Consider the following 144,179-nt stretch of genomic DNA (forward strand, 5'->3'; position numbering starts at 1 on the left):
ACATTATGATTAAAACGAACAAGAATTGAAGTGTGCCGATAATCTACAACAATTCATAAACACAAAAAATTTACTTTCACCTGCCACCGACCTCACGCTTGCTTGCAATAACAAGAAACGCCTTCATAAACCGTAGTAAACAAGCGATTCTCAACCCTCAGACTCCGCGTAACTCAAACGTCACGCTCTGGTGATTTTGAATGTGCAAAAGGTCTATTGCCATTAGAGGTTAAAACAGCCATTTCAGCCTTCAGATGGTAAAGTACCGGGCCCCCTTCTGGGTACCGGGCCCACTTCAGCTTTCTGGTGGTAAAATAGCCACACTTCAGCCCACTTCAGCCACCAAACAGTAAAATATAAGAATTTAGTCTAGTATAGGCCTAGTGATTTCTCTAACCACAAATATTACCCGAAACGCGAATTTCAAAATAAACAAGCTAATATTTGTTCAAACTCAAAAATTGAAATGACACCGGTAAGAAGATTAGCCTACTATTCCTGCACTAAAAATTATACCAAAACCGCTTTTCAGATTGCAGCAATCAGCAAATGTTTGACTTAGGCCTAAACAACTTTTCAAATTGAAAATTTTCTGACTGTCTGCAGTGCTGTAAATTCTCTTCTGGTGAGCCTAGAATGACCAGTGAAACATCAATGGAATCGGGAAGTAATACTCTAACACCATATGACAAATAAAAGTTCAAAAAAGCAATCGCTAGGTAGAGATAGTAAGTTTTGCTGTTCAAGAAATTTAAAGATTGCACAAGATTTGTTAAATGACCATGCTTAAACGACATCAATAAAAGTTTGTACACAACCTTTATATTTTACAATTTTGGTAAAGAGGTCACTTTCTTCAACCACAGACATATACAACCAAGCAACCACACGGCATTTAATATTTGTTTGTTTTGTTTTTATTATCTTTATCCTGCATTGCGGGAAAGCGGACTTGAGCGCTATGCATCGGTGTACGCCTTCCGACGTACACCTGACCCACGCTGCAGCCGACGGCAATGTCTATTTCCGGTTGTCTACTCCACTTATGACTTAAATTTGGTACTACCCAATACTCGAAATCGATCACTGGGTAGAGGCAATTATCGTAAAGTTTCTTGCCCAGAGAAACAACAGCAAGTGCGGGTGGCTGGAGTCGAACATGCATGCTCTCGACTGCGAGCCCAACTCGCTAACCACTCGGCCACTGCTGCCTTATAACTTTATCGAAAGAAGCCCGAAAATAAATTGGTACCGGGCCCGAGAAATCCTGTCAACGGCCCTGCCTCGAACACCCAAGCTTCCACAGTTGTAATTTTTCCGCTCAGGACTTGAAATTTCTACAAATAACATGAATTTACATCTGGGAGCACTTTTTATAAATGTTTGGAAATCCCCTTGTTTGAAAGAATAATTCGTTCAGCCCAGCGGTTTCATGAGGTTTCTAAAGAAAAGCACTTAATATTTTTTCATTCAATCAATGCTTTATTTGTCAGAAACAAGAACCTAGTAAATTTTTGAACTATGCAGGTAATATACACAATGCAAACGTTTCAAAAGTTCCCATAATAACAACCAGACGACCATATGGTCTACTAGTCAATTGTCTACTATAGTCAAATGAAGGTGTTGAGACGTGCCAAATTTCTTTCAACTTAATAACTTACTTCGGTCACAAGCACGTTTTAACGTTCGCGTTTTGTCGCTTCTACTTTTTTCTCGACCTTTGCTATGTTGACGTGTATTGTTTTTTGCTGTGATGGTCAGAAATAAAAACAACTGAACTGTACACCCTACACTACAGAAATGCTGAGTTTGTCATTAAAAAAAAGGAAGTGGCTGCATTTACGGCGCCGTAAATACAGTCGTTCCATGCCTTTTTTTTAATCTTTACGTCGCTTTTACTGCGCATGCTCGCTGTTGCTGGAAAAAGTGCGTATATATATAACTTCTAAATTCAACTTTTTTTGCCAAGTGAATCAGAGGCGCGTGCAATCTTTGTCTGGCTCGTACTTGCAAGGATGTGAGTTCGATTCCACCAAAAGGTTTTTTTTTTTTTTTTTAAACTCAATTCTAACCCGAAGTGACTCAATCGTTAGGCTATGCATTTTTGTGGCCGTTCAGTTTAGTTTGTTTTTACTGTAGTTTTGACCATCACAACGAATAAACAGTATATGACAAACATAACAGAGGTATAGAAAAATGAAGAAGCGACAAAACGCGGACGTTATAGCGTGTATGATAGCAAAGCAGGACAATCAGTTTAAAATATGGCACGGTCATAACACCTAAAAATTTTATAAATTTAGAATTTTTTTTATTCAATTTAATTGTTAAAGAAAAAAAAACTCACTAGCTTTTTTTTCTCTTTATTTTAAATTAAAAAAAAATTTATTAAGGTGTTACGACGACGCCACGGTTACGACCGTGCCATATTTCAAACTGATTCTCCTGCTTTGCTATCATACGCGCTATAACGTCCGCGTTTTGTCGCTTCCACCTTTTTCTAGACCTCTGCTATGTTTGTCATATACTGTTTTTCGTTGTGATGGTCAGAACTAAATACGGCCATAAAAATGCGTGGCCTAATGATTATCGGGTTAGAATTTAGTTTAAAAAAGAAATCACCACTGGCGGCTTCGAACTCATACCTATAGAGTCCGAGCCAGACAAAGATCGTAAGCACCACAGATTTACTGGGCAAAAGCAGTTGAATTTAGAACTTATATATGTTGTGTTTCGCTTAGAAAGAAAAGGTAAAAAAAGAAAAAAATACGCAGCAAGCGCGCAGACGCAGCAACAGCGCGCATGCGCAGTAAAAGCGACGTAAAGATTAAAAAAAAAGGCATGCAACGGCTGTATTTACGGCGCCGTAAGTGTAGCCACTTCCTAAAAAAGATGTTACACATACAACAAAAATTTTTAATTTTATATTCAAACTCTATTTTACTTTAATATGATATGAATTCCACTTATGTAGGCCTACTTTGCTTGCACAATGTTCTATATATATACCTGTTTGAGGGATTTAATGGGTAGATTAGTCCCTTCTGTGTAAATCTCACCCAGGTCCAGTGACTGGCAATAGCATTGATAGGGGGTACATTTAGAGGGTCTGCTACTATTCGGCTAGTCCGATTGGGCTAGTCCGATTCGGCTATTACCCTATTCGGCTACAGCCCGATTCGGCTAGTCTGATTGGGCTAGTTCCCTATTTGGCTACAGTCTTTATCAGTTAGTTCCCTATTCGGCAATTTTTTGAAAATCCAATGATAATCCTTCTGTAATCCGACAAAATCTTTCTGTAAAGCCAACCACGCCTTCTGTTTATTTAGAGAATTTTGTATTTTATTCCACAATAGGCTATCGTTTCTTTTGCATTCTTGCATTTTATCCAGTGTTTACCTTTGAGTGCCTTGAGCCGTGTGATAAATTAAAGCCTTCGGTTGCGCCATAATGAATTGCGTGTAATTACCACCCCTTGACGGAGGAGCAAGACTACGCGCGCCAGTATTTAAAAGAGAATGGCTGAGAAAAAAGTGGGAAGCGAGGTAAAGTTGTTTACCATAGAAATGCTTGTCACAAAGCAATAACGAAATTCTGGAAAACCTTTTCGAATGCGTTGATTAATGATTTTAACTGGGAAAGAAAGCCAGAAGTAGACATTTTTTTATTCAGGTTAAAGTGAAACCACTCTACGTTGGACTAAAGTTCAAAGTAACTATCAAGTTGCCTTGCAAAGCGGAAGATCAAAGTTCGCAAAACCGGTCGTAAAGTTGATTTTGCCCAAAAATTAGGTCGTTGAAATCAATGCTTAATTACTCGTAACTTTCACGTGATATAGGCCCAATTTTTTTTTGTAGTTCGAGTGTAAAGATGGAGGTTTGATATTATCGAATTGAATCGTCGGTTAATACGGTGCACGGTCGTTTGGTCGACAGACATTTGGTCGACAGGACGTTTGGTCGACAGGACGTTTGGTCGACAGGACGTTAGGTCGACAGAACGATTCATTTTTGGGTTAGGGTTAAAGTCAGGGTTAGATTAGGGTTATGGTTAGTTAACTAACCCTAACCCTAAAATAAATCGTTCTGTCGACCTAACGTCCTGTCGACCAAACGTCCTGTCGACCAAATGTCTGTCGACCAAACGTCCTGTCGACCAAATGACCGGGTACCGTTAATACTTACCGCCGGTTAAATCTCTAAATTGATGGACCGAGCATTATCGTAAAAACTGTCCGTCCGCGCATTTGCCACTTTGACTATATATGATAATATATGACTTTGTTTTAGAGCATCAAATTTATGCTATCTCCGTAATTAATAACTCGTATGTAAGTTTTTACATGTATTTTGAACAAAGGCGCCCAAGTCGTGGGGGCCTGGTCCCCACGCATATTTCTGCGTGGGGGCAACTTTTTATGCTGTATTGATACATAAAACAATAGATGAACTAGCGATCGGCAGCAGGAAAACATTTTTTGAATGCAAACCGCAACAGCTTCGCAATAAATAGTCACTAGAACGAGTAGTGATGCTACAATCCCACACCAGACAACAAAATCTGTCATTTTTACATTGATTTAACGTCTGCAGACGCAGTAACGGAATCAACGCAGTAACGGACTCACGCAAACTGAATGGCGCACACACGACCGTTGCCATAGAAACCCGATCAAAGACGGAATATGCGCATCTTTTGTTTCATCTGCAACGCGAAAACGGGCGTTTTACAGCGGTCAGTCATAAGTTGCGATATTGTAGTGAAAAGGGAGCAATGCCAAGTCGAAAACTTAATCAAACGTCTCTCCGTAACTATTTTTCAAGGGCTGCTTACGGATGTCAGCAACTTTTAAATTTATTCAAGGTGACGTGCTGCTGAATTGATGTAAACATGAATGATTTTACTCTCCACAGGTATATTTTCAAGCGTATGATCAAGTTAGTATTTGCATTCCATTTTCAAAACATTGTCATTCCATTTACAGTGTACCTTTTAGTAAACCTTTTCGTCTCTTGTTTCATGCTAATAAATCTAGTTCGTTGCTAAACTTTATGTTGTGCTTAGCTTAAAGAGTCGCAGTCCATCAACCGCTAGCTAACGCAGACACATGTCATGTGTTTGCTTAACCGAAGTGGTCGAGTTTTGTTTATAATAATTAATGGTAGGTCGAACGTAGCGATAACTCCGAGTGTGGCAATAAAAGCAATCCTAGTGTGACGGCATAATTACGTCATCCATCTGCGTGACATTTGCTGCATTTACGTTGCTGCTGATGAAACACGCTTTCGCCCCCACGGCCAAAAAAATAGTTAGGCGCCTATGATTTTGAACAATAACACACTCGAACAACTAACAAAACACTTCAGTTTATCTCATTAACCTGTATTGTTAATCATGAAAAATGTTGTTTTGATGTAAAACACATATTTTGAACGAACCCAGACAATAAAAATGACGGATTTTGCCGTCTGGGAAGGCACTCAAAGGTAAACACTGGATAAAATGCAAGAATGCAAAAGAAACGATAGCCTATTGTGGAATAAAATACAAAATTCTCTAAATAAACAGAAGGCGTGGTTGGATTTACAGAAAGATTTTGTTGGATTACAGAAGGATTATCGTTGGATTTTCAAAAAATTGCCGAATAGGGAACTAACTGATAAAGACTGTAGCCAAATAGGGAACTAGCCGAATCGGACTAGCCGAATCGGACTGTACCTGAATAGGGTAATAGCCGAATCGGACTAGCCGAATCAGACTAGCCCAATCGGACTAGCCGAAACGGGCCATTCCGACATTTAGACCCGGGCTTGGGATGTTTTTAGGGGCCTGAAACCATTCCAAGAGCCTGGAACTTGAGGAAACCACCTCAAATTCTTTGGATATGGTGCGTTTTTGTAGAAGTGTCTTGATTTAGGGCCTGAGGATCTCATTAGTACCGGGCCTAAATTATTGTCTCAACAGCCCTGGGGACTGGACAAGTGGACAATGGACATGGGTAACAAGCTTCCTCTCCGAGATACAAATTAAACATAAATATACAAAGCTTTTGTGGATGTTTTTCCAATTGTTATGATTAGAATTCTACTGTCTTTTAAACGTCTTTTGTAACAGGTTGACAATACTCAGCAAACAGACGAAGCTATGTTAATTCAGCTGCATAGCCGAGTGATGAGAGCCCTGGTTCAACATCACTCAAGAGCATGCAGTTGAGTCTTTGGCAAAACTAGGGACTGTGGAATACCGAGCGACTCACTTTGCTGATTTTTCTTGCGACGTGGACAGCTGGGGGATTACTGCAAAATTCAAACATTGGCATAACTGCAAAATGTTTTCTTTGCTTTTACTGAAATTCATTTTCATCAAACGAAATGCTATATTTTGCTTGAAATTTTGGGTGCTAGAACATCAACTAAACCTTACTGCAGCAGCGTAAAATTACATACCTTTTCCACAAGTCTACCGCTGCATTATCATGACTTGAACATTATGTATAAAATAAACATGTTATAAACATGTAGACCTCAATTTTGTCATAACTCTATGACCCTCCAGTTGTTCACTTTCATTTTGGGTAGGCTAAGCTTTATTGTATTTTACATGATAAAGTGTGATGATGAAGTATCAGCTTGGCTTGACTGCTAACTTTTATAAATTTGGGATATCAATTTTTTAGTTGTTTGAACAGCATAACTAAACAATAAAAACATTTTTTTTTCCTTTTGGATTGATATGTCGTCAATCTACATAACACATTACGATAGTTGCAATAGCCACCAAAGACATCATGCCACCGTCTCATTACTCTACTTTTCATGTAAATGATATGCAATACCTTCTGTGAAACTTCTTGATTGAATTATGGAAATCATCCTTGTTCTTCAGCTATAACTGCGTGGTTTAGAGACGCATTAACGGTTGTTCGTATGGTAGAGTTTCTGCCTTTCATATGATTTTGATTTATAATTATATGAGGAATTAAAAAATAAATTTTGAAAAACATCAAATTGTAACTGGCTGTAGCAAGTTTCAATAAACTGCACACATAATAATTTTCATGTAGCAGTGTTTGTTTTTGTGTAGGCCTACTAGGGAAATAGGCCTAGTTAACTTTGTAAGTTCAACAGGTTTAGTGACAACTGTTTTAACTTTTTCTACAACAGGGTAGACTGTGGTTTGCGAGAACTGGTATCAAAAAATAAATTACTGATTGCATCATTTTTTTAACCATTACTTAGACTGCCTTAAATTTTAATGCTGATGAAAGCAGCCTACTTGCCAATGCAGCCATGGATTTGAAAAATCACAGAGAAGACTCTCCCATTATGTTTGAACTACACAGCGATCCAATATATGAAAGGGATCATTTTCAGAGTACTCCGATTGAACATGTCACAAAAAAAGATCTGGCCAAATCAACAGAATTGGGTAAAGGTTACATCATCTAATGTTGCTGCATGTTTTAAATTTGTTTGCTGCATAATCTCATTAGGCCTATGTTCCACAAGTGGGAGGCTGGTCAATCAACTATCCATATATATATGATATTATTAGTTGATGTATAAACTGATGCTGGCTTGAATTAGAGCATGCGGCTGTGTCTTTGGCAGGACACTTAAAGGCGTGCCTGAAGGCGGACACAAAGATCGGCTTCCTTGCCTTCCCGTCCACTTAATCTAAATCTTCAATCACCAGGTGTAAGCCTGGATACAACAAACAAAAAAAACTTGAATTTATGCTTTTTTGATCTATTTAGCTTTTCCAATTTTGCATGGGTTTAAGAGGCACTTTTAGGTTTCAAGCTGCCCACACCTAATGGTCAGCAACGTCTCTCCAAACTTCTCATAAAATTGCGGGCGGCTGAAAACCTACAAGTCTCGATTAAGATCTAAGACTAAGTTGGTGTTTTAAATCATCTCAACCATATCAAATCATGTAGGCTATATATATACGGAATGGCCCGTTTCGGTGAGTCCGATCCCTTAACGGCTGATTTTTTTAAACTATCAGGTACCGTAGCCTAATTATCATTGCCGTTTTAGGGTTAGGGTTAGAGGTTAGGAACTCACCGAATCGGACTCACCGAATAGTAGCAGACCTATATATATAAATAATTTCATAAAATTATATTTCTATTTATATTATTATTTATTTCTATGGTTGTTATGCTATTTGAATAAGGACCTTCTAATGATCCTCCTTTTGGGGAGAAACAGGGTTTAGAGGTGTTAGAGTCTATATAATAGAGAGTAATAACTATTATATATATAATTATATATTCAGGGTTGGTTGGGTAAAACCTCTGGGAGGTTTTTCCCAGTTTCCCCCGGGTAAAACTGGGGGAAACCGGGTAAAACAGGGGAAAACTGGGGGAAACCCTCAAAACTTCTAAATGTGTTGTTTGTGGAGTTTCTTATGCAATATAATGACTAGCCAGCTGTTTATCTGTTATCTCATGACATTTTCCATCTGAATTGCATCAATACTTAGATAAAATAGATAAAGCTCCGGATCATCACAGAGTGATATTTCAGGTTTTTCTTTTACACTCTCTCAATGTGTACTGACTCACTGTCTGCTGGCAGTACCAAGCTACCAATTGTAATTTCTTATTGAATTCAGATGGTCTACCTCCAGCCCAAAGACCACGGGTCTGCTACTATTCGGCTAGTCCGATTGGGCTGATCCGATTCGGCTAGTCCGATTCGGCTATTACCCTTTTCGGCTACAGCCCGATTCGGCTAGTCCGATTTGGCTGATCCGATTCGGCTAGTTCCCTATTGGGCTACAGTCTTTAGCGGTTAGTTCCCTATTCGGCATTTTTTTTGAAAATCCAACGATAATCCTTCTGTAATCCAACATCGTTTCTTTTGCATTCCGACAAAGAAAAACAAATTGAAATGAAATTTAGCGAAAAATGTTTGAACTATTAAATTTAACTGTTTGCTCACATAAAATGGACAACGACGTCTTCTGTTTATTTAGAGAATGTTGTAATATCGCTTCTTTTATAGTTGAAATCATCGAAGCTTTAGATGAGTGGGGTTTAGACCTAACCATTGAGATCTTAAAACTAAAAAACGAATTAAATTTATTTTTGAACTATCAATGTTTGCTCAGATAAAATTTACGTGTATCATGCATCGCCGTCTGCATGCAAACTTAGAATATATTAGAATCCTCAACTATTACAAAATTCTAAATCCAACGACGCCTTCTGTTTATTTGCAGTAGAGAATTTTGTATTTTATTTCACAATAGTTGATCTCGAAGCTTTAGATGAGTGGAGTCAAGACCTAACCACTGAGATCATAAATCATATTTATGACACCGGTTACATCCCTAGTGATATGGTACGTTCCATATTCATAACTTTACCAAAAAAAAAACGGAGCAACAGAATGGTCACTCCACAGAACAATTAGCCTTGTGAATTACGTAACAAACAGCTCACTCCGAATCATGTTGATGAGATTGAGACCAAAACTACAATCGGAAATTTCAACAGCACAGTTTTTATTTGTTTCAGACAAAGGGACCACAAAAGGAATTTTTGCATTAAAAATGATAACAGAGAAATGTATGTCCGGTTCTTCTGTTTATTTAGAGGATTTTGTATTTTAATTCGACAATATGGTATTTTTTGCATTCTTGCATTTTATCTAGTGTTTACCTTTGAGTGCTTCCCCAGACGGCAAAATCCGTCATTTTTACATTCATTCAACGTCTGTGAATCAATGTAAAAATGACGAGTTTTGATGTCTGGGTTCGTTCAAAGTATGTGTTTTACATGAAAATAACAGTTTTCATGATTACCAATAGGGGTTAATGAGATGAAGTCTCAGCCAAAACGTGTCAACGAAAAAAAGACAGTTGCCAAATAGCGTTTGCCGTAAAAGATGAAGTTAAAACCTAAGTGGCAGTTTAGAGTAAACCTGGGTTTCGGCGTTACATGACCTGAAATTCCTTTGGTTAGTTCCTTCGTTAGACTCTCAGTTGATGTTACTTGATCATGGCAGAGGAATCGATTAGTACGCAGCGCAAAGGTAAGGTTTTTCTACATGATGGCTACATGTTTCAACTAGCTCAATATAGTCCAGACGGGCTTAAGAAATACTGGCGTTGTTCCCGACGTGATGAGAAATGCAAGGCTCGCATCCACACTTGTGTGGCAACAAATCAGGTAATACTGTGTGTTATGATGACTATATTTTGATCATTTGAGAAAATGTGCCAAGAAATGTCAAGTACTTGAATTGTAATAATCGCAACCATTGTTCACCTGCATTGACGTTGGACCTGGGAATGCACCACGGACTGGCCTACCCTAATAATTACAACTGCTTTGATAGTGACGTTGTGCTATTACTTATTACTAGGGCCATTTTTTTTACCTAAAAAATTGAAAAATATGACTTTATTTTTTGAAATATATGATAATATATGACTTTGTTTTAAAGCATCAAATTTATGCTAATCTCTAATTAATAACTCGTATGTAAGTTTTTACATGTATTTTGAACAATAACACACTCGAACAACTAACAAAACACTTCTGTTTCGCTTGAAAATCATTACAAAAATGCAAATGTCTAATGCATTCACTGGCGCCGACTTACGGGGTGGCCAGCCACGCCACCCCATAACCTCTATGGCAGGGATGGCGAACCTTTTTTAGTGCATGGGTCACAAAAGAGACCTTAATCCTTGAAAAAGCAAAAGTGGGTCATACATTTAATTACATGTTAATGCGAAACTACATGTTAATGCGAAACTTGCTGCTGCATCTTCTCTGCAAGTCTTATTATCCTTGGTTGGTAATCTGTAGTTTTTAGCTTTTTAGCTTCACACATGCAGCACTCGATCTTATCTGAGCTGAGACGATTCCGTGTGCTTGATTGTATAAAATTCATGTGCGAAAATAAAGATTCGCACGAATATGAAGAACCAAACAACGTTAACAGAGCTACAGCAAATCTTTTCATAGTTTCAAACGAATTTGGCAGGGAGTTCCACTCTGTAAGAATTATATTTTCAGCATGGTTTTCAACAGCAGGAAAGTCACAACCATCCATATCCGTTTTCATTTTAATTTTTTGTAGGAGATGATTTAAGTCTACAAATTTTGTTTTCCAAACTGCACTTTCTTGAAAGTCTATCATTTCCATTTCCAAGTTGTAAAGACGAAGCCATTCGAAGTTTGATAATTCAAGATTTTCAAATTGAATTGCATGCCGGAAAAGAATGAACTGCACTGTGGTATCTAGCTTTCGGAACTGGGTAAACCTTTCTGACATTACATTTTTGGCCTCTTTCGTCAGTAAAACATACTTGTTGAGTGCAGTTTGCTTTTGTTCGTAAGTTAAATTGGTGCTAGTAAAGTGCTTCAACAACTGAGGAAAATAGTTCAGCTGACCTTGTTTGTTTGTTTGTTTGTTTATCTTTATCCTGCATTGCGGGAAAGCGGACTTGAGCGCTATGCATCGGTGTACGCCTTCCGACATACACCTGACCCACGCTGCAGCCGACGGCAATGTCTGTTTCCGGTTGTCTACTTTACTTATGACTTAAATTTGGTACTACCCATTACTCGAAATCGATCACTAGGTAGAGGCAATTATCGTTAAGTTTCTTGCCCAGAGAAACAACAGCAAGTGCGGGTGGCTGGAGTCGAACATGCAGGCTCTCGACTGCGAGCCCAACGCGCTAACCACTCGGCCACGGCTGCCTTGTTCAAGGTCTTCAGAAAAAATAGCGAGTTTCTTCTCAAATACTTTAATGTGCCCAATCATGGATAATACAATATTTTCACAGCCTTGTAATTTAGTATTTAACTTATTGTAATGCATTGTGAAATCAGTGAAAAAATGTAAATCATTCAACCACGTACTTTCGCTTAACTCTGGATATTTTTGATTTTTTTTAGCTAAAAAAAGTTGTACTTCTTCCAACAATTCAACAAAGCGCTGTAAAACATTACCACAACTTAACCACCTTACACTTTTGTACAAGAGTAAGCCATTAAATTTACTGTCACACGCGTTCAACAAATTTGCAAACTGGCGTTTATTAAGAGCATGAGATGCAATATAGTTGACTATTTTTGTTACCACACTTACAACTTTTGTGTGTCAGACTGCTATATGGCAATTCGGTACGGTAGCCTACTAGATTAAAATAGGGTGGGGCCTTATTACAAATATTTAGTGAAACATTTATTCTTTGCTGAAACATTTGTTTAAATTTCATTATTTAAAAAAAAGACAAGTGGGTCACTGAAAATCTGTGATGGGTCACTTCGTGACCCGCGGGTCAGTGGTTCGCCATCCCTGCTCTATGGCATGATGGCAGCCACCCCGTTTAGGTTACATTACTTATTGCAAATAAATGTAATTTGAACGGACGTTTAAATCTTTTTTTGATCATTGGTTTTCGCTTCAAGTCAACGTAAAGCAAGAGGTGAACCAATACAGTGTTGCGAAGAAAATGATTGTTTTTGTCACAAGCATGATACTCGCGGAACATCAAGCAAGCTACGTGAAGATTATGCAACACGTGGCTACGAGTTTTTTCCTTGTTGTTGTTGCGATCGTTTTATTTGTTACTTTTCATAAGTCATTGTTACAATTGTTAGGTTTACAATGGGATTTATTGATCAATAAAATACGATCTTTCCATTGCCTCCCTCAAAAATCTTTTTTGAAAAATTTTAAACTGCTCATAATATCGCTATAAATTATGCCAGCTATAAAATACTTGGAAATAAAATTATCTCGATGATTTATAGCTCCACCTCCTAAATGAATATCTATTTTCAAATTTTATTAAAAAAAATGCAATTTTCGAAACTTTTTGAGTTTTTATTTAAAAAGTGCACCTAGTAAAGTAGCAGTTTTAACGTTCTGCAAATTTACACGTTTACATGATTCTATTCGAGGAAAGCTACACCCCCTGCCAATTTCCAATAATGAAAGCAACCTTTTTCAATTAGTCAAGATTTTGCATTTTGAATTATTTTCCGATTTCGATTGGAGTGTACTGTCATCTACTTCTTGCTTTAATTTCTACTTTGTTATCTACTTCATGCAGTAATAATGTAATATTGCGTGACAAATTGTGAGGCGGGAATTTATTGGTCTTACATAGGAGTTGCTTGTTACATCATAGAAAAAATTACGAAAAGTTGTCCTGTAAAAGTTTGAGGAGGGAATTTCTTGGTCTGACATAAGTTAGGAGTTGCTTGTTACATCATAGAAAAAATTACAAAAAGTCGTCCAGTAAAAGTTTTCCCCGACATTCCAGTTTTATTCAGCTTAAAGATGCCACCGAAAAAGCGTTCAACTGTCGCAACTGTTTGATCTATTTGCAAGCAATGAAACAAGATCATTAATGCTTCCAAACGTGGTCTGCATTGTGAAAATATACTTATCGTTGCCTTCCACCACCTGCGAGGCGGAGCGATCGTTTAGTAGTGCACTCAGGCGCATAAAAACCTACTTGTGATCTACCATGACGCAACAGCGATAGAACCACATTCTAATTTTAAATGTTTATCAAGCTGAAGCTTAACTGTTACAACTTGACCAGTTGATTAACAGTTGGATTGACAGAGCTGCCGTTCGCAAAAATACTTTTGCCAAATGTTAAATGTCGGAGCGACAACGTAACAATAAAATTCACGACATACTTCTTGTAGTTTGTTGTAAAGTTGTTTTGTAAATAATCGAGCTACAAATCAGGTGTGAAAAGACAATTGCATCTACGAAACACGCTTAGTAAAAAACAAAAACATGCAGTTTGAAAGTTTTTAGGTTGCCATATTGTGCTATCCGCCACCCCGTGCAAAATTAAAAGTCGGCGCCTATGCTGGTGTCATAAATATGATTTATGATCTCAGTGGTTAAGTCTAAACCCCACTCATCTAAAGCTTCGAGATCAAAATACAAAATTCTCTACTGTAAATAAACAGAAGGCGTCGTTGGATTTAGAATTTTGTAATAGTTGAGGATTCTAATATATTCTAAGTTTGCATGCAGACGGCGACGCATGATACATGTCAATTTCATCTGAGCAAACATTAATAGTTCAAAAATAAATTTAATTCGCTTTTTAGTTTTAAGATCTCAATGGTTAGGTCAAAACCCCACTCATCTAAAGCTTCGATAATTTCAACTATAAAAGAAATTTAATAATTCAAACATTTTTCGCTAAATTTGTCGGAATGCAAAAGAAACGATGTTGGATTTTGTTGGATTACAGAAGGATTATCGTTGGATTTTCAAAAAATTGCCGAATAGGGAACTAACCGCTAAAGACTGTAGCCCAATAGGGAACTAGCCGAATCGGATCAGCCAAATCGGACTAGCCGAATCGGGCTGTAGCCGAAAAGGGTAATAGCCGAATCGGACTAGCCGAATCGGATCAGCCCAATCGGACTAGCCGAAACGGGCCATTCCGAAAGACCACGCCAGTCAGTGTTGTGCTGTTGTGACTAAGTGCTTCAATTTAAATTGCAGCTTGCAAACCAACTGATATATTCCAGCACTTGTCGGAAAGCAGTAGATGTCGTCCACATAGCCTTCCCAGTCCGAGTCCCTCAGTGGCAAGCACTTTCCTAAAAGGCTTCCTCCCACAGAAAAAAAAGACTCAAAAACGATGTCTAGTGTGCTACTCTCATGGAAGGAGAAAAGTGAGAAGAAAAATGAATGAGAAAATGTTGATCAGTTTCAAAAATATATGACTGTCTGCAGATGAGCAAGAAACTGCACGCAACTTTGTTTTTGAAAAAGATGACAATTTCATTCTCGTACTGGCAGGATATGAAACTAAGGATAGGCCTACATCTGTTTTTTCAAACATCTCTTTTATCAAATCAATGAAAAAATTGTCATCACTTAAATATTGGCAATACATAAGAAAAGTTGCAAACAATGAGCCAGTAAAGAAGTTTTGTTCATCGATGATGGCAATATCATCATGTCCACCATACAGTGCTGGAATAGAACCCTTGTTCAGTAGCATGGCTTTAATCCACACAAAGCAAAGAAATGGACTGGGCAATGAGAGGGTTGCCAAATTAGTGCATGTTTATAGACACTTTGGATGGAAAGAATCTGAAACACCAGATGAAGAGCTGTTCAATGTGGACAATGAAGACTGTTGACATGTTATCAATGACTGAGATTATACCGGCTCTTAATCTTTTCTTTCTTTGGCTTTTGTTGTTCAATGTTTACAATTTTGGTCGCTGACTGCATGTTAGGCACAGGGGAGCATCTGACTTGATAACATACTGGTATGTTCATCTATGTAAACTAATGATTGGACCTATCTATTATTAGATATTAGTAAATCACAGTATATATTTTTCTTTTTTTTAGGACAAGCACAGGAAATCTTATAGGTTCATTCAAAATATGATCTTCAAAAATTTCTTATTTTTATTTATTTATGTTTTCTTATCAATTGTTATTTGCGAGTATGTTAATGTTTTTCTCTGTAGTACCATGTGTACTGGACCAGAATACAATATTATTATTATTTTTATGATGGTAATAAACATTAACTATGAGGAGTAATCATTATTTCATTCACATTTGCAAATTTTAACAACTCAAGTTTTTCCCAGTTTCCCCCAAAAGGTTTTTCCCAGTTTCCCCCAGGGTTTTACCCGGGTAAAACTAAAGTGGGGGAAACCTTCTTGGCCAACCCTGTATATATTTGATGTAAATAATTTCATATATTATTTTATTATCGTATACATATTATATAAAAACAATGAAAACTATTAATACTACAAAAAGTGCTCAATGCCAAGCAAAAAGGCAAAGCAGAGCGAATTAAATCAAATATAGTTATTACTATCTGAAGCCTTTACAAATTGTTTCACCTAACGGATCATCAGAAGGTCTTGTATTCAAATAGAACATATATACATATTATATTACATAAAATTAATATAAATTATATAAATTATATAAAATATTACATATTATATATATACTAAGCCAACCTCATGTATAGGTCAACCCCAACCCTTTTTTGCTAAAAATCGGTGACATTTTTATTCTCTTGTGTAAAAGTACTAGCTTAATCCTGGCACTTCCATTTGGTGGTTCATTTCATCTAAGTATTAGCATTGACATGAAGTGAGGACATTTCAAAGCAGAGCAACTTAAGCTGCCTCAACCAAGACGGTGTTACGGTACTAATAAGGCTGTTCGGAACTAAAGTATTTTGAAAATCTTTTGTTTCGAAGCAAAATTCCTTGTCTTAATTTCGTTTCAAAATAATTTCTGAATGATAAGTTTCGTTTTATTTCGATATACAAGCCGTTTCGTTCTGTGATCGAAATGAAGTATACAAGAATTTGGGAATTTAAAAAGTGCCAAACCTCACAGTTCAAAGTAAATTTGCATCATGTTTTTCAAAGGTTTGATAGCAACTACTAAAGTGGGAAAATTCTTAATGCCACACTTTTGTTAGCAAAAAAAGTGATCTTTAAAATTTCCTGCTGACATTTAAATTTAGCTTGTTAGCTGTAAAATATTTTGTTTCAAAATAACGGAATATTTTGTTTCAACCCATGGTTTCAACCTAAAATTATTTTTCTTAATTTCGTTTCGGAGCAAAGATCTATAAGAAGGATTTTGTTTCGACTTGAAAAAGTTCGTTTTGAACAGCAGATGAACGACAAGCACAAAACAGAAACATTACAGTTGGCTACCGGTAAATAGTCGCTAATTTCTATTTATCGCAATAGAAAGTAAACCAAATAAATAATACGCGCAATTCACGAATGAAGTCTTTCTCTGTCAGATCATTTATGATTGCACAGAACGGATTAACGAACCTGCTTAACCAATTATGAATTGTGTGACGTTTTGGCACAAAATTTGGGCAGTCTACGGTAAATAAATGTTGAGAACTGCAAAACGCATCACATGGTTACTTTGCAAACTGATTTCTGCAATGAACAGACTGTTCGAGATTTGCGCAGCACTTTTTTGCTCAGGCAATTCATTATTTTGTTTGATCATTTCTGCAATTGCTGAAGCCAACCAAAACCGAATGATAAGAACTCACACATAGGAACTGTGATGGAGACAGAATGTTGTCCTGTGTATATCAACATCAAAAAGCCTACAGGTCAACCCCTGCGTTTTTAGGTGAAAATCATTTGCGAAAGTCTCGACCTATACTAGAGTATATATATACGATAGGATAAGTAAATTGTATCACTAATATTATCAAAGTAACTTTTACCTGAAAACCTGAAAACCTCAAAGAAAACCAAAACCTGAAAACCTCAAAGGGTGAAACAGGCTGTAAAGGTTACTTTGCTAATAATGATTCAATTTACTTGAATTAGCTCTGCTTAGCATTGCGTTTGGCATTAAGAGCTCTTTTGTGGTATTAATACCATTTATAGTTCTACTATTATTCTATTAAATATGCTGTATAATTAATGTTTCAATGTCATTATTTTTTCCATACCGGTATCATCATAGATTTATAGAACTTATACGAGAACGCAATTTTTTTACACTATAGACCAGTGGTTCCCAACCTTTTTGACCTTGCGGCACCCTATCAAAGAGATAAATAGTTTGCGGCACCCTGGCAAAACTAGATCAATTTGATGAGGTTTCTGTATTTCTAATAACTGTATGAAATAACACAGAATCAGTTCTGCAGTAGTCTATAGCGCGTAAAGAAATGTATTTATTCAAAAGTCAGTGTGAAATTTGGGCTTGACTTCTTGCACAAAGTCCCTTAATATCTGGGGGCACATTCGATAAAGCCACCCGCATTTCTTCCTCCACTATCTCCACTCCTTTACATAGGCATGACGTGGAAAACTGTAGAAAAAGCACAATAGCCTTCTTTCCAATGCAAGGATATTCATTTTTAATTTTTATCCAGAACTCGTCGAGAGGCATCTGCTTGTGCATACGCTTAAAATTTCCATCCGTTACGAATGTCAATTAATTCTTCTTCTTTAAGATTCAAAACAATATGAGAGTCCAGTAAAAACAGATTTCTTACCCATCCGCAATTTTCAGTGGACAAGCTGGGAAAATATTTCTAAATTTTTTCTTCCAATGATTTTAGGTGCTGAGTTATTAATGAGACAACTTCTTTGTTCTTCATTTCAGAGAAATGTGAAAGCATGTCAAAGTTTCTGTTCTCCACTTCTCCGCGTCGAGGCTCGAGAATATCGACTCGATTCCCTTTCGGCTCGCAGGAGATCGGACAACATTTGCAGTTTTTCTCTCAGTGCCTTTGTTTTATCGGTTGAACTTCAGAGAGTTTCATTTTTGCCTTGCATTTTGACATTTGCGTTATTTAAATCAGCGTGGTCCAACTACTTTTGACTCACGGGCCACTTTACAAAAATGTGACAACTTGTGGGCCATTTCCAATAGAATGATAGTGAGTGCGTAATCGAAATTGTTAAACAAAAGCAAATAGAAATTTATTGCAAATCTCTATCAGTGAGATGCCTGTGGTCGAGGTTTCTCTGATACTATTGTTTCTACATTAATTTCAATGTTAGTGGTAGCAAGTCGGAGACTATCTTCCAGTGTTTCGTCGATCATTCGATTTCCGTTTTTTGACTTGACTTGCTTCATTCTAGAAAACGTACTCTCACACATGTATGTGCTTCCAAACATTGAGTGCATTTTTAATGCAAAATTGTTCAGTTTGGGAAATCTATCCTTGCTGACTAATTTCCAGAAGCACTCTGAGGTTTCATTTTTCCTTGACAGCAAGAATTGGTTGCACTGAAGCTCGCAGAGTTCGAGCTGAAGCTCTGGTAGCTGTGTTTCCACATTAACATCTATAGGATTGTTATACAAATAGAGATTAGGTTTTAATCTGTCAAAATCTTTAAATCTATTCTCAAACTCACAAGATAAATCCTTAATAAGTTATCTTTCACAAAACGGGAGCATTCCACTTCATAATCATCTACCACAAGTGCATGCAAAGAATCAAAGTGTAAAAGGTCGTTATTTTTCAAGCATATAGCAAAAAGGCGCAGTTTCCTCTGGAAAGCTTCAAACTAAATGTGAAATAGTTTGCTTTTGCCCCTGCAAATTTAGGTTTAACACATTCAAGTGCATTGTCATGTCTGTAAGGAAAGCAAGATTGCACAGGAAGTTTTTGTCGCATAACTGAGTTTGGTACATTTGTGTTTCACCCAATTGTTCTGTTTGAAGAAATGATAGTATTTTCTTCCGAAGACCAAAGAAATGTTGCAGTACTGTTCCAGCACTAAGCCACGTCGTGACAATGCTTTTCCTCTCGACAACCATCTTACTTCGGTATGCAACAGAAGATTAGCATAGTTTGCTCCCACTTCCTTACAAAGCTTGGCAAATAGACGTGATTTAAGTGGTCTACATTTTTTGTAGTTGACCATTTTGACAACTTTGTTTAACACTTTTTTTAGGTCTGACCCTAATGTTTTTCCGACAAGAACTACGCGATGAAGAAAACAGTGTGTTGTTATAATATCACTATTCTGCCTTTTTGCTAACAATACAAATCCTTCAATTGACCCAACCATCAGTTTACAATGGTTTGCAAACAATCGTGCAATTTTGTAATCGTGCTGGATCACACAATCGGATAATCCATCACTGCAATTTGACTTTGTCCGGCTTGAAACGCAAAATAAAATCATTAAGCCTGACAATAATGATGCGCTTCAAACGTTTTTATAGAAAGAACAGCAACGAGTCAAAATCTCTTTCACGCCGTTTTTCCTGGGCGAGAAAACAAAGGCTTACTGCCAGCCCAGCGACTTCCCCACTAAGCGACTCTCCAGAAAGGAGCCGGGAATAACTACAAGGCGCGAAACTTAATACGCACTGAAACTCGGTTAGAAATAAATAAATTCCGCACTTAACGGGTAAAGTTAAAATAAAGAATGGGCCGCACTATTGCAATATCTCGCGGCACCCTTGAGCATTGCAATTGGCTCCCCAGGGTGCGGCGGCACCCCGGTTGGGAACCACTGCTATAGACTATACAGTACCGTATTATACTTTTAATTATTTCATCTGCATTTTTCTTTACATTTAAAAATTTGTTCAGTATCATTTTATAACAGCAGGCTTAATCAATCTTAAGTGAAAGTAACTAACCAGGTCGTTAGTATCTATCTACATTGTGATGAAAGTAACTAAGTACAAAGCAAGTGTACAACTTGTTCATCAAAATAATGTTGGAGAAGTTCTACCACATTCAATTTTTTATCACAGAAAGCTTCAACCAAAGCTGTGAGGTATTTACTGGAGACCACAGTGACGAAGAGTTTGAAGGGATAATGGCATCCCTTCCTGATGAAGTTATGTCTGGAAGCCAACCTCTTCCACAAGAAGTCAGTTGATAATTCTTGACATCTCAAACTTTTGACTGTTTAAATTGACTTTCTGTAGTAGGCTACTTTATATACCTAACTAATTTTTTTGTGTGGTCGATTGTGATTAATTCAACTCAAATTATACATTCAAAACTGGTACTGTAGTGACAACGCTTTGAGGGTTATTATATGCAAAGAGTTAACAAACACAGCCTTCAACATCGGTATTTATGGTGGTATGTGTACTGGAATGTAATGGTTTTAGGTGTACTGTAGTTGAATATTAGAAAACTACGTTTACTAGAAACTTTGTATATGTTCTTTGTGCAGAAAACAATGCACCGTAGTGCTTTTTTAACCTCAATAAGTCGAAGTAATTTTTCATCTTGTGAACCAAAGTACTGTACCAGTTACAACTGATTGGAACTTCATATTTAAAGTCCCAATCCAACTGCTCGAAACTGTGTAGCACTGTAGCCTTCTGTGGAAGTTTGGTTTTCATTGTATGTTGACAGAACATCGTAATGTTATTCAAATTTGTCATGCTTTACTTTGCATACTTTTTGTACTTTCACCACAGCAAGGAATGATTTCTCAATTACCAGATCATCTTCTTGAGAATATCTTCAGTTGTCTTCCTGGACATGAAATGGTGGTATCTTGTTGTTTGGTTTGTTCTGCATGGAATCGACTGGTTGGACACGAACAGGTGCCAAGTTTTTTTTTGATTTTTTTTTAGTTCTAAGCTATTTACCATTTTTACTGCAGAAAACGTTTTCCTGAAACAAATTTACATATAAAACTCTACTGGCAACTGCAACTTTGGGCCAGACTGTCAGAAGTTGTCATTTTAGGGAATCACTTAATTGGAGAACAAATTTATTTCACTTTGTTGTTCATTTGATGCAGTACCGTGTGCTGAAGTTCGGTTGATTTGATAGTTGTAATAAAAGCTAACACATTACTTAGCTCCGTAAACACTATTTCCGCGTTTAGTTTATGCCCTGGAAGAAGTTGTACTTGAAAATTCGAAGCAACGACACAGTTGCGTACAACTATGTCAAATGTCTTCTGGATGACGACTCAAAGGAGAGTTCGCAAAAATCGGATTTGCAAGTTGACAAAGCGTTCGTTATTGCGAAAGTTATAAGGTAACACAACAATCGTTGTGAGGTCAATTTTCTGGTTGATCAATTGTTTGACCGTCGTGATTCTAAGAAGTATCAATGGAAGTAGCTATGCTAGTACAGTATATTACCTTCACACTTTCAATGAAACTGATGTCATATGAAATTTTGTCGAAAACAATCATTAATTATTTATAGCTAGAATTTAGTTCGAAAGAATTAACTCTTTAATCAAAGCCATTGTATAACCGCAAGCACTATCATTTCATTATCCACATATGCAAACCGGCAAATGGTGGATTCTGAGAAGCTCACTTGTGTTTTGCACTTGAGTCATCTCGCCGATACCTAGATCTCTGATTTTATCTTTCAGGGCTTTTCCACTTATCATTTGGAGCTTTTACATTTTTGTTGTTTCTATCCTGTTTATTTCCTCAATCCGCAGGGCTCATCTTTCATCTCCGTCGCACATTGTACTTACGCATGTTCTATACGAGTCTCCTACAAGTCAGCAGTTGTGAACTGAGCATATGGCAGTTGAGCAAGTGACAACAGAGCTAACAACATTTCAGCAAGCGGCTGTAATGGGAAAATGATAAAACTGAACAAGTCGAAACTTGGCATGTCAGCAAATTCAGTTTAGCAAGCGATGACCAAGCCAGTCCGATGCTAGCTAAAAATCTCACTTGCTGACTTGGACAGTAGCTGAAATGTACTTGCTGAATTGTCGCATGCCGAGTGCTCCGACGACCGTTTTATACACATTTAAGCCCATACAAAAAGGGTGGTTATGCCCCAGACAGAAAATCAATCGCTTTTTAACATTATACAAAGCGGTTGCTTGCTGCCTGGAGCGGGCTATCGAGTCACATCTTCTCATTGACTACTCTTATCGCTGCTTTCTCTGTTTTGTTATTGATATTTTACCTGATTTTCGCTATGCAGGCTCATGGGAGTTTGGAGATTTTCATCTTTGACGATCGAAGAGGTAAACCAGATGACCCAGTGTTTGAAAAGCCATCCTTTGAGCAAGTTGGCACATCAAGCTCTCGTGCAACGCATCATTCCCAATATTGAGCAAGACCAAGTAAGATGTTTTGTTGCACGTCGATACGATGTTACGTAACAATTTTGATCAGATTTACATTGAAACAATGTTATTGGAGTTTAGCGAAAATCGAAATTTATGACACTGCTCATCAGGCATCCCCCATGTTGATGCGCGATCTGCATGTAAAATGGTTCTTTTTACGTCGATTCAACGTCTGCAGACAGAGAAAGGACCATTTTTGTTGGCTGAGTTGCAAGCGACGATGGCGACTGATAATGATGATAATGAATTTACTGTTTTTGCTTTTTTTCTGAAATGATGTGTTGTTTTGTGTCAATATAAACCAGTGTAGATAAACCTCTTGGTGCAGAAAAACATTATTTTTTCAGGCTGTTTAATTTTGTTTTTACTGTGACTGGAAAAGGTACGAACAGTTTTGTAGTTGTGGTTTGACAATTGTGGCATCAGTGATGATAACTGTGTGTGAACTTTGTTGCAATTGTAAATTTGTGTTGGGACAGCGCAGTTTGTGCCTATGATTATGTGATGCCATGTATCACCAGAGAGTGTTTGTTTGGTTTAACTCTAAACTAAATGAAGAGAAGCGATTGTTTCAAACTTTTCTGTCGTATTTTTTATTAAATGCTTTATTTCTTCAGTGATGAAAAAATGAAGTTTGAATGCCAAATTGGAGTGTTGGTGAATTTATTTATAAAGCACGATACTTTCCACAGTTTTGATTTAGCAATATTTCACGTTGATTATTTATTATTGATTTCGCTGTTGCATATTTTCTACTGCGAAGAGTTTTATTGGTAAAGCTCATTCACATTTTTTTAGCAAAATCCTTCAGCCACTTGTTGGATGCTTGCCTCCACAATTCTGCTCTTTTCCTCCGATGGTTTAGATCTTCAAAAGCTGATGAAGATTCTTCTTAAAATACATCATCTTCCTGTAGTAATGGACTTTTACTACGTAGCTGCCGTATATACGTGGGTACTTTACAAAGAGCGCAAGCTAAGTCAAGAGTAAGTTGAAAATTTTTATTTTGTCTTCGCATTTCACTTTCGTTGGACTTCGTTTCGAAATATTTTTGTTTTGATAACCTGTAGTCCATAGCCAGGGTCCGCTAAAATTAAAAATATTTATTTCAAGGCTTTGTTACATCATCAAAAAAAAATACCATTGCTAAAACTTTTTGAAGACGTTTTATAAATTAAAGTCAAAATTAAAAACATTTGTCTCATGAACACTTTTACTAAAAAGATATGTTTTTGTGCATTTTTTGAACAGTTATAAATATTATGCGTGTTTCGTTGCATACAATTTGTGAGGCAGTTTTAAGATAAAAAATACTCAAAATTCTGCTCCAAACATAAGAAACGCAATAAATGTCGTTCACGCTAATAAATAATAATGTTTACGCTGTGACTTTTATTGGCCGGTCAAATTATTTTTTTGAAGGCTTTTGATTGCACCACGCTGACCAAGGTCAATAAAGAACGTTATTGGCATGCTTTCCGACACTAACTCTGACAGTGGGGTGAATGTTTTTACTACGGCATTTGTATACTTAGATTTAAATCTATTATGAACTCGTTTTTAGATGATCTGCACCTGCATTTTGACGAATTGTGGATGTTGTCTTAACTTTGCGTTTTGTTTTGTTTAGATTGCACTACAGAATCTATTGCTCCATTGCAAGAGTGGAAAATGCTTCTACCCCTTTGCCGTTGTGAGTATCAATCATGATACAGCTACGCATCATTGTGTGGTGATTTCTGACATTGAAAGTTCTATGTCGACTAAAATGTTTTGCTGTTCAAATTGGCTTCTTTGTGCCACGACATGATTTTCTGAGCTGGTTTTATCAGTTTTTAATACTATACGTAATAACTGTTTTTTTTTTTGTTTTTTTTGTATTTCGTGTACCGTTACATTAATGACATTTTTATGAATAAGAACTTTCAATATTTATTAAGTTTTGGTACAACAAACAATAGCACAAAAAGAGTACTCCTTGCCAAGTACAGTGCCAAACAGAGTAGACAGTGAATGAAAACACCATCAAAAAGAAGAAATACAATAATTTCTGGTGAAGAGTATGATTCTACAATTTTGCAGTTTACCTTCTTTTGCCGTTTGTTACAGTAATTTGTCTTGAATTGTTGGACAATGTGGATATAACTACAAATATCTTAATACAGCGCTAGCGTAAACTTTATATCTTTCACACCTTCGTGATTTTTATTATTTGCTTTGATAATAATAGTGATATTAATAATGCTTGTTTTTATATAGCGCTGTGACCATCGCAGAATGCGTTGCTTTTCAGCGCTTTACAAAGCAGACAGTGTCAATGCCGCCGCATACAGGTGCACCTGAGAACATTATTACTCGAATCCATTCCATTGCTCAGTGCCAAACAGGAATTAGATTCAGTACCATTTTTAAAAAGTCTTTGGTATGACCCGACAGGGCCGGTCTAGCAGATCAAGATCGATTTTTAGCTGTGTAAAATTGAACACATTTGTATTATAAAAACATTATTATTTAAGTAACTTTTTTCAGCCTAAAATACTTGTTTCACCTTAAAACGAGTTTTTATGACATTTTCAAGACTTTCCTTATACTCTCATGTATGCATTTATTGACAAACGTTTTCTTGTCACAGGACGGAGAATCCCTTTGCAAATTATCGCTCGTGCAATCTAACACACGAACAGGCAAAGGTTGCCTCCCACCAGTTTCAAGCAGGAGACATTGTTCGAGTTGTAGCCTACGCAGGAACAGGGAAGACCAGCACACTTGTGGCTTGTGCGAGAGCAAATCCTCATTTAAAGTTTCTCTATACTTCCTTCAACAAGTACGTGTTATAGTTGCTTGTTTTCATGCTCTTTCTGTAAATTGTATTAATAATTAAAAGTTGCCAACTAATTGGCCACTTTTAGTATTCCTTCCACGTTTTTGTTGCAAATTGTAAATTTGAACTGGCGTTATCTGTTTGTTTTTGCTACCGTCATGTAAACTCTAGGTTTAGAGTAGAAAAGTAGGCTATTTAATTTTTGAAAATATGCTTAATGGAGACAATCTGTTTTATTTACATAATAGGAAAACATCACCAGTTTTTCTTTTTTGATCTTCGCTGTTGTTATTCTTGCAGATCCGTCGTTGACCAGGCTAAGACGGTTTTTAACTTTCCCAACGTTGACTGCCGAACCATGCACAGTCTTGCCTACTGTGGGATGAACATGATCCGGTGAGCCAGGTTTCAATGTTAACACTCCACAATTCTTTTGCGGAGAAGCAATAAGCAAATAGTTTAAAGCAAAAAGGATGCAGATTAAGTTTAAAGCAAATATCGTTATTATCGATGTATCGTCGGCAGCAGTAGCCGAGTGGTTAGCGCGTTGGGCTCGCAGTCGAGAGCCTGCATGTTCGACTCCAGCCACCCGCACTTGCTGTTGTTTCTCTGGGCTAGAAACTTTACGATAATTGCTTCTACCCAGTGATCGATATCGAGTAATGGGTAGTACCAAATTTAAGTCATAAGTAGAGTAGACAACCGGAAACAGACATTGCAGTCGGCTGCAGCGTGGGTCAGGTGTATGTCGGAAGGCGTACACCGATGCATAGCGCTCAAATCCGCTTTCCCGCAATGCAGGATAAAGATAATAAAACAAAAAAATATAAAACAAGATGTCAGAGCGGACATGAATCCAATTCGAAACCACAAAATTTCTACCATGTCCGTAGAGTAGAGAATCGATGTTTTTTAATTGCATTTGATGAGGGCACTATTTGATCAGCATCATTACTGAAGAAGATTAGTGGCGAAAGCAATTGGAGCGGGGATGGTCGATTACGAACGGAAGCGACACTAAATGTAAAAAAGAAGAGCGTGAATCTTATCCCCGACCCTGAAAGCATGGCAAAGGGGTGTGAAAACCGCCTCCCCCCTACGAATGGGGGTATACGATATACGAAGACGACGAAATCTCATCTAACGCAGATGGGACAAGTGGATATGATCACAATGTACTATTATTGTCTCAGATATTACCAAAATGACGTTTAATGGACTAATGTCTCCCCTGCCGTTGTATAGGAACGGTTTTGTCAAACGGACAAACTCTTCTTGTTTTTGTTCTCCAGTAAGCTAAAAATTACACAGATTTTATGGTCGTTTTCATAAATTTCTAGCAGGTCTCTTTGCACTCCACTTAAGATTGTTGGCAGGACTATTTTGTTATAACCTCTAAGAATTCAGTTTTTGTGCAATAGTAATTCAAGATATTTTCTTTTCAGTTATAAGGAGAAAAGAAGTCGCGGTAATTTCCGAGCCTATTACGTTCGCGAAAAGTTAAATATTCTTGATGAAGACTCCCAAATGCCCATACTCATCATTAAAACAATCCAAAATTTTCTTGCGTCCAGCGATTCCGGGTTGAAACTTAGTCATACACCGTTGAGGCAAAGAGCGAAAACATCCAACAACTACTGGGCGTGGGAACAGATTGAACCTGAAAGAAAAAAGGTTCGTTTTGACTTTTGAGACTACCTGGCTTGACGTTTGATTTCATCTGTTGCTTGTCAAATACACAGCGTTGTCTTCTTGCATTTGCAGGCAATTCTATTATTATCAAAGATCTTCTGGCAGAAGACGAGCGATCTTTCAAACACGGAATGGACAATGAACGATGATTGTGAGTAACGTCACATCGAAAAAATGCGTGTAGATATCCGTTGTCTTCAGCGCTTTACAGTACAAAATTTAAAGTTTTAGCGCAGCTGCATAGAGGCTCAGTCCTATTCTGTATTACCTTCAATCCTTTAATGCAAAATACTAAGCATGAACAAAGGTTAGTGCCAATTTTAGAAGCTCTTCAGAAAGTCCCATCTGTTAGCTCAATGGTTACGCGCCCGACTCAAGGTCAAGCGGCGCTGTCTCGGCTTTCCTGGTGTGCGCTTGAGCAACGCATTTCAGGATTGCTCTCGATTCAGCGCTACCGAGTAGATGGAATAATTCTCCGCCAACCACACTTTAACAACTGTCGAAAAACTTTGCTCTGTCAATCTCGGTAACCTGCCCTGCGTTAGCGGTTTAGAGCCTCTACGAGTATGCGAAGCTGGCATGATTAAGCTCTCAAAGAAGCTTTTTCCGCCGGAGAATAAATATCAAACCAATCAGTCTGAATGACTTTGACAAGTTGTCGATCTCAGTTTACGGACTCAGAAGTTGGTTTACTATCCATTAAGGTTTCGAGTCCATTTGGGCAGTGCAATACTATAGCAATGAAGACAGCCAAACATTGTACGCTACACGGCAATGGATTTTCAAGCAGACACATTAACCTTATAAAGATGTGCTGAATTTATGTGCAGGAGTCATGTTTTCATCATCTATAAACTATAGCTTAGTTTAATGATTGCATTTCTTCACTCTTCTTTATTGCTTGGCATTGTATCTCTATAAAATCTTTAGATACCTTGGCTAAAGTGGCTACCGTACAGTAGATATTCCTACCTGCTTTGGACTTGTGTTCTAGCCTTTTTGACTTATTTCCATAGATCCATTCACTTCTATTATGAATGGATTGTAAATCTTTTAAATTTTGTGCTTCCAGGTTATTTGAAGCAGTGGCAATTGACTTTACCGGAGTTGTATCCATACAACGTCATATTGCTTGATGAAGCTCAGGATTGCACTCCTTGCATGAGAGATATCCTTCAAAGACAACAAAAGCACTGTGCGCTGGTTTACGTCGGTGATTCACACCAGCAAATATACGGGTTCCGGTTAGCAAGAGATGCACTTGTGGCCATACAGCCAACGCACACTTACTATTTGACGCAGGTACATAAGTACAGAATGATGCATATTCCGCTACCTGTGTAAGAATAATCTAGACATATGAATTTATTTTTAACACTTTTTTGCTCTGTACTTGTCATAAAGTTTGTTCTGTGCCACCAAGCATGTATTTACAGTTGGGATATATTTACTAAATCTAAACGAGATAGCCTATTGCTGACATAGTTGGTTTGGTGTTATTATTTATTTGCATCAGACGAGAATGTCCATATTCGAATAAAAAAAGTAGTGTATGCTGGCATTGCTAGGACTGTACCATTTATAGCTTTTACAGCTTCTCGCTCTAGGCTACGGCAGCTTTCTGATGACGCGAGAGTGTTTTAGAATTTTTTTCAGTTGAACCTCGGCCTTCTGTTACCATCCACTTTGAAAAGCATCACATATATGTTAACCTTATTTTTTTTTAAAAATGCCTTTTAAAATTTTGCAGTACAACTTTTTCTGAAAGTTTTTGGTAAGAAATGCTTTGCAAATTTTGTTTTGGTTCATTTTATTTAGAGCTTTCGATTTGGTCCGGAGATTGCTCAGGTGGCAGATTGCATTCTTCGCTCGTTTAAATTCAATGATTTCTCCAACACAAGCAACAATGAAGATCAACGAAGCTCTGTAGCCGACAAGACTCTGCTTGGAGTCGGCCAGCCTGGTAATGCATTGATTTGATACTTTTCATGTGGAATTATTGCGTATGGCTGTGACATATACTCTTACCAACGTAGGTAAGGCTGTCTTCAGACCGAAGTTGCATCGCTTAATATTTTATGGATTTGTAACTTGCTTGGTAAACAGCGTCAAAAAAAAGTATCCGCAGTTGGCGCTATTTAGCCAATTTTTTCCGTTATTTTACCGTTCGCATCAATGCCTCAGGAGATCGTCTTCGTTTCGGTTGTAGATGTTTGAGGAACACGGATACGATATTTTCATGAAAGCAAAACAAATAGTACCAGTTCGAGTTGGCTAAAGTGTGTTTATAACTTTAGATTTGTAAAATTACAATGTAAACCTTGCTGTAGAAAACTGCAGAAAACATGAAAAATGTAGAAGGTATTTGATTGAGTGGTGTATCAGAGAAATGCAACTAAATGTTCTTTCCAATGCACTCAACTCTGCAACTGTCTTCATTAGGGTCGATTTCTGGTGATGAAGGAAGTCAGCAAGTTGCCGTTTTATGCCGAACCAACCTAGGTGTGATTAAGAAAGTTCTTTCTTCACTGAAAACTCATCCCGAGCGAAGTGTGTCGGTAGTGGGAGGGGCGACCAAGCTGGGACTGGTGTTAATTGCCGACCTCTACGCCCTCTCTAAACCTCCACAGGAACGAATGGTGAGTATCTAGTGGTTTTGTCGCTTCTACCTCGTGTTTGCATATAGCCTATTGTTTTTCGTTGTGATGGTTAAAAAATAAAAACAAACTAAACTGTATGTGATTTATTATTTCACTTTTTTTTCAGCTAACGAATCTGTTCATTTTACTTTGATTTAAATGGTCAAAATTTGAGCGAAATGTACTGCCAGACCTTCGTTCACTGGAGTCGTTGTGTGCTGAGTATGGTTTATCAACGTACAAGATGTTATATCGTAGCTTTAAGGCGCTTGTCGATTAAATGCGTTCGATGTATGTTAATCTATTCAAACAAATCTGCATTACGGTAATAAAAAACTTTGGATTTAATACCTGACGAGGGTGTTGCGTATGTTAGTTAAAAACAACCCCAGGCTCGGTTTAGTAGTGATATTGGCCTACGAGGTGAGCTTATCTATCATTGCTCGTAGTGTCGGAAGCACGATTTTATCGCCGACCTGCAGTCAAAAAACAAAAGTTTGATACCGTACCGGTGAACCATGGGATGACCTAAACTATTTTGACTGGTAGAGTACAAGTATTAAATTTTCTCACACCTTCCAGAGACTAAACTTAAAAATCAAGACTAAGGACATGCGACGGTACAGTTCTTTGAAGGAAGTGAACGAAGAAGCAATAGCCGCTGACGACGTGATGATGCTTGCTAAGATTGACATCGTGAACGCAATTGGAGACGGGATACCTGAAGCAATTCGAATATTGCAAGTAAGATAAGGCCTAGAATAAAACGTTGTTGAACTTTTCATTGAAATCTTCCCGAGTTATGGCGGAAGCTTTAAGTGTCAATTTAATGTAATACTCGGATTCACAAGCCTTGGGATTTTGTTTTCTCAGCACCACACGATGCAGCGTTGTCGACTAACAAATGTCATTTATGATAATTAGTAGGGTCGGTAATGTTTGTTTTGGTGGTAGAGAATGGTGAAACTGGTAAAAGAACTATCGTTGTTATGGTCAGCCAGCGCTGAGACCTTAACTGAAATGCTTATTGATTAGACAATTGAATTTTTGTAGTGAATGTGCTATTGTTCAAAATACTTGTAAAAACTTGCGAGTTTGAAGCTTAAAAATAGTCATACAGGTCATTAAAAACCAACTCAAGTAATTAGTTATACCGAGAATATACTTGCTACAACACAGCATTAGTGTTTGTGACCAGTGACCATGCACGTTTGCGAATACGTTGACATGTTAAATATGTGTAACATACTGTAGAAAAATTTGTAAAGCTAAAGACTTCTTTACTAAGCACAGCCAGCCTGTGTCAATGCAAATGGGCAAGCTACACTTTGTGGTTGTTGGACATGCCCAAGTCTGGCGCTGTACAGGGCGTTAAGACCAAAGCACACTTTTGATTGAGGATATGTGTATTAAACGTAATTATAGCACTGCTGGAAAGTATCGAATAGAATTTCAAATAACACTATCAACCTAGTTCTCAGTATTAGCCTGAACGATCGTTGTTCCATCAAGATCAAGTAACTTCAACTCAGCAAGGAGTCTCACAGCGTGAGAAATTATAACTTGTTGGTGAAGACCTGTCCTTGATCGATCATTGCGTCAGCGACCTTCTTGAAACCTGCAGCGTTCGCTCCAAGTTGGAAATCTCCTGCGAACGTAATGCAACGGTCAGATAAGAAAACTGAATTGTTTGTAGCTATGAGATTACGTTGGAAACAATGCTTGTCGGTACTTATCTTACCTGGGTGGCCAAGGTCAGCAGCTGTGTCTCTGCAAGTGGTGAAAATATTTTTCATAATCGCCTTGAGTCTGTCGTCCACCTCTTCACGCGTCCAATGAACGCGACTGGAATTTTGGGCCATTTCCAATCCTGAAACTGCCACACCACCAGCATTGGCTGCCTGAAAGATTAGAACGAAATGTTTCGTAAACGTCAACGCTGGAACGTATTTGTAGATTTAACCAGCGGCACCCATGTTACCAAATGAATGGGTTGAGCCGAGGCCTCGGTTGAGCTCAATCAAATTAAGTGAAGGTTGTTAAGTTTACACACGTGCTTTCGAGATTAAAGTAATCCGTCATTTCTGACATTGATTTAACGTCCTGCAGATTTTGCTGTCTGGGTACGCACACGCCTAAGACTTTTACCTTTGCTGGAAAGTAAACGACGTTGTTCTTTTTAAATAACTCAATGGCGTCGTTATTGGATGGCATGTTGGCTCCCTCGAACACGTACTTGCACCCGTTTTTCACAAGATTGGCCGCATCGGTCTGCTCAATCTCATTTTGAGTGGCGCTAGGCAAGGCAACATCGCACTTTACATTCCAAGGTCGTTGCCCTTCAAAGTATCTGTTGAAAATACATCATTAAAGCGTCTATTCCCTTTGCAGTGACAGCAAGCAGGACTGTACTTACTGGGCAGTCTTTGAGACGTCCATGTATTCTTTACACCTTCCTCGTCGCTCTTTTATTGCCATCAGTTGTTTAACTTTGTCTGAATCAAACCCGTTGGGCTGCATGAAGTAAAAAAGATCAAGTTTTCATTAGTTTGGTCAGACGTTGATGCGTAAAGCCCCATATACTTTAAAAATTCACTTAGAAAAAGATTTTCATTAAGTGTAGACAGCAAAGGAAGTCGAGAGTGTATTTCATTTCAATTCACTTATTTATAGACGTCTTTTCTCTCCGCAGATTTGAAAACTAACCACCGAATGCTGAATTTCTCTCCCATGTACTTCAAAATGAAACTTATCTCGCAATGTTGAAACTACTGCCAGCATGCAGAGTATACAAACAACTGTGAAATGCTCGCTGCTCGTCATAACCGTTGCTTGACGAAATCGCTAACGCAAAACCACTTACCTCATAGATTGTCCCAGACGAGTCACTGAAGGTGAGGACAATTCCTCCCAACTCCAAGACCTTTTCGGCGGCGAATTGTGCAACATTTCCTGAGCCAGAAAGGGTCACCTTTTTGCCATTCAAACTGTCTCCTCGATCCTTCATGGCGAAATCCAAAGCGTAGACCAAGCCATAGCCTTGAAAATCCGATTAAGAGCGTCAGCATAATACCAAACATAAAAAATAAAGTTTTACTGTGGCGATGACACGCTTACTGCTCAGTGTGACTTGTTCAATTAAAACCACTCGACACTCACCAGTGGCCTCTGGTCTGATGAGAGAACCTCCCCAACCCCAACCTTTGCCGGTTAACACCCCCTGGTGGCTAGTAGTAATTCGTTTGTATTGTCCGAAAAGGAAACCGATTTCGCGACCGCCGACGCCGATGTCTCCTGCTGGTACATCTGTGTCCTGGAAGATATACAATTTTTCAGTCCCATTGCAGGCTAGAGCGATTAGCACGGAAGCCTATCACAATCACCTTGCGCATAAAACTACTTGCCCAAGTAATTTGTTCACTCACCGGTCCGATGTGTTTGTAGAGTTCAGTCATGAAACTTTGACAGAATCGCAAAACTTCGCTGTCGGTTTTGCCTTTTGGGTCGAAGTCTGAACCTCCCTTGCCACCTCCCATTGGCAGCGTGGTAAGGGCGTTTTTGAAGATTTGCTCAAAACCAAGAAATTTTATAATCGACAAATTAACGGAAGGGTGTAATCTCTGAAAAGTAATGAAAGGTGCATGAGCTTTAGCCTGCGCGAACCCGAAGTGCCACCAACCGTAGTTTGGTTGATTGGAATATACGTAAAGCAAAATTTGGACTGAACGTTAAGAAATTAAAGGAAACCTTCATTGTGCGATGGCTTGCAAATGAAATTATTCGATTTTGTTGCCTGAATCCAACATCAGTTTGTTTTGCTGCTAATTCTCTCACCTAGTTGCCATTATATCAAACATTAATTTTGAATGCAAATATTTACCGCGCAGCTAAAGTAAACTATAAAGTTTCCTCGGTAACCCTTGACCTAAGCCACGCCATTGATTGTGACCAATCAAAGCTCGGATTTGGAGTCATACAGTGAGCGAACCGGTTTACACCGACCAACAGTTTAAAGGTGATAAATTTGTGACAGAAATTGCACATTAACTCTCAAGTCACCGAATCAGCAGAATCGCTAACGTAAAGGAACCTCAGATTTCAACATCTCAATAGCAAAGCCCATAGATATGTGAAATGTCAACAGTTGGATCGTGTGCACACTGCACAGTATAAATATTTAATGCACATTGTGCTGTAAACTTATTTAAAGAAATGCACTTCACTCTTCATTTGCTATGTTTTAACGATAAAACGTCGACACAGTAACATGATCTGGTACATGATTTGAAATAGAGTAGCTTAATTGAGTGATCAGTTAAAAATGACAGGATTGCACGGAGTGCTATAAAAACAGTGAATTCTAATGCAGTGACTCACCAAACCTCCTTTGTATGGTCCTATGGCTTGATTGAATTGCACTCTGAAACCTCTGTTTATCTGCATGTTGCCCTGCAAAACCATATGAAACAATTGTTAAGTCAGCTAAAATGACTTGAGTTTTTACATCTTTGAACTTATCCATCCACCTCAACCTCACACATCAATTTTGACCCAACAATAGGGACTGTTATACAGTGAAGTTTGGACTATAGTTGATGCCAGAGTTGGAGTATTCCTAGTTGTCCTGATCCTGAACGAGTTTTGTGTGTGATTAAGCATTTTCGACCTTTAAATCGATATTGCTGCTATACTACACCAAGTTCTATTTTTCAGCAGATTTAGGGAATTTTACATTTGCATTTGTGAGAACACTGTAGAAAACGCAACCGTTTTCAAGCACATCTAACTTGTTTTTTAAAATTAGTTTTTTCTTTTTTATTCTGAGTTACCTTATCATCTTGCCAAGGTACGCGGAACTGTATCACCCTCTCAGGCTCTAGTATTGCCGACAACACATTCAAATATTTTGGGTAACGTTGGAACAAGGGTTGCAGTGACGTCAAGACTTCATCCACTGCCTGAAATTAAAGCAACGTGAGCAATCGGAAGGTGATGTCACCTGACTGGACAACCAATGCTTGTGCATCGAGGGTCAACTTGCACAGGTGCACAAATTTGCTTTGTGTGGTGAAAATCGCGCCTGCAGCAAGACCAAGGCCATGTGACGAAAGTGCGTCCGAAAACTCTTGACATTCATTTCAAGCCACCACCTGGCCAAGTAGCCAGAGATTGCATATCAGCAACTACATGGTCAATGTAAAACATTGGGGGCTTGCATGTTTTAAGCCGCCTGCGATTATGAGAAATGCTGGAGAGACGTTGCCGACCATCAGGAGCGGACGTCTTAAAACCTACAATCGCCAAACATTATCACAAATGCTAACCTGCAGAAATTCCACTTGATTGGGGTCGCGGCTTCTGCATTTAGCCAGAACTTGTTCAAGAGTAGTAGCCATTGCTATAGGACCAGTACTAGAGTATAACTTCCTGAAAAAAAAACACACACACAATGTTGGTACAAACCGAACAGTACTGCAATAATGCTAACTGGTATTTAGCAGTCTCACAATGTAGACCAGGCAAACGTCGATAACAGGATAAACCCTCGAAAATTGTATATATCTTCACACGTATGCACACTATCTTGTTCTGTGCAAGATTAACTGCCAAAACTATTTTATACCACTTGAAACAAACTTCAAAATCTTAATTCTGCAAGGTATTCCTCTCGTAAATCGCACGTTTTACATCATTGTCATTGGAGACATTGATGATGAACTGTTTTATTTAGCACTTTATCGCAACGTGACTCGCAAATGGTCTCGATCGGACAATGAACAACCTGCCTTCCTGCTGATCAATTTTATACTACTCGTCTACTTCAACTTTTGGAGTAGAAAAGTTTTTAAAATTTTCAAAAAGTTTTTTACAAATTCCTAATATTAACATGGTTTCTTCTCGTGGTAATCACGCGGCAAGCGCATGTTACGATTGTTTTGTTATTCCAACCTCAGAGCGACTGATCAACGATGTTGGTCAGTGTAAAAACAATGCGTTTTCTGAACATAATCCGCTGGTTGTTCAGCATGATTTGTACTTGAGGCAATAGGCATTCCCAGAAGGGCTAATACACGGCTGGCCATGTGCTCACTTTTCAAACTTCTGTGTTGGTCTGTGATTCTCTGTCAACGTTCAAGTTATCTTCTGTTTTAACGTTGTCGATTGCATTGTGGATTTCTAAACTAACTGTTGAATTATTTTGCAAATCAAATGCTGAAATCGACCAGTTGCACCTTTCCGAGTTCAGGCCATCTCGATTGTTTTCAAAAACTAAACGATAACTTGTCTACGCAACTGACAGCATCAACCGCAGCACAATACTTCAACCAGTGAACAGAGCACGCAACCTTCCATTTATTATTCTTGTCTGCATTCTGCAACTGTGTTGAAATAGCTTGCTGGAATGCTGGCTATTGACCTTTTAATTTTGCTGCCGTCGTCGTCATTTGCCGCAAGTGGTCTCGTCGCTTCTCGAATGCGCACGTGTTGCTTTGCGTCTTTTTTCGTTTATCGGCAGTCAGCTTTCACCACATGTTATTTGATTTGCGATGACTTGTATCACTTGTATGCGACGAAACCTCATAACGTCCACAAGTGCTTTATTTTGGATAATTTCCTCTAAGCTCACTGACCAGTCTCGAATTTCCTCATGCCGGCGAAACACGCAGTGAAGCGTGACGTTTAGCGTTGCACGATAATTAAACGTGGTAATGGACGCTATTTCTTTCGCAATCAGGTGAATGAGCATCAAACCACAGCTAGTTGTAATTGAACTTATTATTTTCCAGCACGTTCGTCATTGAAAATACAGAATTGTTTTTGAAAAGAGACATTCATGCATTTTTTGTGCTTTTCCATAATTTCAAGATCATTTCGCTCTACATACAATCAACAAAATAGTTTTCTGTGTTACCACTTCCTGAGTTGCCGTAGCTCAGACGAGTACTTCGCTTAGTTTCTTATTTTTTATTTTATAACATTCGAAATCAAGACCGCTATGACTGGTTGCTTTGAATAACTTAGATTTCAAGTCATATCATGGTGATCTGGACCTGTGTAGCAGGCCTGTATTTAGGGCAGCGTTTCTCAACCTGGGGGTCGCAAAGATATTCATAAAAGATTTTTGAAATCGCAAAAATTTCCACATAAATGAAAAATCTTTGCAGCAATCTATTTAGTATACAATAAAGTCGTAGAAAATGACTAATTGGTTGCACTGTTACGAAAGAGAACGCTTAACTCGGTTGCAGGCCAATTTATCATCGTTTGTTCAAGTAGAACGATATTTCCCTGAGCTCAAAGCATGGTGGCTCAAAGAAAGAGATGCCGCATTTGTACAAATCCGTTCTCTACTGCTTTGGATGTTGCTGATATTCCAGATGAATTACAAGACCAATTTTATGATCTTAAAATGATTCTTCCGCATGTGGCGTTTTTCATGAAATGCCACTCTCTCAGTTCTGGTCTGCTATGCGTAAATTATACCCACAACTATCTGAACAAGCTTTTCGAATATTACTTCCATTTGCCACAACATACCTCTGCGAAAGTGATTTTTCAGCTCTTGTCCATATCAAAACGAAGGCAAGAAATCGAAGGAAACTTGAAGATGATATGAGATTGGCGTTATCAAGCACTCAACCACTCATTTCGAAGTTGACCAAGCAGTTGCAGAGTCAACCGTCGCATTAAAAGTTGTGACATTCAGCAGTTCTTTGAAATTAAATGTTATTGAAATGTGTTATTGTGTAAATTTGTATATCTATAGAAAACATAGCAGGAAAGGGGTCGCAGGCTGTGTTAATCACCTAAAAGGGGTCATGAACCACAAAAGGTTGAGAAACACTGATTTAGGGGGTCGAGAAGATACACGAATTTCCTATTTTGAGCTAAACAGTCCTTGGTTTTATCCATGATGTGCTGTTTGAGGCCACTTGCTCGTACGATCTCTTTTTTGGAGATAGCAATGAGGAGTGTTTAGAAGGAACGGTGTCGTTTTTACAAAATAGTTCATATTTTGGATTTGAGCGCTCCCATTTGAAAATGGTTGACTCCCAGCCTGATGTGTAGTGTGGTCTTGCTTTCTGATTAAATACTTGTTGAATACTGGGAAGCTTGATTGTTTATCAGAAAACTGTAAATGCTCACTGATAATAATCAGTGTCGTCTTGTGTCTGTGTGAAGCTGCCAATGGTTTCGCTTGCAGTCGGCAGAATCAACTAGAAAAGGTTGCCATTTTTACACAGGCCGCTTTTGCTGGGTAGTGTCTGATCACCCAGACACGTGGCGCGTAAAGGTCGCGTGAGTTTCATGTTTCCAACTCTACTATAACTCCTCGTTTGCTGACATACTCCATTTGTCAAGTATCCCAGACAGCAAAATGCGTCGTTTTTACATTGACGTAAAAACGGCGCGTTTTGTTGTCTGGGATGAGACTTCAGTATTATTACGGCAATGTCAGCGGTTGTATTTGCATTCTTTACTACGTAAAACAACTTCATGTAATGCAATGTAATATACCGTATATTTGAGCTTGCGGAGTTCCTAATCTCTTGAGTACTAAATCAAATGGATCTGTGATAAAAAGAGATTAATGTTGTTCCACACGAGAATGTGACTACGTGCATTTGGAATAAAGCTTGAGTTTAGCCTTTTGCAGCTAGTTTTGCAACAACTATCGATACTTGTTTGCAGACGCGGATCTAGGAGTTTTTTTCGGGGGGGGGGGGGGCAGAAAATTTAAAAATTAATTAATAGCCTAAGAAAGAAAAAGATAAAACAGATATGAACTATGATACTACGACATATACGATATGCTATAAAATAGACATTAAAACAGCCATTTTCATCAATTGTGAATGTTTAAAAAATAAATTTTGCTTGAATAAAAATGAATAAAAAATGCTAGGCATGCAAAGTAAACGTGAAATCTGGTTTAAAATCCTATATGCAATGTCCATGACCAATTGGATATTTGTATGTTTGCAGGCATATACTGTAATTGATTGAAATTATAATGAAGACTAAAAACTATAAAACAGCCATTCAAGGTTTCGGATTGTTTCAACTGATGTCATTGGTTCAGCGTTGGTTTCAGCTGAGTCAGCTCCAACAAATGTTGCTATTAAAATGTATTTGAAGTTGTATGAAAGAAAATAACGGAGTCTGATCGATGGAAAATTTCAATCATAATAATAACAAAAAATTATCCCCCCCACCCCCCGCCCCCGGGATAAGTTAAGTCCGCCGTGGGACTAATATCAGCATCAGCTGTTTAAAAGCATATCAAACCATTTGATGCGGAATCATACAACTTCAACAATTCCTCACAAAATTTCGGGGGGGGGAGCCCGGCACCCCTCATAAATCCGCGCCTGTTTGTTTGAGATATTTTTCCGCCGCTGTTTGGATTAAGTCAACAACCTCCTCAAAACACAATTTCCACAGTTTGAGGCCAACTTTGCTCTCGCAACAAATCTCAGGGCTCAGACCATGAATAAATCAGCTATGTGTGACATTTGTCTCAATCGATCGAAGGTTTTTGTCTTGCTCTGCTAAAGATTTTTGTTGGTACGTTTTGCATAATGGCAACTTGTGTTGATTTCTGTTGTCCAAGTTGCATTGCCTTTATTGTAGTGTTCTCAGTGCCCTGAGGATTGGTGGGTAGATTTTCCAATTTGCTTCAATTTAATTTCACCGCAGTAAACTTGTTACTAGGGCTGTGGAGTGGGAGAGATTTTGGTGTGTCCGGGGTCTGAATGGGCCTGTTATAAATCGAGGAGTCGGAGTTATATATTTGTCCCCCGACTTCGCAGCCCTGCTTGTCACTTGTAACACTATTGTCTTATGGCATTGAAACGAGGCAAAAATTGAAATTTTTTTCTTTTCTGAAATGTCGAGAGTTTTGAAATCCTTCCAAAATACCTTCCAAACCTGCGTCGCTATAGAATTTATACAACGAGCACGTTGTTTGGGAGAGTTAGGTTAGTTTTTAAAGTTAGAAACTGGGTGAGAGGACTAGTTTCATCACAATGCGTCTTGGTAAGTTGGTATCCTTGTTACTTTTACCTTTCTAGAAGCAACATTGGCAACGTTGTGCCAAACAAGCTTTAGCAGAAAAAGTAAACTTTTTAAGATGGTTTGTAGATAAAGGCTGTAGCCATAGCCGTACGAGCCAGAAGGGGCAGCCGCCGTGTTGTCAAAAAACGCCGCATATTCGGGCAAAAATGTACAAATGTTTGGGCAAACTATGTTGCTTAAAAAGCCATAAACTGTCTTAATCCTTTTATGAAACAGTTCAAGTCAATACGTTAATTTGGGCACCAACAAAATATGAAATTACCGGAATCTACAGTAATTAATCCATCTATGAAACTGTCTGAATCAGCAGGTTAATTTGGGCACCAACAAAATTACTTGGATCTGATTAACCCAATGGTACCGGTACTGCTATTCTGCATTGATCAAATGCTGGCATTTGCACAATCTTATTAATTAACCAACAACATATGAAATCACCTGAAGCTGATTAATCCTTTTATGAAACTGTCCAAATCAACATGTTCATATAGGCACTCATTATCTCAAGCTCAGTAGAGATATCGTAGCTATTTCGATATGTAGACTATGTTTGGGCGATTTCAATAATATCACGCAGATTTGGGCAATTTACCCCTCCCGGCCTCCCCCCCTAAAATGTTTTAGTCCCGTGCAGCTATGGCTGTAGCTTAATAGAAGTTTGTGCTTGGTAAACAAAGCTGTCAGTTTTACACCGCGTCAGCGTCCCCAGAGTTTGAAGCAAAACAAAAAATGTCCTTGTTACTTTTGTTCAACGGCTGGCAACGCTGAGGAATGTAAAAAAACAGCTGGTGTTTGCTGATTGTTTCTACATCAAAACTTTCATTTTAAAAAGTGAATGGAGTTTCTCAATTTTTAAAGATAGAATAGCTATAAACAAAACAGAAAAGTTTCGGTACCGTAATTTATTTTATCTGATAACCCCACTACCTGGTTGACCCTGTTCCTGTTATCCTGTTGACTCAGTGAGTCAGTATGTTAGCCAAGCGCTTCTGGGAAATCTGTTTCTGAAAACAAGTTGCTTGCAATATGGCCTAGCAGTGAAGATTTTTTTGACTGGACGGTCGGTTAAATATGTAAATCGTTTAATAAACGGCAAAGTTGGAAATAGATTCAATATGCTTGCAACCTCTATTGCTTTGTAGGAACGCTTCTTCACATGCAGTGGTTAATGAATAGCTGAACGCCGCAGTTGGGGCACACAGAGAGCAACTGTCTTCGTATTGAGCAAACATAACTGGGTGGTTTTACGTCGTTTCAACGCTGCCGCATATTCAAATGACGTGAAGAGGGCAATTTCTCCATGCTGGGTGCTTCAGTTTTAGTCACAGGATTGTGTTTCGATAAAAGCTTGGAATAAATGAATTGTGCCAGGTGGTTGTAGAGACATGTATCTGGGGGGGGGGGCAATGGAGTAAATTCGTCCCAAGTCGCTCCAAATTCCATGAGATATTTCAGTTGATTATAGCTGTCTCTAAATATACACCTTCACTGGAAGAAAAAAACTTTGATGAATTTTAGTTGTTGAGATGATCATGGTAGATTTCAATCAGCAAATCAGTCATTTTTACATTAATTCAACGTCCGCAATAAAAAAGATTTGCTGGCTAAGATTTCTGTGTTGGCTGCGTGTTTTGAAACAACAGACATGAACTGTTTCACTTTACAATTTGTCATTGAATAACGTCAAATGATATGATTTTACTGACTGTTTTCACCGTATGTTAATGAAAACGGCGATGTTCGGGTTTATTCTGGCTTGCATGGAGTCAATCAAACCAAAGGTATTTGCAGAACTTTGCAGCTTATGCGCGCCATCGCGTGTCACACTATTTTTAGTCTATTGAATCACTTTCTACCTTGAGCAAATGAACAACAAACGAGGAACGCATTTTCTAAACTGAGAGAGAAACGAAAAATATTGAATTTGAACGGGAAACTGTGCCACCACCACGCTTACGCATAAAATGTAGAATTCACCCCCTATTTAGTTATGTTTTACGTTGAAAGTACGGAATTTAAATCAAAAATGTATCCAGCGTGCCCACTTTACTCTTCAGTTACTCTTGTCTCACCAATGCACATGTGGAATCATCCCAGTATTTTAAATCCAGTTTTATAAGATTGACAAATATTTCCACACTTGTGTGATTAAACGAAAGCTTTATTGATATAATGGGGTTCTCGTTTCCCCTTTGCCAAAGATTTAAAGATAAATTTACCACTACAACACTTGATCGATTTACAGCATTAGCCTACTAAAAAGCAGGGTTGAGAAAAACCCGTTTTTTTTTAAAAAGCCCAACCTGCTTGGGATTTTTGGGGTTTTATTTAAAAAAGATGCAAAAAAGGTAGATTCATGCTTATTTCACCTCAAACACTACTTTTTACCAAGGAAGTGCCTCTCCCTCACAGTACATGCCGGCATGACTCACTAAAATAATGCACTAGGGCTGGTTTACTATGAGGCCTTCTTGCATAATGAGTTTTAGTGCAGTACAAAGTGGCATTACTTGATTTTTGTGTACAGAAATATCCACTGTGTTTTCAATTTGTCCTTGGAAATTTCCTTCACAATCACATCCTTAAGTCCTAATTTGAAGTTTGTTTTAAGTACCTTGTAGTACTTTGGTTCATTTTTTTCAATTTTCTAATAAAAATTGGACAAATATGATGCTCTGGGTTTTTTTTTTAAAAAAAACACCCGGGTTTTTTTGGGTTGGGTAACATACCGACAACCCTGCCAAACAGGCGTTCACTTCAAGCCTTACTGACTACAATGCATTGCGGTTGGCTCGAGTGGTGAATACAATAATCTCCTTGTGTATGGAATGACGTGTTTTTGTCTCTTGGTTTGCTTTTTGCTTTGGACACACAAGTGGAGTTTTGTGCTGATTCTTTTATTGACCCGCTTAAGTTAGAAAGCATTCCAACCACTTCAGCCTTTCACACACACATTTCATTTTAGTTTTATTAACGTTGAAGTATGTTGTACAACCGCTTAACGCAAATAAAATATCTATTTTTTTAATAAAACATGCTTGTATGCAAATATCCCGTCTTGACTGCTGTGACGTCACACAAGTGATCGTAATTTTGCAGCGTCTCCATGTTTACTTTCTGTGTATTAGAAGGACGCTTGCGATGATGCAACAACCCAGACAACAAAATCCGTCATTTTTACATTGATTCAATTAAAATATGACCGAATTAACTGTCTGGAAATGTGAAAACGTCATCAGAATTATAAGAAACGTTAACCATGGGCAATGAAAACTAAAACTTTTGTAAAATATTGTTGGAAACCTTTGTGCTTCAATTTGCTGATTAGCCTTTTGGCTTACAACCTGAGGCTTTTACTTTTAAGAGCAATGCAGTCAACTACTTAGTTCGACAGACGTGATAGTGCGTCATGGCTTGTCACCGCAATTTTCTTTTATGTAACTGCTTGGTTAGTGCAGAGTAGGCTAGTTTTTAATGTTGCTGGCTGTATTCTTGTTAATTCTATCAATCTTTGTTAAATTTATGTAAGACATTCCTCAGGCTTAGTGACGTAATCTCTTTGTTTAATGATGCAGCAAAGCTGAAAATTTTCACACCGCTTTATTTGGATTGATCGGGCATGCCATTAATTAGTGCCAAGTTTACATGTTGCAACAAAATTGTAACTTTAATGCCAAAAGTTAGAAAGATTTAATTATCATGGAAGCGCCTTATGCAACTTATTATCCTACGACACTTGTGGCAGAAAAATGTAACCCTGTTAATGTTTTAACAGCGTTTAAAGCTTTTTGCATTTTTGTTATGTAACTGCTCATGTTGTGCCAATAATAAAATCTCTCTCAGTCCTTTACTTCCTTGTCTTTGCAACATTTCTCCCTTTCGTTCACGCAACGGTTGCTTGATAGCTTTGCAACAGCTGCATTGCATTGCGGCTTTAAACTTGGGCAATCGGAAATACATTCAAGAGCCTATTCCTGTTGACTGTAACTACACCCGGTCAACCACATACAGGCCTATCGTTCGCTGTTGGGTAGCATTTGATTTAAAAACCATCTAAACATGACGTGTTGACTTTGTTTCTTCAAACAATACGATTAAAAATAAATAAAATGTAAACACTGACCTTGTAGGAAAGATTGATCTTTTGTGTTGGTGTCCTCCTGACAAACTACCGAGGAGCACCACGGTGTGTTCGTTGCTTTGCAGCAAGAGGGAGTGAAGCTTCCATGATGACGCGAAAGTCCGGAGCCAGTTAACCATCATGAAATTATCTACGTCTTTCCTAACATTCGCTCCTGGCTCTGATTTAGTTTTAGTTCTTAAAATATTTTTCTTCTGATTTTGACACAGTTGTATTGTTTTCGTTCACAATCTATTGTTTTCGTTGTCTTTTTTCTATCTTTGCTGAGTTGTCACTTTGCAAATTTCTGTATGTCTCTTTCCCTTGCTCTGGGCTACGTCTGTTTTAAATCATGATTTGCTTTTTATCTTCTGCCTGTCATGAGAGCTATGACTGACTGCTTGCTCGTGCGTTGCAAACTTGAATTTTTTCAGATTTTTTATTACCGATAGTGCATTGTTGCTTTTTTCACATTGGTAAGCAACCAGGTGAATGAGTCAGCTTTGATGCAAGTTTGTTTTTAAAGCTTTCACTAAAAGTGTGTCGTAACTTTTGTACCAAATTTTTATTGTTTTTGATTGGCGAACATGATGGGCGTGGCTTAACAGATGATTTATTGCTTTTTGTGAATGACCAAAATACTGTTGCCCTGGCTACTCGCTAAAACTATAAGCTCTTTATGGTCAAATTTCTGTGTTTACATCTAACTCCCTTCTTTGTATGAATGTTTAAGTATCTCTCTTTAAACGTTGTTAAATCCAAAGCAAAGACTTTTTCACGTTCAAAGGCTTTAAAATATATTCTAGCCTTGTAAAAAGCTGTCTCACAGTTATGCTCATCATGGATGGAACTTGTAGCTTTCTACAAAATAAATTTGACAAAGCGAAAAAACGTCTAGTTATATTTTCTAACATAAATTTGTATCGTCCTTTTTAATGTTTTGTTTATTTTTATTAATCTTAGCGCTGGAGGATTACAATCTAATATTATTTTGGGTTAGACGTTTTAACAGAGGATCTTTTAAGCGACCGATTAAGCTAAGCGTATGATTACTTAAACTACAGTAAATTGAGATTGTGGGAAGTCCATCGGTGAATCAGTAATATGCGTTTCTAATCAGCGGATAATAGTTGGTGTATACGAAAAAAGTCCACAAAATAAGTGTTTGCTTAATAGTTCAATAATTCGCTGTTGGTGCTTTCAACCATCGTAGTTAAAACTGTACAGTTTTAGTATTCTTGCATATGTAATAGATATTATATAGCTACTTTCGTGCTTCTCATAAAGCAGCTTCATCTCAAATGTTTTCTTTCCGTTTAGGGCCTTCCCGATTCTTTGCATGGAACTGACATTGTAGTCAGCACCATACACAAAGCTAAAGGACTTGAGTTCGACACTGTGATATTGTTTGATGACTTTGCTAAAGGTCTCGTTCAAAAGTTTGGTAAGTTATTTCCGGATCATCTTGAACGTTTGAAAACAAATTACGTGTAATTCAGTGCTGCTTGATTGAAGATGAAATACTTGTCCATCGATTAAAAAAGTTTTCCTTATGTTTGACTCTGGTGTAAAGCACAAAGACCATCGAATGCGCTGCACATGATGAAGTCATTCCCTACGTAACGTCTTGTATGCTGTTGTACGCATGGAGTAGGCTCGTGAAGCAACACTGGATAGAATTTGAATCTACGTCATAGGATACTTGCAGCCACTCAACTGTGCCGTCATATTTCATGCCTTCTGTCACAACCATCTATGTATGAATCGTGATTAATTCACAACAGCAGCAGGTTGAAAACAAATTGACAACAAAACACCTACTACGATTAAGCTCACTCGCGTTGACCATGCTACTGTACATTGTACAATTGCATATTTTGTCGTATGGCAGTGGCCGGAAATGAGCTTTCAAAGTACCAAAGAGAAGAAGCGAACTTGCTCTACGTCGCTGCCACGAGAGCGAAGCGTTTCCTCATCATGTCCCCAACGCTGTGTAAGCTGCTAGATTTTTGTAAGGTCAGTTTTCCTCGTCTTCTACAAACGCTACCTGGTAACTTATACAGTATCAGATTTTGTTTAAACTAACAAAGTTTGCTTCAAGGTTGCTGAATTTGTGAATAAATATTTGAAATTTTTTGACGAAAGATAAAAAACTAAGCAATGCGAACTTTATATGTTTAGATTCACTTTAAAAAGCCTGCCCTGACAGCAGAGTTGTTTGAAAGTAACGCTTCAGAAGTTCAAAGTGATCAGCCCACAAGTCCTGTCACGATATTTTGCATCCACTGCAAAGCGATGCTTAATTCTGCCGTAGTCGTTACGCTTCTTCAGCCGAAAATCAATCAGGTAACTGCTTGTATAGTTAAAAAAATATTTAGTTTTTACATTGATTTAACATTTGTAGACGTTGAATCAATGTAAAAACGACCGATTTGTTAACTGGGAAGTTGGAAAAGCAATGTAATTGCTGTAAGGATAATTACAAAACGAAAAAACAATTGCACCATCTGTACTCTGTAGGCTACAAAGCGGTGACTCAACTTCTAAGTGGCCATGTTCAATGTTACCAGTTCAGTGGTCGAGTGGTTTCGCCTTCGGCTCTGTTGCTGGTAGATCGAGATCAATTCCAGGTCGGGTCAAACCGGAGACTTTAAAAACCGTACCGATTTCGTGCTTTCTTGCATAACGCAGTGAGAATCAGTCGTGTAATCACATGTAAACCTGATATAAAATTAAAAATGAACCTTGTCGCTAAAAGACGTTAGCTGTTGTAGAGCGACAATAAATAAAACCATGACATTAATATTATGTTCAATGTCAACATCATATAATTCCACTGAAGATTAACGCCCACTGTGCAATTATCTAGGAATGTTTTTCAAGTCTTAAAATGGGCGCTTTTAAATCCTTTTTAATCCACACTAAGCAGTAAATTTCAAGGAGTACTTCCAATGGATCGTGGACTCACAGCATTTTTTTTCAATGCAAACCTCTTTCCAAGAACTGATCTAGCCTGCGGATCCTTAAACGTAACAAAGGCATTCTGAGCGATGATTTTCAAAAAAAATAAATATATATTGTATTGCTCAAATTTCACCACTTTTTCTTAACATCACAATTTTCTACGGAGCTCTTGGGTGGTTGTGGACCCTAGATTGGAAACTTATGCAACAAATCATCCGCTTTTGCAAACTGAGCTCATGGTGTAATGTCTTGGTTGGGATTTATATTACTAATGATAAAACGGATTGCCAAGTCACCATGTTTCTGCTGTATAATTACTTTTCCGAGAAATCATAGCTCCCCTGGTTTCATAATGATACAGCACTGTACCTACAGTGGCTAACATAACTTTTGCTATTTTTTATTCAAAAATGTTATGATATGATTTCAGTAAGCTTATATTTATTCATTACGTGAAATAATAATTTAATCACAATCCTAATTATAATGATCTTTCATGACCATGCTTTGTGTTTCAGATGCAAGACGAGGGCCCCATGTGTCCTAAATGTGGGTCGTCTTCTACCCCCGGTTGGGGTTCTATACTGGGTGATCCCAATGACATACTGCCCACGCAAAACGTCTTCCAACATCCAGACATCAACATTGTGTTTGTTGATGACGCATTTTTAGATGACGTCGATGATGATGATGAGGATGATGATGATGATGATGATATCATTGCCATTGACAATGACGATGTCATCATTATAGATTGAACGAGGTTGTCCATCGTTGGTTATTGTAGTTTTGACAAAATTACGCCACTTTTTGAAAAATCTAATATTTTAAGCTAAAAAGTGAAGAGTTTTTGAAATCACTTCCATTGTAAGATGTTGATTTGCTGGAATTGTTTGCGGATTTTTTCTTTGTTTCCCCTGGTATTATACGATGTATCACCGGTGGTGTGTGGCTGTAAGCAGCCCGGGACATGACAGGTCACTGAATTCAATACATAACTGGACCGTAAAGTGAGCCCCAAGATTTTCGCTTATCATTGGTCATTGTAGCGGCTTCCCTCCTGGAGTATAAGTTGTTTCAGTCCTATTGTTGGCAGCTGGAGTGTTAACTAAACCAGGGCTTCCCAAAGTGGGGGTCGCGACCCCTTGAGGGGTCGCATAATGAACTTTGGGGGTCGCAGAAAGTATACAAATTTTACACAAAGCACTGCATATTAACACTTACAGTATGTGCAAGATGCTGTGAAAGTTATTAACTTTATTAAGAGTCGTGCACTCAATAGGCTACCCGTATTTTGTAAGATTATAGCCTATGGTGAAATATGGAATAGGAGTTTAAAACCCTCTTTGCTGCATTGTAAACGTGGATTTCAAAACTAAAGCCAACGCTTTAAAAAGTTATTAGTGTTAAAAAATTAAGTCGTGATTTTTTCAACGAAAAAAAGTTTAGCCTTTGTCTGCCGTTTTTGTAAAGACGTTTTTGGAAAAGCTTTTCAAATCATGCTACTTGTCAGGTTTGCTTGAAAAAAGGGGAACGAATTTAATTTGTCCTTCCAAGAAGAAAACATCTATGTTTTCACATTGAAATCTAAAGTTGGAGCGTTCATCAAAAAATTAAACATCTAGAAACAAAAAATTGAAAATGATTCATTTGAAATATTTTCATTTATTGAAAAGTTTTTGACTAACAATGGCGTGGAATCAAGCGTTATTAAGCCTCTGGTTACCGACACTTGTCAGGACTGTTGAAACAGTTTAAAAAGTAGTTTCTTCTAGAATTGGACAATACCAATTTAGATTGGATCTAAAATTCATTTGCAATGCAAAAGCAAATTACCGAGCACCTCTCTTTCACATCTCAGGAAAAATTTGCAGATCTATCTTTTGACTCAAGTTGTGGCTTGAATTTTCTGGAAAAAAGTTTCACACTTTTTGGCTTAGCCGAACGTTAGAGCGGAATATTCACCATTATATGGCTTAGCAGTAACCGCACTCCTGCGGTTTGTCTCCACGCATATGTGCGTGTCAGTGTTTTCAACGTTGATAAACTACCGTTCCAGCGTAAGTAACATTGAAACCGGCTATTGACAAACATCGAGCGACGGCTGGACCTGCTTTGTGGCAGAGAGCAGTCGCACCCATCCCACTGAATAAATATGTTTACTTTTTGGTTTTGTTTGCAGCAGGCTACAAGTAGTAAAGTAGTAGGCTTCGAGTACGGATAGCTTGTTTTTAGTTTTCGTTTAAATTAAACCTTTCAATAAATATCACAAACGTAAATTTTGCATAGTTTATTCTTTTAACCGTAAAGGGTCGAGGAAAATTTTAGGAGATTAAAAGGGGTCGCGACCAAAAAAGTTTGGGAAGCCCTGAACTAAACCATTTGCGTTTTTTACACATGTAGCAAATGGTATTTTTTACGTTGATGCAAGATTTAAGGTTAAACCAACTTCATGGATGATGCACGATCCACCTTTGATTCAGCATTTGATGGAAATGTTCTGTTACTTGCTGTTTTAACATTGCTGTTTGTCAATCATCACGAAATGTTTGACCAGTGCAAAAGCGAAGAGAATCTTAACTATTTTATATGATGTTGAGTATATGCAGTTTACTTACTGTCGTTTTCATTTCTTCAGTGTGTGTATCATTGTCCTTTTTTATTATCGTTTGGTTGCCGCACATTAGGTTTTATTTTTAATTAGCAGAATTTTTTAATTATCGAATGCGTATTTTACAACTGCTTTTCAAATTTATTTCCGTTAGATGGTGAGCAAGAGAAACATGTTGTCATATTTTCTTGCTTCACTTGATCGTCGGTTTCGAGTTGTGCTCAAGAAACTACTGAAACCTTGTCCAAATGTTCGTTAAGTACAACAGATATAGTTAGCAAATCATCGTGTATCACTCTAGGTACACACTTTTTTAGTTGCAACAACATTTCCCAATAGGCTTGCGCCTACAGAGTTGATTTTAACACAACAGAGAAATATGTTACTCCGGGATTGGAATGTCTCTACCTCTTTATTGCATCCGTAGAGCGATGAAGTTATTGCAAGCTCACTGGAATTTGGTAGAATTAAAAGCCAGAGTTAAAAGCTGATAGTAATAGGTAAAAGAAATGCAATATTACGATAATACAAATTCCACACCCGCAAAGATTTTTACGCATCTATTTTAAAATACGTAGGCTACATTTTTTTGCATTTTGACGAACTGCAATGTAGCCTACCCTCAAAAAATTGGAGCGGTGGTCTTTTTAGGAACATTAAAAAGCGGATAACACCAAGATTAAAAATGAAACTGAAGAAATTCAATTTTTCTAGAACGAAAAATATGTTTGGATTATGACAACTCACCAGAGATAAAGAGAAGAATAACACTGAGAAGAAATAATTTGGTTTGAATAAATAAGCTCTGCAAGAGCAAGAATGTCAACTTAGCAACAACAGGGAAGCTGATCAAAACTAGTATATTTTCTATTACGAACGTGAAACAGGGATATGAACATAGCAGGCGGAAAAAATGTTGCTACATTTGAATTTTGATGTTGGAAAAAGTTGTTGCATGTTCCTTGGACAGCCAAAATAACAAATTCTGGGCCACATTAAACAAAATACTGTATATCTCTGGAAGCCGTAATCGCCAAGCATAAACTTTCTGACTTTGGTCACATAATGAGGAGCAATTAATCACTGAAATAAGATATGAATTAATGCTTGGTTTGGGCTGGCCAGCGGCAGAGTATGGGAAGGAATAGAACGAAAGATGTTTTTTCATCTTAATATTTTCTTCCATTCTTTTTCCATCATAAAAATTATCAAATAGCCTACATCACAAAGATTTCTTCCATCAGCAAATTTCCTGATTGCTGCATAGTAGGCCTATAGGCTATGCCACAAGTAAGCTCACAGACTAAATTTAAGCTAAACGTTTAACAACAGTATTTTTCTAAGGATAATGTACCCGTCTGGTGTTAGAACTAGAAGACCTGTATTCGTGGCATTGTTTTCTTGCAAGAACACTTTGATTGATTGAATTTTCATCCTCGGACTGGGAAAGCTTCTTGTAGAGCTTAATCCTGGCAGTTTCGCATAGCCTACTTGTAGAGGCTTTGAATCACTGACGCATGCCCGGTCACCGAGATTGACAGAGTGAAGTTCCAGAAGTGACGCGCTAACCAACTGAGCTATCGGGGCGGACTTATTTAGTTATTGTACAGGAAACGCAGATAGGTTAGTTGGAATGCGTTGAAGCATGGACTTCTAAATAGTAGCACCTGGACTGGACACGCAGTGACCAACATGAGGCCAAACAGTTGGTACAACAGTGGGCCAACAGCCAAGTAACTAACCCTGTTGTACCAACTGTTTGGCCACATGTTGGCCACTGCATGTCCAGTCCAGGTGCTACTATTTAGAAGTCCATGGTTGAAGTAAGTTAACTGTTTTCCTCGTTCTGTCAATTCACGTGAAATCAAGGACACCGGACTTGACAACTGTTTGGTTTTTTCGATGCTTCCAGGTATTTTGTCGAAATGTTTTTAGGGGTTGGAGCAGCTGCTTTTGTGTGTTCTCTTTTCACGGTGATTTCTGCCCAGTGTATGTTGGAGTTTGCGGAAGGGCAAGCTTAATCTCTCTTCTAACTTATCGTTTAAGCTTTATTTATATTTATGGAGGCACCTGACCTTGACTTAGATATATCGCATGGATTTTTTTTTTCAGTACCTCCACGGAGTAGATTCAATATGAATAAACGTTATTTGTTTGATATAGGCCTCCTACTTTTGTGCAGTGTACCGTTGGCCTACCAATAGGCTATGCAAAGCTGTACTGAAACGAACTTGATAGATTATATCACAGCACAGTCGATTTGGTTTCCAAAGCGCTTTTCATGTTACCACATAATGTTATTGTTTCTCAGATTGTTTAATCGATTTTTCAAGTGTTCACACAAATACAATCATTCAAGAGTAATGCGATGCATTTAAGACTAAAGTGAAACTATACTAGGCAACTCACGAAATGTGAATTTTGTCAACTTTCGTTCTTGAGCAACAGACCGGGCAACAGTCGTATTAATACAAACCGACAATCAAATTACTTCAGTTTAAGTACGTTGCTTTTACTCAACTTATTTCACAAATTTTCTATATCTTGATAGGCTATGGTGTAAAAAGTTCATGATGGAAATTGGTGTGGAATGATGGAAGATTGTCTTCCATCCCATCATTTAAATCTTCCGTACATTATTCATCTTCCATCCCATTCTTTAGTCAGTAGAGCAAAAGAAGGGTTGTCTAACAATGAGATGACTCGACACAACAATGGACGACAACAGGATTAGCATAGATGAGTTGAATGAGGTTCCGTGAAATCAAGCGTCGTAGATAATGATTGACGAAGAGAGAGTCATGTTTTAAGTTAGGTAGGCTACATTGTTATTTATAAATCGCAAAGATGTGGTTTTTGCAAAATCTTTGCGTCAAGACACTGTTGCTAGTTCTTCCAAACTATTCGGGTGTTGCTTACAAGCAGTGGCGTATTTAGAAAGTTTGTTAGGGGGGAGCCCAAGAAACAGTGAGACCATCGCCCTTTATCCTCCCCCCTAAATACGCTACTGCTTACAAGCATCAGAAGTATTACAAAGTGATGCGCTACCAACAAAAGCGCAAGACTTGGTTGATCTGAGTAAAAAATGCAGAAACTAAACTCACGTCATTAGACTGATGAAAGCTAAAACGTGTGAAAGTTATTTTCTGCATTTTAAGCTGTTTATTTTTTATTCAGATTTACCAAACATCCCGATATTCCCGACCATTTTGTTTCTAAGTGCAAAACTTCTACCATAGGCCTAGGCCTACTCCTGAGCAATCGAAAACCATATTTCAACACTTCTGCGCTAACAAGCAGTTCAGTGCTCACAATGTAATGATCAGTGGCTTCCGCTTCAAAGCTGGAAAATCCGGATTTGATTTCAAATCGGGTCATATCAAAGACTTCCAAAAGGTATCCACCATTTCGTTACTGCGTAAAACAGTGAGAGGAAGTTAGGTAATCATGTAGCCTAGTCGCTTTGCAAATTTAGAAATATGATACAAATTGAAAAAAGTGCAGCTGCTAAAACTTTCAAGACTTCTAGACCGACTATAAGTAAACGGCACAGTATTCTATTAATATTACTTCGATGTCAATTTGTGAAAGTGATTTCACCCTTTTGACTTTCCGTTATTACAATAATGCATGCTTCATTTGCTACAGCGGGAAATGAATAATTTGGATGTTGGCAATTTAATAAAGTTTCTGTTCTTCATGTAAACACAGACTTTGTGGATTCTATTTGAACCACTGCGTATCGATCATTATTCCTGTTCATTGCAACATGATTTGACGTCATTGTGTACGTCAAACTTCAAAGATCTCGTGATCACAGTTTCACTTCCTGAAACGGATTTTTGTGTGAACTCTGTGAGGATTTATCAAGCTTCAAATCACTTCAATACAGCAGGAGGCTACGTTTTTGAAATGTATTTTATGCCAGAAATATAATTATCCACCATTTCTGTTGATTTCCGGTGGAAAAAGCAAGTCATTTTTGTGGCGTTAGCAGCTTTTCCATCATGTGACATATTGGGTTTGAAAACACTGCAAAGACATTTTATGTATGTTGGTTCTGGTGCGTTTCCTGCTTCTTGATTAAGTCCAAAAGACAGCGCTTAGGCCTACTTCTAGCCGTTGTGATAGTTTGAACTTTAGCAAGCCTAATTAAATTATCTCCTAATTTTCCATGCCACCACTTTCTAGCAAACTTACAGACAACCTTAGACAAGTGAAACAAAATTGCATTTACTAATAATTTAAAAAACAATTGTTCAACATTGGGTTCTCACTACCAGTCGAGGATTGTAGACTTACATATGTTTGTGGCATTGCCAAGTTACGGTTATTTTTGCACAGTTGGCATCCGTTTACTTTGGTTCGCAAGGTGAAAGTAAATACAGCACCATTGTTGCACAACCTGGTGAAATCAATCATTCTTGATGCCACAGACATTTTACATCGACGCATACCTACAGTAACGCTCAAATAACGTCGAGTTTAGTTTAAACAAAGGCTGGGGATTTCCGTTTGTAGGTTAGTGGTCCGTGGGTTGCAAACGCCTGGCAGCCTATCCCAAAGTAACTTCACTCGGACTCAGTATCAAAAAGATGATTTTTTGACTTGCGCAATCTATGTCAGTGTAACTGTAGGGAAGTAAACAAACGAAATTTCTTTCACAAGTTGCTTTTGTTCTTTTGTGCGCAAGAACCAATTTCAAATTCCAACATAATATGTTTATACATATTATACACTACATTGTCAGTGAGTATCAGTGATATGGTTACAAATTTTTCGATTCCTTACTCACTTTTCATTGAAAGTTATTTTCAGTAAGCAGTTGAAAAATGAAATATTATCGTGTCAAAACTGTGATATTGTACTCAAATACTGCACTAGTATAAAAAACTATGCACACTGACTGCGGCTTATTATTTGCATGCACAAACTCGTAAAAATAGCATTAGTTTTATGTCTTAATGGAACTAACTTCAATGATCGATTAAGTTGTAATGACTTCTTAGGCTATATTTTTCATTTGCTGTCAAGCCGCCATGATTCTAATCTTTTTGAAGTTTGTTTCTTTTTAATTCCACAAAATTTTCATTGACAAATAAGATTTATCATTTCCATTCAAGCAATGACATTTAGATTTATGAAGAGCTTTATTGAGGGGAAAGCGACATTCATTACTGATATTTGCAATTAAATTATGCACATTTATGTATTTACGCACTAAATGCAGATTATTTTTTCAGCAAACCGTAGTCAAATTATCAGGCTATATGTTAGAGTTAGCCTAGTAAAGGAGTGTCAAAAGTCCGGCCGGCGACACGTTTTGAATGGCCCATGGCTATTGTTACACAATGTGATATTTTTGACCAGCAGACACATAGAAATCATATCAATTCACTTTTTTTTTCTTTTTTTTAACTACTGAAGACAACATTTTCTCACTCACAGACAACGATCGCTTGTGGGATTTTGTCCCAATTGAAAAGGACTTATTGCTTTTACTTCTTTCTACGTGAACCTTGATAAGGCTCCACTAACGGGGGTAGCCTTCCAACATGTTGAAAGACTTTTTACAAAACTTCTGAAACGCTTATCGGACCGTACTCAGCATCTGTTTTAGCACCGTATTCAAGCCTACAGTTAATAACGGAAGTTTTCAATGGAGATTGTGACAATCATTTTTCCTTGAAGAAAAACACATTTTTGTAGTAAACAAGTTCCGAATAGTCTTTGGGTCTGACGTCTCCTTTTTTTTAATGAAATTTATTTATACGAGCATTTTTGCACTGCTCTAACCTGTTACAAGGGTTTAGATCAGTGGTTCTCAACGGGGGTGATACCGCCCCCCAGGGGGCGTTTTGACTTTGTAGGGGGGGTATGATTACTTCGGCTTAAGGAGGGGCGTTTTGATTATTAGGTGGCATTCTGGTTGAACCCATCTCCCGCCCAGCGTAACGATTTCATCAAAGAGCTTCTATCTTTGTGGTAGCATTTCCTACCTCATATCTGGTAGAAAAGGGATTCAGCTGTGTTGTTCTGCTATTATGCTACATACCAAACTGCGAAACCCACTTGACATATCCATAAGAGGTGATCTTCGAATGTTTCTCACTGACTTTACACCAGATGTGAAGAAACTGGCACTTTTTCACCAAGTCCAAGGTTCACACTGACTACCAGTAGGCCTATACTGTTTTCATGCTCGCAAATATGTATTTGCTTTTATCAAATATAGTTACTAGTCTCTAAAACCCTTAGTCCTTACAGCCTGTTTCACCCTAAAAAGGGGACCTTCAAAAGGTCCTTATTCTAATAGAAATATAATTCTATTTGAATAAGGACCTTCTGATGATCCCTCTTTTAAGGCAAAACAGGCTGTAAGGGTTTGGTTTTAGAGACTGGTAACTAGCCTATATTAATTTGATGTAATTCGCTCTGCTTGGCTTTTTGCATGGCATTAAGCACTTTTGTAGTATTAATACTATTTATTCTTTTATATTCACTTTTCGCAATTAATCGTTTTTGTTGGGGGGCGGTAACATTTTTCCAGTTCATGAAGGGGGCGTTGGGCCAAAAAAGGTTGAGAAACACTGGTTTAGATAAAGAATGGACAAGATCCAGTATAAAATTGACATGACTTGTCTTTATTACAGTATTTGTATTTAAACAATACTCTTTTCTTGTTTGAACAATCTTCAGAAATATGACAAAATATTGAGTGAGACGGTATTTCATCTTGTTTCGAAGCTGCATCAACATGATTCGCTTTCACCTTACACTAATATTCATGATTAACCATGGAGCGTAAACCTTTCTAGTTGCGACACAGCATGTATTCAATCTAAACCTGCATTTTAAGCATATTATAATTCTGTATCTCACAGAAGATAGTTCTAGTCCACCTTGGGAGGTAGCCATCAAAATGCTTTTTCAATATAAGTATATTTGACAGATACCACCTTGGCAAGACCAGCTATAAGACTGATAACTGTCAATTTTCTTTGTTCCTTATATACTTTACTACCCCTTTTGTCATACGTATTTCACGTATTGCGCCATAATTGTGCTACCGCTAAGTTACTCAGAAATTTTCACCACTCATCCAAAACTTTCCTTAGATGACACGGTAAATAGGCTTTACGTTTGGCGTAAAAACGTCACATCTAATAAAAACGTAAGGTGCGTCGGTTTATTATATTACGTCATGATGGTCAAACGTTTAATTCTTGGCGCAAATGACGTTACTTTCACGTTATTTCTTAGTAAAACAAATTATTTTTAGTATTAGCAGCTAGAGTACAACTTTAGCATCGTATTTCCGCTTGTTGAACTGATCTAAATTTGATAAATAACTGATAAATAACGATGCTAAACGAGATAGTGCGCTGTTTTTATAAATTACACAACAAAGCAATGGCCAATTTTAGATATGACATTTGCACAAATAGATACAAAGTCCCGCGGCTAACCATCTAACAAAATCGCTTTGATTACATTGAACCAACGTGATGTGCAAAATATTCAACGGAAGGGGTTTCCTACTTGAGAAACTATAATTGCATCAGCATCACTGCTGAGTGCTGCCTGTGTCAGAAATTGACTTCATGAAAGATACATTTTGAAAAAGTGTCGACTTCGCTCTACAAGCTACGGGCACGTATGAGTTGCTGTATAACGCAACATCTAGCTGAACTTTGTCAATAGTGGTAGTGACTTATTCGATAGACATTGTGATGTATAAAAGCATCTAGTAAACGTGTGACTATACTAAACAATGACTGGCTTGAACAGGGTCTGTTGCTTTGCATACATACTTGAAGTCCGCTGCCTACGCACTGACGAGTGACGGCCAACGCCTACAGATGAACAAGAAATCAGCATTGACGGTTATGCTAGTTACTTGTTCCACATATTTTACTGCAATTCAAAAGAAAATTATGTAGGCTTTTTGAGTACAGAAAAGTTGAAACTATAAGGTACGCGCTTGTTTTCAAGTCTTATATTGTAACACAACCTGGGGCTTTCCAGCAAGAAGTTTTTGAGAGAATTTCAACAAAACACAGTGATGTGTGTGGGTCTGTATTAATCTGACCTTGCAAATATACCGAAAATAAAGCTGCTTATCTATGTTTTAGGGGGCGTTCTCCCTAAACGCTCCCCTCCTGGGATTCGCCACTGAACACAATTCCTTTTCTTGGAACTGACTAAGGCTAAATTCTCATTCATGAGTTGCTAGAAAAAACAAATTCTTGCTTTTGTCCCGACTTTGTGTAAAAAGTTGTCTGTTGGCTGAGATAATACTAATTTTTAAAAGGTATCTCTTTGTTTCGACAGCTGTAGACAAAGGCGATGTAGACTTGATATAAATAGGGCTGTCTGTTTGTTATCAAACAATCTGTGCAAAAGCGCTGTGTCATTCATTGTTTATTAGTGATGGGGAAAGATCACATGACGACTTCATTCAGAATTTATGTAAATGAGTTACGAAATTAAATTAGCCGAATTTAATCAAGCAAGCAGATCTTTTTCAACATAGTGAAGAAACATACAAGCAGCACTCGGAGCAAACGCCTGAATGTAAGCAAATGTAAAGACATGCTGCAAAATTGCTGCAGCTACCAGCTATAGTTTATAAACCAGTGAAAACCACTCATTGCTTCAGTGTTTACCTACTGTTGCAACCACGATCACATGTGAAAGGTAGGCTACTCTGAAAAACTTACATTGTTTTATAGCTGCCTCTTTTAGTGATGTTGGTCTTGGGCTGTTAGCAGTCTATTGAGTATTCGGTAAAATAATAAATTCTTTTCTTGGCTCACATTACTTTATCCGCCTTTTTTGTAACATCAAATCTACCAAAATGACAATTTTAAAAAATCTAAAGTTTAAACAAAACAACTGAACTCTTCACAAACATGTCCATTGTCCTTACTTCCTTCATAAATTAAGTATATCTATGCCGCAGTGAATAGCATTGGGTTGTACAGTATATAATAAAACTTGGAATGTAATTGAGTTTCTCATTCAGCATTCAATGTACCTCCAGCCTTTCTACAAATAGTCGTTCAACAAACTATTTTCTTAAATAACTCAGTAAACTTTGGCAATACAATTATATCAGGAACATATTTGCTTCACAGCATCTACCGACAGCATATCACCTTCACTTTGAACGCCGCTTGAGTCAATCTGAGTGCGCGAAATTTCTCAATTACATAGCGGGATTCTCCCAACTGTTATGACAACGGATGGCGAAATACCATATCACGTGACAAAAGCGCGTGACTATGACGAAATTCTGAAACCACCCAAAGCAACTTCCTCATCACGTTGCCAAGTCAAATAAAACTTTGCTAGCCTTTTTGTGTCTGTTTTGAAAACAATAGCTTTGGCTTCAAAGAAAAATACAATGTTGGAGCCTAAGTAAAGCAAACGAATTTATTTTCATGTCAGTTCGATTGTACACCTGTCAGAAGATATTTCATTTTTGATGTTGTAAAGCAGTTGGTACTTGGTAATGTGAAATTTCTATCTACTGTCGTTTTGATATGACCAGATCGTAATGTGGTAATACAGTAGTAATTGATCATTTTTCACTTTATAATGTAATCATAATTGAATGCATTGCCACTATAATCGTGTGATCGTAAGTGGTAATTCTTCTTCAGCAAATTAATCAATCGTGTTTACTCAGCAGTGACCTCTCATATGAACTACTTCCGTCTTGTTCTGTCTTTTATTTTTACTTGTACTTTGGGCATGCTTTTCGTTCCCGTAATTTGCTTGATATTGTCAAAATCAGGGCCGTAGCAACAAAGAACGTGGCCCCCTCAGAACATAAGTCGGGGCCCCTTCCAACGCAAAAACTGGAATGTGGTATTTATTTTGCACAACATGTAGGGTTCATACTATATATAGGCCTACACAGTTAATAGCCTACTCGCTAATATTTAGAAATTTTAGCGGACTCGTTAGCGAATGTAAATTTATTGGAAATCCGCTGATTTCTTTGTTGAAAGCTAACTTTTACATTAGCTGCGCCCACCACTGTATACTGTATACATAGGTCTATCTACAGTGACAGTGTGGACATATACTTCATAATTACGCAAAGCGCTTCTTTCGAGCCTTGTTCTACGCAAATTGTGATGGGTCATAGTCCAGGGATTTGGCAATCTTGTTTTCGATGGTAATTGCAACAGCAGAAAGCCTGTCATCTGCCACGGTTAAGCGCATGATATTCTTGATCAGTTTCATGCTGCTGATGGTCCTTTCAGCACTGGCGACAGTAACTGGTGTGGTCGGTCAGAAGAATTCTGGTGCAAATGCAAAGATTCGGATATATCTCCTGAAGGCTGTTCTTGTACGTTAAAAAAATGCTTGCCGTGACAAGTCCTTTCTCTTTCTCGATGACATAAATAAAACGATTCAATTCCATTATTAGTTCATTGGCATCAATGTCTCCCGTTTTTCTTTTAATGTTTTTTGCAGTGATTATCCAGTTCCATTGTCCGCCTCATTAGCTCAGTGGTTACGTGCCCGCTCTAGACCATGCGGCGCAAGTTCGACTCTCGGGGTGTGCGCTTGAGCAACGCATTTCAGGACTGCTCTCCATTTAGCGGCACCTAGTGAATGGAATAATTTCCTGGCAACAACACTTCAATAATTCGAAAACTTCACTCTGCCAATCTCGGTAACCAGGCCTGCGTCAAGAGCCTCTGCAAGTGTGCGAAACTACCAGGTATAACCAACCAAGGCTTTGTCAGTCCGAGGATAAAGATTCAAAACCAACCATTTTCTCTGAGACACTTCTTCAGGCTGCTAGCATTGTGCAGAAATTCAAACAACTTGTACCACTCCACGAGTTGGTCAAAGCGCGAAGAAACAGAACTCATGGCCACTGAGAACAAGAAAAAATTGCGTTTTTAATTTTTCTTCAGCAGAAAGACGACTATAATCATCAGCACATTCGTAACCAAACATTCTCTTCCTACGTCGCAACGAGTTTTTTAAAAAACTTCTGCTCAATACCAATAAGCTCTGCTATTTCGCGTGCGTTTGTGACCACGTGGTTAGCCTTTTTCCTGTATTTCAATTGTCTTCCAAAAACTTTGGCGGAGGGGCCCTCATTCCTTGCGGGCCCCCACCGATCGGAGGGTTCGGAGGGCGGTTGCTACGCCTCTGGTCAAAATATTTCACTTTTTGTCCCCTTTTTGTTCGTTTACCTATAGCACCATCCCAGTCAACTAAATTTCCCAACGAGTTGCTTTTGCTAATTGTCCAAACTAGGTTATCTGTGGTGAGTGGTAGGCTAATTATAATTACTTAACATTAAATTAGATTGAATGAAACTGCATTGAAATATCACTTTCAATTTGGGTCGAAATATAACTATTACTTTGTTGTTTTTTAATTGGCTGGTCAAAGATTTGATCACATCTTAATTTAGAGTTGGGGAATATAAGTCTGTTGAATGCGACTTTTCAGATAGCCTACACTGTTTGAAAGCATTATGATATTGAATGCCACACACATTTTAATACCAATTTTTGAGATAACACCAATTGAAAAGAACTGCAAATATGTTTATAACTCCCTCAGTTGTAGACGATGTGATAATTAAAACCCGATTGAAGGCTTGTGGCTTTTCATTCGGGACAGAGTGCTTGTCGCTGCTTAGCTGCCGTCGTTTCATACACAGCAAAAGCCGTTATCAACAGCTAAGCAAGAACATTGCCATGTATCCGGTTGTTAGAGAAAATTTCAACTATGCAAAATCGAATCATTCGCACAATGTCTTTTAGCAATAGAACCAAGACTTTGTAAAGTCCTTAGCAAGAGAAGAGCAAAACTTTCATCACTCTACCCTACCTAGATCTTGACAAGCGACATACTTCATGTCAAGTTATTTGCACGAAAATAGGAAATCTCTAAATTGATCTTTAAATTTATAATATGTGTTACCTGAATAAGCCAACTTCAAAACTCAATTCAAGAAAATTGCTGAAGTACCGTAGCTACATTATACAATTGCGTTAGAGCTTCTCAAATAAATAAATTTAAATTACCTACGTGGTATCAGCTTAAGGATTGTTTAGATTGAACAGTGTTTCCTAAATTTATTGCTGTAAATCACCATATTGCTAACTCAGTAGGCTATAGGTTATGATTACTGTATCTTTGTTTTGCTTCGCTCTTGATGGTAGCCTACCAGGCAGGGCTGTTGAGAGGATATTTCGGGCCCGATACCAATAAGATCCTTGGGCCCCAAAAGACATCTATAAAATAAAAGCACTGTATCCAAACCATACGTTGCGGTTTCTTTATGTTTCCGGGCCCTTTGAAAAGGTTTCGAGCCCCTAAAATTAACCCTGGCACGGGTCCAAAAGTACCCTCTGGACCCCCTGGTCAAACGTACCCTCTGGTCAACGCTACTGGTAACAGGTAGCAGTTGTCGTTTTTGTATACGTGTTGTTTATTGTTGTTGTTTTTATGATACTGTCAGACTATTTTCGTAAGGAATAATCTTTTTGTAACATTTGTCTTTTATATAAAATCTCATGTTGATGATGATGACGATCAATGGATACTGAGTGCTACGAAACTGAAGCAGGTTAACAACAAGCACGGGGCTCCTGAGCCTCGAGAACCATTTATTTGACCTTGAGCACGAGCTTGTGGTCATAGCTCAACGCTCTCTTCTTCTTCTTCTTCTTCTTCTTCTTCTTCTTCCTGTTTTACGTCTCATTTCCTAGAATCAGGGTAGGACGGGGTCTGGCAAGGCACATCCTCAGTCTCCATTCATCACGATCTAGGGGGCTAGTGCTCGGACTTTGTGTATGCCACTGTCTTCAACACGGAATTGTAAATGGTCTTCACACCGTCACACGTAAACTTAAACTTTGGCATGAAGACAGAACGACATGACTCTAAAGCGATAAAAACGTCTTTGAAACGTTATCATTTTCAAAACTTGTTGCGGTCTCACGGTTACCAAAAGGATTTCTTACTAGGCGCCTCGCAAATTTCCCACTTGCAGATTCATTTCACCAGCACTTTTTCCTTGCAAATCGGCAAGCTTTAGTAAAAAGCGAAACCAAAAAAGTAGTTTCCGAGACAGCCTTTCCATTTTTACTTGGTCGAAAAAGAGTCATCATCACCTTTGAGATGCTAACTTACTTCAGTAGAGAAAGTTACCTGTGCAGATTTTAATGTCGACCGCAAGTCTGTGTAAAACCTTAAACTTTCTCCAGTTGAAAAATTTTGTCCTCAACGACCTTACAATTTCCCCAAATTGAGTACGAAATTTTCCATATGGCGACAGTGCGTTACTGGCCACACGACAGTGGCTAAGGCTCTGTAGCGCCACTTAGCGGCATTTTTCATCCACCTTCGTTTATTGGAATTTTTCTGCTAATATATTATTCAATGTACAAAATTGTTTTTGATAGCGGTAACTATAGATTTATTTTTTTCTAATGCCCCACGTTAAAGTATTTCCACAATTATTGTTGAAAGTAATTTTATTGCGTTGCTTTTAAATATTGACTTCTAAGTTTATATCGTGACGTAACAGACTTCTAAAAAACAGAAGTTTTATGTTTTGTTTCATCATCTGTGCAAAGTGTATTTGTTTAAAGTTCTACAAGACATCTCATCCTTGCTCACCGACACTGTGACATGGTTTATAAGTGTAACAGTTTTTATAGACAAGCAGTCTACATAACAGATGTTAAATTTGTAACCAACTGCACACGATATAATTTACTGTAGTTAACGCTTTCGTCGCTGTAAACGTGTCGTCACCAGTTATCCTTTGAAACAAAATCAACATCTAATGAGCAAACTACGCTTGTGTTTAATTGTTTTAAACTTGTGAAGCAGTTTCACTTTTTTTTACGCTTAGGGTAATGTTGAAACAGCAGTTCCGTTTAACCCAACTACAAGGCTACACCGCATGTTGAATGTCTTTGTTTTAACTAGAAACCTCAAATGACCGAAAACAGATTTCGCTGACTTTACGTTCTTTAATTTTGCTGTATTTTTTTGTTTTTACAAAATGAGCACATTACTTCATGTCGAATTTGTGATTTTTGTTTCGCATGTTTAATTTAATGGTCCACATGGCCTGAAATTAACAGTTTTTTCAATTTTGAGTTACAGTTTCAATTCCATGGCATAAAAACAGTATTTTGTTATAGCAATACGTTCATGCAGTGATGTACGCGCATACAAAAAATATTGACGCCGTCAGCGTAAACGCAAACGTTCGAAAAATGATACGCCGTATGCGTCAGCGTAACTTGTAAAAAAAGTTGGCGGCGTCAGCGTCAGCGCATACACTAGCGCAGAGGTGACGAACCTGCGGCCCGTCAAAGAATTTTGTGCGGCCCGCAAAACAATTTGACAATCGCTCATGCATTAAAGACAAAAGACATCTCAAAGCTGTTTTATGCCTTCACTGGTTACATTTCCTTTGCTATTTTCTTGCCCTAAACATTACCTTTCAGGGTTTAAAGTTAGAAAATAGGAAAAGTAAAGTTGTAAGTAAAGTTTTTCACAACTAAGGTAAAGTTGTGAAAACACTATTCACCAACTTCATCTTGTATTTTTAGTCGATTCCAATCTATGAATCTTCTTCAATGTTACACCTGCTTCTGCACCCTATGAGCTCCAACTTGAACTCATAAAACTACAGAGTGATGACAGGCTAAAAGCGATGTATGTGAACAAGCTGTTGCTTGAATTTTATCGTGTTAGATGAGTCCCATACTTGATCCAAGCATCGGGGGATGAGAAGATAAGGTTCTCATTAGGGTCGGCCGCTTTTCCTTCAGCAACTACGTCCACCCAATTTATTACACCCTTGGCCTTGGGTAGAGGTGAGCGGTGTTTTTTAACAAGCAGCTTAAGCCGTGAGTCGAATCAGGATTGCATTGTTGGAAAGTGAGTGCCTTATCGGCAGTGCCATCTCACCACCGCTTTATCGTCCTGTATGTTTATCAAAGGAAGAGTTTCCAAACGTGAGAGCTCACGCTTTCAAATGGTCATCTGTTTTCGGCAGCACGTACCCATGCAAACAGTTCTTTTCTAAAATGCACTTTACAAAAAGTCGTTACAGGCAGTGGCGTAGCCAGAAAAAAAATTTGGGGGGGGCCAAATATTTGATGAATTGAAGAGAACGACAAAGTGTTTGATTTAAGACATCGCCACCTGATGTGCAGTGGCATATCCTGGTGGGTTAAGCAAGGGAAGCAATAAAGCTGGTGGGTGGTTAGAGCGTGCCGAAGGCACGCGTATTCTAGGGGGGTCCGGGGGCATGTTCTCCAGGAAAAATTTTGCAAAATTACACTCAAATAATGGATTATAGCGCTTTCTGGAAATACTTTCAGGGTAATATTTGTATGAAACTTATTAGCAGATAAACAGCTGTTAACTTATTAAAGGTAGCTGTTACACACAAACGGGCAAAAACTGCTGCTAAAAGTAGAGAACACAAAAAAACTCAGCTACACAAAAACCCAACAGAGTAAGCGATTCTTAAATTGCTTCCACAGATTAGTTAAAAGAAGCGTAAATCGCGTAAACTTTGCGCAATTTACGATTTGCAAAATTTATTGGTGTCTTTCTGTGTGTCTAAAACAAGTCCTGGGGGTGTTAATAGCTAGATGTCTTGGAAAACGATATAAATTTATACAAATTATATTATATTTTTAACAAAGGGTTCAACTTCGGAATCCAAACTTTGAAAATTTGGGGGGGGGGGCCATGGCCCCTTTCGCCCCCCCCTGGCTACGCCTATGGTTACAGGTCGAGGCTGACTGATGAAAATCTTAGTATGCAGTGGAAAGTTGCCACATCGTCTGTTCGACCTAATATTGAACGCTTGGTCAAGCAAAAAACTTTCCAAAAATCCCACTAATCAAAAAAAATCAATGCTTCAATGGTAGTTCTTAATATTTTATGCTTCAATGCTGCGTTAGATAGCTTCAACTATATGATTCGCATGGGCTTTTGTTTGTTGTTTGAAAAAGAAATTTCATTAACTGATTTGTTGTTTCGGAGCATAACGGTCGAAACATTTAGTCAACTTGAGCAAAAAGGATAGAGCCAGAAAAAGAAGAAATTATACTCATATGAAAGCAAACGCTTCGAAAATTAAACTGTCGTCATTATCAGTGCAAGTACTGTTGCTCTATTCTTTTTGCTCAAGTTGATTTGTTTTTATTTTTTACTGTTGTATGTTTCGATTCTGCGTAAGATACTTTCAACTGTGTGGGTTTTATTACTTTCATTTGCCGTTTGTTACTTTTCATGAATAATATCTTGAGTCGCTTCTAAAAGATTTCATAGTAGGTTACGATTAAAAAGTTGTGTGGCCCGATAATTCATGTGTAATTGACAAAGTGGCTCGCGACCGCAAAAAGGTTCGTCACCTCTGCACTAGCGTGAACTAATTTTGTTTGCTAGGTGCCAAACATTCACACGGTATAAACCACTCGAAACAAACAAGTTTTATTTTGAATTTCCACGAAGATACACAAGCATCTGAAGGTGTTCATCTGACATTTTGCTGTGTTTTGGTTCCAATATGTCTTTGCCCATTGAAAACATTCTTTCAACTGCAGCGCTGGAAGGTATTGGCGTGTTGTAGCGAAAAAAATACATATAAAATGTATACGTTGACGCTATGCGATAAAAAACCGCGAAAACTTTACGGCGTAGCCTCAAGCGCAAACTATCCAAAAAAATGTGGCCGCAAGCGTTAGCGTAAACAAAAAGTCTACGCCGCAAGTATGTGGCGTAGAATTTGCGGCGTATACGTACATCTCTGCATTCATGGCAGGTATGCATTGCTCTCAGGACTATCCAAAGCTACGGAACTTCAGTGCAACGTAAAACGCAATCGAGTAGATGGTTCTCTTAAAATTAAATATATTTCCTTTCTGCTGCACTTACGCAGAAACGAGATTCATCATTTTGTTTTATGCGACCCGACAGGTTATCAAACCTACATCTACCACTTGACGGGTGAGCTCTATCCACAAGCCCGCCAATTTGAATGAGTGCAACTCAATAAAGCTGAATTATATAAATTCTTTTATGATCATTCAAATTACCTAAGGCTATACAATATCAATAAGATACGTTTCTAACATGCAGAAGGCTACGACTGGATTATGGTTAGATTAGCATGTTGTCACTGCGCGAACTGACAGGAGTGGCACGTATAAATAAATAAATAAAAAAAACTAAAAAACAGCACAAGCACTAGACAGAAATTTCATGCAGTTGCGCAATATGATGCCGCTCAGTGTCAAGTTTAGTTCCTTCCATCGATGGGGAAAAACATTAGCAAAAGTATAAAAACATCAAAAAATAAAAACACTGATCGACCAAAGTTTTCAGTCGTGTAACCCAGAAAGCAAAATTCGTCATTGTTTTATTGATTTAAAATTAAAGTTTCATATATTCAACAATGTAAAAATGACAAATTTTGTTGGAAGAGAATAAGAATTAGTTAGTTAGTTTTTTACTTTTTTTTTATCAATTTTGATTATTTTTTTGTAAAAATAGGATTAAAAGGTAGGGTTGACAATGTGTATGCAACAAGGTTGATTTCTCCTGAAGCATTACAGCACAATTTCACTTGTGAGCTAATTTATTTCCAGCCTTGAATTAATGACTTAAATCGATCGAAGGAATTTAATATACGCATTGTGCAAAAAAGCTTAATCACGAAGCCTGGGGGTATCACGAAATAGGCAAAGGAATAAATAGTACAGGAAATAATGGCACCGCAGAATGTGCATTGTGCAGTCCATTCTGACATGTGCTTTTTTTTGAGTTATTTGGTAGTACCTTTCAATTTGATGAAAATTGAACGTGCTTTTCAGATAATGTAATGAAAGTCAAAGATGGCTAAGTTTGTTTGCCGACTTTATGTTCAGCTGAACCCTGTGATAGCCTACTGTGCAGAAGTCTTCACAGTTCATCGTATTTAGGCTATATCTTTGTGGCTTACAATGGCCTAATTAGCTGAACAATAAATGCTGGGACTCTTAACATTAATTTACATTAATTAAACCTTAACTTAAGCTATTTTTCGGTCCAAATCTATCGATTTACTATGCAGTCAGAGTTTAGTTGATCTATCTAGTTTGTTCTAAATAAGATCGCTTATGTTTAATGGAACCCAGTGCTAATGCATGATATGATGAAAAGGTTAATCATAATGTCCTTTTATTTCCAATGTAACAGCACTTAGAATGCAAATAGTCTATAGTAAAAAATATAATAAGATGCTTGCTTGGTATGGCGCTGGCACTGGCATGGCTCTGGCACTGGCATGGCTGTGAAAGACCACACACCACAGGGCGAACGAGTTAATGTCATCCGCGCACAATGGCAAATCAGTTGCATAATTAAAACGGAGTAAAAAGCATAGTAAACTAAAAAAAAAACAAAAAAAACATCAAATATGTTTTCAGCGCTCTACAACAGATGTGATTTATACTAGTTTAGTGAAATTGTATTAAATATGACTTCAAAGCAGGAAGCTAATGGAAACACATCAACGGAAATGAAAATAGTCGGAGAAAGGTAAATTTGCTCATAACATGGAGACATCAGCAATCAGCAATCTCGTTCTTTTCACATGAACTTAGCAGTTATTGAAATGAAACAAAATAGTTACTACAGGTTACTGGTGATGCCACTATCGATTTGTGTTAGGTGGGTCAGTGTAGCTAAGATGGACCTGCTGGCCATATTTTGATACAAATGCTGTATTTTTACTCAAAACCTAAGCAAAGTAGAGGTCCAGTTGTCACATTTAGTTTGTCAAAAAGATGTTGGCTTGTTGTTTTGAATTTGTTGTACGAGTTGCTAGTTTGTCGGTTAATGAGGTTTTTTCAAGATCCAGATTTTACCGTGTCAAATTGCTGTGGTAGACCCTCAAGTCGTGGACCTGGTGTTCTTTACTGTAGCCTACTTGTTTGTCTTTTTATTGTGTGTGGCTATACCTAATTACTATTGCAGAATATTGTATGCCAGCAATTGCGTGTTAGTTATCAATTTTACCTGTGAAATCATGATTGACTCTGAAAAGTTTGGGTGTTCATATAAAACATCTTCGTTTCAAGCAGTACTAGTTGTACCGTTCATATGACGAATACCAAAGTAAAAGCATTCATCAGATAAACGTTGCAACTATTGCTAGAAGTAAAATCAATAAAATCATGATTATTACCATGTGAAAAAAGAGTCATTTATTTTGCAGTATTAATCTCAATGGAGCGGAAAAGGAAACAAACAATAGCAAAGACAATAAAAGTTTAGAAAGAAATACAAAAAAGAAAAAAATTGAACTGCTCCCGGTCTCGTATTGGAAATTGGTAAAACCGAAATATTCTTTGGTTTCAAATATTTGCCTTTCCGCATGAGCATTGAGCAACTACATTGAAATCGTTTTATGCTTTGATTTAATGAAACAGGGAAAATGAGATCTAGGCTTATGGAAAGCCACCCGGCAAGATGTTTGGCTGCAGAGCCTTTCTTCACGGTTAATGTTATGCTGGACCCTGGATTTGACCGTTACCACTGGTGGTAACGATATGACAAACTGTCACATAGCTCGATGTCCAGCACTTTTGTTCATGTGTGGTGCAGCATGTTATAATTGAGATGTTACTTTTGTTTTTGTAGGTTTTTTACCAATATACTGTACTTCTCAATTCAAACATATGGCTTTGAATCGTTCTTTTTAACAATGCAGCATATCGAAAGCAGTGGATTCTGCGCAGTATAGTTGATTTCGTTATTAGATTTAAATCATAATAAGCTAAAACAGAAATACCGTAGTAGATACTACACGAGATTATGCCAATATAATTCTTATTTATTATTGGTTTTATGTCTCATTTTAATAACGGTCTACAAATTACTTAGTTTCGCTATGCGACCGGTCTCGACTACTTTCTAATTGCAATCGGGTCTATAGCTGGAATGGCTCATGGTGCTGGATTTCCTGCTCTTTTTGTCGTGTTTGGTCAAATAACGGCAGAGTTTACATTATTTGGACGATTTCAGCTTTGCAATCAAAGCTATGATCAATGCTTTGCTGCAAACTTAACCAACATAACGGAGGAGTAAGTTTTTTTGTTACATTTAGGTCTATGTAATTTATGTTAATCTCTCGTGCCGGAGGTGAAGATTTGAATTAAGCGCTAGTTTCTTTTGATTGAACATTAAAATGTTTTGCTGCATTGTAATATTTTCTGCTGGGGCTTAAATTTTTCTAGCATTGAAACCAAGCTTTATCTTTTCAAAATATATTTCTTATTGCTACGACACAAGAGTAGGTGTTTGCAGTATTTTTAGGCATTGAAGACACTATACTCTCAAAGTCTCACCATTCAGCAAAGAAATTTTTTAATAATACCTACCAAATTGAGAAAACAATCTTGCCTGAGAAACATACGCGAAAGATATTCGTAAACAGACAGCAGAAGTTCAACTACTTTCAAGTTTGAATTTATTTACAATAATTTCAATAATTTCTTGACTGACCTCTCTGCCAATCAAAATATCAAAGAAATTTTTCCCCACCCAGCTGAACTATATTTCATAGCATTTTATTCTTAGTTTACAGACAAAAAAAGTAGCAGTATAGTTACAATAAGCGCTACACCAGCATGTCAGCGAATAGCGGTCGTCCGACCACTAGACATGCGACAATTCAGCAAGTACATTTCTGCTACTAACACTGTCCAAGTCAGCAAACGAGATTTGCAGCTAGCATCGAACTTGCTTGGTCATTGCTTGCTAAACTGAATTTTTTTACTTGTGACATGCCAAGTTTCAGCTTGCTCAGTTGTTAGTAGTTGTTATTTGCTCAGTTTCATCATTTTCCAACAGCCACTGGCTGAAATGTTGCTAGCTCAATTGTCACTTGCTCAACTGGCATTTGCTCAGTTCACTACTGTAGGAGACTCGCGAATAACAAAGAAGATAAAGCTTTTCAGGGCTTTGCAAGCAATCAAACGTTTGGTTTGGTTTTTTGAATCTTTATCCTCGGACTGACAAAGCCTTGATTGGTTATTCCTGGTAGTTTCGCAGAATTGTAGAGGCTCTTGACGCAGGTCCGGTTACCGAGATTGGCAGAGTGAAGTTTTCGAATTGTTGAAGAGTTGTTGCCGAGGGAATTATTCCATTCACTAGGTGCCGCTGAATGGAGAGCATTCCTTAACGTGCGTTGCTCAAGCGCACACCCCGAGAGTCGAACTTGCGTTGCGCGATCTTGAGCCGGGCGCGTTAGCACTGAGCTAACCGGGTAGCGTAGCTTCATAAACTTTGTATCTCTTAGACATTATAGCCTACTGATCTAATTAAATCTTATCTTATATGTGATCTTATAAATGCATTTACAGAGAATGGAATAAAACAGTTTCACAAACATTGCTTACATTTCAAGACAATTCGATTCAGTTTGTGCTTTATCTTGTTTACATTGCCATTGCCGTGTTTGTCTTAGGCACGCTTCAAACCAGCTGCTGGAGCCTTCAAGCTGTGAGGTGTGTTTATCTTTATTTCGGGTCATCTTTGTAGCATCTAAAAAGCAACCACAAATTGTAAAAGATATGCATTGCATCTTTACTTTTTTGCAATCTTAAAGGGAGGCAAATTTACATATGTAGCTGCTTACGGTATTATTTCCCAGTGGTTTGCAAATAGTGGGCCATGGCGCTATTTCAAATGGGCCACAAAAACTTTTCACGGGCGAAGCTGACTTGGTGACTTCAAGGGTCCTTCTCTTTCTACTCCTCTCATTTCATAGTGTTGTGTACCTACTGTGTAATGATCTTGAGAAAAAAAATAAACCAGTAATTGACTGACTGAAAGCAATTCAAAGCTTGATTAGAACACTTTTACACACAATTAAAATTTTGAAACTTGAATTATGTTATAATAAGAATAAAAATCAGCGAACAGACTCAACTGATTGCATGTTTAAGGCGCAACTCTCACTTAACAATGTTTATGCCTCATTCGGTTTCCATTGTCTTCAGCACTGGATCGTGATGAAATTGGTGTAGTGACTTAACAAAATTGTTAGATTTAGTCTACAAGATTCAAGCTTTAAGTAGGCAACTTTAAAATCGAACGTAAAAAAGATAAATAAAAATAAAAAATTTTGTTGTGATAAAATACTCAGGGACCACACCACCAACTTTTTTTCAGTTTTATTGAGCTACAAGCAAGAAAAGTTTAAAACCGCTGTTATAGCCATTACTTGATTGTTGGGTTACTTCATTACTTTATGAAATGTTTCAATCAATCACAGGCAAATGAGGCGACTACGATCAGAATATTTTTATGGTATTCTTCGTCAAAACATTGGCTTTCATGACGTCACGCCATCTGGTGAGCTCAACTCAAGATTGTCAAGGTAATAGTCTATGGTCGTGCTTTTGAAGGTAAACAATCAACATGTTGTAGTTGCAAATGCAGACAAATATAACGAAGTATAAGCCTACAGTATTTTCTAGTTTTACAGATATGATTATAGCTGTTAGCCATTCAAGTCAAGCGTTGGGTAGTTTTCTAGATTTACATCAATTTCTAAAAGAAAAAGTTTTATTTGTCTGCAGGTGCAAGTGCGAAAAAAAACTAACTAACCATCAAACGACTTAATAAAAAACTTTTAGCGTTGACAACGGAAGTAGTAGGCTATAATATGGAAGTGGGGTTTGTTGTCTGGGGTAGGTGTTTTCGATCTAGTTAAAAAAAAATCCTTGTAATTTAAATGTCGTGCTTTTAGATTTTAGAACACAGCTTGGATAACGTTTGGAATGACGTCATATTTGCTGATGTGCAACCAGTCCCAGTCAGGGTGGCCGATATCTAATATTCCAAGGTCCAACAAAAGTAGTTTTACATTGTTGTCCTTTTTATGTTGCTCAAAAGGGAATTTTAATAGTTACGGTATAGTGAAAAAACACATGGGTAATATTCTAGAATTTTAACATGTATTTACAAAGCTTTTTTTTTGTATTGAAAATATATCGATTAATGAAAAAACACAGAAACTATGTAAATATTCTAAAATCTAAACTTACAACATTTAGGTCTCCATGGAATTTTGTCTTGTTTCCGTATTTTGTTAAATAAAGTTTTAGGCTGAGGATAAAATCACCAATTGCAAATCTAAAAAGACGTTCCGATATTCCTGCTAAGTTATTTTTTAACCATACCGAAAATAATATGATGTGGATTGCAATTTAGAGAAAAAAAATAAGCTACTGCATAGGCAGTTTTGTGAATCTTTAGGTCTGCTGCATTGTTCCTATATTTGAGTTTTTAACAAACTCGTTTATTTACTTAAATCCAACTCATAGCATCCATGCATCAAACCATTTTTTTTTAGCGACATAATCAAAGTAAAGGACGGAATGGCGGAAAAAGTGGCTAATACCATTCAAAACAGCAGCATGTGTTTAGCTGGTATTGTTGTTGGGTTGGTGCATTCATGGAAAGTGGCACTGGTTACCATGTCTGTTGCTCCTTTGCTTGGCGTAGCAACCGCGATGTACATGACGGTAAATACAGCTTTTTACAACTAAAACTTCGATAATTTTTGTGTTTTTCTAACTCTTGAGATTCAGCTATGAAACGTTTTTAATCTGAAAGTTATATTTTCTTACATTTATTACAAGATGGTATGATCAAAGATTTCCAAACTAATACTGCTAACTGTTAGATACCAAAACAGCTTGTTAAGTGCATTCTTTAACCAACTTTACAACAATGCAACGGAAAATCAACAACAAAATGTTGAAAAATGAATGTTACCGCTTTTTTTAACCCTGTTCAGATTCTTGCTATTTATACCAAAAAAGAATTGGCAGCTTACGCGAAGGCGGGGTCTATTGCTGAAGAAGCTATCTCAGCAATAAAGACAATCGCAGCGTTTGGTTGTCAACAAAGAGCAGTTGACAGGTATGCTTAAATTGTTTTTAATTTATACACAGTACTGTTCTTATCTGTGTGTTCTATTTCGCTGCTTTAATACTTAAACTTGATTCTTAAAATTTTGTATGCATAACATAGGCTACAAAGTACCAGAATTTCTCCTGTTTATTTAACATTTATATGAAGTCGAATATGGTTAAAGCACACATAGCTGAGTATTTTTAACGGAAAATAACGTTAGACTAATTGAATCCAGGAAGATCGTTTCTTCTCTCATTAGTGACGCTTTTGTGCTTTTGTGACAATGTATATTTAGGTCTACTGTATTTAACAGCTGATAAAATTTATAAATGTCAGGTACTACAACCATCTCATAGAAATTAAAGGTATTGGAATACGTCGAGGTTTTATGTCAGGATTCAGTATCGGTTTTTTGTACTTATCAATATTCGGAATGTACGGTCTAGCATTCTGGTACGGCACCACGCTCGTTATTGCTGGCGAAATAACAGTCGGCGACTTGACTACTTGTTTTTTTGGAATTCTTGTGGCATCATTTGCACTTGGAATGGTGAGTGTGACTCTCAAGTACATCTAGTGGTAGATTTAGAAAAAAAAAAACAACAATTAGAGCACACTAGAGTGTCAATAAAACAAAGACTTTAGGAGAAAGTAGTCAATGTAAATTTTAAGGTCAGAAGAAATTTGCAACACACTTGACGATTGATGATATTGACGAAATTATGTTATGACTTATGAGCTATATGACTATGTTGGCACACAACATCGGTAATTTATATGTTCATTTGATGTTTTTCTATAAATTTTATCAAAAGTTAATAGAATACTTGCGACCGTTACAAAGAATTTCTCCCTTTTAGTCATTTGTAATCAATATTAAATCGTTATAATCGCAGTCATTGCAAAACTGTGAGTGGTGATAGACTGCTGACTAACGTTGCATTTTTAAGTAATCATTATTGATCAACAACCTGCTGTCTGAAAACAATTCAGTTGAAGATAGCCTTATTAAAAGGTTTAAGTCATTTATATGATATTTTTAGTTAAGAAACCAAACCTTATGTGCCATATCCTTTGCAATTTCAAACGACGCACCAGTGCGTTGCGACTTATAGTGTGAGAATCACTGCAGGCTAATACATAAACAAAGCATAAACAATCTTAAATTTCGTAAATTACCAATCATTATGAAAACTCGGAAACTTTCGCGGACCCCCTGAAATCACTTCACGGACCCCTTGGGGTCCGTGGACCCCCGGTTGAGAACCACTGGTCTAGTTGTTGCGGTTTTTGCTGTCTTATCGTTTTTTATCATAGTTATAGGCCAGCCAGAGATCAAGATCACTTTCAAGATCTCTTTTTGGGTACTGGTAGCCTACTTAATAAAATTCTAATTAGTTTTCTATTTTAAACAATGGATGTAACAGCGGTTTGTTCCAGGCCGGTAGCAACACTGGACCGATTTTCCAAGCAAAAGAAGCAGCAGCAAAACTATTTGAAGTAATTGATAGGGTACCAGATATTGATGTATTTTCTGAAGAAGGAGACACTCCAAGTGATGTTAGCAATGAAATTCTTTTCAACAATGTTGCATTCTCTTACCCTTCTAGACCCGATGTACAGGCAAGAGGCACATTTCCTAACATTTCACTAAGTACCTGGACCTTACAGAAGTGTTTTGATTTTATTATTTTCATTTGGTCTTCTTCGACCAAAAGGATTAACTTTTTAATAGCCTTGCATCAGAGAGTTTTGCAACCGAGAGTTTGTTTTAATCTTAAATAAGCTACAAATTAATTATTGAAGTAGGCTACTGCTTTCGTTTTAGGTTTTAAATGGAATTGATTTGAAAATAGAAGAAGGCAAAACAACAGCTTTAGTTGGTCAAAGTGGATGCGGAAAAAGCACTATTATTCAACTTATTCAACGATTTTACGATACTTCAGTAAGGACAACTATTCTCATACAACCGTTGTAATAAGTATTTTTCTACTCACTGCATAAAAAGCTCAGTTATTCAAATAGGTTTTACAAGACAGAAAGCGTGAGAGTCAAGTCAGCATGGTTTATTTTCTTCAACGTAAACGCTTTGGCAATGAGTAGTGGAGATTTGTTGTAGGCCTACCTTTATTTTTACTGTTGCGAATCTGTTTGACAAGGATCACTCTATTTCATCCCGAACCTTCCACTGCAAGCGGTTGCTGGAGTGCTTGCTTGCCATTGAGGCTACATAAATTAAATTGTGCTACATGCGGTCGCACAATTGTTTCATTAACATCACCTATGACTGGCAGCATAAAGGCTAAGAAAATTGACATTTAAGCTGTGATTTCAGTTGAATATAAAATAAAATTGCTTTACTGATAGGCTTTTTTAACGCATGGTTTTGACAGAATACAAAAATATAGGCTACTGCTGCAGCATTCACTACCCACAGACTTTTTAACGTTAGAAAAACGTTTTGTTTTCACATATTTTCGACTTGCAATGTCTTGCTATTAAGTCTCAGGCAGCAAATCAACCTTTTTTCAATGTTTTTTTAACCGTTTCTTTATGTTAAATTAATGTAAAAAATCGGTTAATTTGCTGTGTTGGGCTTTGCCAAATTCACTTAACCAAATCAAATGGCTACGTCATTGTTAAGAACGCTTTCAGAATTTTGAAACATGTCAACTTGTTTCACGATATACGATACACTTTATTATTAGAATGGCTCAATTAGTATTGGAGGCAAAGATCTAAAATCATTGAACGTGCGAAAGTACCGAGAAACAATTGGAGTAGTTGCCCAAGAACCTGTTTTGTTTTCTACTACAATCGCTGAAAATATTCGTTGGGGACGTAAAGACGTCACTGAAGAAGAAATCCAAGAGGCAGCGAAACAAGCAAATGCATATGACTTCATCATGAAATTTCCTCTGGTGAGTTAAGCACTCCATTGTGGGCGCAAGGTGTGTCAAGTTTTAATTATTTGTCATATCTGAATTTTTGCTTGATGATTGAATATTTAAATCAAATGGACGGGAAGGCAAGAAAGCCAATTGTCTTGCCTACCTTCAAGCATTCTTATTTTCTACCTTCAGCACGCTCCCTATAAGTGAAGGGGTAACGTCTTTTAAACACGTCTTGTCGGCAGTGTCAGGTTAACTTTCAATAGAGAAGACTGACTACGCGAGGGTAGAAACCTACAACAACGCCTACAAGCCGTAAAACTACTACGGTTGGAGCTCATCAACCACCCGAAATGGTGTTTAAAATCAAATATGCTGTGCAGACTCATCTATGGCCTACCACAAAAATCTTGCTCAGTAAATTGCTTGATGGCATAGCCTTTTGTTGAAAGGAATCCTTTTGTAACAAGCCAGTCCATAAATTTTCAAAACATTCTGTTTTTTCATGTAAATTGCTTGTAGAAATTCGACACTCTGGTAGGCGAGGGAGGAGGACAAATGAGCGGAGGACAAAAACAAAGGATTGCCATCGCAAGAGCAATTGCTAGAAATCCAAAGATCTTGCTCTTGGATGAAGCCACTTCAGCTTTAGACGCCGAAAGTGAATCCATTGTGCAAGCTGCTTTGGAAAAAGCTTCAGCTGGTAAGCTTGTTTTGGTAGGCTACTTCACTGCTGAACTGCTTCTTTAGTTTATCGGTTTGAGTTGGACTTAGCTTCGGTCACAGCAGGCAGAAGTTTGATTTGGAGTTTGTGAAGGAGCACTTCAAACTTTAAATGTTAATTTTTAAACTTGGTTGTGTATCCACCAGTTATCATAGTTTTAAAGTGTTACTGACCAGCATTCCGGAAGTTCCACCATGGGAAATTGAACTTTCAGAAGGTCTAACAAGTAGGCTTAACAAGTTGGCCTGACAAGAACACTCCTGTCGTGGTGCACTGGCTATTCATCCCATTTGGATACAATAGTCTTCGCATTGTTGTTACCGGTGGTAGTCGTGCAAACACTAACTGTGAGCTAACTAATGATGCTAATTATAACACTAACGGTAACTTTAATTTTTCAATATAAACTGTATCTGACTGTAGGCTGTAGCCTACTCTTTGCTAAACTAAGTTTAGCTTTAATACAACTATATCAAATTTTGTGTCAATCAGAGTAGTAAAATGTTTTCCATCTTACAGGTCGTACCACTATTGTAATTGCTCACCGCTTATCAACTATTCGTAATGCTGATAAAATCATTGCGTTCCAAGATGGAAAGGTCAGAGAAGAGGGGTCCCATGATGAACTTCTCAAGCTTGATGAAGGAGTTTATGCAAATCTTATTAATATGCAAAATGGAAGGGAAGCTGATGCTGACAGTGAACAAAAGGATGGTCACTTTTCGAATGTTAATATTAGTGAAGGTTATCAATTGTTTTTTGTTTTCTTCGAACAAATAATTCGCTATGCAACAAAAAAGCACACTGTGCAATTTCAGTTTAAAGTTTGACAGAATTAAAAAATTACGGTATTGTGTGGTAAAATACTTCACTAATTAGAATTTTTCATCTTGTTATATTTTGATCAAACTTGCAGTTGTAGGCTAGCTGTTTTGTACTTAACAATCCGGCATATCTTTTAAAATTTGCTTTTTATATTTTAAGTCTTGATGAAATACTTAAAAGCAAACGTTTGCAATTGTTTACGAATTTCCGTTTGTGTGCCTTTTGTTGTCCATTAGTTTCATAGGTACAGTAATTTTTCAACAAATATCGCATCCCTCAAACTTATGACAACATAGGTTTAATATTGGTTTGCTAGCAAATCTCAATAGGCAAACATAGTTGAGAACTAAAATAGCTTTTTACTTTAAAAAACGATAGGAAAGAAATTTTGGAAAGATTTGATTTTGTAGAAGTAGTTCACTTGAACAGTTCAAATAGGCTAGGCTATAGTAGTAAAAGATGTGATTTTATAGAATCGACAACAAATGGAGTATTGCACAAATTGAATCGGATGGTTTCCAGTAGACGATCCCAAAAAGATCAAAACGGTATTAAAAAGGGAATTGTAGAAGAGGACGATGAAAACGAAGAGAAGACTTTGCCTGACGTCAGTTTTGGGAGGATCTTAAAGATGAACAAGCCGGAGTGGCTTTATCTGATATGTACGGTTGCAAAACTAAAACAGATTAATATTTTATAATTGTTTTGTTTTTCAACACGTTTGTCGTTTTATCTGTAACCATAGATGACAACCATATGTTGTTTCCACTGGTAAAATATATCTTCACTTAACGATAAATCGATGTGAAGGCTCAGAAATGAGGAAACCGATGTTTCAGTCTATTGCTATTGTAGGCTCAAGACATTTACTATGGTAAATAAAATAAAAGTAAACCCAACCTGCTGTGGTTTTATCAAAGTTGTAGGCCTACATGACTGATTTTATTCAAAATTTTAAAGTGTACTATTAACATCATATTGTTTAGTGGGTTGCCTGTTTGCTGCATCAGCTGGCTCTGTCGACCCTATAAATGGAATACTTTTTGCGGAAATATTGAAAATCTTTACTTTAAGTGATACAGAAGAGCAACTGAGGAGAGCAACTCTCTATGGATTGCTGTTTTTTGCTCTTGGAGCCGTTGCGTTTATTTCCTACATTCTGGAAGTAACTTGCATTATTTTAAATTGACAACTAAGAGTAATCTAAATATTAAAAACATTCAAGATTATTTACAACCAATTCAAGGTTTTTCACCAAATCCATAAATTACAAATTAAAACCATGAATCAAACCTATCAATAATCAATAACTAGTCAGAAACTAAATTACTATATCAACTAGGAAACAAGCCTACGATCTTGTCTGCGAAGAATTAATGTGTGTCAATCTATCACGTTTGTGTAGTATAGCTGATAAGAGGACTGTAGTTTTGAATCAACATTTTTACCACAAAACAAGTAGCCTAGCATATGTACCAATTGGATTAATGTAGCTTTTATGACGTGCAATCACCTAGTCCTAAACACATCAATCAAAACAAGTCTTAAACGAGATGACTTGTTTTTTTTTCAGTCTACTCTGTTTGCTAAATCGGGTGTTGAATTAACTCTTCGTCTGAGGAAAAAGGCTTTTTCTTCCATGCTCCGACAAGACATCGCTTATTTCGATGACCACAAAAACAGTACAGGAGCTCTTTGTACAAGGCTGTGTGATGACGCGGCACGGGTTCAAGGCAGCACAGGAGCGCGGCTGGGATTGGTCATAAAGAATTTTTGCACCTTAGGTAAGTTCATAGAAAACAAAACATTACAAACTTTTAAATGTTGCGTAACGTGATTCAGACCTCAGCAGTGCACAAATTTATTTTCTTTCAGTTGTTGCTCTTGGAATTTCGTTTGCATATGGTTGGAAACTCACTCTGCTAATGTTTGCATTTATACCTCTGCTAGTTTTGGGTGGATATGTAGAAGTTAGCATTATAACTGGTCAGGAGCAAGCAGAAATTAAAGCTTGTGAAAGTGCAAGTAAGCTTTTTATTTTGTCAAACTAACGTATGATACTTCGACCTTTCCAATCTACAATTGTTTCATATTATGAATTTGGAAAAACTTTTTGAAATTGTAATTATTCTTTGAGAAACATTGCGATTATTAGTAGTATAAAGATTGCAACAAGTGATAATTTAGGTGTTTGAACCTAGTCATCAAACGTGATTAATCGAGGTAAACAGTTCCTTTACTTACTTGAAAACTTTCAAATGCTTTTAATGTTTTGTTGAACAATTTAGATCAAGTGGCAACCGAAGCAGTAAGTCATATCCGCACGGTGGCATCCCTGACAAAAGAACATGTTTTGTACGAATTATACTTGCAAAAGTTAGCTGCTTCATACAAGTCAGTGCTGTTTTGATGCTTTTGAATTACCTTAACGTTTAATTTTATAATAGTACTGTTTCATTAATTTATTATTAAAATTATACTGAAAACATGTATAAAGGTAAAGGTCTTCATGCTCAGTTACTGGGGTTTGAGAATGAAAAGTTAAGGTTCTCATCACAATAAGGCTTCGGCATTAATGAAAGTAGCCAGTGCCTTTCTCTCGGCCGCCTTTCCTTAAGCAACTATGCCAATTAATTTGTTACACCCTGGGTAGAAGAGAGCGGTGTTTATCAACAACCAGCTTAAGCCGGGTGTCGAACCACGTTCGCATTATTAGAAAACAGCGCCTTATCATCTGTGCCATCCCATCGCTTTCCGAATACATGTATAAAATGCATAAAAGATGAGATTCATAGAGCCTACTACTGGATATAAAGACTGTCTTCGATTGCGTAGCTCAAGGGTGTGTGGACAATTGACCAAAAATGATAGTTTCCATGCATCACATGCAAAGTTGGACAATGAAAATTTTCAATGAAGATGTAAAATCAGTTATTTTTCGTTACTTGAAAAGAGCTAACATGTGTATGGCCGAAAACGCTCTTAGTTTATAGTTTATGTTCACTTTAATGTATTATGTTAAATGCCGTGTGGTTGTTTGGTTTCATCTGTCTATGCCTAAAAGTGGACACGAAGATTAGCTTTCTTGCACCTTGCATTTCCGTCCACTTAATCCAAGTCTTCAACTACCGGGTGTAAGCAACGCCGGTGTAAGCCTGGTGCCTGGATACGACAAATATATGTCCAAAGTTGCCATCATCACTAGACGGTCATACCATGTCTTTAGTTAGCCTTGCTCATACTCTGCAGAGCTTCTTATAAACTTATTTTAAATTAGGTTAAATTTAATTGTTGATTTCTCAAATTAGAACAGTTAGACAAGATGTCTTCAAAAACTTTAATCGTTTCAAAATCTTAGAAAATACTTCATAAAGTATAGCCTGCGTGTTGAATGCTCAAATCGATCAACTCTTTATTTCAATAAAACACGTCCTAGTGTTTTCGTTTTCCTTCTACAGTTTTGAGATTTTTAGCAAATCAGAACAAGTATTGTATTCCTAACTATGATTTACATTTACCTCCTTGTTTGAGCAAACGGTTAGCACTATTCAAAAAGAGTGTTTAGCTACGTCCGCCTCGTTAGCGCAGTGGTTACGCGCCCTGCTCAAGATCACGCGGCGCTGGTTCGACTCTCGGAGTGTGCGCTTGAGCAACGCATTTCAGGACTGCTCTCCATTTAGCGGCATCTGGTGAATGGAATAATTCCCTCGGCAAGAGCACTTCAACGATCCGAAAACTTCACTCTGCCAATCTCGGTAACCGGCCCTGCGTCAAGAGCCTCTACAAGTATGCAAAATTACCAGGAGTAACCCATCAAGGCTTTGTCAGTTCGAGAATAAAGATTTAAAACTAACCAGCTTCCAAAGGGTTTGATTTTCTTACCCTTGTTATTTCTCCTCTGCAGAAAATCTGCAAAACGTTCGATTACAATTGGATTGGGATACGGATTTTCTCAGTGCATCATCTTCTTTACGTATGCATCTGTGTTCAGATTAGGAACAGAGCTAGTGGCAACGCAAGATATGACCTTTGAGAACGTTTTCAAGTGAGCATTTTTTCTCCATGTTAAAATTTTTTTATTCATTCAGTTCAATAAGCTAAACAGTGTTTTTTTAACATTTTTTAATCCTGCTTGTTGGTACCTATTGAATTGGACAAGGATTTTCAAGATTATTAAGTGAGATCATGTTAACGTTTTTGTTAGTTTTATTTTATGTACCTACGTCAAGTTCAATTGATAAGCACAATACAGCAATTGTATTGGCTATAGAACTGATACTAAAACTATTGCTATCGTGCAGCGAAAAGTTGAAACTGGTTTTCGTAGTGTAACTTATGCATGATGCGTTCTGTTGTGTAATCAAACACATCCTGTTACTTTACATTTAGAATACTGACTGCTTTAATCTTTGGCGCGATGGCAGTTGGACAAAACAGTTCGTTCGCTCCTGATTACGCGGAAGCTAAATTATCTGCTAGAAGAATGTTTCTGCTATTTGATCGGGTGCCTGCCATTGACTCCTACAGTGATGATGGAATTAAACCGGTGAAGTGACATTATAAACAATATAGCACAGTGTGACATCGTGTTACAACTGGTGCATAGTTAATACTTTAACTTAAATTTATACAGTATTCAAAATTTTACTAGTTTTGAACAGTTGTATCGATAAATCATCTTTCTTACTCTCTGTATTTTAAAATTAGTTTTTTCGCACCTTGCCTTTCTACCATATCATGATATCTGTTCAACACCTTTTGATGCAGTTACCTTTGATTCTCGCAGAGCCTATATCGTTGAGTTTGAGCTAGTCAGAAGTATTGTGCAGTTTTTGTTTTTTCCTGTTTATAGTTATAATAACCATTGTATTTTATTCAGATGTAGTAAAAATTGTATATATGTTATTCTTGAAGAGAACATCGTGTGATGTCGAACACGTTCGATATTTAATTGTTGCGTAGTTTTGTGTTTTTTGTGAATATAATAATATCTTTAATATGTTAAACTTGTTAACGTTGCTCGGCTTCGCATGCCTATGATTCAACAAGACAAACTCTCTACCGAAGTTGTATCGATAACTAAACTAATTTCAATAAAAAGTTGTTAGAACCAAGGATTTCAAATGATCACAACAGCCATCCAGAAAAAAGGTTAAGATATTTGAAATAATCCTAGTTAGCAAAATCCGTCGTTTTTACATTGATTTGGCATCCGCAGACGTTAAATCAATTTCAAAATGATGGATTTTGCTATCTGGGATAATCTTAGGCGGTTTGTAGAAAGGCTTGTCCCTCGCGGATCAACGTCACTTATTATTATCTTCCACGACCTCCATGCAGACTAATTGGCCATTCTCAAAAGCAATGACTGATATTGTCACCGCCACACAATAAAGCCACCTTTGTGTCACGCAATTTACTATTTTATAGGCGCACTGCAAAGGGGAAATCGAACTAAAGTCAGTATATTTTCGTTATCCTACACGACCCGACGTCCCAATCCTAAAAGGCTGCAACGTCACGGTAAAAGCTGGACAAACTTTAGCTTTAGTTGGCCAATCGGGTTGTGGGAAGTCAACATCCGTTCAACTTATTGAGAGGTTTTATGATCCAGAACAAGGGATGGTGGTAAGTTAATGGAATAGCTGGGCTACTGTGTAACCTATTGTAACATAAGTGTTGAAAAAACAAGTCTGTCACTTTCAATTTTTAAAAGACTACTCAAGGAAAGTGCATGGTTGAGAAAACCGTTCCTTTATCTTCAGAAAGCAGCTTTGGAAGCATAGACGAATCTTAGCGATTTTGCAAACTTTTGCTTTACCAGTCGTTTGGCTTACTTGTGAAACCTTTGAACCACTGACGCGAACCCGGTCACCGAGGCTAACAACCTTTCCGCGTGTTCTTGTTGCTTGTAAGTTATTTCATCTACTAATAAGCTAAATAAGCTGTCCTTGACATGCCTTACTCAAGCGCACATCCCAAGAATTGAACAAGCGTATTGCTTGAACTTGCTGTTTGTTTGCAGAGTTGGGTGGTTTCCCAACTGAGTTATCGAAGCAAAAAACGTAGCATGGTATGCTATGGAAACGAACTGTTTAAAAGTTATTTTTTCTATGGTAGGCTTCCAATCGTCTGTGCCTATTACTCAATTGTTGTTTTATGTTAGTTGACGTATTCTTCAACTGTATAATACGACAAAAATTCGATCTTTATCGTTAGAAGACCAACAGACCGTGACTGTAGCGGCTTTCCGCAGATTGCAAATGGCTTTTGTTAAGCTTTTACAAACCTTTCAAGCAAGGTTGTGCATTGTCAAATGTCAACTACAAGACAATAAACACCATTTCCAAATGTTTTTTTTTACTCAACTGCTACGTTGCTTAGGTTTTAGATGGTACCGACATCTCGAAATTGAACATCAGTTGGTTACGTCAGCAGATTGGCTTGGTGTCACAAGAACCTGTCTTGTTTGATCAAAGCATATCGGAAAATATTAGGTACGTTTTGAAACAGCATAATTTTATGTTACTTTATACATATCTATGCATGACATCACTTGTTTGTCAGTGAGGGATCCAGAGAGAGTGATTGGGGCGTTTGCCCACTCCTACTCTCTAAAAAACAGAAAACTAATTTTATTCAGTTCAATTCAATTCAATTTATTTTTCTTTGTCAGAACGCAAAAAGTAATGATATTGTAAAAAAGAAATACAGTAACAAAACCAACAAAAGGAAAAGGTGGCAAAACCTTAATGGTTTAAGACGTGCATAAAAAGATCTAATATTGCGGTATTTGCATCGATAAGTATAGTTAAGCACGGCCACCAAACCTGATACTGTAAAACAAGTAGCCTAGATGAATTAGTTAAGAATCAGTGTATTTGCAAGTTTCGATTAATGTAGACATTACACATCGTTGTGTTTTGTTGAAATCACCCGCCCCCGTAAGACTACTTGCTGGACCTGCCCCTGTTTATGTACTCTTATTCTTATGTACAGCGTAGTCTATGGTGACCCACCCAAGTGCGAACTTTTGATGCAGTACATTAATCGCAATCTGCTTTGAAGCAACACCTAAGAAAAGAAACAGAACTGGATAAATCCTGATTCGAGATTTTATCTTTTCTAGTAATGGAGATTCCAGTGGAAAAGCAAATGAATCCGAAATTATATCTGCCTCGAAAAGCGCAAATATATATGACTTTATCTCCGAATTACCTGAAGTAAGATCGTTTGATTTATATTGCGTTTTCAAACGTCCATAAAAGCCTTCCATCAATAAATATGATATAGGCTACGTGCAATAGTGTGCCGTCAAAGTGGCTTTGTTGTAAAGGAATGACTTGTTGTTTCCAGGGATTTTCAACCAAAGTTGGTGCGAAGGGGGGACAGCTATCTGGAGGACAGAAACAAAGAGTCGCAATAGCAAGAGCATTGCTCAAAAATCCAAAGATTCTTCTTCTTGATGAGGCAACATCTGCTCTTGATACAGAAAGCGAAAAGGTATTAGAATCAAACTTAAACTAACGATAAACGATATGTTGTATTTATTTTATGTGTTTATATCATTTTAATAGAAGGTAACTAGAATGTTGTACAAATGAAAAGGCATCTCAAGCATTTATTGGTTTAGAATGCCAACTTAAAAAAACTGTCAACAAATTAGGCTGCTAAAGTAGGCTACATAGCCTATTGCTTTTATATTGTGAGATTATGTACGTGATAGGCTATTGCACAACAGTTGCTCTCATTTCTATTTAACAAACCACCTATCAGATAGCCTACTGTCTGAAAAACAATTTTTGATTTGCTAATTTGTCAATTTACTTAGTGATGACTTCTGTTTATTCATTCGATAATATTAATCCTTGCATCTTTGTCAGATTAATGCTTGGCTCATTAAATTGTGACATAGTCAGTGCTGCTGTTGGTGTGTAGGCTACGTACAAGTTTGCAAAACACATCGTTTATTATTCCCTTGTAAATTCTACTGTATTATCACTTCCACGCTCAGATCGTACAAGATGCACTGGATGCTGCACGGAAAGGAAGAACCAGCATCATCATTGCTCATCGGCTCTCCACAGTAAAGAACGCCGACCAGATTGCGGTGATTGATAACGGGCAGGTGGTTGAAGTGGGAACTCATAAAGAACTATTGTCAATGAAAGGAGCTTATTTTAGGTTTGTAAACAGACACATTTACATTACCTAACACATTTACATTACATAGCAATCTCATTCTTTGGATTGTCCACCCCGCCATCTCCATCCATATGCCAGACTCGAGATCACGCGGCGCTGGTTCGGCTCTCGGGGTATGCGCTTGACCAACGCATTGCAAGGACTGCTTTCGATTCAGAGGCACTCAGTGGATGGAAAAATTCCCTCGGCAAAAACACCTCAACAACGATCGGAAGCTTCACTCCACCAATCTCGGTAACCGTCCCTGCGAAAAAGCCTCTACATGTATGTGAAACTACCGGGAATAACCTATCAAGGCTTTGTCAGTTCGAGGATAAAGATTCAAAGCCAACCACACATATATAGTCATGGTAGCCTACGTTAAACGACAAGGCATTCTTCCATCAACAATGTATAGGTTACAATAGCTTATATCAGTGGTTCTTGACCAGGGTTCGATCGAATCCCTGGGGTTCGACGAAGCTGTTTCAGGGGTTTGGCGCGAACGTCCTCTGAAACATTAACACACGGCCTACTAAATGGTATATCAGAGAATATTTTTGGAAAATATTGTCCAGCCGAAACTTGATTGCGGCTTACATGATGGTTGTCACGATTTCTTTCTATCTCTTACCAGGAAAAAGACTTGGAAAGATTCAATGACGTAGTTTAATGGGTTATAACCAAAAAGCAGTCAATTAAATGTCGAATGGTTCCACTAGTGAAATGATAATCTAACTTCTTGAAGGACTTTAACGAACGGCTTCTCAAATAACTCTAATTTCGAGCACAATTTATATCAGCACCAATTCTCATCTACTTGTATTCGATTTCTTCAACTCTCAATCAACAATAATTTCTGCACCAACTACCAATCCACAACTCATAACACAACTCTCATAATCAACTCGTCATAATACAACTCCCATAATCACATAATCAACTCAATAATAATGATTACACAAATTACACCACTATTTATAGAAGGTTGTTTCGGTCTAGTAACTTCGAGAAGGTTACGTAATGTCACATTGTTCTGTCAAGTTGCATTAATGTAAACAAGCAGAAGCCCAAAGAAGTATGTCACGTAGGAGTAGAAGATTCTTACATAATAAATATTTTGCAATCGGACATCTACTAGTAAACATCCTTATGACGTCATGTCAAACGACGCTCAGAAATTATGCAAAACAACACAACATTCCAGATTTGCATGCTTACAGACGATTCTGGAAATGCGTTACATAATACAGATTTCTCATTCAAAGGTTACTTCAGGTCAATACCCGATAATAACACATCGCTCAAAATTCCATAATGAAAACAGCACATTCTGTCAAGACGCAGAGTAGCCCGACGCGACGCCTTGCACATTGATTGTGACAATGGTAAATAAACATCTGTGTGATTGACGCGTGATGTAATGATGCCATCTGCATGTAACACAGAATGCAAAAAACTGTATTTTACCTAACATTGTAAAAACAATCGGTATGAAAAACTTTATTTTCTTAAAGCATGAGTTTCTTCACGTTTGCCATTTGCATGGAACTGCAAAAGCAGGGCTCTCACTTTTGAGGAAACTTCCTCAGTTTAAGGAAATTTAGTTCTATTTTCAATTTTTTTCAACAACAGCAGATATAAACAGTCCATAGGCTACTTGGATTACATTATTGAGCTTCAAGAAAGCAAGATACAAAAAAAACCTCAACACAACAAATTTTCAAACGTTTTGGTGCCAACAAATGGAAAGTTATCTTCTTATTACAAAAGTTGACCTTGAAGTTCTCATGCCATTCATAACTACTTATTTATGCGAGCATGCGTTTTCTATTCTGGTGGATGTTAAAGCAAAAAAAAAAAACGTAACCGGCTGGCATGCAAAAATGGCATGAGGATTGCTGTTTCCGAGACATAGCTTCGAATCTCACTATTGGTCCCAGTAAAACATCAACAGAAGTCTCATTGATACAGTAATGTATTACTATTAAATGTGGTAGATTTTCGTTTATGTAATTCAACGAAAATTTGAGGTTCAACGAAAGCTTGCAGATTAGCGTAAGGGTTCGGCAGGTTAGTAAAGGTTAAGAACCACTGGCTTATATGAACCTTACTGTAACTGAAGTAAGATGGCTTAGACTACTGATTGATTAAATATGCTAGTTGTCGCCCTTAGACTGTTGCGAAAGCCTCTTTAAAAAACTAAAATCTTCAGTTTCACATTAGATTCTTGTAGAGGTTCTGAACCACTTCTTCTTCGTCGATATAAGATAACCACTGATATAAGCAACTCAACATGGTTAAAAGTGTGATGTTGCCACGAATATAGCAAGCTAGTTGAAGTGTTGCTGCCTGTGAAATTTTTCTGTCTCTAAGGACCGCAAAGCATTGATGTGCAATAAAATCAAAGTCAAATTATTTGATCTAATTATTTTAAAATATTTTGTTTCGACACAAAATTGTTTTTGCTTTTTTCATTTGTTTTATTTCAAACAAAAATCATTGTTGTTTCATTGTGAATAAAAAACGAAACGACTTGACAATCACCCAGAGTTTAGCACCAAAATGTTTTAACACTTTGTTTCGTTTGCATTCGCATATTTTTTTCCTGATGCATTTCTTTTCGATCGATCAAAAAAAATTGCGTCAAAGAATTGGTGTCGACTGTCAAATAACTCGCGTGTTTATCAACTGAGCTACTTAGGCAGACAGCAAATCTTTAAAGTAAATGCTCAGTAATGTGCATTACCACATTAGCTATGTGTGTTTCTTAGATGGAAACAGTAATATTATTATCTTGTTGCAGTTTGGTGAATGCTCAGTTATCTGATGAAGACAAATTTAAAGATTATTGAAGAGTTGTTGATTTCCTTCAGCTGAATGATCAAGCGTTTTTTTAGCTTACCTTCTGTTAACTGAAATAACAATCTTTATTGCATTTAAGAAGATTCTTCGCACTCAACAATCGTGTTAAAAAGTTAAAACCATAGTAGGCTATGGTTAGTTGGTTACCAAAGGTAAAGTCAACGACAAAAGTATGTCTTTTACCAACCTACCCAGCAAATCAGGCTTTTTTACATTGATTCAATGTATGCAGACGTTAAAAAAAGAGCAATTTGGTGTCTGAGTAACATATGTGTAACATGCACCTCAATATGCAAACGCAATAGCAAAAGACTAATCAACATCAAAAAGCCTAGCCTACATATGTGTTCTAGTGATTTTTTGCTTTATGTGACTAACTTTTTAATGCACTGCTTTTATGAGATTTTTTGGTTCGTATCAATGAACTTCCTGAAAAAATTTAATAAAAACTAACATATTATAACGCTATTTAATCTACGATACGAATTTATTAATGAATCGTGTGGCACTGTAGCCTTACTATTTGAAGTCCCCAAAGAAGTTGTGACTAAGCTTAACGTTCTACTGTTTATTAGCCTATTCGAAAAAGTCAAACTCAAACTATTACTATTTAAAAAGCTGATTGTGGATAGGTTGCTGTTCTTGATGCGCCTCGATGAATGGCTGGTGGGTGTGACGCACAGCTTTTCCACGAGGACCACAATATGTTTTAACTTATAGCTATTTTCCAATTTTAAACTAAACCTCTGACAGTGACATTGGATCATCTCACTGTTATAACATTTCGTCAGAATCATAATTTCCTAACTGTTGCAATATTGAAGTCCCAAAACAGTAACTCCCTAAATGTTATACTTTGTGTGTGTGTGCGTGTGTAGCCTACTTGTGTAGCCTGCTTGTCTCTTATCCAACGTTATCTTTGTCTGAGCAAATTAAAGGAGCAAGTAATCTGCTGACACAATCATTTTGAGACCACGTGGCTACGAAGTAGCCTATAAATAGTTATCAATGCGCCAACCACGTCGCATCCACGTGTAGTGGTGTTAGCCTGTATCAATTGGTATAATAATTTTAAGGTTTACTACATTTACAAATAAATTACTATCAAGCTTTGAGCTAAAACCGTTTGACAATCACGAAAGCAAGACTTACCGCAACCAAGATGAAAAATACAGGATTTGTTATGTGCTTGGAGTGACCTGGAGGTGAAGCGAGTCAAGCGACAAACATCCAACATAGAGAGATCAAAGTTATGTAGAATGAATTAAAATCAGTATTTTTATAGAGTTGGAGGTAATTGCGAAATGTTACAGAATATAGTGAACCTCAAAACTAGCTGATAAGGGTTTAAAGATTCCTTTAAAACATTGGATTGCAATAGACTTAAGCCAACTCATGGATAAAAACATAGAAAACAATGTAAAATGACATCTTTTTCAGCATGACGTATCGTATGCTCTCTGGTAATTTCAAAGAAACTCAGATGTAATTAAAAGATTAATCAAAGCAACTCAAAATTCAAGTTTCCAAACAAAAGGCGGTATCATTAGTCCAGTGGCGGCTCGTGCCATGGGGCTACAGGGCTGCAGCCCCACCTGAAAGAACGAGAAGAGGGAAAATATGTTTTCCTCTGTGTTTGTCCGACCCGGTTACTTTTTTCATTTAAGAATTGCGGATCGAAAATTAGAATATTAAAAGTTTCGTTTGGCAACAACGGTATTGGGCAAACTGCTTTGCAGCCCAAGATTCTAGGAAGTGCTAGTCCAGCCTAGGGCATCTCAAAATCACTTGCACCTTGTATTATGCAACGGCTAGGCTAGTCAAGACTAAGCTCAATACTAGTAAAGTTTGTCTCCAAAGCAATAGCCTACTGTTAGTTTTTTCAAATTATAGCTTAGGAATACATCAACTTTGTAACAAAGTTTGAATGCATTTTTTCAAAATTTGGGGTAAAAACATGCCCAAAACGCTCTACATTTAATGTAATTTTTTTAAATTTTCTTGGGGAGGAACCCTCAGTCTTCCCGCGAAGTCGTTCGCCTTCGGCGAACTCAGCGACGGGCTTCGCCCCCCAGACTATCTATTGCAGCCCCACTGCTCACAAACGCCACCAGCCGCCACTGATCATTACGGTTGAATGTTTTATAACAAAGCCAACTCATGAGATATCTGCGTGCGTCGCAGTTCCAGCACGCATGGCAGCGCTCAGTAATCCTATTAATGCGTAGGCAATAATTTGAAAACAAAGGACTAGCTAGTAGCAAGCTAAAAGATTAGAGTATGTTATAAAAATCATGTTATATCTCTAAAAATATAGGCAATAGTAAAATCATTTAAAGCGGAATTAATACTTGAATAATTTCTAGGAAAAATCAAAAACTTCGAAAGTGTGGGTCGCGTAGTTCTTTAGTGATATTGCTTTGAAAAGTACCAGGTCCCCATCCACCGCCCCCAACAGGATAAACGGATAATGAACCAAAACAAAGATCAACCAAATCCACTGCCCACCGAAACGAAGATAAAAGAATGCATCACTCGTTATGTCTTCTGTTAAGTGGCCTGGAAACAAATCAAAAACCTATCAAAAGGTTAAGACATAGAGGATTTCATCTAACAACAACCTAATAAGCAATTAAGAAACACTTAAATCTATTGATTACAATAAACTAATATCTACTCATTCATTAAAAGACTTATTCGTAACCGATACAAACCAATTGATCTAACAGTAAAAACCACCAATAAAGCAGAAAAAGCGGCTGATTCAATGCTCTATACCAGGACTTTCCAAACGGGCCTCTGAGAGAAATTTTCACTAGGGGTACGAAGAGTCATTCCGGGCCTCCCCCTTTCACTTCTGCCTTTTTTATAGGCAAAACGAGTGATGGTTGCTTAGGCGTATTGCACACCATACAACATTTTACTGCAGAATTGGACATCTGTGCGCAATAATAGTATCAGCCAGCAATAAAACTATTATTTAGCAATAATAAAACTTGTGTTGTGCATATCATGTGATCTGTCCCTCGCCAATTTGTGTATCCTGCATTGAATTTGTGTGTCAGTATTATATTGTTGATGGCTCTACCAAGGCTCAAACACAACATCTTGTTAAAACATAATCAAATTAATCATTTGACCTATAACCTTTCTTCATTAACTTTTGCATTCACCACATGCCTAGCGGAGGTGAACGAAGTCACTTTTTTTTACTCTGGCTGCGCTCCTGCTCCAAAAGTATTCACTCCACCCCTGCTCCGAAATTCATTTGGAAGTGAAATAAGCGTGAAACTACCTTTTTCATGTAGTTTAAAAAAAAACACAAAATCCTAAAAATGCCTGGGTTTTTCTTTTTTTTAAGTCTGGGTTTTTCTCAACCGTACTTTTCAATCATCAATCAATCATTTTATTTTTCGTCATTAACGCGTCCAGGACGAAAAACATACTAACTACAAAAATCGATATAAACCTACCAGCACGTTAACGAACGGGAAAAGGTGGCAAAACCTTGAAAGGTTTAAAACGTGCCAGAATGAAAAATTATGTAGTAGGCTATAGGCTATATCAGTAGTTAGCACGGCCACAAAACCCCAAAATAAACAAATAGCAAAAAATAAAACAAAAACAGAGAGAAGCACACATGTAGTAATGAATGACAGCCTAATGAAAAGTGTTGTGGATTGAATTTGCCACTTCTAATATTGATGTGGATGAGCAGTCATAATAATAATAATAGGATGGAGAAAGAAAACCGGACATAAAAGAAACCCATCCTCAGGCAAAAGCCCGTTTCAATGTGGCCCAGGAGAGCAGGTGTTGAGCTCTTTCTATGGTTAGACTGCACATCATACAGTAACCTAAGACGATTGAGGTTTGATATCCAGTTTAAGTTATTGTTTCTTGTCCTGGTGGGTGATGGAATGGATGAACTGGTAGATGATGATGTCCTGATGGTGTTGATGAAGCTCTCATCCCCTTTTGCGACGTGTCGTGTTGATTATGGAGTACTGCGTTTGCTGTTAATATCTACAAACATAAAAGTACAGCACAAGCAAAGCAATCGATATTATTGTTAGGTAAGCCTATAATCTTTTGTAAATAATTTCGGATTTCTACTAAAATCTTCACAAGAATGCAAGAAAGCCTTTCTACGTTGTCTTTCTATTGCGTGTCCATTTTGCTTAAATGTTGTTTTAGTTTGTGAATAAAAAGTGACTTTGTATCAGTCTTTCTAATTGAAGAAGGAAATTCGTTCCATGTTTTTGCACCTGTGAATTCTATTGAATGTTGAGTAAGCGTTTTTGAGAAGTATGGAATGTTTAGAGCAGGGGTGACGAACCTTTTTGCTGTCGCGGGCCACTTTGTCAATTACACATGAGTTATCGGGCCACACAACTTTTTAATCGTCAAAATTCCATGACGTCATAAATTGGAATCGACCAAAATTGGTAAATAGTGTTTTCACACTTTTACACACCACACCTTACTTCGGGAACATCGTGAATCTGGGGTGGTAAAAGGATAGACCCTCGGCCCCAAACGCTCACACGACGACGACGACGACGACGACACCTTTACCTTATAACTTTCCTATTTTCTAACTTTAAACCCTGAAAATTAGTGTTTAGGGCAGTGGTTGCCAACCTTTTTTACCTGGTGGACCCTTTTAGTCGATATTCAAATCTAAATCCCCCCCCCCCCCCCCCCCTATAAATTTAGTTTGTTAAAAACTCGTTTACATTAATATTTTAATCTAAGTTTTGGAAGATAAAGTAAACTTTCACTAGTAATAAGCTTTTTAGCTGGTAATATTCCTTTTCAAACTATAATAATTTAATTAAAGAAGAACGTAGCTGAAAAGTATTTTATTCAAAGAATAGGCATTCAAAATTCTAAGAGTCAATGCATTTAACAGTCTGTGTGAATCTTGTAATTTTTTTTTGATAACTCATGAATGTCGTGGAAGAGTATTGGAAAGCGCACAACGATTATCATTCTCCACGTCTAATCTGTTTCTTTGTTTTGTTTTCATTTGCAAGAGTTGAAAAATCTGATTCGCATAGATAAGTGGAAGCAAACGGAAGGATACTTCGAGTAGCTTTCTCTGCCACTTTGGGATAGGAGTTACACATCAATGGCCAAAATCCAGTGATTGATATCTTTCTGACTAAGTCTCTTGGGCAAGAATCCGTTTTGAGTTCTAAAAATTCATCCTGCAATTTATCGAGAAGTTTTTCCACCAGCAATGTGAATGAATTTTGTATTAAATCAAGCTCATCGTCATAAATTTTAGGAAAACATCGAATGAATTCCAGTTCTAATTCTAATGCTGTGAGATGTTGCAAAGTCAATTCTTTTTCCAACTCTGGAAAAACTTGTTCTTTGCCATCAACAACCAGCACCAATGATAATTCTTTAAACATGGGAACATGTTCAATTGTTCATTCTAACTTTTCTCTTTCATTTATTATCAAGCTTGCAGGTGAAAGCTTCCAAAAGCATCTTTAAGTGCTGAACGGTACTGGTAGCTACTCCTGGAAGGTCTACCCAAACCAGGCTGGTCGAAATGTAGAGGCCAGACAAAACGTACTCCCCTCGCGAAGAAGACAGCAGAGCCTTCTAGTACCTTAAGACAACCTCCAAATGACGATGACATAAATCAATCCCTCTCTTCCAACCTTCCTTGAACCATCATGGAAGCAGTAGCCTACAGTTTGTAAATTTCCATTGTATCAATGGCTCATGGATACAGATAACCCATGTTGATGAGCAATCTCCTTTAAACAGAGATGGCAATTGAATATATACCGTATATTGTTGTTTTTCCCTTGCATTTTCAGATTTTGTTTATTCAATGGACCAAACATATCAACCAAATAAGAAAGGAATCTAATCCATCTGTCATCATTCAGCAATGAAACAAATTTCAATTTTATTTAAAAGTCAAAAAATAATTTAAGCTCGTCTATGAGCTCAAACGCTCGTTTGGTTACGTTTCCTCATGAAAGCCATGGAGTATTTAAATGAAAAAGGAGTAGGCCTACGTGATGGATTGCATCCATGTCAGATTGTCAGTGCACTTAAATAATCGGGAGTTAATCTAATAATAATTTCCTCTTTAACGCTCTAATCTAGGCCAACTTACTAGGCTTAAAAGGTTTACAATCCTAAAACCAAACTCCCCCTTAAAATTGCAAAATTCCCCCCTAGTGGGGAATTCTCCCCCGGTTGGGAACCACTGGACTTTAGAGCAAGAAAAAAGCAAAGAAAAGGTGTACCAGTGAAGGCATAAAACAGCTTTGAGATGTCTTTTGTCTTTAATGCATGAGCGATTGTCAAATTGTTTGCGGGCCGCACAAAATTCTTTGACGGGCCGCATGCGGCCCGCGGGCCGCAGGTTCGTCACCTCTGGTTTAGAGAATCATTGTCATGGTTTCTTGTAGACAGGCTGTGAACCTCTTTGACATATTTAAAAAGGTTGGTGAAGCAATCTGGTAGTAAATTGTTGTGAAATTTAAACACGAAAACACCAATTTCCAGTTTGAACAATTGCTCAATTGATATCGGGATCTTGCTACAACTATCATTGTTGGGACGGAAAATACGATGAAATTTGTCACAGATTTTTTGAAGTTTTTGTATAAGACCTTCGTTGCCGTGCCTCCCCCTCCCCCCCCCCCCCCCCCCAGACAGGAGAATAACCAGCTTTTATCTTTTATGACTTAGTTTAGGGTGTTTTTAACACAAAATTTTGCACGTAAAGCATTAAATCACCACTTTGGGCCCCTAATTAGTGCGCAATGCATTCAATTACCTTTCCGGGCTCTTTTTTTACATTACGGGCTCCCCGGGACTAAAGAATAACAACTTCTATGCTTGAATTTATTTGTTTGGGATGGTTTTAACCAAACATTTTTGCGCGTAAACTATAAAATAAAATCGTAGCTTATGTTCACTTTAATCTATTATGTTAAATGCCATGTGGTTGCTTGGATTTATCTGTCTATGGTTGAAGAAAGTCACCTCTTTGCCAAAATTGTATTCTAAATCTTGCGGACAATTTTTACAGAGTTTTCGATCCACATTCTTATTCCACAGGTAGCCTACCTCAACCTTCCCAGCACTATAAACTGCTGGTAGACCTCTTTTCCGAGTACATCACCACCCCGAAATCACGCCGCCGAGTGTTGCAGGCCGATTTATTGAAGTCTCTGGCCTGGCTATGTTTATTGTGTTGTCAAACGCCTGTCAAACACACTTGGCACCAGCGCGTTGTCAACGCGAAAAAGACAGGACATTCCGTCAATGAAGTAAATAATTAATTGTTTTGGTTCCACAAATAGAAAAATAATTTAGTAATACATAATACATCGATGACATCTTTTTTGCAATCTTTATCCTCGGACTGAGAAAGCCTCACTATTTGTCAGCCGTATGCTTCAATACGGCTTCAAAAATGCATAATACAATTATATTTTTCCGCAGTGTTGCCAATTTCTATAATAATTTTGGCATGTCGGAGTCGTTAAAAAAATCAACTGCAGCTTGATACAAAACTTTCGTTTTACCCAGTTAAATTGATCGCAATCTGCCACCAGTTCTTTAAATTTAGAAAGGCCGCTGTAAACTTCTAACGTGACCAGCTTTTTATGATCATTTTATAGGAATTGTGCGCGAAGAAAAAAAAAAAAAAAAAAAGGAATTATGTCTCGCTTCTTAAGTTTGGTTCCACAAACAGAAAAATAATTTAGTAATACATAGTACATCGATGACAATACTGTGCAATCTTTATCCTCGGACTGAGAAAGTCTCACTATTTGTCAACCGTATGCTTTAATACGGCTTCAAAAATGAAAAAGTCAATGATATTCTTCCGCAGTGTTGCCAATTTCCCCTTCCGGGTGCATCTCCACCCCATAATCACGCCGCTCCCCGCCTCCACGGGGCCTGGCAGGCCGGTTTATTCTTCCGTCTGCGTCATACCATCTGCGAGTGCAGCGCTTCAGACAGTATGAGCTTCTGAAGCTCGATCGACTGGTATTGCAGTGTTTGAAGGTGGCGTGGCGTCTTCCCAGGTGGGCGTGCAGCGCTTTCTTTTACTGTAAGCCTGCATTGGGGGGCTTTGGTGTGTTGAATCTGTGTCGCGAAAGCGACACGCTTTCGATAGCCCAGGCCTTCAAGATGCTGACGTCTCCTGACGACCGTGTCTCTGCCATCGCTTTCGGGCAGCTTAGGCGTTGTGCCAGTCTGAGGTTCGGCACTCCAGATCCTACCCCGTGTCAGCTAGCCACTTACTTGAATAAGGACCCCCCCCCCTGAAGATGCCCGTTCTCGACCATGCCCAACAGGCGAAAGCTTGTGGGGCCGCGTCCCGGCGGCTACCCGTCGTCTAAATGTACGTTGGTCCGCACGCCCGGATGGCGGTCTCGAGTTGACCGCAGGGAGCTCCAAAATCACCCCTCCCCTAAGAAAAAAAGTAGTTCCGACCCTCCACCAACACAATGACTTGTGGTGGAGGAGACAGTGGGAATCCAAACCTGACCAAGGCAAGACTGTCAGTGCCCACTGTCTGTCCGGGTTTTCGATTTCTTGGACTCGGCGACCGGAGCTCCTGGATCACACGAACCGTGCATTTGCTTATAAAGCCCGCGTAAACCTACTTCCCTTGAAATCAAAACCAAGCCATGGCCGCCCTTATGAACCTGCCATATGTCGCGCGTGTGGGAAAGCGGAAGAGACTCTTCCTCATATATTGAACCATTGCCCTACCGTGATGCCTGTTGTCACGGAACGACACAATTCAGTATTGTGGGAGATCGTGAAGCACGTACCTGCCGAATGGCAACCCTTGCTTACCATAGATAGTACGGTTCCACAACACGTGGAAGCGGGCGGTGCTGATCTGCGCCCTGACATTGTCCTGCAACGCCCTGACGGTGTCACGGTTGTATGTGACGTCACTTGCCCGTTCGACTACGGCGCGGATTCCCTTCGAAAAGCCGCCGACAGGAAACACGACAAGTACGGCGAGTTATGTGTAAACATATTGGAAGACAGGAAGCGCCCTTGCAGGGACGTCCTGTCACTTCCGTTCGTCGTAGGCTCCCTCGGGAGCTATGCTCCGTTGAGCTCTCGGGCTTTGGCGGCCTTGGGTGTTCCTGCTCGTGGGGTAGCAGAGGTGGCTAGAAAAGTGGCCTCCCTCTCAATCGAAGGTTCCCTCCGTGTCTGGAAAGCTTGGAAAGCCGGGCTCACTCGTGGAGGGGCTACGTCATAGAAAAGACGATTCCAGCGATCAGAAGCTCAATTCCCCAACAGCAGAAGCTCTGCAGTAAGCACCCGAGCGCGCAAGAAGCAAACCTTAAAACCCGCCAGTAATTGTGTGACGTCATAGTATGTTAAATCCATTGTTTCATTATTATCAATTTATCTGTAAACAATTGTCGTTTCATCAGCATGCATGCTACAGCTCAATGAAGAATACAATCATCATCAATAAAAAAAAATAAAAATAAAATAGCAATATATGAATTAAGTATATATTGCATATCGTGAATGGACTCATATCATCTATCAATGACGTAATATCATTAACAACACTGGATCTGTATTTTTATATTTCAATATTTTAGAATATCACACACTACCTTCTCCTGATATGCTGCTCTTGGCTGCTCGGATCAACCTCGCGTTGCTTTTAACACATCGATAAACATGATTTCCCGATCAACTCGATGCAACCTCCAAAGTTTCATCCCACTATTCTATATTTTTCCTGGTAACGTAGCCTAGTCATATCTACGCTTCGATCGCTAGTCCCCCCGACCCATCTGGGCGAACCTGCCTCAACGTCTGGCCAGTGCACATCCGTGCTCGTTGGTTCAACGTCAACACTTTTCCAGTTAGTAAAGCATACAATATATTCCCACATACTTTACCTGCTTTTTTGCACCAATTAATTGAGCCTTTGCTCCAGATTTTATATAAATTTCGTCTCCCACGAGTATTCAAATTGTCCTTGTAGCTAAGCTTCTCTTCCTCGTGGGAGACCCCAAAGCTTATCCGCTCTGCCTACGGGCAGACCGGGTATAGGAGTCCAACGTATCTGTGTTACGGTCACGTGATGGAGACGTGGGCGCTGCCCGGCTTTATAAAACTTTTGTCGCCCGGCCCGTCGTGAGCTGACCTTTCTGCGTTTGCGGAAAGCTAAGCCCGTCTCCCTGGCCCGTTCCGCCATTCTAAATTTTGCGGACGAGTCGCACAAAATTCTCGATCCACACTTTCCTTCCACAGGTACCTAGACTCCCCAGCCTGGCCCCCGCGATCTAAGCTGGTGGACTTCCCTTCCGGGTGCATCGCCACCCCATAATCACGCCGCTCCCCGCCTCCGCAAGCCGGTTCTCTAAAGTCTCTGACCGGGTTATGTTTATTGTGTTCTTCTCGCCGTGTCAATTATTTTGTACTCGTGCGTCGTTGATCAAAATAAAACAGTTCATCATCAAAAAACCTGACTTGGCGATTGTACACGTTCTTTGTGTTTAACATGCTACCATAAAACAATTTTCAACAATTTTGCCCCATTGCGGTCTGATCAGCATTCCGCGCATGCTTTTGTCAGAGCTTTCAAAACGGGAATGAGCGTGAGCAGCGAAGCGTGCGACTGTCCATCTACATCACTATAGACTAGCAACTAGCTGATCGAGCAATAGTTGTTACCGCGGTTAACCTGTAGGCTATGTATGTATGTACATCAAAACATCAGATGTGGTAACAATTTGAGTGACGAGCAAGGGGAGCGATTTCATCAAGACATTAGTGAGATGGAAGTCAGATGTGAAGGGAGATGGGATGCTACCATGCTAGCTGACTATTGCTGGTCTATTAAACGCGATGAAGCTTTTGCAGCTCACTCTCGCAGATCTCTTAAGCGCAAGTTTATGGCAGACACTTAAGCAAGGTGAAGAATAAAAAGCTACCACACCACACCTATTAATCCTATGTTTGTGTGTACGTTTTTAAGTGTTTGTTGGCTTGCTGAAATTGATTTGTGTCTTTTAACAATATGTTTGACTCGTGAATAGATTTTACATGAGCAATTATGGATTAGTGCACTCATGCAGTGGAATAAACGTAACTAGAAAATTAGACCTGATAGAGAAAAACTGACAGCATTTTCGAAATCAGCGACCTCAAATTAGCTAAAAACATTTGAAATATCTTCGGCACCAAAAAAAAAATTTTTTTTGTCGGCTAGTGGTACCCAGACAGCAAAAATCATCATTTTTACATTAATTCAACGTCTACAGACGTGAAGTCAATGCAAAAATAACGAATTTTGCTGCCTGCGTAACAATGCCCAAGAAGAAATTTACGTTTGTTTTACATTAATTCGACATCTAGCGACTTTGAATTATCATAAAATTACGTTAATTGTTCAACCAGGTACCGGTAATAAATTAATATCTCACTGCGAGATGATTGCCTCGATTTACCGCATAGGTGGGCAAAGTTACTTTCAAAAGTAACTGAGTTACAGTTACAGTTACTTGGCCAAAATAGTAACTGAGTTACCGTTACAGTTACCGATTTTAAAAAGTAACTAGTTACCGTTACTAGTTACAGTTACTAGTTACTTTCAGTTACTCACAAATCTGAACATAAAATTCTGCACCTGGCCAGCTCTGCGTGCAAGTCCAGTTTAACCGCAATGTTTGATATTTCGTGTTAGAGCCATCCATGCTAACATAATAGCACAAGTAGGCCTACAAAACCAACAAGGTTTTATTTAAAAAAAAATAATCACTGGCTTATATGTTTATTTCCTTTAAGAAATACGAGCATTTCAAAGTGCTGGTCACTCAGGCCTGCCCTTTTGGGCTTTAAAATGTCCTTGCCCAATCGTCGTCGTCGTGTGAGCCTCTGGGGCCGAGAGTCTATTTTTTACCGCCCCAGATTCACGATGTTTTCAGACTACACTGGAAGGCTACTAGAGAGCAGCCAGTCTTTGGTTTCATCATTCATGACACGCAGACCTTCCACTCCGTTAGGTGGCTTGAAGATGTTACAGTCATTGATGATGCACGCCCCGATAGTTCAATTGGTTAGCGTGTCACTTCTGGAACGAAGAAGCTTCAAGATCAAGCGGCACTAGTTCGACTCTCAGGTCATGCGCTTGAGCAACGTACGTTAAGGACTGCTCTTCATTCTAGCGGCATCTAATAGATGGAATAATTTCCCGGCAACAAGACTTCAACAATCGGAAACTTCACTCTGTCAATCTCGGTGACCGGGCCTGCGTCAGTGATTTAAAGCCTTTAGTCTACAAGTATGCAAAACTGCCAGGATTAAGTTCTGCAAGAAGCTTTCCCAGTCCGAGGATAAAGATTTAATCAATCAATCCATGATGTGGTCTGCGGTCTGTTCCTCGGCACCACATTCACAGGAGGAGGAAGAGGCCATTTCCCATTGGTGCATGGTTGAGCGGAAAAGCCCGACGCCCATACGGAGACGATTGAGGCGCACCCATGCCTGTCTTAATTGGTAGTGTCAGGTCGATGGAGTGTGTGTCGGCGTCGGGGATGAACGAATAAAGTCTGGTGATGAACAAGTGCTGCAATGAAAACAGTATTTCTACTGCATCACTTGACGGAATGGGAGTGTTATGTTTTTAAAACAGTTTTTTTATCGGTCCAATTGTGAATCTGGATCCGCTCAACTTGTCCTCAGGGTCCGCTTCCAAATACTCCTGTAACAGATTCAACGCGCATTGCTTTCTTTTCTTGGTTTTTGCGTAAAGTGGTGCAAAAAGTCTTCCGTGGCTCTACCTAGGCTACCACCATCCACTTCAATGTCGCTGCTACTCCCCTCTTCAGCAAAGCAGTTTGCTTCTTCAATTGCTTGAAGCATGTTCTGTTTTATTTTGGTCTTCAATTCAGCAGTGTCGCTTAATGATCACGCATTAAACACAGATAAGTCTAAATTGTGGGTGGAATACACTCGCAAGCTGAAAGTCGCTGTGCTCGAACCAATGACCAAATCTGGTTTGTATAGCTTCCACAAGAACGTCTACCAACGGCAAGCAAACAGCAATGCTGTTGCTGGTTTAAATGTCAGACAATCTTTTTAGAGGCATTGCAAGCGTTACACTAAATGCAATAAATTTCAACTTCTTGAAGGTAACTAACAAACTGACTATAAGCATCAGCAAATTGCTTTTAATCGCTGCGTGTTTCTTGATGCTAATAGTCAGTTAGTTATAGTTACCTTCAAGAAGTTGAAATTTACTGCATTTTTATAAATATTTTCAGGTTCCTGATGAGGGCTTAAGTTAAATCGAAAACGTTTGACTGTTAAACTCATTTGTAAATATGTAAAATATATTATTATAATGCTCAACCCTGTTGTATTGTTGTGTCTTGCCTGTCTTTGGTACATATTGATTAATCGCCAAAAACAATTAGCCTAATTTAGCCAAATCAGTTATCAAAAATCGCCAAAAAAAGCCAAATCATAAATATGAAGCTAAACGTCTTAAAAAATTGCCAGATTTCTGGACTTTGGCGATAAATTCGCCAATATGGCAACACTTCTCCAACAGACAACAAAACAAAAGTAGAACCGCGCATGCGCAGTGCAGCGCCGATATATCTGCGAGAAAAGTGCATTATTGCGCAAAACTCCGCAAACAGGTAGCCACTTTAACAAGTCGAAATTCTGCCACTGAAATTGATTAGAATGAAACCGCCAACCAATCACAAGCTACGGTTTAAGTGACGTAAAAAATGGCGAAAAGAAGATGATAGAAAGCAAATTAAGTGATGGATTTTTTGTCAGCTGGTTGGCTTAGGGGTTAGGGTTAGGGCTAGAAAGTAGTCATTTCATTGACGCGGGTTCGATTCCCACTACTGCTATTGCTCTTTTTCTTCTGTAATTACCAAATAAATTTCAAAACAAGCATTAACTCTCTGGATGAGTGCGAGAAGGATCACAATTGGACGGTAGCCTCTTATAACATGTTCTGATTGGTTGGCGGTTGCATTCTAATCAATTTCAGTGGCAGAATTTCGACTTGTTAAAGTGGCTACCCAGCAAACACGCACTAAGCAAGACACAACCACGTGCAGAGAAATCAACGGCAACTAAAAACTGAAATTTCAATACAAAAGTAACTTGTAACTGTAACTGTTGAAAAAGTGCTAAAATAAGAACTAGTTACCGCGTTTCGTTACTTTTGGAAAATAGTAACGAAGTTACCGTTACAGTTACTCAAAAAGTAACTAGTTACTTTTGTAACTAGTTACTGCCCACCTTTGGATTTACGTTTACACTAACATAATTTCAGCACAATTGAGATACTGCGAGCAAACACGAGTCTGTTTGATAAAGAACTAGCTGTCAAAATCGAAATCATAAGACGCTGTATGGGAGGATGAAGCTGTCGCATCGTCACTGGAATACTTGAAGACGCAAAACTGCCCGTTCATGAACGCGCAATGCCATATGATCAGAAGGATTATTTTTCTTTTCTGTCGAAGAACCGTTTATCCAATTTTGCACTACTTTTTTAACTTGACCCCGTAGCTTTTCTAATTCCGATTTGTTTCCGTCATAAAATTCTTTACAAATTTTGCAAAATACCACACTAACTTTTCCTTCTGTTTGATAATAATCTATAGCAGGTAATTTCCACTTTTTAACTGTATCTTCTTTCACGATGATTTATATTCGCAACGACACCGGTAAACAATAAGCATTCGATTAAAGAATAACTTTTGCGGAACAATAAGCCGGTATTTTATAAGGTTGCAAACTTTTTATAGTTCACAAGAGCATTGTCAGCGCATAAAATAGCTTGCGTGATGCTCTGGGCTACCACCGTGTGACCATAGTTAATAAAGGTGTGACACGCGATGAAGAAGCGATAAAATTTCGTTTGATTAAACATAGCATACGGCAATTGTCGCAGCAATCCAAGGTGTGTTGATTTGGCGACGGCAATGTTTTTGCCGTCGTAGATGGAATCACTCAACCAGCGTGCGATTAAACACTTAAAGTAAGTGACTCTGATACCACACAACTTGTGCGGTAACTCGCGGCCAAACGCTTATAATCTGACTCTTGTGACGTCATATTACTATTCGACAAACAAGCGTAGAATTTTTGGTCGTTCGACAAGAAAGAAAAAATCGCAGCCCTGGTTGCACAGTACGATTGCAGATGCAGTAAAATGAGCTGGCTGAGCGAATTTACTAGAAAAAAATTTTCTAATTCCCCCAAAACGCCCATCATAAAATTCCGGACATTTGAGCATTTTTTAAAATTTCTCCCAGACGCAAAATTAAACACTAAATTCCGGACATGTCCGGAATTTTCCGGACGGTATGGCAACCCTAGACTAATCTATGCTCTAACCCTAATCCTCGCTGATCGCGGTTTTCGCAAACATTTTTCCGTAGTTTCCGCTAACCGCAGTTTCCGCTAACCCCGGCTAACCCTTACCTTAACCTTAGAATAGTCCATGCTCTAACCCTAACCCTCGCAGATCGCACCAAGTTTTGGTTATTTGAAGTGTGTTTAAAATACCTATATGCTTTGGATCTTTTTTGGGCTACTTGCAAAAAAATTGGTTTGTTTTTGGGATTGGTTTGAAACGTGTTTTTGGCTGGGTAATTTTGTGGAACCTGGCAACTCTGCAAGGTTTACTTTAAATGTAGCAAATAGTGATGCAAGCCGCGCCGCGCCGCGCCGCGTACGCGGCCGCTTTTGACTTTTTCGCCGCGTGCCGCGCCGCGCCGCGTGGAAGGTTGAAATGACAAAGCCGCGCCGCGCCGCTTGCCGCGTAAACTTTCAAGAAATTAATTTTTCGTAAACGTAAACTTTCAAGAAATTAAACTTTCGTAAACGTAAACTTTCAACTTTTCAAGAATCAGCTATGAAACTTCAAATTTAAATTGGAAACACGGATCAGTTATTTTTCCCTTCGGAAACCCTAAGATGGAAAGCTATGCAAATGCAAATTGCAAATGGCTTGCAGTTGACAGGGTTTTAGGGCTTGCTTGTCAGGGAAGCTGTACGAATGTTTTTGGTTAGTAGCCTAGCTGATAAGCTCAGTTACCAGGCTATAGGCCTAGCGCAACTACCGCATTATTTACTATATCAGTTAGCCCAGTGAGTTCAGGCTATAAGTTTTACTCTTGTGTGTGTACCGGTAGTTCATATAGCCACTGGCATTATAATTGCATTATTGCTTACAAAAAGTGTTCAAAAGTCCTGATACTGGATCCAGGAACATTCTATTTGTCTTAGTTTGTATTATGTCTTAGAACTTAGATGCATTGCTGATAAGAGAATATGATCTGGTTAGCCTGGCCAATTAGTGCACAACTGTATTGGTACTAGGTTACCAGTTATATGCCATGGATGCTTTTTCCTACAATTGACTTTCTAAACAATAACTCGTTAAAATATTTTTTTTTAATTTTGTAATTTGCGGTGTGCGGTGCGGTGCAGTGTCAAAGTTCCAGATAAATTGCGGTGTGCGGTGCGGTGCGCGGATAGATGAGTCAGTTGCGGTGCGGTGTGCGGATAAAAATTTTGGGTTCGCTGCATCTCTAGTAGCAAACCTCACAAAATTTGTACAATAGGTGCAACCTAGTTTGTACCCTAAACAGTTCGTACCCTCAGTTCGTACCCTGAAAAGTTTAAGAGAAAAAATTAAAAAAAGCCGAAGTCGCTGATCGCAGTTGCCGCAAACATTTTAAAATTTCCCCCCTGAAAAGATCAAGAGAAAAAAATAGAATAAAGCCGAAGTCGCTGATCGGAGTTTCCGTTTTTCCGCAAACATTTTAAAATTTTCCGTAATGATCCTAAGAGTTTGCCGAAGTCGCTGATCGCAGTTTCTGCAAACATGTTAAAAGGTTTAGGGTTATGGTTAGAAAAAGATCGAAAAGAAAAAATTAAAAATAGCCGAAGTCGCTGATTGGAGTTTCCCCAAACAAACAAACTGAAAAGTTCGAGAGAAAAAAATAGAACAAAACCCAAGTCGCTGATCGCAGTTTCCGCAAACATTTTAAAATTTGGGGTAGGCCTAATGATCCTAACAGTTTGCCGAAGTCGCTGATCGCAGTTTCCGCAAACCTTTTAAAAGGTTTTGGGTTGATCGGAGTTTCCGCAAACATTTTAAAATTTCCGGTAATGATCCTATAAAAGATTTTGTTTGTTTGCGGAAACTGCGATCAGCGACTTTGGCTTTTTTTAATTTTTTCTCTCGATCTTTTCAGGGTTCGAACTGTTCAGGGTACAAACTAGGTTTCATCCTTGTCATACTAGTGTATTTTTGCAAATCTAGTGTTCTTTCTCAGTCAAATCTAGTACTTTTCCATTAACAAGAGAGTGGCAACATTGACTTCACTTGCACTTGCAGAATAAATTTAGCATATGTAGCTGACAGAGTTGTTGATTTGTTAGTTCAGTTTATTGTTTTGTTGGCAATAAACAAACAAAAAGTACATACAAATTGAGTGTTTACTGTTTATCAGCACAACTCTGGTTTCTTTTACAATCCAGAAGAGATTCTAAACCATTTCTGCTCAAAATTTTTTGTTGTTCATGACTTTAGTTTGCTGCCTTAATTTCTCCAATTCAGCGCTTGTTTCAACTTGTAACGATTAAACTACTTTTGGGCTAGTTTTTTAGTGGCATTTTAGCTATCAATCTGGCTGAGGGTAAGCTACTGAATTTTCATTTTAGTCTGTAATATTAAATTTTCGATTTCTTAAAAAAGTACAGTAGTGCCTGAGTTGTTTTCTGTAAATTTTAAGACTACTGCCTTTATATTTTTGTCACTGTTTGTGTGTTTGTTCATGTTTTACAAGGTCTAGAGCACTTGCTTAAAACCTCCAATGTATGCTTTACTGGGCTGGTTAGTTTGATAATAAGATTGTTGTGAGAAAATGTATACTCCTGGCATTGCGAGTTTACTTTCATCAGGAAAAGAAAAGTTTATGAAATCATCTGAAGTTTTGCTTCGTATTGCAAGTAATGTTTTAAAGTAAGTTGGCTATTAAAAAAATGTAATGGATATTGTTAACATGACTGGGAACTATAGCCTCTGAAGTGGGTCCACGTCTTTTAGGCGCAGACAGTTAGGCACCGGTCAAATAGGCGCGCACACTGTGGTATCAGGATGTTGAGGTGCGGAGCACTGTGGCGCCCGTTCATTTAGGTGCTATTCCTTGTAAAGTCTGCAGATTGTATCAGCTTGGCAGTTAGGGCAATGCTTTTCACACAAAATGTCATATTGAACAGAAAAATATGTTGTTTTGTGCGCGTGCATCTATTTGTTGTTTATCATGGCTTCAGTGAGTGAAGCTGCTTTATCAGGCAATACTTTTCACACAAAATGTTATAGTGAACAGAAAAATATGTTATGGTTTTCGTGAGTGAAGCTGCTTAAACTGGCAATGGTTTTCACACAAAATGTTATATTGAACAGAAAAATATGTCATGGCTTCCGTGCGTGAAGCTGCTTAAACCGGCATTGCTTTTCACACAAAATGTTATATTAAACAGAAAAATATGTTGTTTTCTAATGCGCTGGCGCTCATTTATTGGTTGTTAGTCAAGGTTTGCATCGGCGAAAGCTTTGTCAATAAATTATTCAAGTTTCCGAACATGACTGAGTTCACTTTTAGTTAAATAATAACTACACTATGTTCACATGCCCTATATATATTATAGAAATGTATTCATGTAGTACAGTGTTTTCTCAAGAATTTACCTACCTGCCAAGCTGATACAATCGGCCAGACTTTACTCGGAGTAGCACCTAAATGAACGGGCGCCAAAGTGCTCTGCACCTAAATATCTTGACGCCACAGTGTGCGCGCCTATTTGATCGGCGCCTAACTGTCTGCGCCTAAAAGACTTGCTCCCTCTGAAGTTAGGTGTCCAGTCACTCTTGAAAGCATAATTATGAGCTTGTGAGGGCTTGGAGCTTTTAAGCTGCCCTTGATTTTTTTTAATTAGTTCATGCTGTGTTTGTATTGTGTAGGACTATATAATTATTTAATAGATTAGGTTGTAAAGCCTACTAATTATAATACATTGGTTTTAGTATTTTGATACAATATAGTATTGTGCTAAGAGTTGTGTAATCTAATAATACTGTGTTATGGGTTATGTTACGTATTTTTACGTCTTATGTCTTAATACCGTATGCAAAACCTCAGTGTAAATACAGTATAATGAAATTTTGAGAATAAAGTAAACCATTGATTGAGATTATTTTGTTTATAAACATCAACGAGTATATAAAAGGTAAAATGTCTCAAAATGGTGGTCAATACTTCTCGAAGCTGATTACTCACATCAGGCATGGTGTAGAAAACTATATCACATATGTTACAGTAACATTGATGACGAAAAATATCGAAGTATACGAATTAGCAGCTCAGCATTTCAGGAGAAGCTACTTGTTTATGATGGTGCGATAAATGTTCTTATGGAAATGGGTTTTCAGGTGAACCTTGTGTGCATTCAATATATGTTAATATTTACACATTTTGACAAAATAAAATTTGTGATAACTAACACGATGTCAGGCTGCAAAGGGTATGCCAGGCTTGCAAAGACTTAATTTAATTAAAACTTCATTTGTTAGTTAACCAACTTTGAAGAAACATATTCGATTGTGATCTATATTTTAAAGTGTTGAATTAAAAACCCAAGAGAAAGAAAGTATGACAAAGAACATGCTGGTGCTCTAACGTAATGTAATCTTTGCAACTAGCATTAAAAAAAAAAAAACATTAATATATACACTTATATAATACGAGCATTGAGCATGTGAATATAAATTTTGATACCTAATTGTTTCCAGGAAGATAATGATCAGTTCACTTTGTTTATGGAAACCAATATAAAAGATTTGTGTGACATTTATGACCAACTCATAGCAGCCCGGGCGGGGATTCCTATTTTGTCTCAGGATTTACGTCAGTCGCAAAAGAAAATACTAGGACGGTAAGTGTATTTGTAATATGCTGGTTGTTACGGCAGATGAGGTTCATAACCAATCAGAAGGGAAGGTTTAAATCAGCTGATTACAATTATGTGACTCATGCACGTGATATTGTGTTCTTCTTGAAGCTATTCTGATAGATAGTATTATATGAAGTGAATGTTCCACCGTCGGCAATGTGGTCTTGCAGTTTAAGGGTTAGGGAAGTAGCCTAGTCATTTCAATGATGTAGGTTTGATTCCCACCCTTGCGATTACTCTTTTTTCTTCTGTAATTACCAAAGTGTCTACCGGTCAAAACACTCCATCTGCTGCAGCGACCTACAGTTTACAAATACGCTGACGGTAATGTTTTGGCGTAGTATTCAACAAGTAGGCCACTATATAGTAAAGAGTTTCAAGCTTTTTTGATATATAATATATATTAGATTTTACATAGATTTTTTAATACTATGGCTGTTTTTCCAGTTCTTCTAACCCCTGTTTTATCTATGAAAGCCCATTCCTTGTTACAATCTTCTCACTTAGTTATATTAATATCGTTTTTGAATAATAGCAGGATTGGTCGGTATAAACCCGGAATGGCCCGTTTCGGTGAGTCCGATTCGGTGAGTCCGATTCGGTTAGTCCGATTTGGTGAGTCCGATCCCTTAACGGGGGATTTTTTCAATTTTTTTTTTAATTATCGGGTACCGTAGCCTAATTATCATTGTCGTTTTAGGTTTAGGGGTTAGGGGTTAAGGTTAGGGATTAGAAGTTAGGAACTCACCGAATCAGACTCACCGAATCGGACTCACCGAATCGGACTCACCGAATAGTAGCAGACCCGTATAAACCGCCCAGTTAAAACCTGGTTTAAACCGGGCAGTTTTGATCACCTCTTACTGGTCAAAACCCCTTTAGTGTATGAATCAAGTTGCTTTTCAATTGAATTAAAAATATTACCCTCCATGTTTAGTAATGATGTTCAACCATATTTTGTTTTGATCAACAATAACCTAAATGCTGGATTTGGAACAAAAAATATTCAATTTCTCTGTTTATTTTTGATATTTCAATCAGTTGGTTATTTTAATTGAGAAAATTCAAATTCTAAAAATACGTTTCTGATAAACCAAAAATGCTTGGTAGGAAGATGAATCATTTGCACAGCCAACTGAAGTACAAGAATTTATTCCAACAAATTTTTTTTTATGAAAAACATTTGCCACCAATTTTGCCATATAATTTTCGCAACATTTGCCCTCCCGTTGCGTAGCACATAAGACGTAGCACGACATGTAATTAAGGTAGTAGTCTTAACGCTGTTTGATGTCTTGTTTTTGGCAGTGATGAAACAAGAGTAAAATCCAAGATATATATAATCTTTCGTACGAATTTTACAGGCAGCCATCTGTGGCTGCCTGACAGGTCGGTATTGGCGGCCATTAATGAAAGTTCAGGCGGCCATGGCCGCCAGCTATTTCGAGGCCTGCATATCAAAATGGTCACAACTCACAACTGCTTTTATATTTCCTAAATAGCCCATAGCCCAGGTAGCCGACCATTCACTACATGAAATATTTTTCTGGGTTTTGACCGGTTTGAACCTAGTTTTCACCGGTTAAAACCAGGTTTAAACCGCTTAGTGGTCAAAACCAGTTTTGACCACTTAGAAACCAACCCTGAATAATAGTGAACTAGTACAAATAATAATTGAATTATATATAACTTAGTGTTAGTAAAAGTGACTTTTTGAATGTGCATTGAAATAATGAAATACCCTGAGAAATTCAAATACCAAATGCATTGTTTTATAGTGAGCTATATATTTTTTCACTATTGCAGTGCAACAATTTAAACTTATCAGTGTCATCAGAATATACAATTTTGTGTGAAAAGCATTGCCCTACCTGCCAAGCTGATATAATCTGCAGACTTTATTAGGAATAGCACCTAAATGAACGGGCGCCACAGTGCTCCGCACCTAAATATCCTTACGTCACAGTGTGCGTGCCTATTTGACCGGCGTCTAACTGTCTGCACCTAAAAGACGTGCTCCCACTTATCATGCATATCCATATTTCATATCTTTTAGAAATTGAGGATTAATCATTCATTGAGCACATATTTGTTAATATCCAGATTAAAATCCCACTTCCAGCACTGCAAATTCTACGAAAACAAATCCCTTCAAGAAAAAGCAAGAAGATTAATTCCTTTGGTTGATTTGAATGAGAAAGCTCAAAGAAGAATGCCTAGGAAACCATCAGATAAAAGTTTGTGTTTTACATGTTGCCTATTATTAGAGGTATTATATTTTTATTGGTACGGTATGCTAAATACTAATTATAGACAAAGGTTCAAGAAAATCACTTCTTTACCAAAATTGTAAATATTAATTGTCGTTAAGGTTGTGAAATCGGAAGGATTTGGTCGGATCAGACGCAATTGTCAAAACTTGCTCAGTCGGCTCCTTAGTTCTGGTAGTTAGAATTGCACAAGCACTGACTTATATTTTTATATGCAGATAATTCCAGCTTTCATCACTGTCTTCTCCTAGAACTGCTAGCATGGTTTAAGGGATCATTTTTTACATGGACTGACTCACCGAAATGCACTCAATGCAACTCATCCGAAAAACCCAGTAGCATAGGTCTGCACAAGGAGAGATTAGCGTCATAGCTTGTTAGCGTGACTTATGTATAATATAGCATAAACCTGCAGTTAAATTTTTGTGCTGCCGTTTAGCTTTTATTTCACGACATGTGCAGCGTGCATGAAGCTACCACGTTAGTAAAGATTACAAATCAATTGGTAGTCATTTGACCGTTGTATCTTCTACATAATACTTTATAAACAAAACATTTTTAAAATACCGATATGCTATACTAACACCAAAATTGAGAACATTTTTTTAAATATTACTCTGGCTGCTAGTTACGACTAATTTAGTAATTAGCTTCCTTGTCTGGTCGTTACTACCTACCTTTCCTTATTCCTTAGAAGTGTTGAAATCTTAATATCACATGTAACTGTAAACGTTCTTATTTCAAAGGTATGCTTCCACCAAGTCAAGATGACATGATATGGGGAGCAGGGAGGGTGGAAGGCTACCGTTGTCTAAACTGTGCTACCGTGCTACGATTTCCAAGATATAACCATCCCGAAAAGCTATTGGAAACAAGGACAGGTTGATTAATCATACACTGTTCTTATCCTTGTGTATCCATCACTTCACTGGAGTGGTTTTTGAGGTTGTTTTAAACTTGTTTCATAATTTTACCAGGTTTGTCGATGTGTTTTTATTCTTATGCGAGTATTTCAGACAGAGATGTACGTATACGCTGCAAATTCTACGCCGTAGACTTGCGGCGTAGACTTTTTGTTTGCGCTTACTCTTACGGCCACATTTTTTTGGATAGTTGTCGCTTGAGGCTACGCCGTAAAGTTTTCGCGTTTTTTTTGCGCATAGCGTCAACGCATACTTTTTAATGTATTTTTTTTCGCTACAACACGCCAATACCTTCCAGCGCTGCAGTTGACAGAATGTTTTCAATGGCAAAGACATATTGAAACCAAAACGCAGCAAAATGTCAGATGAACACTTTCAGATGCTTGTGTTTCTTCGCGGAAATTTAAAATATAACTTGTTTGTTTCAAGTGGTTTATACCGTGTGAATGTTTGGCACCTAGCAAACTAGAGATGTACCGATATATCGGTATCGGTGATATCGGCCAGTTTTTGAGTATCGGTATCGGCAAAATTTGGCCGATACTGTGGCCGATACTAAACATGTAAAAAAAGGCGTTTGCTGCAGATTTTCTGCAGAAGCAAAGATATAGATTTTTTAAAGTAGTAACTAACGTCGCATTGATGTAGAAAAATAACAACCTGTTCAAATTTTTGATACCTCACACTCCCATGACTTCATGCGCGCACCTTTTGGCATTGTTTGCTTACAGTGATTCTTTCACTCAAACAAAACGTTTTGTTTCAGCAGTTTTGCGTTGTTCGATTCTTAAGTTGTGAAGGAGACTCAATTTCTTCAATATTTATCATTTGTGTTTCTTTTTTACTCTCAGCAGAGGATAAAACCAGGCCAATACTACCCAGGTTGCAGAAATGTATAATTTTGCATCGTTTTTGCGTTGCTGGGCGTTTGAGGGAGCCATGTGGCTTGGTTGTTTTTGGTGGGCTGGTTCTGTCAGTTTGTGATTTAGTTTCCACCTTTCGTTGTGGTGGACTCGCCGGGCTTGGACAATGTCATGGCGGAGTGGGTGGGCTCGGGGCGGTGGGACTGCGGGTCCTCGCTGGGCTGATCAATAAATGGTCTTGTTGCGCCTGGGCTGTCGGCGCGGGGCTGAGCACTCATTGGTGCAGCGAGCTGTTGCGGTTCGCTGGCCACAACAGTGTGGCTTCCACGCTAGCCATTTACACTATCCAATCAACTATATGTTTCTCAGCAGCCGTTTTGTAGCAAGAATTGACATTGACAAGAATTGAAGTGGCTGGTGTGGAAGCTGCACCATTGTGATTGGCGAGTCGCTGTGCTGGTGAGTGCTCGGCCTTGTGCTGGTGGCCGGGGGGAGCGCTCCTTTCTTTGCGGTGGGGTTGTCGTCTTAGGCGCAGTGGGACCATTTTGATTGGTTTGGTGGGGATTCGTGATCCCATTGCTTTCATTTTGAGCCTGCTTATTCTGCCATGACATTGTTTGGGCTTGATGGGTTTGTTGCGGCGAGGGGTGGAAGTTAGATCGTGGACTGGTGGTGCCGGCTTACTGGGGTCGGCCGGGTTGCATGGGTTTTTTGGACGTTTGGCAACGTGGGGGCGATGCAGAGTTGTACATTTTTGCTGCCTGGGTAGTCTTGGCCTGGCAAAAGCTTTTCAACCAAACGACAAGCGCCCTTAGGTTGCACATTACTTGTCGAATAATTTTTGTACGACTACACAAATCACTTGGTTTACATTTTACATCTTATCAATTATGATAGCCTATTTGGAGAGTTTGCGCAAACACTGTATTAATTTTCAAGAAACCCCAATTATGATGTAATGTTTCTTCCCTTATACCCCAGTCCTCAATTACGGTGGCCTTTCATTACAAAAACCTACTATTATGACACAACAATGCGGTTGAGATTGGATTCTTGAATCTTTAATGAATTATGCCAATTGAAAGCTTTTTTTAATAGTTTTACGCAAATAAGGTAAAACTTAGCATTTGATAGAATTCCTTGCAAATACCAAAATTGCTTCTTTTTGTAACACCAAAGTATCGGCCAAAATATCGGTATCAGTATCGGGCATCGGCCTAAAAAAGTGATATCGGTATCGGCCAAAATATTGGTATCGGTACATCTCTATAGCAAACCAAATGAGTTTACACTAGTGTATGCGCTGACGGCGTCATTATTTTTTGTATGCGCGTACATCACTGATTTCAGAAAGTATTTTTTGAAAGACCAAAAGTTTTTTCAGTTTGTTTGTTTATCTTTATCCTGCATTGCGGGAAAGCGGACTTGAGCGCTATGCATCGGTGTACGCCTTCCGACATACACCTGACCCACGCTGCAGCCGACGGCAATGTTTATTTTCCGGTTGTCTACTTTACTTATGACTATTTGGTACTACCCATTACTCGAAATCGATCACTAGGTAGAGGCAATTATCGTTAAGTTTCTTGCCCAGAGAAACAACAGCAAGTGCGGGTGGCTGGAGTCGAACATGCAGGCTCTCGACTGCGAGCCCAACGCGCTAACCACTCGGCCACGGCTGCCGACTTCGGTACATACTGTATTGTACTGTATTTGTACTGTATCTGTACACCTTCAGTACATACTGTATTGTTGCAACGAAAATAAAAGGTATTATCAAGTAGCCTACTTGTTTGTATGGTGAAATTTTCAACAAATAATCATGTCCTGCTTCTTTCAGGTCGATGCGGGGAATGGGCAGATTGCTTTACACTGATATGTCGTGCCGTTGGTCTGGAAGCAAGACACGTGATGGACTGGACAGATCATGTTTGGACTGAGGTGGGCTGCTAGATCAACCAGCTACTCATCAAACTATCGAAAAGGTTTTTTTATGTCTCTGATTCACCAATTAAAGATTTTATCTTCCCAAAGATAATTTTGAGAAGACACGTCTGAAAATAGTTTCGTTTACAATCATTGTCTTAACACACTGCAATTTCTTTGGATTAACATTCAGGTTTACATTTCTGAATGGGAGAGATGGGTGCACTGCGATCCTTGTGAAAACGTGTGCGACAGACCGCTCATGTACGAGCAGGGGTGGAAGAAGAAGTTATCACTTATAGTGGCCGCAAACATCGAGGAAATAGTGGATGTTACTTGGAGATATGCAGTCAACCGAGATGAGGTTCTCACGAGACGATTCGCCATGTTTAGTGAAGGATGGATGATACAAACAGTGAATGAATTAAATCGAAAGATGTCAGCGCCAGTGTCTCCTACAAGAAGGGTGAGGGTCTAATGTTGAACGTCTTTGTTGGGTGAGGGTCTGATGTTGAACGTCTTTGTTGGGTGAGGGTCTGATGTTGAACGTCTTTGTTTTTCGTTAACAGCAAAGCGTTTGAAAGACCGAGCCGTTTTGTAATTGATGTAGTACATCAGACTTAAATATAGCTATAAATCACCGTTTTCAACACAACCGTAACCAAGCATTCATCGGTTTTCTTGAGTTGTTGTTGATTCTTTTCACATTACTTTTTCAGAAAGAACTTGCAGATCGATCGAAACGCGAAAAGGAAGAGTTTGACAAAATGGCGAACGCTTCCGAAGACCAGGAATATGGAGGCCGTACTTCCGGTTCGTTGGCATGGCGACAAGCACGAGGTGAAATTCGAAAGGGACAGAAAGAAGAGAAACCTCAACTAACAGTGTACGAGTCCATTGAACTGACTGAAAAGGAGCTGGAAAGCTGTCAATTTCATCTCGAATATTCAAGCAAAGATGACCAGTGAGTGAATTACGAGGACATCTTCTGGAGGTGGAGAACGAAACCATGTGATCAGTTTGGTGCGACCCTTTCCAGAAGGCAAAAAAATCTCTCCACGGCTTATCACAGTCGACTGTTTGTATGTTGTCATTTTCAGCAATGTGTATGAGCATTGTGCTGTGATTCACCACTTCGAAGAATTTTGATGTGTTTTTGCTCGCTCCCGACAATCATCGCTCCCACTTCAGTTTAAACCATATTAAACAGGCATAACTCAGCAACAACACTACATTTAACTATATAAAAACAACAAGCGAACGTTTTCGGCTAGTCATGCAGCCCTTTTCAAGCCTATAATTTTTTTTTTTTTTTTTAAAAGAAATACTAAAGAATCATACAGTATCACAGCAAAAATATGGTTACATCTAAACATTTGAGAAACTGCTTAACTAGCTCACACAAAATGATAACTGAAAAATTACGCAGCACAACGGGTAAAGTATTTGATAGGTTACTTTAGTTTAATCTAAGAAAACAGCCACCAGCTAGCCAGCCTTGTGATTTACACAGTGAGTGTCATTTGTATTGTTGTGCAAAGGTTGATAATTCGGTAGGTTCCTTGCTTTTTGTGTTTTGTCTTCAGACATTTGGAACATTCAAGCCAATGTCATGCTCATTTTTCATTTTGCCGTCTGATTTAAACGCTTTGCACTGTGACAACTGCAGTCGTTGACAGTTAAATCAAACATTGCTGAACTAGTATTCGTCCTAAAGTAGTTTCTTGTTACCTTTCCCACAGGTATACACGGGTATCAAACGACAATGAAAAGGTAACAGGATGGGATTTCCTGATCTGGAAGATGAATGACGTCATGCGTAAAGAAGAGTTGGATTGGAAGCAAGTAAGACAATGTGATGATTGATTAGTGCATTCATTTCTAAAATACTGCCTCAAACTCAAAAGATTTAGTGTTTGCTCTGATAACATTGATTTCACGAACTCTTAACACGAACTCTTTTCACGAACACGAACAAGATAACGATGTAAACAAGATAACGATAGCACAAAAGTTTTCCTTTCATCTAATTACCGAAAACAATCTTTTCCCATCTATCTGCCCAGGCCTACTTGTGCCGTGCAGAAGGAAGCGAGAAAGGCTACCTTTGTTGGAACGTTCGTGTACCTAAGTCTCACAAAGTAGACGCAGTTTCGGTTCGTGTTGAAAGTAAAACCTTCGAGACTGGAGTCGTCAGATGGCTGCTTACCTCCGATACGTCATGTGACGTATTGCAACCAGGTGAGTAGATCACGTGTTTTACACTTTTTGACCAAGTTTTACAATTATTAAAAGGTCATAGCTTTAGTTCGCTCGGTGATTTAGCCTTTTGTGCTTTTTTTAGGAAAACTTTTTACTTTCTCCGATAAATACAAAAATTCGAAGAGCTTAACTATTCACGCTGCTCTAAGCGGGGGAGAGGGAGAGAACGCTTTCCAGAAGAGCCAGTTGTTCCGGCAATCGACGTCACTAAGTCCACAATCACCTTGCTTTGTCTTCCGTCTATCGCTTTCCAAATGCTGATTTGTCGCTTCTGTACAGTGTACGCTTGAAGTTGGTTTCATAATGATTAGAAGAATCAAACCGGATTGTTTCACCGGCTGCCGATGCTGGTTGTCAAGTCTGATGAATGAGAGAAGGTCCTCTCTTGCACTTCTATTCAGAATTTTTGCTTGAGCTTGCCAGAAAATTTATACTTTGCTTGGCTACAATCGAGTTTCGAATATTTGTGGAACCTATCAGGCAAAATGTGTTAGCCAGAATCAGAGCTGTGGAGTCGGGTGGAAAATATACGGGTCCGACTTTCCTCGGTTTATAACTGGCCAACCCCTGACACGCCAAAATCCTTCCGACTCCACAGCCCTGGCCACAAGCGATTTAAACAGCTTGGCAGTTTGCGCTTTGAAAAGAAAAACATTCGATTTAACAGCCTGGATTTGCTTGATGCTGGGTGGCCATTGCACTGACGAAATTGTTTCCTCAAATCCCGGGCGCACCACTTCATTTGAGGATATGTGTTATTGCATTTATGTTTGAGTTGTAGCGGATTGATTTGAAAATCTGAAGCCCTGTTTGCATGCTGTACGCCTTAAGGTGCGTCTACACGACGACTGTTTTCTTGCTTAAGCTAGCAAAACTTCTTGTTTGTTTAAGATAATCGCACTTTGTGCCGCTTACTTTTAAGAAACTGAGCGAGTAAGCAAGTGCCCGAGAAAAAATACGCTCCAGAGCGAAAAACTGGGCGCTCAAGTGAGTTCTCTTGCTTAGAAATCTTTTCGCGGCAAAACTTCAAGTCTACACTCAGTAGTCTGGCTGCTAGTCAAGCAACTAGGAAGTTTGTAGTTGTTGTTTTGTATTTGATGCTTCCAGTGTTCTCTGGCCACGCCTGTTTCTAACTTCACTAAGGTGTCGGAACACTTCTTTCTGAAGTATTGCGCGTTTGCAACCTTATCTTTTTGCAGCATTTTTTACACAAGTTGAGTTCAGTTGCTTTTATTTCTGACCATGACCATCACAACAAAAATAACACACGTTAACATTTGAAAGCCATTATTAAATCATTGAATGACTGCAACAACTCAAAAGTGCCAGCTCACTGCGACTGCCGACTAGTTGTTAAAAAACAGTTGGTTTACTTGCTTTGGCGCGAACTTTTTGAAACGTGACGTCATTGCGATTGAAATACTCACGTGACCGCGTTCGAGCAAGCAAAATCTTTTTTTGAGATTGTGAGTGTAGACGAAACAAGCTTAAAAACTAGCTTAAGCAAGAATTTCTAAGCAAGAACACTTTCTCGTGTAGACGCACCTTTAGTGTTAAAGTTACTGAATTATTTTCGTGCTTTCAAGAAAAATCTCAATCATTAATAGTTAAAGCTCTCAATTTCAGTATATGCGGTTTTTGCCGGAGCACCAATTTTTTTTAGAAATTCTCAACTCACGAGAGCAATATAATTGATAAATTTGTAGCCGATGATTGTTACCAGTCTTAGTTTAGAATCTGTGCACTTGTACTTCATCACCGTCATCTGATGTATGTATAACGCTGCTTGCACGCTATTGGAGGCAAATGTGCGTATTTTGCTTAAATGAAAACTTTGTGTTAAGATTATAAGTTTCAATGTAGTCATGGTGCAATACAGTTATAGGCCTTACAGAAGCGATGTGCTTAAACACTATTTTGTGAAAAGTGATTTTCAAGTAGAGCCACTTGAACTTTAGGCTATTGTCCTGTTAACTGCTGTTCATTTAAAACTTGTTTGTGAGCTTTTGTATTTTTGCATTAAACTCAAATAGTACTAAGGTGACTAACTGTCTAGCTTACCATTGCATGTATTTGTGATTGCATTGTTACAAAGCAGGGGTCACCAAACTTTTTTCTCCAAGGGCCAGATTGCTGCGAGATTAACAGCTGCGGGCCGGATGCAAATTGCGAAAAGATACACAACTATTTAGAATCTTCATTGACTTGAATTGAACACAATAAATAACAAAGTTAGCGGTGGAATAGCAAAGTTGTGATGAAAATCGAAAGGTTGCTGGAAAAGTTATTCCCTGCTGTGATACACTACAGGGCACCGTGCTCTTGAAAAAACATTACATCTTTCCAAATTTGGCCTAGGCTGTCCCCATTTGTGGTAGCCTACTGATAAAAATAGAGCACCAACATGTCGGCTGCCTGGTAGAAAAATGTACAAATTCAACATACAACAACGAACTATAAGAACGAAAATTTTATCAAAGAAGTCTCTATTACACAAAAAAGCAAAGCCAAAGACGGTTGCTAATACCAAGGGGAGCACATGTACAGAATTGTAGTGCAGCTGTAATTTCCTCAGCACGTGGCGGGCCGGATGAAATCAGTTCGCGGGCCGTAGTTTGGTGACCCCTGTTACAAAGGATAATAAACTACTCAGCTTTTGACATGTGCCGCTTACTTCTTTTGTGAACAATTCTCGTTGTTCAAAGTAAGTTACAGTCAAGTCTGTTGCACTGGTTCACCGCATGCATAGAGTTAGTACGGCAATCGTAGCACCTTTGCTCGCAAATCTGGGTATTTACCCATTGAACTATTTATTTTATACCAGTTCGGTCAGGGATATCTAAAGGAGATACGAAGGCTTTTATTACGCCTGACAATAGAAGGGCATGAGAATAAGGCAATCGCTGCGAGCCTTCGTATCCCCTTCTCTAGATATCCCTGAGTTCGGTCAATATCCAACTTTTTTTCAAAACAATATTTGTGCCTAAATCCAGTAATTAGGAACTTGAGTCAATGTTTTTTTCCGAAATTGATTGTTGACAGAAGATAATTCTTTTGCAAGCCGCTATTTTAAACGTTTAGTCACTTATCTTTTTCTCGGATATTGCTCTGAAAAACGCTGCTTTCACTTCATTTTAGTCTTGTAGTCGATGCTGTGGGGAATGTCCGTTAATGGTAATTGAGATAGTATAACCTGGGCTAATGCATCGCATAAAAACGTACTGTATCAACATCAGAAATCGTACGCAGATTAGCAATTTCTGAACATTTAAGCTATTGAAACAAAACCCAGTCACAATATTTCCTTTATTGCAACATCAGTCTATCAGCACTCAGTCACTTTTGCCATGGCAGCGCTGGCCACGAAATATTGATTACAAATCAAAAATAGGAGAAGTTCTTTGTAGCCTTTAGGTCACAATAATTTTCGATAGAATTTATAGAAAAACATCAAATCAACATAATATAGTTTACTGATTTTTGATCCTGTCTGCCAACATACAGCTCATATCTTCGTCAATTTCATCAAGTGCGTCGCGAGTTCAGTGAATTCTGCTGTGTCACTTCGCAACTTATAAAATATTTGTTTCCGTTCGGAGACCCAATGTAGCCTACTAAAATTTCAAATGAAAGTTTTTAGGGGTCCGCGACCACTTTGAGGGCACTAAAAGGGGTTCGCCAAGACAAAAAGTTTGAGAACCACTACTCTAATCATTATAGACCATCTCAAAAATTAATGATTAGGGACCGTTCAAATATTACGTAACGCTATCGAGGGGGAGGGGGTTCATGAAAAGCGTTACGTTAGCGTCACATCGGGGGGAGGGGGTTCAAGCAAAACGTTACGTAACGCTTACGAGTACGGTAGTTTATTTGTGCTGGCTGGTATCGTCGTTTGGATACTAAATTAAGCTGAAATCATATCCAACAGCACCAACAAAATCTCTATCAAGTATCAACTACGGTAGCCTACTGTAATTCCATAAAGGTTCTAAGTGCTCAAAACCTCGCATTGCGAAATTGCAAGGCAGCATTCTTACATCACAAAGCTTGCTTTGATGTGAGTGAAAAACATTAGGGTTGCCAGATGGCCTTTTTTAGGCCAAATTCCAAAAATCTGGCCTTTTTAAATTGCAGTTGGCTTAAATAATTATTGTTGGCTTATTTGGCCAAAAATCTTTTTAAATTGCAGTTGGCTTATTTGGCCAAAAGTCTGGCCAAATAAGGCCAGAAAATCTGGCCTTATTTGGCCCTTTTTATAGCTGCAAATTTTGACCGGTTTAGAAAGTATTATTTTAAGTAAATTGCAAATAAAAGTATCACTTAAAGCAGTGGTTTTTAACCTTTTTGGTAGAACGGAACCCAATGAAACATTCCAAAAGCTCGAGGAACCCTTGTTCAATAATTTAATTACCTTATGCAAAAAACATCATTTGATTAATAAAATTAAATTAAAATACTCATGTTCAGATTTATTCATGTACAATAAAAAAAAACTGTAAAAAACCTAATAGCATACTGGCAAAACAAAATGATCTCTAACACGTTCACGGCAATTTGACCCACCGGTGTACCAACGAACTGTCTGAAAGAACTCCTTGAAGCGAAGAAAACATGTCGACAAAATTTGGCGGGAAAGCAGAAAGTTAAAGGTTATCGCACCACAAGAAAACAACGAAAATTCAGGATCGCAGCGAACGTGTTAAATTGTAGAAAATTTATTAATAGTGGCTGGTTACAAGAGTAGGTGCTCACTGCCTTCCTACAATCCCTCCTCTGTCTGCCTCAACCATACTTGCAATTGTTTCTTGTTGTTTTTTGATTTATTGAGTTAGCGAGTTGGGATAAAAACCTGATTTTGTATAAACTTATAATGGCTTTAACAACGACAACTTAAATCCGAAATCCGTGGTAGGCTACACATTGGCATTTCTCTAGCTTGCTATTTCGATAATGAAATGAAACTCAACATTAAGGCAAAATCGTGACCAGAAACAACGGCTCCCGGCACGCAGCAAAAGCGACAATCAGTTGTGAAATCTCTTTGCAGCCAGGCAGGCCACATCACGCAGAACACAAAAACAACGCAAATTCAATGTCAACACAATTTCAATTCTAAACAAGTGGGCAATTGACCCGCCGGAACAGTGGCAAACCTAATCAATATTTGATTATATTTAAACAATATGCATATAATAATACAATAGACTCTCGGATTTGAATGTAAACTTGCGGAACCCTTAGACTTTACTGGCGGAACCTTTGGGTTCCGCGGAACCCTGGTTGAACACCACTGACTTAAAGCCTGAACTAAATCCGTTTTAATTACTAAGTAGAGACATAGAGAGTAGAGAATGTGTTAGCTGTGGACATGGTGGTTCTATTGAGTTGAACCGGGTGGGCTACTAAACGTTTTCAGTAGGTACATAACGTTTTAATTCCGAAAAAAGAATACAGCTAAAATTTCATGTCTCAAACGTAAGCTTTAGGTGCATACAAACCAAGATATTTTATCAGCACGTGTTTCTACGTCATAATTTTGATATAAACTGGCAAAACGGGCTTTGTAATGGAAAAGCGTCACGTGGGGGAGGGGGGGGGGTTGACAAAAACGTTACGTTGGCGTCACATGGGGGAGGGGGGGGGGTCAAAAATTCGGAAAAACAGCGTTACGTAATATTTGAACGCTCCCTTAACCGAGTATAATTGTGCATCTGACACTTTGTTGTAATTAATAAGTTAATAACTGATGCCTTTTATGACATTGAATAAAACTAGAAACTCTGGTAACTTCTGGACCGCTACGCTGGATGAACATGAATACACGATTACAAGGTGGTACTGCTATTTTGCATTCATCAAATGCTGGCATTTGTACAACAATCTAACCTTTTAGTGTCCTTTATTAAAAATCGATTTCGCTGTAGTAATAGCATCTTCAGCTAGCACATGTGAAAAAGAAAATCAGAAAAATACGTAAAACGAACAAATAAAGCAAACTCCGTTAGTATCAACAGTCAACACGCATAAAAATTCCATTTTCAATATAATATGGTTACGGTACATAAAATTAAAATAAAAAACTGCAACCCCAAATCTTAAACTGGTGTTCTGCCACGATTTCCAACAATATACTGGTACAAAATTCAAGAAATAGATGAACATTATCCATCAAATAAATTACAACAGTTCAACAAGAATAATACAAAGAAAAACGCAATTTAGTTAACAGTCCATTGCCTTAAGTTTACATTGATATATCGTCAAAAAGAATAAAGTGTGAATGGACATGGTTGAAGAATCTACACTACAGAGGTCGGAGGTTGCTGATGACATGGTAACAAAACAGACTAAGGGAACGTTCAAATATTACGTAACGCTTTTTTTCCGAATTTTTGACCCCCCCCCTCCCCCATGTAACGCCAACGTAACGCTTTTTTCAATCTCCCCCTCCCCCATGTAACGCTTTTTCACTACGAATTCAGCACAAAAAACTACCATTCCGTACTCGAAAGCGTTACGTAACGTTTTGCTTGAACCCCCTCCCCCCCGATGTGACGCTAACGTAACGCTTTGCATAAACCCCCCCCCCTCCCCCTCGGGCGTTACGTAATATTTGAACGTTCCCTAAGTGGTTGGTCGAATCAATTTATGCATGTTAATGATGGCTTTGATTTTATGTACAGCCATTTATCTTCAGCAATGTCTAAATATTGTTTGTTGGGTTGTTCGGCAAAAGTAACGACAAAGCAGTCTGCCAGAGCTGGTTTCTTTTTCAGATCAATGTTGAGGAATTTTGCATAATGTTTCAATAATGCTGCTTTGTTACCGGATTTATCAGAGTAATTAAAGCTGTTCCAAATAGATCTATGTGTGGCCCAACATGATTACAACGCAGTATTTATGGTTTAAATTATATACAGCTCTAGAGTGATAACTGAAGGGACCTTCGAAAAAGTGTCACTATAGCCGAATTCCACATGTAGTTTAAAAAACGGGACTTTGCAACAGATGCCACTACAACCGAATGTATGATAAAAAAATCAACAGGAAGGCATCTACTCTCTCATCTTGTGATAAGTACAACGTTATGAAATCATGGAACAACATGGCGCAAGATTATACATTATAGTGAGCAGTGACTTAGCTACACGTACAGAATTGATACAATATTTTTGATTAAAAATTGAAATAATCTTTAAAACAATTGATCGCTAAATCAAAACAAAATCTTGACAAATTTTTTGGTGCAATACAGCGGTTGGGTTAAAAACACACGTCTTCTGTCAGACCAGAGTGCACACTGCTTGAAAATATTTGGCATAAAATTAAAATATCATAAAATTATCTGGCATATTGCATAAAAGCCTATTATTGTCATAGGCTTTTATGCATATGCGTTACAAACTCAAGCATACCCGTATATATTTGGGTCTGCTACTATTCGGCTGCAGTCCAACTCGGCTACAGTTTTGAATTGTATTTTATTCCACAATTATTTAGGCGCCGACTTTTCAAAAAACTTTAGGGGACGAGAAAGGTGATGACGACTGACGTCATAACCATAACGCTATTTTACTCAATTAAAGTAGTCTTTGATTAAGCTTAGTGTCTTGTTTATATTCCCACCTAGGTCGCAAACCGAATTTATTAGAACCGCTGCTTGAAACGATTAGTTTTACGCATGCAGTACGTTTAGTCGTAAAAATTTTGATATTGTTAGCTCATAATTGGAACAGTTGGAAAACAAGCCGATTCATTTCCATTTCGTGCGAGTGAATAACAACGATCAAGATAGTGAAGTTATCGAAATAAAACGCAAAAAATTATGATTTCAAGCAGAGTGGAAACCCGCTATCGGTTTTATTAACCTCGTATCGCACGTTTTGCTAATTACTTACCTTCAAAGCGTTAACAACGGCGAAGTGTTTTCTTTTCTGTTTTTATCGAAAGTCTTTACAGTCTTTTATCAAATACCGCATATACTCGAGTATAAGTCGAGATGTTCGCAAGTGAATTTCACCTTAAAAAGACAGGTTAAACCTATACACGGGACAAGCTATTGTCTCCAGCTTGGCAGTTTTCAAAATGAACGCATTTTTACTGCCGTAAAATCATTGTTGACGTAGATTACGGAGTTTGAAACGGCGTCGAAAAGTAAAAGTTTTGAATACGTTTATTTCCAGTGATTCGGACTTAAATTTCACATTCAATGATTTCTTGTCAATTCTAAACTTTATGCACTTGTTGAGCAATATGCAAAGCTCACGAGACAAAACAGAAAGAGCTGTTTTAAAGAAATCGATTTTTTTTATTTTTGCGTGCAGGATGTAATCGTTATTACGTAACATTCCATGATCGTTGAAGTCGATGTCAAACCTAAACGGTCGCATAAAACAATGATGTCATGTTAGCTAGGTGATAATAGCGGTAAACCGTAAGAGACGTCGTTATTGCAGGCAATATACCAAGACCATTAAACACCTTTTCTTTTATCGGTTTTCAATTTAATTCTCACACATTGCGAACAAAACATAGCGTTCTGTTGAATCATAATTGATCTCACAGCGGGAAGACCTCGTTGAAAATAACGCGTCTAATTTAGCTGGTTTACTTAATATTGCAGTGAACAGTTACGTGACTATTCCAGCAGCGTAAGTTACTCTATCATCTACTTTGAAATTTCCATATGTATGAGAAAGCCATGCGATCAGCTGCTGTTTTGCGGGCAAGAGCAACGTAGGCTATTTTTCGCTTTCGGCACTCTTTAAGTCCGTTTAAATGATCTATAACTCTTTCGCAAAGTGTTTTATCTTTGAAACACCACTTGTACTAACCATTTTTGTTGCCCCTGGTTAGTGGTTAGGTCTAAACCCCACTCATCTAAAGCTTTGATAATTTCAACTATGAAAGAAACGATATTCCTTGAAACGATACTGATGATACCTTGAAACGATACTTGAAACGAAAGAAACAATATTGTGGAATAAAATACAATTCAAAACTGTAGCCGAATAGGGAACTAGCTGAATCGGACTGTAGCCGAATAGGGAAATAGCCGAATCGGAGCAGCCGAAACAGGCCATTCCGATATATTTTGGGCTATGCTACTGCCATGAAATAAGAAGCCTAAATAAAAACAACAGACTGAGCATTTTCCAACTCTTCAATTTTTTTATGAATTGTCCAACTGTTTCTCCCTGGATCATAAACTTCTACAACACTTGAGCCTCCTCCAGCAACCCATATTTTCCCATCCACTACACAAGCTCCATGAAAGCATCTTCCATAAATCATCTCTGCAACACTGTACCAAGTTTGGTTCCATGGATCAAACCGTTCCACTACTTTCAGATTCCCATTGTTGTTCCACCCTCCTATAGCATACAATTGGTCATTGAGAAAAACACCTGCAAGACCTTGCCTTGCAAATTTCATTGAAGGAATGTTCCTCCAACCACACTGGCGGGGATCGTGAAATCCAACTGAGTTTAAATAGCCAGTATTTGTACCACCTAATGAATATATTCCTCGGTTAGAAGAAACTAAGGCAAAAAATGAACGTTTCTCATTCATATCATCGATCTTGTTCCATCTGTCTCTGCCAATGTCATAACGTTCTCCAGATTGAGGAGCATTCAAACCACCGTAACTGTAAATGCAATTATTGAAAACAACAGAAGCACCATCACGTCTCATTACCTTTGTGGGAGCTAACCGTTTCCAACCTGACATTTCATCATCAAAATCGAATCTTTCTACTGCATTGGTATCGTTTCCACTAATGACATAAATTTTTCTTTGGTAACTCACAACTGATCCTTCACTGTGACTAAATGATGTTAAAGGCAAACTATTTGATGCTTTCTTTAAGATGTCATATTTCTCCAAGTGATTGTTTGCAAACCCAAGAAGGTAAGTGAGAGATGTTGGTTGTGTAACAATAACTTGATCATTTTGTTCATTTGTACATCGAGAAAGTGTTAATTGAAAACACATTCTGAGACATTCAGCAGTATTTATGATCAATTCTTCTTGGCTGACAACATTTTGCAAGAAAACTCCAGATAAACTGTTGAGTTTTAATAAACCGAAAAGCTCAGTCAAGTACTTCTTACGTGCATTAACATCATATTTGATCCATTGAATCAATCCAAGATAAACAATTTCTTCAGATGTAACCTGCTTATCTTTTAGTTCAAGCATTTCTTTGATGTCTTCAAATCTCAATTTATTGAATTCCTCATGCTTGATTAGACTTTCAAAGTTTTTCGCAATTGCAAGACTAGCCTTTGCTGCTAGCTTGTCAAGATTATACAATTTTGAATGTGATTGAATGTACAAACAGTTTGTTGCATCCACTTGATCAAGTAAAAATTCCACACAGAATTCTTTTAAATTAGGAATGTCCATAAAATTAGCTGCTTCAATTAAGTTGTAAACATTTTCAGTTGTGATTTTGATGTTACAAGTGTAAATAAAATTCAAAACAGCTTCAAGTGTTTCTTTGGCCACTATTTGAATATTTCCTTTGCTTTCATACTTTTCTTTCATCTCAACAGAAAACATTTTAAAGAAAAATGTTGAGAACACACCAAGAATACATTTGTGTCCAGCAAATTCATTAAAACCAGCAGTTAAAAAGACATCACAATGGTTTTTTGCTTTAATTCTGTCTTCATTTAACAATGACAGAACTTTTAAAGCATGATCACTTTTGTACGTTTTTGACTTCATTTTAATTTCAATGCTACTTTTTAAATCCTGCAAATAAATAATATAATACCGTATTTATCCGTGTGTAAGTCGCACCCCAAAATTTGGCTCAAATATTGGTACAAATTTTTTTTTAGCAAATTTTATTTAAAAACAACAATCAAAATTTTAAAAGCCTTCAAACTAGTTTTGAAGCCATCGAACTCAAATGCAAGATGTTTGCGTTAAAATTCACATGCATGCTGTGCAGTGAGCACGTTACTGCGATGCTCGCAATTAGAGATGTACCGATACCAATATTTTGGCCGATACCGATATCACTTTTTAGGCCGACACTTTAGTGTTACAAAAAGAAGCAATTTTGGTATTTGCAAGTAATTATATCAAATGCTAAGTTTTACCTTATTTGCATAATACTATTAAAAAAAGCTTTGAATTGGCAAGATCAAAAGTAAAACCACAAGATCTTGTGCTAAAACACAAGCCGTGGCACGGGTGGCACCACCGCGACGGTAGCCACTTTAACAAGTCGAAATTCTGCCACTGAAATTGACTACAATGCAAGCGCCAACCAATCAGAAAGTGTTATAAGAGGCTACCGTCCAATTGTGACCCTTCTAGCACTCACCCAGAGAGTTAATGCTTGTTTTGAACTTTATTTGGTAATTACAGAAGAAAAAGAGCAATAGCAGTGGTGAGAATCGAACACGCGTCAATGAAATTATTACTTTCTATCCCTAACCCTAACCCCTAAGCCAACCAGCTGACAAAAAATCAATCACTTAATTTGCTTTCTATGATCTTCTTTTCGCCATTTTTACGTCACTTAAACCGTAGCTTATGATTGGTTGGCGGTTTCATTCTAATCAATTTCAGTGGCAGAATTTCGACTTGTTAAAGTGGCTACCCACCGCGACTGACACAAGCAGAGTTGCCAGATTTTTTTCACAAAAAGTAGCAAAATGGATTTGAAAGTTGCCCAATTTCTGCACGATGTTTTTCTTTCAAGAAAAATTGCATTTTGTATGTTGCATAATTTTACAACATGTCCCAATTGTAAGATATTGCATAGTATATCAGTTCCTACTGTACAATTAAACTTTACAACCATTACCTAAACAGAAAAAAGATTATATTTACAGTCAATCAATCAAGTTTATTTCGGTATAGCTCCACATTCATTTTCAATGTACACATCAGTAGATATAACAAATTTGCTTTTTTGATATGGAAACTACACTATGGAGGCACCAAAAAAACCATGCGGTTATCTAAGTCAAGGTGCCTCCACGAGTGTAGATCAATTCAGTAGGCTAGTCAGTAGGCTAATCGGAAAGATCACAAGAACTATCAATTACAAGAGCAGAAATATATGCAAAATAATGCTTACACCAACAATAAAGATTAACGAGAAGAGTTTAGCGCTGGGTGGCGCTAACCAGAGGAAAACTGGTCACAAAATTGGTTTTAACGTCACTCTATTAGCTTTATTGGGAGCTGGTATACAAGTCCCCCCCCCCCCCCTCCTTGGTAACTCATGATAAAGACAGGACTTAACCAAACAATAGGGTGAAACTACTTTACCTTTGCTTTACTGTTCACACACTTCAATCAACATGTTTTGGTCAATTCCTCTTTGTCATGAGTTACCAGGGGGGAGGGGACTTTTATACCAGCTCCCTCTATTGTGCTACCATTGTTGCTGACTTAAAATATTATAAGACTGTCACAGCTAGCCTACATTAGGCTAATAAGATTTGCTACATTACTACCCACTACATAGTACACCTCTAGTCTTTGTCTAATTAAACTATAGGCTACATATCTTGTCTAAAGTTTACTAATTCAAACCTAAACCCAACTCTTAACTACAAAAGATAAGTCTATCACAAAATTCACTCTCTAAGTCTAACAATAGCAACTACTTACAAAAACCCCTGGGAAACTTCTGCATTTTAACAAACGTGTAGAACCGGATAGAGGCTTCAGCTTACAATACAGCAGTGGCCGAGTGGTTAACGCATTGGGCTCGCAGTCGAGAGCCTGCATGTTCGACTCCAGCCACCCGCACTTGCTGTTGTTTCTCTGGGCAAGAATCTTTACGATAATTGCCTCTATCCAGTGATCGATTTCGAGTAATGTAGTACCAAATTTAAGTCATAAGTAGAGTAGACAACCAGGAAACAGACATTGCCGTCAGGTGCACGTCGGAAGGCGTGCACCAATGCATAGCGCTCGTCCGCTTTCCCGCAATGCAGGATAAAGATATGAAAAACTAACAAACAAAACAACTGGGTAACTCAGCAAGTCGCCCATTGGCTAGGAACAGTACACGTGGACGTGGTCATCACGCCATGTTTACCAAAAAAAGAGATAAGAGAAAAACGTAAAAACGCTCGAAAGTGAGAGACGTGATGCAAGTCGATTATTCAGTTCAGTTCAGTTGTTTTTATTTCTGACTATCATATCAAAAACAATACACGTCAACATAGCAAAGGTCGAGAAAAAGGTAGAATCGACAAAACGCGAACTTTAAAACGTGCTTGTGACCAAAGTAAGTTATTGAGTTGAAAAAAATTTGGCATGGTCGCAACACCTTCAGAAAAATTTAAGATGTACCGGTAAAGGGAAAATAAAATAAAAAACATAAATTTAGGCTATAGCTTTATTATCCCACATAGCTTTAGCTGATATATTTAAGATTTGTATGGACAGTTGCTATGAAGATCAGCCATGGTGCGTTATCAAGAGTGCTGATGGTCGTGAGGGGAACACGTCTTGATGCGTTTAGCTCATAGCAAATAAGAGCAAGGCAGGCAAAGAAAACCCCACAAAGAAATCCTACCACGGGCAAAGCCATTTCAAGCGCATTTCAAGCATTCTGTGATTCTTTCCACTTTCATCTTTGTTAGGCATTGGGAAGTAAAAAGTAGCCCAAAAAGTCGCAAATGTCAAAAAATCGCAAACCTTCAAATTCAAGTCGCGAAGCGAATTAAAAGTAGCCCAATTCGCGATAAGTAGCGCAATCTGGCAACTCTGGACACAAGACACAGTCAGGGTTACCAGATACTCAAGCTATAGTAAGGCCAAACTCATTATAAAATAAGGCCAAATTTTTTATTTACTTCTATTAAGGCTAAATAAACGCTAGCAACTTAATTAAAATATTTTTTGTAAATGTCATTTAACGATCAAGCATAACAGAAAATAATTTAACACTGTCAGAGCATAATGACCGGTTCGTTTGCATAATCTGTTTAATAAACAATTACTGTAGTAGCAGAAAAACTAGAAACCATTATCACTTTAATTCATCATCAGTATGCCTTACTTACTCATTTTCAATACTTGGAGAATAGGCTATACCTTAATCTTTCAAAAAAATGATTAAAATATAACTGTTTCTGATAAAATTGGTTCTTCCTATTATTATTACTATTACCCTATAATCAGCAGGTCTATGAAGTTTTTCGATGGTTTACAGAATCAGTTGCTTACGCCTTACTATGCTTCAGTGACATTCGGTGGCTTAAACCGTTGGGAAAGCAACTTGGAAATATGCTGCAGCAAGGTAGTAGGCACGAAGGGCGTAACCGTCGGGCGAAGCCTGAAGGCGTGCTGCCGAAGGCAACACTTTCAGCGGGGGGTCTGGGGGGCTTCCCCCAGAAATTTTTGAAAAACACTTCCAATTTGGTGCGCTCTGAGAGCATTTCCAAAACAAATCAAAAATAAAAATCTGTCAAATTGTGCTTCGCCTATGTCGTGATCATACATCCATTTAATATTTAGAAGTCATGAACAATCTTAATTTTAACGTTGCGGGACCAAAATCCTGTGTTAGACATGGAATAATAGTTGTCTAAATGTTTAATTCGTCATGAATGTTCATTTTCAGATATTCAGTTAGGCCTACACTACAAAAACTAACACTTAGGCCTAAACATTACAACCGCAAGCAATTTGTACAAAAAGCTGGATAAGTTTGCCTCCTGCGTATAGAAGCTTAACAAACTAAATATTGCATCCGCACCTGAACGTTCATTGGCGAAGTAACGTTATATCAACGCTGTAAAAAAGGCAAAGGCATGACTATGAAAGCTAGTACAGTACAGTAGGCTAAAGTAAGGGCGAGGAGACATCAAAAAACCACCTTCATTCTGGCAGAATAATTTTTCCGCTTTCCGCCTAAAAAAGTTATCCGTGAATAAGTGCGAGGCAGAAAATGCGACCACACATACATTCGAAAAATCTTAAATAAAACTATAATCCGCAACACGTGCCACTTAAATTTTACATGCATCGGATTCAGTATTAAATTACCTTTCCAGGGATGTGCACCAATAGGTGCGCATTTGGAAGGAACATTCAGCAGAATGCTTCAAAGATGCTGGAGGATATATTTACGATAAACATTAAAATAATACGATTTTTGCATAATAGACACCACTCAAACATCTTCGAATAGAAGTATAATCCGCAACACGTGCCACTTAAATTTTACATGCATCGGATTCAGTATTAAATTACCTTTCCAGGGATGTGCACCAATAGGTGCGCATTTGGAAGGAACTCCTAGCAGAACGCTTCAAAGATGCTGGAGGATATATTTACGATAAACATTAAAATAATACGATTTTTGCATAATAGTCACCACTCAAACATCTTTGCCTGTTTGAAGTATATGAAATAATGGAAAGTATTATTTGGGTAACCAACTGCGAGAGAACGTCTTCCAAAGTTGACTATCATTTTAACAGACTGCATCAAGCATGTAAAATTTAAGTGGCACGTGTTGCGGATTATACTTCTATTTGAAGATGTTTGAGTGGTGTCTATTATGCAAAAATTGTAGGCCTATTATTTTAATGTTTATCTTAAATATATCCTCCAGCATCTTTGAAGCGTTCTGCTAGGAGTTCCTTCCAAATGCGCACCTATTGGTGCACATCCCTGGAAAGGTAATTTAATACTGAATCCGATGCATGTAAAATTTAAGTGGCACGTGTTGCGGATTATAGTTTTATTTCAAGATGTTTGAAGACGTGTCAATTATGCAAAAATCGTATTATTTTATTGTTTATCGTAAATATATCCTCCAGCATCTTTGAAGCGTTCTGCTAGGAGTTCCTTCCAAATGCGCACCTATTGGTGCACATCCCTGGAAAGGTAATTTAATACTGAATCCGATGCATGTAAAATTTAAGTGGCACGTGTTGCGGATTATAGTTTTATTTCAAGATGTTTGAAGACGTGTCAATTATGCAAAATCGTATTATTTTATTGTTTATCGTAAATATATCCTCCAGCATCTTTGAAGCGTTCTGCTAGGAGTTCCTTGCAAATGCGCACCTAGGGTGCACATCCCTGGAAAGGTAATTTAATATTGAATCCGATGCATGTAAAATTTAAGTGGCACGTGTTGCGGATTATAGTTATTTTCCAAGATGTTTGAGTGGTGTCAATTATGCAAAAATCGTATTATTTTAATGTTTGTCGTAAATATATCCTCCAGCCAGTGGCGCCGGCAGGGGGGGGGCAGGCGGGGCAGCTGCCCCCCCAATGTTTTGGGCATCATCTTTTTAATTCTTTTGTTTTTATTAAAACATATTAATAATTTTTTTTTTAATATTTGGATCCCAACCTCAAGTAATTCAACTCAAGTTGCAAGGGGGGGGGTAAAAGCTCTCTCTTTAAAAAAAAGTATAGAAAACCTTGATGACTAAATTGTACAGTAGATAAAAAGATTTTCTACAGAAGCAAAGATATAGACTAACAACCTGTTAAATTTTTGATACCTCACACTCCCATGACTTCTTCCGCGCGCATTTTGGCATTGGTTGCTTGCAGTGATTCTTTCACTTAAACAAAACGTTTTGTTTCAGCAGTTTTGAGTTGTTCGATTCTTAAGTTGTAAAGGAGACTCAATTTCTCCAATATTTATCATTTATGTTTCTTCTTTAATCTCAGCAGAGTATAAAACTTGTAAAAGTTTTTCATCCATACGACGTCATGAATGAAATTATATCTCAAATCGGCGTAATGATGTGACATCATCATCATCATAATCCATCGTCGGTTTGTTCCCCACTAGTGGGGGTGGCCGATTGTTTCCGCGCAGCAATTGTTTTAATCCCTTTTCTCCATTTCACCCTGTCCCTTGCATCTTCCTCCTTCAGTCCGACTTTTTTAAATTCATCCTTCACTTGTTGTTTCCACGTTCTTCTTGGACGACCGCGTTTCCTCTTCCCATCCACCTTTAGATCTAGTGCCTTTCTAAGAAAACTTCCTTCCTCCCTCCTTATCACATGTCCATACCATCTTACTCCATTTGCCCTTGCCAGTTGGTCTATGGTCTCTCTCATCTCTAGCATATCCAACAATTCTTCAGTCCTTTTTTCCCTTCTCGTTTTCACCCCACACATTGCTCTCACCATTGACCTTTCCGTTCTTCTCAGGATTGCCAGTTCACTCTCTCTCAATATCCATGTCTCGCTACCATATAGCATTGCAGGCCGCACACAGCTCCGATATACTTTCCCTTTCATCCTTAGTGAGAATTTTCTGCCATACAACATTTCCCCACATTCCCTGAACTTTGCCCAGCCCAATCTTGCCCTTGTTGTCACCGCTGCTTCACATCCACCACTTCCATTTATCCGATCACCCAGATAACAGAAGTCTGTCACTGTTTCGATGCCATGGCAGAACTCATCATCATGGCCTTCCACTTCATTCCTTCCTTTCCTGCATTTCCCACAAACAAAACACTTCGCCAATCTTGTTGCGGCTCTCTTGACATTAGCACATCTTGCATGTACCCACTTTCCACATTCCTTGCATTGCATTGAATTTTTATCATCTAAACATCATCTAAACTATCATCTAAGACATCATCTAAACATTTTACCGAAAAATAAATTAACAAATTCGATCGTCAAAAGTGGTTTGGTGGTGGTAAATATTACGTAATGAAAAAAATGTGATAAGGTTGGAAGACATGACGTCATGTATTTTCAATACAAATTGAAGTTTAAAATTTATTCTTTTGTTCATAGTCGTAATCCACCTTCAAAGCGGTACTACAAAGAACAATTTTCGATAAGGGGGGCATCAAGAATAAGTTGACATGACTTTTAACCCTTAGAAGGTTGGGCTCCTGGAGTCTTGCTCAGTTTGGGGGGGGACTGTTGATTCTTCTTATGCTTTAGGAGTGATAGGCCTATCTCTGTTATTTTGGCACGGTTTTAAAATTTGCGATTTACTTTGTAAAAGTATTCACGCTGAGCATATCCGAAAATTAAAACTATGTGGATTTTAGAACTGCTCATAGACGTTGAAATGTTGAGGTCACTTATGAGTGTAATTTGTAGCGTGAGTTTACACATTATTTTTTGGTAGAGTAGGCTAATGAATAACGTGCATTGTAATGTTGTGATTAATTTTTTTTACATTATTTTACATACAGCCAATGCCCTTCACGCTGTGAAACAGTTAGGATTAACGAGACATGGGCCAAATTAATTTCATCCAGCTGGTGGAAAAATGTTTCACAATAAAATATGAAATATTTCAGAGGATGTGCTGAGAAATGCCTTACATCTTTCAATTTATAACCTTTATTCGCTCAAAATTTCAGCTCAATAGAGGTGAATAAAAATTAGGAAAAGTCAAGAAATCTCGTAGGCACAACCTCAGTGGTTTTAGAGATACAACTGTTGATACAAAAAAGTTGAATTGACAGGCCCCCCCCCAACCTTCAAAGGGTTTGCATTGAGTCAACAGATCTATGCCTTAAAGTTTACGTCAGCTCCGGAGATCAGTAAAATATAAGGTTGTCATCTTCGGTGCAACAAGACCATTGATTGATTGGTTTAGTGAGGATTCGTAGTCCCATTGCTTTCATTTTGAGTGATCATACTGATTTTCAATTTATTCCTACAAGACGTTACGTAATGAAAAAATATATAACTAAGGTTGGAAGACATTACGTCATATCTTTTCAATTCAAAATGAAGTTTAAAATTTATTCTTTTGTTCATAGTCGTAATCCTTCTTCAAAGCGGTATTACTAAGAACAATTTTCGATAAGGGGGCATCAAGAATATGTCGACATGACTTTTAAGGTTTACGTCAGCTCCGGAGATCAGTAAAATATAAGGTTCTTATTATCGTGATTGTAAGCTGCGGGAAATTTTTTCTCTAAAAAACAGATTCCCGGGAAGGTAAACATTTTTTCCAGCCCTGGTAGAAAACAAGAGAAATTAAATAATATACCACTGTCTTGCATGTCTTGCACCAGTGGCGTAGCCAAGGAAAGGGGGATCGGGGGTTTCAACCTTTCAAATTGAATTTACGGATGTTAACACATTGTTACAAGAAAAGCTTTAGCTTTTGATGTAATTTCTCGTCAAACTGTGCAAGGATGCAAGCCATCTGCAACTGCTGAGATCGCTTGTTCGATCTAGATTAACATCTAAACAGCTATTCGTTATACAAAACTTGAATATATCAGAAATAGCCTAAAGTAACTTCATTGTCTCAAAGCTTTTTGTTTGACACTTATCAAGATGTATGACCTCTATGACATGTTTCTCGGCAGCCGATTTGTAGCAAGAATTGACAGCGATAGACACCGTGTTTCGCCCATGAGGCTGGGCTCGTCAGTATCGCACCACTAATTCTGCCACAAAGGTATTCGACCACCGCTTTACCAGTCAGTTTAACTCTTATGACCGCTATGACGTTACATTTTCTAAACTTTGGGTTGACTTCAGAGCATAAAAGTTAGTGACTTACCGGAATAAGATCGTTTTTTGAATCAACCAAGGAGAAAATTGATAAATAATAAAACTGTACTAATCTCGCAAAAAAAAGCAATCAACCTATGTCTCTAAAACAAAGTTTGCCTAGTTTTAAACGAAACTGCATTAAAAGAGCGAGTTTTGCCAATACCAAACATTCAAATATCTCAGTCTGGAATTAGCAACAAGAAAACATAGAGACTTAGCTTTATTTCCGAAAAATGCCGAAAAAAACATGATCTTATCCTTTTACTATGTCACCGGACAGCACCATTTTACAGAAATATTCATACCCACAATTTTGTTGAAAATGCTCTCAGAATGCACCAAACTGAATGTAATTTTTCAAAATTTTCTGGGGGAGGACCCCCGCCGCTAAGTGTCGCCTTCGGCGAGCACGCCATCGGGCTTCGCCCGCCGGCTGTCAACCAGTGGCGTAGCCAGAAAAAAATTTGAGGGGGGCCAAATATTTGATGAATTGAAGAGAACGACAAAATGTTTGATTTAAGACATCGCCACCTGATGTGCAGTGGCGCATCCTGGTGGGTTAAGCAAGGGAAGCACTAAAGCTGGTGGGGGTTAGAGCGTGCCGAAGGCACGCGTATTCTAGGGGGGTCCGGGGACATGCTCCCCCGGAAAATTTTTGCAAAATTAGACTTAAATAATGGATTATAACGCTTTCTGGAAACACTTTCAGGGTAATATTTGTATGAAACTTATTAGCAGATAAACAGCTATTAACTTATTAAAGGTAGCTCTTATCTACACACAAACGGGCAAAAACTGCGGCTAAAATTAGAGAACACAAAAAACTCAGCTACACAAAAACCCTACAGAGTAAGCGATTCTGAAATTGCTTCCACAGATTAGTTAAAAGAAGCGTAAATCGCATAAACTTTGCGCGATTTACGATTTGCAAAATTTATTGGTGTCTTTCTGTGTGTCTAAAACAAGTCCTGGGGGGTGTTAATAATAGCCAGATGTCTTGGAAAACAATATAAATTTATACAAATTATATTATATTTTCAACAAAGGGTTCAACTTCGGAATCCAAACTTTGAAAATTTGGGGGGGGCCATGGCCCCGTTCGCCCCCCCTGGCTACGCCTATGCTGTCAACACCCCCTTTTCAAAATTTTTGACTACGCTACTGTCTTGCACTGTCCATTTTTTGCCCCCCCATTGTTGAAGGTCTGGCGGCGCCACTGCCTCCAGCATCTTTGAAGCGTTCTGCTGGGAGTTCCTTTTAAATGCGCACCTATTACTGCACATGCATGGCAAGGTAATTTAATACTGAATCCGATGCATGTAAAATTTAAGTGGCACGTGTTGCTAATTATAGTTATTTTCCAAGATGTTTGAGTGGTGTCAATTATGCAAAAATCGTATTATTTTAATGTTTATCATAAATATATCCTCCATCTTTGAAGCGTTCTGCTGGGAGTTCCTTGCAAATGCGCACCTATTGGTGCACATCCCTGGAAAGGTAATTTAATACTGAATCCGATGCATGTAAAATTTAAGTGGCACGTGTTGCGGATTATAATTTTATTCGAAAATGTTTGAGTGGTGACTATTATGCAAAAATTGTATTATTTTAATGTTTATCTTAAATATATCCTCCAGCATCTTTGAAGCGTTCTGCTAGGAGTTCCTTCTAAATGGGCACCTATTGGTGCACATCCCTGGAAAGGTAATTTAATACTGAATCCCATGCATGTAAAATTTAAGTGGCACGTGTTGCGGATTATAATTTTATTTCAAGATGTTTGAAGACGTGTCAATTATGCAAAAATCGTATTATTTTATTGTTTATCGTAAATATATCCTCCAGCATCTTTGAAGCGTTCTGCTAGGAGTTCCTTTTAAATGCGCACCTATTGGTGCACATCCCTGGAAAGGTAATTTAATACTGAATCCGATGCATGTAAAATTTAAGTGGCACGTGTTGCGGATTATAGTTTTATTTCAAGATATTTGAAGACGTGTCAATTATGCAAAAATCGTATTATTTTATTGTTTATCGTAAATATATCCTCCAGCATCTTTGAAGCGTTCTGCTAGGAGTTCCTTGCAAATGCGCACCTATTGGTGCACATCCCTGGAAAGGTAATTTAATACTGAATCCGATGCATGTAAAATTTAAGTGGCACGTGTTGCTAATTATAGTTATTTTCCAAGATGTTTGAGTGGTGTCAATTATGCAAAAATCGTATTATTTTATTGTTTGTCGTAAATATATCCTCCAGCATCTTTGAAGCGTTCTGCTAGGAGTTCCTTGCAAATGCGCACCTAGGGTGCACATCCCTGGAAAGGTAATTTAATACTGAATCCGATGCATGTAAAATTTAAGTGGCACGTGTTGCTAATTATAGTTATTTTCCAAGATGTTTGAGTGGTGTCAATTATGCAAAAATTGTATTATTTTAATGTTTATCATAAATATATCCTCCATCTTTGAAGCGTTCTGCTGGGAGTTCCTTCTAAATGCGCACCTATTGGTGCACATCCCTGGAAAGGTAATTTAATACTGAATCCGATGCATGTAAAATTTAAGTGGCACGTGTTGCGGATTATAATTTTATTCGAAAATGTTTGAGTGGTGACTATTATGCAAAAATCGTATTATTTTAATGTTTATCGTAAATATATCCTCCATCTTTGAAGCGTTCTGCTAGGAGTTCCTTCCAAATGCGCACCTATTGGTGCACATCCCTGGAAAGGTAATTTAATACTGAATCCGATGCATGTAAAATTTAAGTGGCACGTGTTGCGGATTATAGCTTTATTTCAAGATGTTTGAAGACGTGTCAGTTATGCAAAAATCGTATTATTTTATTGTTTATCGTAAATGTATCCTCCAGCATCTTTGAAGCGTTCTGCTAGGAGTTCCTTGCAAATGCGCACCTATTGGTGCACATCCCTGGAAAGGTAATTTAATGCTGAATCTGATGCATGTAAAATTTAAGTGGCACGTGTTACGGATTATAGTTCTATTTCAAGATGTTTGGGTGGTGTCTATTATGCAAAAATCGTATTACTTTAATGTTTATCGTAAATATATCCTCCAGCATCTTTGAAGCGTTCTGCTAGGTGTTCCTTTCAAATGCGCACCTATTACTGCACATGCATGGAAAGGTAATGTAATACTGAATCCGATGCATGTAAAATTTAAGTGGCACGTGTTGCGGATTATACTTCTATTCGAAGATGTTTGAGTGGTGTCTATTATGCAAAAATCGTATTATTTTAATGTTTATCGTAGATATATCCTCACATCCCTAGAAAGGTAATTTAATACTGAATCCGATGCATGTAAAATTTAAGTGGCACGTGTTGCGGATTATAGTTTTATTTAAAATTTTTCGAATGTATGTCTGGTCGCATTTTATGCCTCGCACTTATTCACGGACAACTTTTTTAGGCGGAAAGCGGAAAAATTATTCTGCCTGAATGACGGTGGTCATCAAAAAACAGCAACAAGCTTTTTGGCATTATGATGCTGTGCGTGTACCGTGACGAGATACCATTCTGACGAGTTAGTCTAGTCGCTCTAGCGAATGTACGCATTGACGTCACTGGGAAAGCACAACTAACCATACCATAACCATAACACATCTGATTGGCTAAGCAGCTGGTGCCTTTTTGCAAAACGAGTCAGAATTGGATAAAACGAAGGCGTTTTTTGACATTTTTTGAACCTGGGAAAACAACTTTGATAGTTGATTTCCCTGGAGCTTCAGTGGTTGTTTCTGACAGAAGCGTTTGCGTCATTGGTATTTATAGGCAAGACATGCGGTTTGGTGAGGACTTGGACTACTCACAAGCGTTACGAGTAATTCTAGTCACGAATACAGTAATTTTCAAGTTAAAATAGACGTGATAAAAATAATAAGAAGTTAAACCTAGAATTCAGTCATTATATTTTGCATAGTTTTTGCTAAGGTAAGCACTGCTTTCCTTGCTTTCCCTCACCGATCGTCAATGCTATGCTGCTGGTACTATGCACTGACTGCTGACTAACCTAAGAGACTTCACTAATTAGGCTACTTGGCAATAGTCCCGAAACCCGGTTCAACTCAATAGAACCACCCTGTCCACAGGCCACAGCTAACACATTCTCTATGTCTCTACTTAGTAATTAAAACGGATATAATTCAGGCTTTAAGTGATGATAAGTGATACGTTTATTTGCAATTTACTTAAAATAATACTTTCTAAACCGGTCAAAATTTGCAGCCATAAACAGGGCCAAATAAGGCCAGATTTTCTGGCCTTATTTGCATCAATTTTTTTAACCCAACTGCAATTTAAAAATGCCAGATTTTTGGAATTTGGCCTAAAAAAAGGCCATCTGGCAACCTTGGACACAGTGACAAATTAGGTAAGCACTTTAACGGCAAAATTTCATTAACTGTCAAGAAAACCTCGAGCCAATCAGAAGCTACGTTGTCTGTGACGTAAGAACGTAAAAATCATGAATGATCATCATGAAACTCAATGATTTAGCCTACTTGTTTTGTCAGCTACCGGTACATGGCGTGTGGTTGCACTGTGTTTAGTTGTCAGCGCATACAATTATTATTATTGTTGTTGTAGTGGTTCACTTCTGTGGAAGATGGCATGAAGTCCACTTAAGACTATGTGGTCACAGCGGTAAACCATAATCTCTTCGTGGGAAAATTGTAACGTAAGATTCCCGAATCCGTTCGTCTGTATGCAATGACCGAAAAACAAACACTCTTTTGAAACGTCTTTTCAAAAAGTGTATTCCTGTAAAATTAGCCCGCGGCTATCGAAAATGGGACTCAACACCGTACGCCTCTAAAAACTGTCACTACAATACAAACTACTTAGATAAAGACGGAATTTTTGTCCAGCTAGCAAGCACTAAGCAAACAGTTAAATTTGCGACTAACTTCAAGCAACAATTTTACGAATGACCAGAATAGATATCAATATCTCAAACTCACGTACGCAGTACTGTGACGTAATAGTGAAAGACATTGTCACGCAATTCAAACAGGTGTTGAAAGGTGGTGATGCCATGTTTCATGTTTAATCAGGTTTGACACAAGTCTTACGAACGATGGTGCAATTTTGGCTCATTTTTAGGAAAAATTCCATGACGTAATACGCTAAGATTCAGTAGACTTGAACGGTTTTTATATGACGTTTGATTAGGTGAACAATTGTCTGGAACACTATGCAGAGAAAACAGCAACAAAACTTCTTGTTGCACAGAAACGAGCATATGGTCGTGTATGTCTTCCCGTTCACTTAATCTAAATCTTCAACCACCTGGCGTAAGCCTGGATACGACAAAAAAACTGCTCTTCATCTTCGGTACTATAAATCCCAATAACTTTGTGAAATTACTTTAATCAAACATATTTTCTAGCTGAAATGTGTAAGTCAGCACTCTGCCACATTTAAAAGTTTAGCTCAATTACCTCCAACTGCCTTTGTCTAAATCTTTTCTCAACTTTTTCTGTCGGTGCGGTACCCAAAATATGTAGCCTACAGTTTTTGTTTAACATGTGCGGTATTAACTTTTTGTAAATAGCCAATGCACTATGGCACTTCCACTATTGTTAGGCCAGATCATCATCCATGTGTTTCTCTTCCCCTTGCCTAGATGAGACCTGCCATTTGTCCTCGCAACCCTTTTTTTCCGACCAAACTGAGAAGTTTAGAGTTTCGTTATTTGTTGGATGTAAATAGACGCATGCTTACAGTTTTGACCACCTTAACACACGAAACCAGCTTCTGCTCAACATAGCCTATAGTTTTCAATTTTTGTTCCAGGAATTAACTCTTCAAGCAACACTTTCCCTAGTTTGTGTGTGCATTAACATTCTCAATTATATATCATCGTTAACAATTGCGATATTTGTGAATTCATTTGAGGCTTTGGTCACCGGAATCAATATATTTGAACTAACAAATTCAGTCCACAACACTTTCCATTAGGCTGTTATTTAACACTAGCACGTTAAGTTAAGCACGCATATGTGCTGCGATTTGTGACCGTGTTAGCAACTGAAAAAAACCTTGGTGTGAAGATCACAGAACTGTGCTTGCAACTGCACGGTGTTATCAACGTGCAAAACAACTCGGCTCCAGGTCCTCTGCGGTCACAGACACGCATATTATCCCTGAATAGGGGGTATCGCGTTTGCCAATCGCTCATTGTCGCCTGGTTTGATTGCAAACAAGTCAATTCTATGTAGTTGCTTTCCTCATTGCGTCCAGAGATGTTGCACCATAAGCAGCCCTCATTGCATCCGCATGCTCTCCATAACGGTAAGTGTAGGGGTTTGGTTTCGCACGTTTTTGTGGCAGTGGATCACGCGCAACTTTTCTATCCGATCCGCGCTTTCGTTTTGCCTTCAGAGATTTAGGCCGAGTATCCTCCCTTGCGATTGTTAATCCAGCGTCTTGGCAGATTAATAGAACATCAGCTGTCATTGCATCTATCCGAGTGACTGTATCATTTATCAATGTGTGATCGTTAACACGATACAGAACATTACACAATCGATCTACAGATGCATGAACATCCCTCATAGATGTCATAGGTGTGGTAGGTGATGCATTGCTCGGTCCAGGGGCGTCGTGGTTTATGGATTCAACATTGGTGGCAAATTCGAAAAACGGTTGTACAACACTTTGTGGAGAATGTGATGCGCAAGGCACTGCTAACTTACCAACCACGTCGGGATCGAGCACAATCAACACAGATTTGGTGTAGGCTACCACGTTGGAAAGGATTCCCAACGAACATTTGCCACATTATGAATAATGGCAAACATATGTTTGCAAGGAAGAAAATTGAGTTGGAAATCTTGGCATGTGCAGTTTGGCGCATAGTTGTAACTGCCAAAGGTTGTTCTGTAACGTACTTCTGATGAAGTGCTTTTCACAACAAACGTATCTCCATCTTGAACAATGGAGCTTGCGGTGACGTCTTGGGATGAAAGGATACGATTCAAACATGCGTGAATGAAATGTTTGGGCCGATTTTTCAAGTAATCAGGAATCGAAGAGTTATAATTCCGATAAAATTCCGACGAGAACATGTTTTCTTGTTCGTACCTAAACATTGCAAAGATAACAGAATTATTAGTAATTAATTAGCCATTAGCCATGTGATGTGCCTTTCTCCCCTGCTTTGCCGTTTCCTTCTTATGTATTTCATTTTTTCAATTCATTGTGTAGACCAGTTATTTATTTTCAATGTGGATGGTGTAAAATTAGTTAATTTTCGTTACTTCAAAAGGGCTAACATGTGTATTGTGTATGGTCGAAAGCGTTTTTACTTTATAATTTATGTCCAGTTTAATGCATTATGTTAAATGCCGTGTGGTTGCTT

General features: G+C 38.1%; 6 protein-coding genes across 6 annotated transcripts; 4 read left to right on the forward strand and 2 right to left on the reverse strand.

Annotated features, from left to right (window-relative positions):
* Positions 1 to 7,292: 7,292 nt before the first annotated feature.
* Positions 7,293 to 21,026, forward strand: LOC145766580 (uncharacterized; the record flags this gene model as incomplete). The annotated part of the gene is made up of 3 exons (XM_082578300.1): positions 7,293 to 7,431; positions 20,277 to 20,395; positions 20,958 to 21,026. Coding segments are annotated over exons 1-3 (327 nt in total), but the record flags the coding sequence as incomplete, so codon positions are not given.
* Positions 20,997 to 49,767, forward strand: LOC145781846 (F-box DNA helicase 1-like). Its single transcript, XM_082593527.1, has 17 exons — positions 20,997 to 21,086; positions 21,374 to 21,528; positions 22,450 to 22,591; positions 23,396 to 23,583; positions 24,228 to 24,290; positions 25,230 to 25,421; positions 25,719 to 25,814; positions 26,864 to 27,092; positions 27,183 to 27,261; positions 28,183 to 28,412; positions 28,929 to 29,073; positions 29,553 to 29,749; positions 30,332 to 30,493; positions 45,270 to 45,393; positions 45,841 to 45,965; positions 46,131 to 46,295; positions 47,432 to 49,767. The coding sequence occupies exons 1-17, from the start codon at positions 21,027 to 21,029 to the stop codon at positions 47,669 to 47,671; spliced, it is 2,592 nt and encodes an 863-aa protein (XP_082449653.1). The 5' UTR covers positions 20,997 to 21,026; the 3' UTR covers positions 47,672 to 49,767.
* Positions 31,119 to 44,268, reverse strand: LOC145781855 (NADP-specific glutamate dehydrogenase-like). Its single transcript, XM_082593539.1, has 11 exons — positions 43,953 to 44,268; positions 35,074 to 35,176; positions 34,579 to 34,707; positions 34,127 to 34,198; positions 33,175 to 33,369; positions 32,909 to 33,062; positions 32,613 to 32,788; positions 32,166 to 32,263; positions 31,898 to 32,099; positions 31,491 to 31,650; positions 31,119 to 31,397 (listed from the first exon to the last, which is right to left on the reverse strand). Exons 1-11 carry the CDS (start codon positions 44,090 to 44,092, stop codon positions 31,306 to 31,308), a joined length of 1,521 nt encoding a protein of 506 aa, XP_082449665.1. The 5' UTR covers positions 44,093 to 44,268; the 3' UTR covers positions 31,119 to 31,305.
* Positions 49,768 to 68,029: 18,262 nt separating the features above from the next.
* Positions 68,030 to 88,997, forward strand: LOC145766590 (ATP-dependent translocase ABCB1-like). The gene is made up of 27 exons (XM_082578310.1): positions 68,030 to 68,127; positions 68,807 to 68,921; positions 69,475 to 69,674; positions 70,956 to 71,099; positions 71,870 to 71,974; positions 72,953 to 73,124; positions 73,400 to 73,524; positions 73,855 to 74,068; positions 74,959 to 75,141; positions 75,347 to 75,463; positions 76,227 to 76,439; positions 76,932 to 77,112; positions 77,653 to 77,877; positions 77,934 to 77,939; positions 78,450 to 78,620; positions 78,945 to 79,123; positions 79,532 to 79,742; positions 79,834 to 79,983; positions 80,247 to 80,352; positions 81,863 to 82,003; positions 82,348 to 82,504; positions 83,389 to 83,586; positions 84,343 to 84,455; positions 85,088 to 85,181; positions 85,315 to 85,461; positions 85,973 to 86,142; positions 88,949 to 88,997. Exons 1-27 carry the CDS (start codon positions 68,066 to 68,068, stop codon positions 88,995 to 88,997), a joined length of 3,948 nt encoding a protein of 1,315 aa, XP_082434436.1. The 5' UTR covers positions 68,030 to 68,065.
* Positions 88,998 to 106,893: 17,896 nt separating this feature from the next.
* On the forward strand, positions 106,894 to 120,502 carry LOC145781871 (peptide-N(4)-(N-acetyl-beta-glucosaminyl)asparagine amidase-like). The gene is made up of 12 exons (XM_082593555.1): positions 106,894 to 107,053; positions 108,412 to 108,523; positions 108,884 to 109,026; positions 111,148 to 111,281; positions 111,533 to 111,658; positions 112,061 to 112,195; positions 114,941 to 115,041; positions 115,220 to 115,492; positions 115,746 to 115,990; positions 116,769 to 116,871; positions 117,093 to 117,267; positions 117,371 to 120,502. Exons 1-12 carry the CDS (start codon positions 106,956 to 106,958, stop codon positions 117,547 to 117,549), a joined length of 1,824 nt encoding a protein of 607 aa, XP_082449681.1. The 5' UTR covers positions 106,894 to 106,955; the 3' UTR covers positions 117,550 to 120,502.
* Positions 120,503 to 126,417: 5,915 nt separating this feature from the next.
* On the reverse strand, positions 126,418 to 127,857 carry LOC145766595 (kelch-like protein 23). The gene has a single exon (XM_082578315.1). The coding sequence runs from the start codon at positions 127,855 to 127,857 to the stop codon at positions 126,418 to 126,420; it is 1,440 nt and encodes a 479-aa protein (XP_082434441.1).
* Between the last annotated feature and the right edge of the window lie 16,322 nt (positions 127,858 to 144,179).

This window comes from Aplidium turbinatum, chromosome 1 (genome assembly GCF_918807975.1).
Source record: "Aplidium turbinatum chromosome 1, kaAplTurb1.1, whole genome shotgun sequence".
Taxonomy (NCBI): domain Eukaryota; kingdom Metazoa; phylum Chordata; class Ascidiacea; order Aplousobranchia; family Polyclinidae; genus Aplidium; species Aplidium turbinatum.

What these genes read in the sequence shown, in the direction of transcription:
- LOC145781846 (XM_082593527.1), top strand. Translation starts at nt 21,027, where the DNA reads ATGGTGGTATCTTGTTGTTTGGTTTGTTCTGCATGGAATCGACTGGTT. An exon ending in GCTTGGAGTCGGCCAGCCTG is followed by an intron (nt 29,074 to 29,552) that starts GTAATGCATTGA and finishes TGTCTTCATTAG; the next exon opens with GGTCGATTTCTGGTGATGAA. An exon ending in AAGCAATTCGAATATTGCAA is followed by an intron (nt 30,494 to 45,269) that starts GTAAGATAAGGC and finishes CTTTCCGTTTAG; the next exon opens with GGCCTTCCCGATTCTTTGCA.
- LOC145781855 (XM_082593539.1), bottom strand. Translation starts at nt 44,092, where the DNA reads ATGATGGTTAACTGGCTCCGGACTTTCGCGTCATCATGGAAGCTTCAC. An exon ending in CATCAGACCAGAGGCCACTG is followed by an intron (nt 32,789 to 32,908) that starts GTGAGTGTCGAG and finishes CGGATTTTCAAG; the next exon opens with GCTATGGCTTGGTCTACGCT. An exon ending in TCGTTTACTTTCCAGCAAAG is followed by an intron (nt 31,651 to 31,897) that starts GTAAAAGTCTTA and finishes CTAATCTTTCAG; the next exon opens with GCAGCCAATGCTGGTGGTGT.
- LOC145766590 (XM_082578310.1), top strand. Translation starts at nt 68,066, where the DNA reads ATGACTTCAAAGCAGGAAGCTAATGGAAACACATCAACGGAAATGAAA. An exon ending in TGGAGCCTTCAAGCTGTGAG is followed by an intron (nt 71,100 to 71,869) that starts GTGTGTTTATCT and finishes AATCAATCACAG; the next exon opens with GCAAATGAGGCGACTACGAT. An exon ending in CATCATTTGCACTTGGAATG is followed by an intron (nt 74,069 to 74,958) that starts GTGAGTGTGACT and finishes GGTTTGTTCCAG; the next exon opens with GCCGGTAGCAACACTGGACC.
- LOC145781871 (XM_082593555.1), top strand. Translation starts at nt 106,956, where the DNA reads ATGTATACTCCTGGCATTGCGAGTTTACTTTCATCAGGAAAAGAAAAG. An exon ending in ATTGCAAGTAATGTTTTAAA is followed by an intron (nt 107,054 to 108,411) that starts GTAAGTTGGCTA and finishes CATATGTTACAG; the next exon opens with TAACATTGATGACGAAAAAT. An exon ending in CAGATCATGTTTGGACTGAG is followed by an intron (nt 115,042 to 115,219) that starts GTGGGCTGCTAG and finishes ATTAACATTCAG; the next exon opens with GTTTACATTTCTGAATGGGA.
- LOC145766595 (XM_082578315.1), bottom strand. Translation starts at nt 127,857, where the DNA reads ATGTTTTCTGTTGAGATGAAAGAAAAGTATGAAAGCAAAGGAAATATT.